Source organism: Aythya ferina (assembly GCF_964211825.1).
Source record: "Aythya ferina genome assembly, chromosome: 2".
Classification (NCBI taxonomy): domain Eukaryota; kingdom Metazoa; phylum Chordata; class Aves; order Anseriformes; family Anatidae; genus Aythya; species Aythya ferina.
The window spans coordinates 28,090,731-28,234,909 of record NC_140297.1 but is presented as its reverse complement, the minus strand read 5'-3'; positions in this window follow the sequence as shown (position 1 = coordinate 28,234,909).

Here is a 144,179-nt window from a genome sequence, read left to right as displayed (position 1 = left end):
GCATAGCCCAAACACTTAAACTCTGATGGGCATGGTGCCATGACTATGTCCCTGGGGAGCCTGTTCCAGTGTGTGATCATCCCCTCAGTGAAGAACATTTTCCTGATATCCAGCCTGAACCTTCCCTGTCACAGCTTGACTCCATTCCCTCGGGTCCCATCTCTGGTCACTAAAGAGGATAGAGCAGTGCCTGATCCTCCACTCCCCCTCGTGAGGAAGCTGTAAACTGCAATGAGGTCTCCCCTCAGCCTCCTCTTCTCCAGACTGAACAGGCCAGGTGACCTCAGCCGCTCCTTGTACGTCTTCCCCTCTAGGCCCTTCACCATCTCTGTTGCCCTCCTCTGGACACTCTCCAACAGTTTCACGTCCTTTTTGTACTGTGGTGCCCAGAACTGCACACAGTGCTCAAGGTGAGTCTGGACCTGCACAGAGTAGAGTGGGACAATCACCTTCCTCGACCAACTAGACCTTGATGCACCCCAGGATATGGTTGACCCTCCTGGCTGCCACTAATATTTCCACTACTTCTAGTTTCAGATAGGGTCAAACAGATATATAACTTAGTGTTTATTTCAAAACTTCAGCTATGTCTCTGAACCAGAAAGCACAAAATAGGGCCGACTTCCCATGAAGTCTGGAAAGTGAATGCCAGACTTGAGCTGTTTAGGTCTGTGGTTAAACAGCACGAAAATTTCAGGAAAAAAAAAAAAAAAAAAAAAAAAAGTGAAGTTATTCATTATGGTGTTATTGGCTTTTAGAGAAGAGACTACAAATTAGTTACATTATGGTTTGTGTTTTCACAGGTGGTGTGTTTCTGCTGCTGTCGCTATAAACTATGGAACTGTGCATGTATCTATCTTGAGCAGACGTAAAAATAAAAAATGAGGCAGGAAATACTGGTGCTGTGTCTCTCCCAGACAAAGGGACTTTGACTTTGAAGACTGAGCTGTTTGCTTACAAAAATCTATGAAATATTGATAAAGAAATATATGTATGATTTGATTTCATATATAAAATTTGATTTCATATATAAACTCAGCAGCATAGATTTAGGGTAACAAGTATATGATGACTTTCACTTCGCTCTTAAATTTGCTGTGATGCCAGAGAAGCTTTGTTGTCTCTCAGCCTTTCCTGTTGTGTTCAAATTACTGAGGAGTTTCCAGGAATATCAAAGATAGGGAAAGGGATAGAGACTAACCTGTTGACTAATTTCATGGTGTAAGTTTGATTCGGTGTTGATATATTTGGCATGGACATTATTTAAGATATTCAGATGACTGTATTGAAAACCTGGTCCAGATCTAAAGGGATCTTTAGCTTCATATTTTCTGTTGTTTTAGGTATATTTAATGACTGATACTTTAGATGTTGCTTCAAGAGTTATGCAAAGGCAATGAAGTTTCTGCCCTACCTTTATTTCCAGTTGGCTTCTCAGTCACTTCAAAAGTTAGCAGAAGATTTAACTTCCTATAGCTTCTACTGTGAAGAATAATAGCCAATAAAATTACACCTAAAATCAATGTAAATTTGTTCAAAACACTTCACAAGGAAAAAGAACAATTTCTGTCTACACAGGATAGTATTCCCAGTTACGGATTTACACGCCAAAAAGAAATTTTGTATTCATTAGAAATTATTTCATTAACACTTCATTTCAAAGTTCATCAATAGTTAAAAAAATAGAATACAGCAGGGATTAATAGGAAAACATTAGAGTGCAAAACTGAAAACATAACTATAACATAAAGCATTCAAGTACCTTTTATACACTGGAAATGTCTTTCCCCAATTCAAACCACAAAAGGTGAAAGACAACCAAGATAATGAAGTGATTATGAGACTGATTTAATCTCTATCGAAGGAGAGGTTAAATTGACCTATCTTCTTCAGTTTAAACAACAGACAGCTGAGGAGAATAAGAAACAATTTATGATATAGGGACTAGAATGGAGAAGATGAACAAGGGGAACAATTCAATAAATAAAATACAGACTTGTTAGTTGGCTTAAAGTAAACCTGGTAGTAAGACCAGAGAACTCACTTTTATGGAATAAAATCTGGATAGATTAAAAGAAATATATGGTTTTTTTTTTTTGCATTTGTATTTTATATGTATTTTATATTTAATATATATAAATATATAATACATTATATTAATATATTAACATATATTTAATATATATTTCATATGTATTTTATATATAATATATAATTATAATATATAATTATATAATTATAATTATAATATATTATAAATTATAATTATATATTATATATTATATATTATAATATTATATATTATATATAAATTATAATTATATATTATATATTATATGTATTCATAAATGTTTTTTATGCATTATGAACTGACAAATGCAGTTATATGACAAAAAGCAAATAACTGTGAGAATGTCTATGTAATTGATTATTAGTCCTTTCTTAGTTACCTATGTCTATACACCATGCTCTGAGAAAAATATTGCAAGTATTTTCACATTTCATAGTGTATCTGTCATGAGAATGCTCTGTTCTTAATCTGGGCCACTGATCATGAAATTAATATTAAAATACCAATCAATAAACTAGTCTGTAGGGAACTAGGAAGAGTTTTGCAGTACAGCAAAATAAAATAAAATAAAATAAAATAATAATAATAATAAAACCCAACAAAATAGTAAAAGCAATAATTATAATAATCTTCTGGTTAGTATATTAATGTAAATGTTGCAGTAAGATAGCTGTGCTTTCATTAGGACATTAATTAGAAGTTTTTATAATGAAATAGCATTGAATTCATGAATCTCGGAATATGAATAAGTAAAAATATAAGTAAATATATTTTCCAAATACTAGAGATAGGATATAAGTTGATGTTTCATCTGTTGTCAGCGATCAGATTTAATACCAGACAGCAGCCTTGATCCTGGTCAATAGACACACGCTAAAGTGAAAACTCATTCCAAATCAACCATTAGAGATTTTTGCTATTATTCTCTCAGTGAGAAGTCACTCTTTGCATATCTTATTGTTTTGCTCAATGTCTTTCTTTCTCATATAAGGATCAGATATATCCACTCACTGTATGAGAGGATAAAAAGGCTGAAATGCATAAGTGATTTGTAAAATAGTTTCAAAAGTACTGTCACAACTCGATGTACAGAGTTTTTAAACTGAAAACAACAAGCAAATGAATTACTAATCTCAAATACTTTTTGGGTATAATCTGACAGCTTCTGTCTGCCCCTTGCCTTTGCTTCCAAAACATTTGCTGATATAGATGGCAGCAACCTCTCCAACCATGCTCTTTGGCTGTTCCTTCTGAAGCTGTCAGGCCCATCGCTTTTCAGTGCCTCTCCTCTGTTTTTCATATACCATGTGAGTGTCAGCTTGCTACAGGGAATCACAGGGAATATTCTGTGCAGCAGAATATGCCAGCTACATCAAGGATAAGAGAGAGAAGTGACACAGAGGGTCAGCAAAGAAACTCTGGAGGATCTTACAGTCCAGATTACATCATAGGGATCAAGGGATCAGACCAAATACTGTGAAGCCCAGCCAAGAGACACCCAGCTGGCTGCATGGTGGCTCTGAGAATGTTCTTTGGTCTACATTTGATTTGTGCAGGCAGAATTTACATGTTTTCTTTTATTCAAATAACTTTATTATGGAAAAGTATCCAAATCTGAACTGTCTCACATCTATGGCAAACAAAACTGAAGGCTACATGAATTTTGCAGGGAGAAAAGCAAGAAGGGACTCCTCTTACTCTCACTGTGTTGAAGACCATAGCTTCTTTTGGTGTGTTCTTATAGAAGGAAACAGGAGTTTTAGTGTAAAAGTATCCTTCCAACAGCTACCGAAAGGGGCATCACAGTAAAAGCAATTCCTTTTAAAAAAGTAATCCTACCAATATGTAAGTTATTCCAAATAAATTTGTTAGCTTCCATATAGGGCTGCATCCCCTAAGAAGATGTTTGTCCAGTGGGACAAGTGAGGAAAAAGCTATGCTGTGAAATATATTATAATTTTAATTCCCTACACATCTATCTGAAAAATCACCTTTTGAACCATTACTGCTATGAAAGCTGTAACATATATTCTATAAATTATTTATTCTTTTATTGTGTGCTACGCAAATGTAAATCAAAGAATCATAGAACAGCTTGGGTTGGAAGGGACCTTAAAGATCATCTAGTTCCAACCCCCCTGCCATGGGCAGGATTCTTTTTGTTCTTACGAATTAGGCAACTGATCTCTATGACAAATGTATTTATTTATTTTTAGCTCTGACTGTAGTTAAACAAACAAACAAAAAAATTATGTCAGTCCAGAAAATATTAACTTTCTCACAATGAATATTTAACGTCTTTGTTGTAATTAACTTCACTTGTTCTTATATGTTTTGTTTGTTTCTGCCAGCATTTCACATTTTAGGAAGCCTACATTTCCAGCACTGGAATGTTCCACATATTAGTTTATAGGTATATGAAATAACATTTTCTTTTTTGTCTTGTTGTGCAATTAGCTTTGAATTTCAGCAATATTTACATTTAAAGCATTCTAAAAATATTTAATCCAATATTAATGTAAATTTGCTGTTCAGTTCAGCACCTTGTAAAAATACTGTTCTTATGTATACAAATCCACCATATATATTAAATACTTCATTTTGCAGATTTTCTTAAATGATCCACAAGTTGAGGCTTATAATGAATGTCCTGGAAATGCAGAAGAGATGTAAAGGCACATACGGAAGTGAATAATTCAGAAAATGCATTCTTGCTTAAGCTGGCTTTTTAAATGTCATTTCAATCATCTTATATGTAATTTTAAAAGCCTACTCCTTCTTGAATTCTCTATTTACAAGGACCCTGTCAATCATGACCTGTACTACAAGGTGGGAGACTGCACCCATGTCAGGCTGTTCTAATTTCCTCTAAGCCAAATTCTTCATCCCCACAGAGAACACATGTTTTCATAAATGCCAATGTGCATATGTATTCAGTACAGCAAGGGCATTTCTCCCATTGATTTCCTTCTATGTCTGAGTGTGAGAGAGAGAGGCGGGGGTGGTGGGGCAGTTCTTCAGCTCTTCGTATGCTACCTAAGATTCCCAGTTCCAGAATTAAATTACAGAGAGAGATACATAATATATGTTCAGTCACTACAATGGCTCCCTTAGGGCTCTTGTTACTAATGGCATAGGCTCATTTGCGGAGATTTTCATGCGGCTTGCTTGAAAGGGCCTCAGCAATCCACCACTTTTGAACAAATTACAGGCCAACAATATTCTCGCCAAAGGGGTTAGTTGGCATGGAACAGGTTATTTAGCCCTATTTGGCTGGGAGAGAGTACATCATGTTAGGAGAAGAAAGTAGAAAGAGGGGAAAGGCGGTGATCTGTGAACAACCAGGAAAAAAGTAAGCAATAACATAAATGAGCTATTTCTACTTTTTAACTGACAAAATAAAGCTTTAGCAATTAACAGAAGGCTTTCTTCAGGAACAAACCTGTTCATGTTAAGTACATGTAGCTTTAAAACACTTCTGAAGCAAAGAAGCTTATAAAATATTATTTCCTTTGTAACAACAAGGAAGGTTCTCTTCAGTCAAGCTTTTCATTGTGTCCATGTGGCTTGTGAATTGTAAGTGGTGGTGTGTTCTTCCCACAGACAATGGATGAGATGAGAGAGTACATTTGTAGTTCATGATTGGTTCACCAAAAGGCAATAAAGCTCCTACAATATGCTGAATCATGAAAGAACATTTTAGCAACTACCCTAATTCCTCCTTCCTGGCAAGATTCATCCTCCTATGATCTTAGGCTCTCTACAGGGACCCTCAGTGAGGTTCTAGTGCAATCTCTCCTTTTTTTGTACTTTATCTTAGGAACATTTGGCGTCATGCAGTTTCCCTGTTTACATTCTGTGAAGTAAACAGTTTAAAGACTGAAAACTTTTTCCCACACCTATTTACTGTAAGCTATGATGGAATGTTTGTCAAATCCTTCAAAGTCCATGAAAGAAGGACAGAACCAGGCTTTGTTAATTTCACCAAAAAGGTCTGTTTACATTTTTTTTTTTTAAAGTAACAGACAGAAAGATCAAAAGCTTATTTATTCATCAGGTGCAACAGCCAAAGACACTTAAAATCCATTATTTATCTATCAAGAGTTCAGCAAGTCACAGAGGGGATCAAGGTGTGTGGTAACAATTAATTCCTGTGTTACTGGCATATGAGAAGCTTGGTTCAGAGTTTTTTTCTTTTTTTTTTTTCTTTTTCTTTTTTTTTTCCCCAACTACAGGATTGCTGTATTAACAGATGATGAATATACAAGGAGTGAGTAATTATGTAAGGGTTGAAATGTAGACCCCATCTATAAGAATATCATAGAATCATAGAAACATAGAACGGCTTGGGTTGGAAGGGATCTCAAAGATCATCTAAGTCACCCCCCCTTTCATAGGCAGGTACGCCACCCACTAGATCAGGTTTCTCAGGGCCTCATCTAACTTGGTTTTGAACACCTCCAGGGTTGGGGCATTCACAGCCTCTCTGGGGAACCTGTTCCAGTTCCAGCATTATGTTTAGACCATGAATACTGATGAGCATGACCTACACTTTTTGCCTCTGCTAGGTCCTTCTATCAGAAGACTGAGTGAGATTACCCTTTCCTATGGAATTGCTGTAAACTCAAGAAAATACTAGTTACTTTATCTGAAGACCAAGTCTGGTGTTCCTTATCAGTTCCTCATCCAACCTCAATCAGTTTCCAGCAATTGTGCCATTTCTGGGTGTGCAAATTAACTAGGTAATTGTTAGTTCATTGTGACAGTAATTTTCTGAAAATGCAGGTAGTCATTCCTTCTTGTGTTTATGTGTAGAATTTAAACGTGTTCAAAGTCTTTTACCTGTATACCTAGATTTTGGACCTTGACCCAGTAAAGCACTTAAGCATGTGCTTAACCAGGAGGGCAGTTCCATTAGCATACAGAGTGTCTGTACTGATATTTGTCCGCATAAGGCTGAACACAGACAAATGTAGGCCACCTCTAAAATCAAGCCCTTTATGTTAAAATACATTTTATTAAAGCAATTATCACTGAAATCTGACTTACAAAACCACTCAAGGGAGCTACAACAAAATTGACTGCCAACATATGATCTCTGTTAATGAAGCTAAAGCAGTACTATACTCAGCAATTTGGAGACAATTTTGGGCAGTGCATTAAGCAACAGTATGTTGCTTATAAAAGGTGTATTCTTTAAAAAATGATTGGAACAGCTTAAACTAAATGAATTTCATTAAATCTGTTATGCTTTTCAGTGCTATCTAAGGTTCCAAAAGCTTCTGGATTAAATTTTGGGATATAGAGTAAGAAGAATGGCAAAATCCACCAGCTACTCTAATATACTATATTTAGCTACTCTAATATACTATATTTACTATATAGGGTTGAAGTGTAGAAGAGCAAAGTCCAAGTAACAGCCTTGCCTAATCAGCAAAGTTCCATATAGGAACCATACAGGAGAACAAGGACCTTTGACATCCATATTCTTTATTTAACTCACTCAGTCTGTCTTATTGAGGTATTTCACCTCCTCTTCTCAAACTCAAAGCAGATGTTTAAACAAATTTCATTGTAATGTAGAGCAGCAAATACATCTAAGACTTCTACAGTTGCTGTAAAATTGAATCGTCATCCTCCAGGCAATACTAAACTCCTGCAAAATTTTCATTCAGTAATGCAGTAAACATAATTGTACCATATGAAGGGCAAATGCATATTTAGGTTATGCATATATGGTACTTTGCAGGCAGAGGCAAGTGACCTCTGCTTGCACTTTTTGCTGGCCAGAAGCCAGGTAGATATGGTTAGCATAGTGTTGAGCCAAAACCTGTGCTAATAAAGCCTGCTGACTGTAAAGGCTGTTACTTGGGCTTAGTTCCATATTAACAATGCTTGCATGGTTTCCAGTTGCATCTGTGTTAGTGTTTTAGTTCAGAGCATGAATTTACATCTTAAATTAGTGTCCTGACCATCTCTTACTCATTGTGTTTTCTATCACATCCATGATCAGTCACTGAGCACATGAACTGGGCTTCTTTTTGAATTAAATGTAACAGAAAGGTCTGATATGACATTGCACTGAATACATGGCAACTGCTAATGAACATTTAGTTTACAGGGTCAGACTAGAGGCAGTCTGAAGAAGAATGCATGAACATTGAGACATCAGTACCAACAGTTTTTCTCTAGAAGTCAGCTTCTGTTCAGTCTCTCTGTTAATAAAGATGAGTGTCTCAGGACTCACAGTTGAGTATACTTAGTCTGTTATAATTCACTGAAAGGGAAGAAAATTAATGAAAATCATCATTGCATTATAATTGAAAAATATGCATTAATGGTATAATATAATGGTATAAAATGAGGGCTCAGCCAGAGGAAGAAATCTTTAAAAGCAATATGCTGTTCAACTTCTCCTGTTTATTTACTGGGTTTTCTGCTACCTGTGTTATCTCTCAGATCATCCCCAACCATTTCAATCACTGAGAGAGATGTAATCCCATCTATTCCAGTGGAATAGACACTGAAAGCTACTTCCACTGACACAGTATTTATCTTTTGGACTCTCTTAGGTTCAGGTCTCTCTTAGGTTCAGGTCAGAGAACAAAGTGATGTTACTATTGTATTATATCAATCAGTTCTAGTAATGATACTCCTCATAATTAGAATTAATTATGATATAGAAACATGGCTTTATCTCTAAGACCTAAAAAAACAGCCATCAAAAAGACACTTTAGGCATCTATTAAAGATGTTAAAGGTCAGTCTTAACTACCTAAATATATTTAGAAATAGTCACTGCCACAACTTGCTTGCTAGGGAAAAAGGTATCTTGCAAAACATAGAATAATATAGTCAGTCTGGTTTGCTCTCTGGATTAAAGACGAGCTAACATGGATTAGGTTTCTGAGCCTTGGTCAGTTGACTTTTGAATATATTCAAGACTGAAGCTCTCTATTAAAAATCCAATTATATTTTTAATTTTGACAGGTAATATCCCTTTTTATTGAAAATTGTAAACTCTCTTGGAAAATAAAGATTGCATTATAAAAGGCCAAGCCTTATTTCTTCTTTGCCATTTATTATTCTTGTGGTTCTAATACATAGATAACATTATCTCAATGCAATAATTTCCAGAGATCCTAGAACTACTAAGTATTATACAGAAAAAAAAAAAAAAAAAAAAAAGTAATCACTCAAAAGAACAGTTTCTTAAGAAGTGTGAAAATTCAAAAATCACAAACTCCAGAAATGTCAAAATTAAGGCTTCTGTACAACTTTAATTCAGACTCATTGTCTTTAATATTTACTTAAATCCTCATACATTATTGATAGTTGCCTGTGAGCCTTGTTTAGCTGATGAACATTGTTGTACCATCCCAGTACTGGACCTTCATGAGCTTATTTATTGTTACTACATTCACAACCCATAATTCACCCACTGCTTCACAAACAATATAGATTTTTACCTTCAGAAATCTTAAAAAGTTAAGAAGACTGTTTACAGCTGAGAAAAAATGAGGCATGGAAGCATTTGGACTATGTTTTCGCTTGTTTGTTTTCCATTATTATTGTATTCCTCATTCTCTGTTCATTTACTGGATCCAAACCTTTCTGTATTATACCTAGGTAAATTGGACTTGTACCTGTACCTGGTACCTCACAACCAGCAATGATCTTTCCCCTCCTCATGACTGCCTGTAGAATGAGAGTACTTTGGGCAGACAGGAGAAAAACAAAGGTATGGAGGGAAAGAAAGCACTGTATCGTGTGTCTTTGGTTTTGGTGCTCAGTGCCATCATCAACTGATGCTGCAGTAGCTTCTACTAGCAAGAGTGAACACTTACAGATGCAGCAGTTTGCATACCATAAAATAGAACGAATCCCAATAGCCTGTACAGGATTACTTTTTTTTTTTCTGATGCTGGTTTTGTTTGATTTTTTTTCTCCCAATAGAGGTCTTGAGTATACTTAGGCATATTTAAATGAGGAAAAAATAAGCTGCTTTTTTTTTTTTTTTTTTTTTCTAAAAAAGCAAAATTTCAAACAACAAACATTAAAAAAAAAAAAATAAGAGTTATCAGTCTAGCATCTGTACAGCCACAAGAACCCATGAGAAATAAGAATTAAAAATAGATACTTTTTAAAAGACTATTTTGTTGCATTGGAAAACCATAAACATGATAAAATTTCCATTTTATCAAGTACAAATTGCATGATTTTTTCCCCCTCTAGAGAGTTGATGCAGTCATTTGTTAACAATTGTTTTAAAATGGTTTAAAGCACATCAAAATATGAAAGCTGCCATAGAAAGAAAACCAAATAATATGGCAAAAGTAGACAGCCCTTTTTTTGGAAATCCTTATTAAACAGGTATAACCTTTTTTTTACAAGCCATTTTAACGAACTCACTAAATTGCTTTCAGGCAAACATAAAGCATGATTTGAGTGAGAACAGACAAATTTATACTCAGCTTTCTACTCTTCTTTAAGTATCCTGAAGATTTACCAGATGTTCTTAAATCTCATTACTAATTGACAACTCATAAATTGCAATCTCTGTTTTATATAAAAGAGCTATTTGTTCTTTTCACTTAAATCAAAAAGCAGTTGTCCATTAGCTGTGGGTAGGAAATGTATTACTTATTCCACCATTGATTAAGAAAATAGATCTCATTACATATTTTGTGGAGTTCAAGAGATACTACGAAATATCAGCAAGCCTAGAGTAGATCTCTTGATCTCGTTTGAGTCAATTCCATTGAAACGATTTAAGCAACTGCTTTAAGAACATACATAACTGCCAACTTTCTTTAGAAATTTGAGTGTGTACTTATGTTATGCTGTTTATTTGTAAAGAATGAAACAGAAATATTCACATTCTTTCTACCAACAGCACCACGGATTCAGCAAGTTGTCACCCTCTGCTCAAAATTTGAGATTTTGGGAATAAGTAAGCTAAGATTGGGGATTCTGCCAATGGATTGATAAATTACAAACATAACTGTTTTATTAAAGGGAATAAATAACAATTCAAAGCCACAGAACTTTCATGGAAGTGTTGGAACTAGATGATCTTTAAGATCCCTTCCAACCCAAACCATGCTATGATTCTATGAGTGACATGTATGTGCTCCCCACATTACCAACCAAATAATGAGGCAGAACCTTGTATTTTCCTTCCTTTCCAATTAGTGGATTATGGACATCTAAATATCCTATGAAAGCTGTGATTCATTTACCTTTATCAGCTTCAGCTATTCGTGCAACACAGTCTCAGTCCTACACATGGCTTAGTGTTTTGACTTCTCACTAGCATGAACATTGTTTCTAGAAAGTCATCAAGGTTTTTCATCCAGGGCATCTTCTTATGGTGATCTTCCTACTTGAAGATCATACTTATGACATGGAAACATTTCATCAGAAACCTAGAAGAAGCTTGGGATGCTCAGAATTTCCTGACTCTTAGGAATACTTTATGCTGAAGAGAATTATGCCACAGCCCAAGAGCAATTGATAGAGCAACAGAAGCTGAAGCAGATGCAATGGAAGAGAAATGAACAGGTGTCTGGCACTAAGAGGAGCAGGAGTTGGTCTTCCCCTCTGTCTGGTGTCTAGAAGAGATAATGGCAATACAGAGCCCTGCCAAGAATGGATTGTTTACACAGTGTATGTACACCCACCTGCTCCACTTGGAAATGAGCTTGTGAACTCACCTGACTGAAAAGAACAGAAAAAGATTGATGAGTTTTTGTATTGTGCCTGTTGAACTGACAAAAAGCTTTATAGAAAATTAATAAAATCCACATGAGGGAATATCAATGGCCTTACAGTTTTAATGGGGTTTTTGAATTGCTGACTCTCTTTCTGGCATTCCTTAGTTTGGATGAAAATATACATATCTGATATAACTGTTACACATATTGCTTTTATTTTTGTGCTTTCCCTTTTCTATGAATAAAGTGTTTAAAAAAGCAATGCCAGAAACATATGTTTGATGTATTTGGTATCATAAGACAAGAAGTACAGAGATACATTACTACTACTCTGAGATATGTCTACACAAATTCATAAGCATCTAATTAAAGTAAACTACCTAGGGTAGAGAAGTTATAGTAAAAATTAAGTAGAAGGATAGTCAACACATTGGCTACCACATAGCTGAGTGATAAATGGTGGTGTTATTTCAAGAAAATTCAGATGGCTCAAAAATTTTACCTGCCCAGAAATGCGAGATAAAATTGATCCCTTTCTCATTGCTAATACTAATTCCTTTATTTTCTTAAACAAAAACAACAACAAAAATACATTTTTAAACAAGAAGCTGTTTTGAAAGGAAAAATAAAGCTTTGAATAACACTTAAAACAATCTTGCAAACTTAAATACTTAAAAACATATAAATACTTCAAATCTGAAAAAACAGCAATTTTCTGATGAGTTTTGGTTAAAAAAATCAAAATGTTAGAAAATATTTGCAAAATTTTCTGACATAATCATCCATTAAAATAAGTTGTTACATCTTTGATAAGTTTCTTTCTTCATTTAAATGTACAGTAGATACTTCTAGCTTCATCCCAAAATAGTTTTTTCTATTGAAATTACTGCCAGATTTATTTGTCAAATTTTGTGAAGCTATGAAATAGCATCATTATGTATTAGCTATTGTGTTTAAAATTGATTATAAAATACTTATAGTCGATGACTCAACAACTTCTCTGTGGTGAGAAAAGTATGTTCTCATAATTCATACCATATTTTGCCTCAGTTTCAATATTTGTGCATTTGAATGCTTATATCTTCTTCAAATAGACATATTTGAAGATAAAAACATTTTTTAATTTTGCCCATCTTTCACAGAGAAAATTATTTCACTGAAGCTTCATCCTGAAATTTGAAAAGGTAATAAAGACAACTTCTTTAGAAACAAAGCTTAATTGCATTGCTTAATACCAACACTATGCAATTGGAATGTATGATTTTGCTTATTATTCATATTCAAGTAGTTTAGCAGGCTTATTCCTCTAGGAAAAAATCAGCAATGTGTAGTTTATAGTATTATCAGTTACTACAGTAGGCTTCAGAATACATTAATTTATGATGAAAATTCCTCCTTGAATGGATGGAGTCAAGTGGAGTGTCAGTGTCTATTATCACCTGGCAGGGGACATATATTGTTAATTAATTGCATCATATATATAAATCCATACAGTATATATCTGGCAAAGCAATCAAAATATCAGGATAAGGTAAATGTTCTAAAACTGGAGTGACCTCCAGAGCTGTGGCTACTGACCTCATTATTTCACAGTGACGGTATCTACCTTTTGGCTCTACCCTGACCTCCATCAAAGAACTCAGTAACAGTTCATCCTCCACCATTAAGATGGTAGAAGGTATATAAATAAAACTAGTGGAAAGAGGTGGAGATCTCAATTTAAAATATTATATACTGGCACTGCAATTTCAAACTTCTGACTAATAGATAATATTGATGTAGGCATTATAATATAGGAATTGTGTATGAAGGAAATAAGAGGAGACTTCTACAACTCACACGCAGAGAAGATGAACAGCACTTCTGGAAAGTGGATAGGAAGGCCCTGCAGAGGGACCTGGACAGGTTGTATCAATGGGCAGAGGTCAATGGGATGAGGTTCAACATGGCTAAGTGCCAGGTCCTGCACTTTGACCACAACAACCTCATGCAACACTACAGGCTTGGGGCAGGATGACTCAAAAGCTGTGCAGAGGAAAAGGATTGGGAGGTTTTGGTCAATACTCCCTTGAACATGAAGGAACATGGCCAAGAAGGCCAACGGCATCAGGAATATTAGGAATATCAGGGATAGTGTAGCCAGCAGGACCACGGAATTGATCATTCCCCTGTACTCTGCTCTGGTGAGGCTGCACCTTGAGTACTATGTTCAGTTTTGTGTCCCTCACTACGAGGACACTGGGGCCCTGGAGCGTGTCCAGAGAAGGGCCAAGAAGCTGGTGAGGGGCCTGGAGCACTGAGGAGTGGCTGAGGGAACTGGGGTTGTTTAGTCTGGAGAGGAGGAGGCTGAGGGGAGACCTTATTGTTCTTCACAAGTACCTGAAAGGAAGTTGTGGGGAGCTGCAGGTCAGCCTCTTCTCACAGAAAACTAGTGGGAATGGCTTCAAGTTTCACCAGGGGAAGTTCAGCTTGGAAATTAGGAGACATTTCTTATCAGAAAGAGTTGTCAGGCATTGGAACGTGCAGCCCAGGGATCTGGTGGAGTCAGCATCTCTGGGGGTGTTTAAGGAGAGTTTGGACATGGTGCTTAGGGACATGGTCTAATGGGTGATATTAGTGGTAGGGTGATCGTTGGACCAGATGATGGTCTTTTTTCTTCTTCACAGTGAGGGTGACGGAGCACTGGAACAGACTGCCCAGAGAGATTGTGGAATTTCCTTCTCTGGAGATATTCGAGGCCTGCTCGATCTAGGGAACCTAGGAGGGGGGTTGGATCCAATGATCTCTTGGTCCCTTCTAACCCCTACAGTTCTGTGATTCTATGATTCTGTGATTTTCAAACCTTAATAATTCTGTGAACCTATAATTCTATGATTCTATGATTCACACTTCCTAAGGCTGTGGTGAGGATTCAGTAGTTGAAGATGTGCATGTACTTGGATCTTGCGTTCATGGCCTGTCCTGCCACAGATCCAGTCTTTTATATATATTATCTTCTTCATGTACCCAGCAGTCGTCAGAATCTCCCTGCTCTGTTGATTAGCATGTGAACTGCATCTCCCCTTGCTGTATTACTCAAATTTTCCTGTCATTAAGCTTAGTCTAAATTTAAATTCACTATCAGTGGCTATGGATTTATAATAGCTTAAATGAGGCTATAATTTGGTCTATTAACTTTGTACAGCTGACTACCAAGATATTTTTCTTTTCTGAGTCAAAAAATCACATGACTCTTCTGAATGAAATTTCAACATCCGCCAACTTTTTAAAATACGTACTGAAATATATTTAACACATTGAATGCTAGTGAATATTTTCCTAAAGTGTTTTTTTCTTTTTCAGAATAACAAGTCAGACTTCTTCCTCAAGAAAGAAAGTAGTAACAAATGATAATAGCTCTACTCTAACAGTTGTCCTTGCTGAGAAAAGACACAAACCAAGACAACATACCTTATTGCTGGCATTGTGGCATTATTTTTGGAATTGCTTAATAAACTACATTTAACAGGTATCATACATGGTGGCAAAACTTGATTATTAAAAAAAAATCCTTACAGAAAGGCAAGACACAAGTTTGCCAAAGGCAAGATTTTACTTTGAAATTCATATGGTAGTAGTAGTGCATTTTCCTTCATCATTTTACTAGCCTAGTGTACACGCATTGCACCAGTACATGATATTAGTAGATTGAACACATTGCCTTTATTATGGCTTAAGCTATAGTTAGGGTAATTTTTCTATTTGTTTTGTTTTTTTTTGTTTTAGAGGAAGGCAATGTTAAAAAAAGCAAATCCAGTTGGTAAAGCTTAGCAGATCATTTTGTTCCTTTCCTTCCTGTCCCCCCACCAACCTCCAAAGAGTCTGGAGATTCAATCTATTTTTATCCTTTAAAAAACAAAAACCAGCCACAGCAGAGGATGCATTTTAACATTTCACATCATTGCCAACACAGAGACCTGACAAACAAGATAAATGAACAACAAACTAAAAAGCAGTGGAGAAAGGTCAAATCCATTTGACTTATGGACCATTGTGGACAACAGTGGGTCACACAATCTTTTCCTTTGTTTCTGAAGCTACCAAGTGGAAACTACACAGGATAAATGTTTCTTTTATTGCAAAATAAGGAACAAAGCAGATGTTCCTCAGAACACTGAGAAACTAAGGGCTAGCTATACCATGGACTGACATCTATTACTGAAACCTGTTACCTTCCCAACAAGCTTGATTCATTTGCTTAAACTCATAGGTTCAGCAAGAGTGGAAGTTAGCACTTCTTTTATATTTCTTTGTTTTGTTTGTTCTGATTTGGTTTTGTTTGTTTGTTTCAAATGTTTTTTCATTTACGCCCAGATCCTTATTCCCTTAGCTAGGGAGGAGACCCACCAAATTTTATTTTTCATAGTGAATCTACACATCCCTTGTCAGAAATAAGACTGGATAAGGGTCCTAGGATTTTGTCTTCTATGTTCTTAGAAGTTGTAAGTGAGAATATTCATGTCCAAGACTGTTCACTTTTCATCTCCTATCTCATATATCTATCCTCTCTTTCTCATGCTTCATAGAATATAATAACAACACAATTTCATTTTGATATTGTTGTGAAATTTAGGAAAAATGCTCTCTCTTCCTCTCCTTCCCCTTCCTAAATGAGGATGTGTATTTTCCTGATTATGCAAAAAGTTAACAGTTGCTACATAATGAGTAACAGGAAGCTGTAGCCTAAATGATAATACCAATTTGCTGCATCAGCTAGTCAGGAATATGATCATGAAGTCTTGGTCTCAGAATAGGAAAGATCAGAGAAGGAAAGTGATGCTGTTAGACAAGTGGGATAAATTAGTATGGAAGATTAGGCGGTGATTAATATGTTTCAAGAGTTGTTTTTATACTGGTACAATTATAGATATATACTTATCTCCCCTTCCTGACTTGTCTCTATTTATGGACAGTAATAAGATGAAAAGGAATGGAGACAAAAACTGGGATTTTTCAGAATGCTGATTGTGCAATCAAGATTAGTACATTGAGAATTTTCAAACATCAGGAAAAAAAGGAGGAAAGGAGTCAGTGAGCAACACAGAAAAGTCAGATTCTTTGTCAGAAGTTAATTCCTCCACCATCTTTGTTACAGGCTAGTATAATTCCATCTATTCTTCCATATGAAGCAAGAAATACAATTACAATAGTAATAGAGTTTTCTCCTGACTAGCCATCATGTAAGTCTCTGGTGTTACTAATATAGGTTATCTTCATTGTCTGCATTTTCAATGTTAACGTATTAGAAGGACAACTTCCATTTAGGTTGGTGGAACTAAATTGTAATCATGCAGTCACATTAATATGACTTGCAAGGTCTCATGTTTTCTCCCCATATCTTCATGTTGCCATGTAGTGATCCCGTTCATGGAAATCATCTGTCTGTGAAATGATGGTTAGTTTGCATTTTGATTTGGTTTCAACTTCCTTGATATGGCTCATTACACAACTTACACTTATGACACAGGTGAGTAGGTGAGACTGAGATATTGAGAGAAGGTGGAAACCAGCTCAATACATAACAGTGCAAGTTTACATTTGACTCAAGTGACAGCGTGCTTAAACATGAGTGAGCACACCCTTGCAACAACTCAATAACTGTCCAAAACTCTCTAGTGATCTAGGAAATATACTGGCAAAATGTTAATGGGATAAACTGAGGACAGATAACTGTCATATCAGGATATTCTATGATTCTATGATTCTATGATATTAGTAAATTGGAAGCTAGACTTGTAAATTTTTTTTTTTTTCCCCTGTGGACGCGTTGAAGTGCATACTGCCCCCTGTACAGTTTATTTAATATTAGGAAGATCATAACAGAAATAAATAATTTTCACATATTGAACAATATCTGTAATCAACTAATTATATGTAAGCTACCTCTCCCTTTGCTTTCTCTTTAGCAGAGATAATGAACTGATAATTTGATTTTGGACATTGTTAAAAAGGTGATCCTATCAATTTCATTGAAATCCATACCTTGGACAAATGAATAAATGAAGTTGTGAACATTCTTCCAGAACTGCAGAATGGCTTAACACAGTATTACTCTTACCTGAATCATAGATTCATAATATAATTGAGGTGGAAGGGCTGACAGTCACTTAGTGCAATCCCCTGCTCAGAGCCAGGCTAATTAGATGAGTTTTCCCAGGGCTGTGTCCAGTCATGTTTTGAATATATCATCAATGATGGAGATTTCACAGCTTCTCTGTGCAACCTTTTCCAAACTTTTTCCTAACAGTTGCCTGGAATTTCCTCTGTTAGAGTTTGTGTCTATTGTTTCTTTTCATGTCACCATGAACTTTCAAGAAGAAATCTTGAAAGTCTCAATCTTCTCAATATTCTCATACCAGATACATGTAGAAATTAATCAGATCTCCCTTCATCTTCTCTTCTTAAGGATTAATAAAACCTGTTAACTACCTCAACTCCATGATCACCTTGGTGGCCCATTTCACTCCAATATGTAAGTATCTTCAATTGGGGAGACCCAAATTAAATAGTAATAGTAAATAGTAATTATTTCCAGATTATTATGTATATTTGTTGTTATTCTCCAAATGTTCTTTCTATACAAGTAATTCTGGCATCATTATGGGAATTGTCTGAAATACATTCAAACAGTTCAATCAATATATATATTTTCTTTTTTTTTTGGGGGGGGGGAGGGGAAGGTAGAGAAGAAAAAAGGCAGGAAATATTATACTATTGCATTACTAATTATAACACCCAAATTATAGCACACATGTACTTAGTGTTCCACACAGGTCTCATCATTCCTATTTCAAGAGGGTTATGATGAAACTTGAAAAAACATAGATGAGGACAACAGCTATCATAGAATCATAGAATATCCTGAGTTGGAAGGGACCCATAAGGATTATCAAGTCCAACTCCTGGCACCACACAGGTCTACCCAAAAGTTTAGACCATGTAACTAAGTGCACAGTCCAATCACTTTTTAAATTCAGACAGGCTTGGTGCAGTGACTATGTTCTTGGGGAGCCTGTTCCAATGTGCAACCACCCTCTCAGTGAAGAACCTCTTCCTGATGTCCAGCCTAAACCTCCCCTGCCTCAGTTTAACACCATTCCTGCGGGTCCTATCACTGGTGTTTACAGAGAATAGGTCACCTGCCTCTCCACTCCCCCTCGCGAGGAAGTTGTAGACTATGATGAGGTCACCCCTCACTCTCCTCTTCTCTAGGCTGAACAGGCCCAGTGACCTCAGCTGCCCCTCATACATCTTCCCCTCTAAGCCCTTCACCATCTTTGTTGCCCTCCTCTGGACACACTCCAACAGTTTAATGTCCTTCTTGCACTGTGGTGCCCAGAACTGTACACAGTACTTGAGGTGAGGCCGGACCAGTGCAGAGTAGAGTGGGACAATCACCTCCCTCGACTGACTAATGATGCTGTGCTTGATGCACCCCAGGATACAGTTGGCCCTTCTGGCTGCCAGGGCAAACTGCTGGCTCATATTCAACTTGCTGTCAACCACAACCCCCAGATCCCTCTCTAGAGGGCTGCTCTCCAGCATCTTGTTGCCCAGTCTGTACGTAAAGCCAGAATTGCCCCGTCCCAGGTGCAGGATCTGGCACTTGCTTTTGTTAAACTTCATGCAGTTCACCCAGCTCTCCAATCTGTCCAGATCTCTCTGCAAGGCCTTTCCACCCTCATCTGAATCCACAAATCACCAGTTGTATAGAAAAAAAATGTGCTCTAGCTCTGGAAATCCATGACATCTAGGAATTCTATAAATAGATTATCATTTTTTAATTATTTTTGTTATTGTATAAATTCTACATGTTTTATGTAGAACTACTTTGACCTGGCTGCACAGCAATTACATCAACTCATTGGTGTGGTGAGTCTTTTGAGAATTGCTTCCATCTTTATACTTTTTTTTTTTTTTTTTCCTGTTGCATGATAAGTGGCTGTACAAAGGAGTGAAATGCAACTTAGTTATCCACACTTGCTGTCACCAGATGCTGTAACTCACTCTTAAATTATTGCTTTGAGTTCTGTAGGCTTGCACCTTCCTTCTGGCAGTTTTGTTTAATTTTCCTTCTGCATTTTATAAATAGTCCGTGAATGGAGCCTAATATCTTTCATAGATGCTTGAGTCAAATTTATATAGATAGAGAAGTACTAAAATGAGTATCTCCTCTTCCACCCATTTTGACTTTTCTACAGCTGGTGAAAAGCTGGTTGGGTCTGGAATAAATCATTTTCATGTGTTTCAGAGCTTCACAAAATTTTGACATCTGTGGTGAAAGAAGCATCAAAATTAAGCAAACCAAAACAAACTTAAACCCCAGCTGCAAATTTTTCAGATAGTTCTTTTTCTGTAGAGTGTCAAATTTGCTACCTCAAAGTCCAATTAGAATTCATTTTCTCTCCAGTCCTGCAGCTGGGAGAAGTAGAGTGAATTTGCCAAACAGCTAATGAAGATTTTCACTGAAATAAATGTTGTTTAAACACACATTCCGATGACTTTATGTGCTATTGCAAAGATAGGTTTGGATCCCAGCTTTTTAGAGGTTTGTGTTCACTAATTCTAGCGGCCTCTTCTAGATGCCTGAAAAGATTGATTGTATCAGAAATGAGTGACATTTTTGAGTGGCTGCTCTGTTTTTCTGATGGTGTTTAAATGACAGAAAGTAGCTATGAGACCAGAAGAAAGTCAGAAATTTTGGAGCTAGTGGTATGCAAAATGTGTTCTGGAAAAAGGACAAGAGCACAGAAGGAACAATATCATCTGAAGAGGTTCCTTCAATTTTAGATGAACTGAATGGTACCAACCACTGAGGTACTGTAATTTTTCATTGAGTAACTGTAAGATAAATTACATAAAACACCCATATGTGCATATAGTAAGGAGAGAATTGTCAGTAGCTGTGAAACTCAGAGGGTCTATCCCACCTGAGATTCTTCTATTTCTTGCATAAGAGGAGAGGAAGATTTTCATTTGCCTTCACATTTGATAAATATGTGATTCATAGGTATAAATATACAAACAAGTAAGTGTGTAGTCAATAATTGTAGATATTTTCCTGATATATTTGCATTTGTATGGATATAGAAACTACAAAATTATCATATAAAATACAAAATATGTTTAGTAAGCAGATATAATACCGAATACAACAGAATCTTTTTTTATTATTATCATTATTTTTTTTTAAATGACATACAGCTGAAATAAGTGATGGGTAACCAGACACCAATTAAAATTGGTCATTTCTGAGGTGACATGAAACCTAAAATATGCCAGGAGATTTTGAGCTTAGAAAGTCTAATCAGGAATGAGTTTGTAATGACAGATTTGAGGAAACAGAGAAATGCTCCTTCAGAAGAACATTTCTGTGTTAATACTCTTGAGAAAATAATAGGCTATGTACACTAATACAGTTCCTACTTACATTTGGTTTGGAACCTTTAGATATTTGCCATTATTTATATTTTCTTTCTTCAGTTCTTTTGTTTATATTTGCACTCAATTTTATTTCAGAAGGTAATACCTTGTATTCTGTGTATTTTAACATACCATGAGGTATGTTAAAGTGAGGAATAGAGAAAGGAAATAAAGGAAATTCTGTGATTCTGTGATTCTGTGAAATGAGGAGTAAATGAGGAAATGAGGAATAAAGAAAGGAAAGGGAGAAGCATTATCTGAGCTTATTGATGGCAATATCTATCTTCTGTTGATATTTTAGAACTTTTTCTGTGTCCCTGTTCAAAGACTTATATTTGTCTGATCTTGGATTCCAAACTGCTCTAAGCTCACATTAGATGGGAAAGCCACCCAGAAATCTCATTTTCTGTAATCATAAGCCAAGTAGCTGAATGTCTGATGAATTTTAATCACAGAAATATGAGCTGACAGACTCTGTATGACTTCTGAACTGATGAATAAGAAAAAAATGTGCTTAATAGATATCAGTGTGTTTGTTTTTCTTTTTCAAGTTATCTTCCACAAAATTCACCTTTTGTTTTACAAAGTAAAACCATAAAGCATTATTATTATTACCATTATTATTATTGTTATTTAAATAACTGACTTTTTATAGAGGCACATTTTGAAATCTCAGGTCCTTCCTGAGTCACTCTGTGGCATCCTCCCATATTATTGCAGTAGTTTTGTTCTCATCATGAACTTTTGTATGAGCTTCAATACCTTAATTAATTGGCCATGGTAATAGCACAATCTTCCCTATTATTATTAACAGTCACCAATAAATAAATAATGAATAAATCATCTAAAAGGAAAAAATAATATCATAGCAATGAGTAACATACATGAATTACTATGTTCATTGAAAAAATAAAATCTAAATGTTCATAAAATCAGGCAAAAGCTCTTGAAATAAAAAATAAAGATAAAAAAATACCAAATGGTAAGTTTTGTCCCAGAAATATATTAATCTCACCTTGTTACTCTAGAATCTCTCTCTGTCTGCTGCAGGCAACGGTATAAAGTGGTTGATAGCTACAGCTTGAGATATAGACTGACACTTTCTTCTGCAGCAGTCATGAGTGAGTTATTCCAATCTGTGCTAGCACAGCTGGAAAATTTACCTTCACACGGCTGGAATTCCATTTCAGTCTGTCATGATACACAACACTGAGTCTGTTTCTTCATGAGCTACAGCATTCGTGCAGATATGTTCTCTGAGATTTCTACCATCCCAAATACAGTCACTAAAACCATCTATTAAAAGTAAGTTGAGATTGGAATGCTTTGATATAAAAAATAAAATAAAATAAAATAAATTATAAAGATCCAGTTCTTTCTGGGATAGCAAAGCTTACATAATAACTATGATTTTATTTCATTTTTCTTTTGAGTTTTTTGCAACTTCCTTTTTGGACATAATTTATATTGTTCCCAGGTTAGATGTATTTTAAGATTCCTTCTCAGTACTTAGTACTAGGGTGGGCTGTCCTAGCTTTTATTTATTTAGTTCAAGGGAGATAAAAATGACTAGAACATATTCATATCTGCTTTTCTAAACATCATTTACACTAATACTTTGTTTGTTGACTTTAAGGGTATAAGCAGAAATTAGTTAATGTGCATTATTCCTACAAAAAGCCAGCAATGAAGCAACAGTGAGGCCTGGAGAATGGGCCAAGCTCAAGGTCAGTACGCAAGTTAAGCTTCCATTCCTTACCTAAGCTTCTGAATATCAAACATAATTTCTTTTAGACACTGCCATTTCTGAAGTCCGTGGAGAATTGTTATAAAGAATATGAATTTAAGTTGTAGTTTTCTTCTATTTCTTTAATGTAAAAGTTTTAAATGATAGTTATAACTAAATCTGTCCTCAGTAGTGGCATTGGCACTCAAGCATCACAAAACAAATCTTTTTTTACCCCTCTATATTTGAAATGCTAAGCAGCAGAGGTGGTTGCTTAGACCCATCTTCAAATATACATCTTGCTTACTCTCTTTTCTAGATTTACCTGTGACTCGTGATATGCAACATATGTAGTATAATAAATTATATGTGTTCACAGCAGTGTTAAGTGAAAGCCACAACTTACTTCTTGTGTGCCTTGAGGTCAGCTCTTATATGGTCAATATTAATGTTTTGCTTTTTATTACTGGTGGAGGCAGGCAGCATAGACATGAATAGAAGAACAAAGCAAATTGTTTATAGTTAGTAAAACTAGCATGACACAAGCAATAATATGACTAAAGTATGACCTGTAATACCATCTCTTTTACCTCACCTATTCTCTAATAATGGTTCCTGTTGCCGTATATGGCAGATGGTATATTTGTCAGAGGTATTTCAGACATGACTTACATTTCTTATGTATTGATTGGCAGAATTTTTTTTATTTTTATTTTAAAGGGCTAGTCATATGTTATGTTTGTTCAGTATGAACTGGGCTGTGGTTGTTAAAATGTTATTTACAATCTCCTTCCATGTGCATCAAGGCATAAGCCACACCATGGAGAGCACAAAGAAATAAGCTTTCACCAGTGTAGGCAGGTTATGGTAGCTATTGTAGAACTGCTTGAGTTTATAAATAGGAAAATGTATTTTCCTGCTGTGGAAAATGCAAACACATTAAATAGCAGAACTGTCCTTTACATTCTGCAGAGGTGAGAAAGCTGAGGATGGTGACCAACTCTACAGTAGGAAATCTATTTTCACAGTTTCCTTCAAAGATATTAAAAAAGATTATTTTAAAAGTATTAAGTACACACAATGTTTAGAGAATTCAAAACAATTTCATACTGACTCACTGGGTTTTGCCATAATAAAAAGTGTCCTTTCAAAAAACAGTTTTATAATTAAAGTGGAATGTATTCATGTCCAGTGCTGTGGAATATTGACTTCTAAGGCTTCAGTATGAAGCAACAGAGTGATGTTTATAGTGGACATTTTTAGACAGTATTAAAGGAGACACTTCAAAATCATGAGGAGATACTGAAAATGGGACTTTGCCCAGGTAAAACATTTCAGGTGTTACATAACACATGAAAGATAGAATTGCAGTCTGTTCAATCATCCTAATTTCCTCTATGGGGAGAGAAAACATTTCTACAAAATAAACTACCAGCTGCCCTTCTAGTGATTTCTTTTTTGGATGATTTAATTTTCCCATTCTAAATCTATGGAGGTAGCTTTGCTTCTTCATTGTTTTTATATTTTCAATTCAGACATCATAGGTCTCAATCTTAGTCTAAATTATTAAACTGTAGATAACTACAGCTTGAAGATCAGTTTCCAATCCTAATTTCTTTGAAAGTCAATAGAGTATATGTGGCCGGCTCATCTAAGAATCGCAGAATTGTCTAGGTTGGAAGAGACCTCAAGATCATTGAGTCCAACCTCTGACCTAACACTAACAAGTCCTCCACTAAACCATATTGCTAAGTTCAACATCTAAACGTCTTTTAAAGACCTCCAGGGATGGTGACTCCACCACTTCCCTGGGCAGCCTGTTCCAATGCGTAACAACCCTCTCAGTAAAGTTCTTCCTAATATCCAACATAAAACACCCCTGGTGCAACTTAAGCCCATTCCCCCTCATCCTGTCACGAGGCACGTGGGAGAATAGACCAACCCTCATCTTGCTACAGCCTCCTTTAATGTACTTATAAAGAGCAATAAGGTCGCCCCTGAGCCTCCTCTTCTCCAGGATGAACAATCCCAGCTCCCTCAGCCGCTCCTTGTAAGACTTGTTCTCCAGACCCCTCACCAGCTTCGTCGCCCTTCTCTGGACTCGCTCAAGCACCTCGATGTCCTTGTAGTGAAGGGCCCAAAACTGAACACAGTACTCGAGGTGCGGCCTCACCAGAGCTGAGTACAGGGGGACAATCACTTCCCTAGACCTGCTGGCCACACTGCTTCTTATGCAAGCCAGGATGCTGTTGGCCTTCTTGGCCACCTGAGCACACTGATGGCTCATATTCAGGGAAGGGAAGGGAAGGGAAGGGAAGGGAAGGGAAGGGAAGGGAAGGGAAGGGAAGGGAAGGGAAGGGAAGGGAAGGGAAGGGAAGGGAAGGGAAGGGAAGGGAAGGGAAGGGAAGGGAAGGGAAGGGAAGGGAAGGGAAGGGAAGGGAAGGGAAGGGAAGGGAAGGGAAGGGAAGGGAAGGGAAGGGAAGGGAAGGGAAGGGAAGGGAAGGGAAGGGAAGGGAAGGGAAGGGAAGGGAAGGGAAGGGAAAAAGAAATGCACCAAGACTGACTTCATTCTTCAGTCTGAGTGATTTCTACGTAACAGTAGCTCTTTTTCTACATAGAACTTTAAAATATGCTGGTGAAAACACTCTGGAAGAGAAAGGTACTATATTATTATAGTACCTCTGAGTACTTGTGGTGGTTTTACTCAGGTGGGCAGCCGAGCTCCACCACAACCGCTCTCTCACTCCCCCTCTCCTCAAAGAGGAAGGGGGAGAAAATACAACACAGAGAACTCGAGGTTTGAGATGAGAAAGGTTTAATTAAAGGAAAAGGGAATGGGGAGGAAAAACAGAAACAAAAGAAACATTCAGTCCGCGCGGAAGCACAGAGAGAGAAAAAATTATTCTCTACTTCCCATCAGCGAGTGGTGTTCGGCCACGTCCTGGGAAGCAGGGCCTCAAACGTGTAGTGGTTGTTCAGGAGGAACAGCCTCCTCCCCCACGAGAGCCCCCCCTTTTATTGCTGAGTGTGACGTCAGGTGTTATGGAATATCCCTTTGGTTGGTTTAGGTCAGCTGCCCTGGCAATGTCCCCTCCCCATCACTTGCCCACCCCCAGCCTGCTGGCTCTTGGGGGCTTGGAAGGAGTCCTGATGCTGTGCCAGCACTACGCAGCAATAGACACAACATTGGATTGATATCAGTGCTGTTCCAGCTACGAGTGCACAGTACAGCACTGTGCGGGCTGCTGCAGGGAAAAGGTGACTCCAGCTCAGACAGACCCAACACAGTACTCTGAGAACAAGGCTATGTCATCCAAACATTTGACAGAAGACTCACAAAGTAGACAAAGATGTACACTATCTGAAGACAATCCTCGGCACCAAAATGTTTGTAAGCTGCTTACAGGAGTTTATTGTGTTTCTTCTAACTGAAATCCCCCTTTACACCTGATAAACTTTCAGAGGAAGATTTCAAAGTATATGAACACCCAAGCACCACTTACAATTCATCCCTCTGTATATTAAATTGGTCACTGACCTCAGGCCTCTGGATCACTAAGCAACAGAGGTGGGCATGATGAAATTTCTTCTGGATGGATTCTCTAAGTCTTCTCCTTGACCTATTTTCATTGTTGCTGAATGAATAATGCCTGGCCTGAGTTCAGTATATGTCTGTACGACAGTCAGTTCAGGAATAAAGAGGTTGCTTCCATCATGGAAAAATCAGAGTAGTACGTACAAATGTTTCCATGTTCTTCTTTACTTCCATTTAGTCTCCATTTAATCTCTTCACTTCCATTTAATCTCCATATATCTGTGCCATGGTGAGGACAAGGTTTCATCATTGTCTAGGTGTGTGTCATCTGTATTATGGGGTCCAGGTAGTATATGAAGTGTGCTCTGAATCTGAGCTATCTTTTCCTAAGGATATAAGTTTTGAGAAGTGGAGAGAGTGAGACAGACAGTATACATTTCATGTATGCATGCAATTCATACTATTAAAAAGTTATTAAGGTTTATATATATATAATATATATATAAATTATATTTATATTTAACTACTTTAACTATTAAAAGTTATTATTAAATGCATACATATTAAAAAGTTAAAATGTTCTTTTGAAGATCCAGACATCAGAAAATCAGAAAAAATATGGCTATAAAACTTACTTTTACAAAGTGATGTACTAAGACAGATATTTTTTCTCCTAAACTTGAAATAGAGAAATAAGGATGGTTCAATCTCTACTCTTTATTTTATTTTATTTTATTTTATTTTATTTTATTTTATTTTATTTTATTTTATTTTATTTTATTTTATTATTTTAAATATTAAAATAGGGAAATAATTCTGTGGCTTTTTTACTCTCTCCACCATGTGTGCTTCCAAAACAACAGCAAGAGAAATAGAAACATAAGCAACAGTTTGCTTGAACAGTACTTTTTAATCAATAGCTCTTGAAACAACTTGCCAAATTTCTTCTTTCAGAAATGCCAGTATTTCTCAGAAATGCATATTTAAGGCTTTAAATAAAAAATTAATAACTGTATTTGTTACAAGGTTTACACTAAAAATATTGCTTCTTGTTCCCTTAACATGTTGAAGTTTGGTTGGACATGCTACTGTTCAGAAGATGTGAAAAGAAGAGGTATTGTTGAGCTAGGGATATTAAGGATATCTTAACCCTTTCTCTAAGGGCAGGATGTTACCATTAAAAAAATAAAAAAAAAAAATCAACTCACACACCTGTAGCTTTTTTACATTACCTTGTTTCTTTGGATAGATTTTCTCTCACTTATCTTATGTTGTTAATGATGTGAGCTGTAGAAAGCAAAGGTACAAAGGAGTAGTGAAATGGTCCTTTCTGCCATGCTAGAAGAAATCTGAAGCCTGCTTGTTGGTAAAATGCTTTGCAGATCTCCATCAGAAAGTAACAATTGAATTTGAATGTATTATTTTCTAAACATATTTGTGTGCTATCTTAGTTTGGGAACACATACACCTTCCAAAATGCCATCCTTTCACCCTTAGATTGACCCCTATCAATCAGCTGAGTTGAAATTGAGGCATTGTTCTGCAAGTTGAAAAATACAGCTCATTAGATCACTTCTTTCAGAGTTCAAAAAAAAACCTTCAGAAAAGTTTTGTTTTTACCAGATTTTTATATAAACATCTTCTTCATTAAAGAACAGGGAATAATATTTTATAATCTTTTGTTACAAATATCAAGAGTTCTATGAGAATTCAGAGTAATCTATTGAGGTTATAACATCTCCAGGTAAAATTACTTTTCCATATCACATGTTTGATACTAATGATGAATGATGAGGTGATTTATTTCCAAAGACTCTGAATATGAAAACTTAACAGTTCATAGTAATTACAAATCAAAGTGATTTGCAATAATGGTTTGGCATTAGGATCTTGGCCTCACACATAGTAACACACAGCTGCAACATATATTTATTCAATTTATCATCTTTGTCATTTTGTGTTTTATATCCTGGAGAGACTTCAAAATGAAAAGATGATGTTAAACAAGAGGTGCTCCAGAGTACAATGTCATTTTGAAAACACCTAAACAGATGAACCAAAACTAGGAAGAATTTTCATTATAGCACAGTCATTATCATTTCCTTTTCTGAGTTCTACAATGAAAAGTCATGTAAGTAGCAGTAAATCCTACATGTTTGACTACACTAGCTAATTAGTGAATAATTATGCCATGGCATTTTGTCAAACTTGGTAGTGCTCCTATAATGTGCATTTCAGATTTTGTACATAGATCATTAAATTATTTCTTATCATTTGTTGCTTTTTGACAAGTGATTTGAATATTTGCTATAATAAATTAATAAATATAATACAGCTGATTTTATGAGATAGTAAGTTTCTCTATTTAATTAGTTTTGAAAAGAGTAGATGAATTACTATGAAACTCTTTGCAATGCTTATATTCTTTTGGTTTCTCAGAAAACTGGTGAATAGTTCAATCTGAGAGAATTTCCTGATATTTGCCAGCCACCCACAGTTTCTACAGACCATATAAGAAACTGCAAATTACTTCCAGATAAGAAGTATGCGAATCCTTCTTGCTGACTGGCTACTGATTCACGTTAAGCTTACTCCAGCATTTGTACCTTTCCCTGTAGGGTTGTTATTACAGTAATGTATTTAATCTGTAATTATTGGAAACTATATTCTAGTGCTCTTTTGCACAAACACAAGTTCAGAGACAAATGGACAACAGAAATGAATAAAAGAACTGTCATTTTGTGCATCAGAATAATATCTCTATCTATGGCCCTTGACATTCTCTTACCAGAGCTTTTCTGTCTCTCTCTCACCCTTCACATACTCCAGGTCTACGTTATTAATTACTCAGGGAAGATTATAAAGTTATAAACTTATCTTTGCTGAAAAGTGTTATATTAGGCAAATTCTACATTTAGAATGAAAACAAGGAAAACCTAGAATAATTTTACTAAAACTGAGCTCTAAGTGTGATTACCCTCACATTGTCTCTGTGTACTCTGAACATGGACAATGGTTTAGGAAATATGTTGATATTTATATCAGCAAACTTCTCATTCTGACTTCCAAGTCAGAATACACTTTTGTGAACTGAAAGCAATGTTATTTACCGCCACTGTCATTGAAAACTATGCATACCATAGTCTGTTTTACATACATCCTTAACTCTTTGCTCTCTTTCAGAGGAGAGTCTCTTAGTGAGAAGGCACTGCTTTCATTTGCAACCAGACCACTGTCTGCTCTTAGAAAATTGAATCAGGAAAGTTCAGTAGCTTTGTCAAGATTACAGGAAGAAGTCAGGACAGTATACCATGCCTATCATTTAACAAGTGTACAGTTAATGATGTATATATTTTCAGGGCTATTATTCTATATTTATTTTTAGAGAACATGTTTATTTTATAATTTTATTTTATTCTGTGTGTTTTAAACAATTATTCTATGTAGTATTACATTAATGGAAGTGTAAGACAAGTAACATTATTGAAAACGAATAAATCTGATGAGTGGAACTAGCAATATCCAATCACCTTCATTTCAAATTGTAGATTGACAATGCTGTTCTGTAAAAGACTCACTAAAAATGTAGAGGCAAGACACTTTTTGACTTCTCTCTTAGCTAACTTTGAACAGCTGTACTCCATTAGCTTTCCCTTTTCAATATTCTGCCAAAATATTTCATGTTTAATCAGAAGAAAATTTATTTTTAAATTGTAAAACACTGAAAAAAATTGTTTTAATAACTTTTCCTTTTTATTTAAATACCACTACAACATATCATAGGAAGTTTTAAATGAAATATTATTACATATTAAGTAGCAGTTACATTTTACAAGGTAATTTCTAATTTAACATTTTAAAAAAATAAATCACTATAGGCTGTTTCTTGAAATTACATTCCAAGAAATGGAAGTTTTATGTGCAGTTTTCCAATAAAATTTTATCAAAGGTGTAGCAGTAGCATTTGAATAAATTCTTATTATGTGTAGTTTGTATAGTGTTTGCGGGATAGCATTTTCTAATTATATAGTGCTTAATTAAAACTAAGTAGAGAGTGCTATGTATACTTATATATACACATACTTCAAATGTCTTAATATCTACCTTGTTTAGAGTACAAATGCGTTCATTTCTAGTCTAATTTTCTAACAAAATTTCTGCTACATAGTTATTAAAATTACAGCAAAACAATACAATTAATCATGTGATATAGGAGTGTTAGAATCCAGGAAAAATATTGTTTAATGCACACATTTCCACACTATCCACTGCATAATCCATTTAGTGTGGATTTACAAGAATTTAATTCATTTATCTAAAACAACAATGTAAGCAAGCATTACAGAGCATTTCTGCCTTCAAATCATGCTTCAGGCATTTTTATTTTGCAAATGTTGATTTGAGTCAACTGTAAGACTGCACATGCAAAGGAATTAAAAACTACAGCCTTGTTTCTACAGGTAACTTCAAGCATCTCATAAATCTGAAAATGCAGGAGTTATTCAGCTCTGCCTGAAGAATTTCAGAGAACAGGTAAATATATGCATTTATCACTCAGCAATCATAGGAAACATTTTGCCTCACTTAAAAAAAATAATAAAAATCTTACATAATTTTATAACTGTTTAATATAGCTGGTTGGATTAGCTCTACAGGCAGCTGGAGAATGAAGAATATGAAGAATCCATCGTAACACAAGAGTGGGGGGAGAGGGGGAGGAAGAGGGAGGGGGGGTAGTAAAAGATGGGAATATTTTCCCTTTTTCTGTTAAAAGGGAATGTCTATGGTGAAGCCTGACAAATTAGATACAATTAGAAACTGGGAAAATTCAAGAGAACTAGTTTATTGTCAAGACAGTCATCTGGAAGATAATCAGATGAAAATATGGCCTGAATGTGGCAGTTACTCTTGTGTTTTTTAGCTATAAGAGTTAAGCTAGCAAAATAATAATAATATATATTATATAGGATCAGTTATTAACGAATAAACAAATAACAAAAAACACCAACAACAAAACGCCTTTTATCATATGTTTTAACATCAAGAGGAATCTGGGGAAGTTATGCCATTTGACATCTCTTTGCTGAATCTGTACTTGTAGCAGGATTGCTTGTTGGTTTCTCTAGAGTAGACCAAGGCTACTCTTTCGAGGGTAGATCAAGGCAGTAGTTATTGGTGAAGTATTACAAAAGTGAGTAGACAAATTTCTAGCAGAAAAAAAAATCTACTGATGGCTATTAATGATGATGGGAGATTATTCTTAGGAAATATCAGTGTATTTACTTTCTGTTTCTATACTTTTCCCAAAGTATTCATTACAGGTATTAGGTGAACAGACTAGAAAAAATTCTTACAGCTATAGACTCCTAACTTTATATATATTCAAATAAGTTGACTGCACTCCAGATACACATTTAAGTTCCTATTTTAGTCATCGGAGATCTAGTCAAGCAGTCTAGTAATATCATTTTGCTGAGGTTGATCCACTTTTCAGTTGTTACAGCATTTATTCTTTTTTTGCCAATACTTACTGACAGATCATTTCCTGACCTCCCTGAAGCTATTATCTGTTTCTCTGTATCCTCAGTTTCTATTTGAAAGAAAGTAAATCTCTAAATGTTGTGTTTGTGAAATTTAGATGTGTATTGAATATGAACAACACAAATATATGTGAACGGAGAATGAAACAGCTACGAGTGACATGATAGCTGCTCCCTCCCCTACATAACCATAACCACAGCAACAGTTTCTTTCAGAAGATAATTCGGAGAACAAAGTTATCAGAAGTTACCTCCAGGGATCTCAAATTCCAAACAATCACTTTCTTAACTTCTGCACCTTAGTTAGGTGTTTTATGTAGATGATTTGAAAACCCCTCCTTTACAGTTCAGGTCATCAGCATTGCAGACTACTTATTTTCAGCAAAGAAACAGTGTTTTAATATTTAATGGTAGCTGGTTAATTTCTGTCTAAATCTGTAAAAGACAAAGGAAGGAATCTTTGCAGGACTCTAGGCATGATTATGGAGAATCAAGCTTAGAGAGCCAACTAAAGCCAAAAGGTAATGCAATAATATTTGAATGGACTTAAAGATGGTGATAGAGCCTGATACTCCATTTAATTTCTCATCTTGCTTTCTTCTTTTAAATGAAGTGCACTTACATTTTTTTCCCTGAGATATTTGCTGTTCAGTCGCTAATGAAAAGGTTGGTGTGATTATAGTGTGTGTGTATATATATATCGTGTATAATTTATAGCATATATGCTATAAACAATAATAACATTAATAATACCTGGGAGAAAGGTGAAGTAACAAGTAACAACCAAAACTGTGAGGTTCATTCACCATACCTGTATTACCAAGGAAATGGCTAGATACATGTGTCAGCAAACATATTTATCTCTACAGAGAAAGTTACTAGTTTTATAGTGACACAGCTTTTCTGTTAGAACAAAATAAAAGTTTATCTTCTGTAGAAGTGCCTTTTGTTTTTTGGAGACAGAATTTCCTAGAATAAATGCTGCTGCCCTTCTGTAAAGTCCATAACCACTAAATCTGTGTAACTGAGGATTCCGTGTCCCATCTCATCTCTTATCATTGGCCAGTTTTAATATCCTTTATCTTCCCAGCATATTTGTCAAGAGCTTAGAAATCATCTCTAAGGTGCAAAGCAGTACATTGCTGAGAATTTAAAATGGGTGAATTTCTACCTGCATAAATAACATTGGATTTTTTTTTCTTGTTTTCTTTAAGTAACATTTGGTTAACAAGTAAATAAATGAGTAACAGCACTAATCTACAAATCTACAATTAGTAGGAGATTCTCTGTATTGCTTTCGTGGATCACAGATTTTGGTGACCTTGATCCAATAAAAAGTAAGATCTCATTAAGAATGTACATATTGAGATTATTTCACAAGAATAACAGACATCATTGTTTTCCCATGGCCATTTAATGAATACTTATCAACTCCTAATGTCCTTCTGACTTTAAGATGACAATAAGTATGTCCTCTAACATACAATATCTCTTACAACCAATATATCTTTAGATGAACTCTTCAGGCTTGGAGAAAGAATGTTATATGGTCATTGACGTTAACAAGATACAAAAAAAGGTCTTGAAAAGTGTATTCAGATTTTGTTACTCTTATTTATTACTTCAGTTATGACCAAATTAATTTAAAATGTTGTTCAGAATGCTGCTATGGGTTTGTAATATTTATCCTATAGGAATAGGAGGGAAAGGAGGGAAAAAAAAGGCATTTTTTTATTGTAGGGAAAAAAAAAAAAACAAAACAAACAAACAAACAAACAAACAAAAAAAAACAACCAAACAAAAAAACATGACACAGGTTTTTCCTGGTCTGTGCTTCAGTGTGAATAGGTGAAGTATCTCATCTTGTTAGCTCTTTTGTTGAGAGCTTTGTCACTTTTAGATGACAAAAACCATTGAGTTCATTAAAGCATTTCAGTTTTCAAAGTAGGTTATCTGAGATGAGAAGGTTATCTGGTATCTCAAATTAAATAAAATCATTCATGAGACCTTACTGGTGACTGAATTCATTTGATAAAGTGTAGACAACTAAATCCTAGTTTGTAGATCATCTAGATGTGTTTTATCATGAATGGGGAGACAGATGTGGATCTATTCCTCTCATCCTAAGGAAAACTTCTAAAATATACAATATAATTACAGGCCAAACAGGTCAGATTTAAGCTTTGTGCCTAATTTTATCCTTTGACTATACAGAATCATAGTGACCCATACAAATGTAGAAGTTAAAACTATGAAAAGTTAAAGTAGGTAAGAACAGTTCCATCCTGTGTTTCTATTAAATGATCAACAAAGAACATTCCCGTGTTTCAGTCCTTTTATCTGACAACACAGTTGATAATATAAAACTATGGACAGTTCCTGCCTGTTAACGTAGGTTATTGTGCTACCCAAGGACTAGTGCCAATTTGATAACTGGGTCTGACATTGTATTTGAAAGATCTCACGAGTATAGGCTACAGGGATATAATTAGAATAGGTCTCTCTTTTCTGGGGTGCACCCATGCAGACTTTCTGAGTGAAATTTACAGATGCAGGAGATGGAGAAACACATCAGAAGGATCCAGGTACAGCATTAAAGTTTTTAATAAGCACTGACACATTTCTTAGAATCAAATAAGCTCTTAAAATACAGAAGGAAAAAACGGGAAAAGTTTTAGACATAACCAAGTTATGTCAAAAAATTAGTTTTATTGTCTTAAGAGGGAAAGAATACACACAGCTAAAAAGAGTGCAATCCATGTGACTTTTAAAATTTGTTAATAAGCTATCACAATTCTTATTATTTCATTTTGAGTTTATGTCTCTGATTTGTCTTTTTTTTTTTTTTTTTCTCATCTCAAGTCTCATCTGTAAGTGTAAAACACAACGATGGGGCATCTAGTCTCAACAAAATGAATATTCCACCTCCCACATAAAATATTTATTGAGAAAACATACGATAAATACATACCAAACAAGTAATAAATAAATGCATACCAAAATGATAAATGCATACCAAACTCATACAGTTAAGCAATACCTGTATAACTCAATCCTCAGTCATTTCTCACAGAAAAGCTTGAGACAATATCTTAATCTTAGTATATATTCTAGGAAAGGTAACAAAGACAGGCAAAGATGGAAAGCTCACTGCAGCAATTCTTACAGACAAAAATGATAAGGAAATCTGTGCTGAGCTGAGGACTTAAACATTGGGTGTGACTATCTCCTCTATAGTCTACTGGAAAGTCTTGCCACCTGCTGTGGTGGTTTCACTCGTCTGGGCAGCTGAGCTCTACTGTTACTGCTCTCTTCCCCATTTCAAAGGGAAAGTGGGAGAAAATATGATGGAAAGGGCTCAAGGTTAAGGGGAGGGAGAACACTCCTCAGTTATCATCACAAGTAAAAAGAAAAAAAAAAAACAACAAACACAAACAAACAAAAAACCACTAAACAACCTCAACACAGGGAAATTAATATAATTTATTGCCTATTATTAACATGCTAGAGCAGTGAGAAACAAACAAACAAACAAAAAAAAAAACAAACTAAAACCACCTTCCCCCCCTATCCTTGTGGGACCCTCTTGGGTTCCTTCCAGCTTGATCCAATTCTATGGTTATCCAACTCAGATGTTATATGATCCACCCTCTTCTACCTCCTTCCCCAGAGTGGTGGAGGAAAATGGGATATGTAGGCTGTGGTCAGTTGCTAACACTTCATCCCTGCCATTCCTTCATGGTCACTCTCTGGCCCTGCTCCACTCAGGGTCCCTCCCACAGGATGCCATCATTCCCGAACTGACCATGTGGGGGCTGCCCACAGGCAGCAGCTCTTCAAGAACTGCTCCCACATGGCTCCGTACCATGAAGTCCATTTGTCAGGAACAAACTGCTCCAGCATGAGTCCCCCATGGGCGGCAGCTTCCCCCAGACCTCCTGCTCCTGCATGGGCTCCTCTCCACAGGCTGCAGCTCCTGCCTGGGGCCTGCTCCTGTGGGGATTCTCCATGGGCCGCAGCCTCCTCCAGGCCACATCCACTTACTCCAATGGGGGCTCCTCCACTGGCTGCAGCGTGAAGATCTGCTCCATGGGGGACCCATGGGGACAGCTTGCTCCATTGGGGGCCTCTCCCAGGTGAACTGCTGCTGTGTTCCTGGAGCACCTCCTGCCCTCCTCCTGGGGGGCTATGTGGCTGGTTCTCATTCCACTCGTTCAGCTGCTGTTGTGCAGCAGTTCTTTCAATTTCCTAAATCTTCTCTCATAGAGACACAACCAACATTGCTTATTGGCTCAGCTCTTTCCAGTGACAGGTCCCTTTGGATGCAGATGAAACTGACCCTTATCTAACACATGGCAGTTTCTGGACTCCTCATGGAGACCACTGCTGTGGTTTCCCCTACCAAAACCTTGCCACATAAACCCAATACACTTACTAAGAGTAACTGCAGTGGCCATACCCCGTACAGAATAGTTTGTAATGGCAGGGTATCCAGAGTTACAATTTTAGTGCTAATTGTCTTAACATTGGTCTAGAAGATGAACAGCTATATATATGTATACATATATATATATATATATAAATATATATATATTTTTTTCTGAGTCTCTGCAAAGGACTTGTATTGCTAGAGGGGATTTTTTGTGCTTCTTAATGGATGAACAATATAATTACACCTGGGAATAAACCATTCAGTAAAACAATTACCTTCATTTCAACATAGAAGTCAACCTAAGGTCATCATAGTCTACTAGAATGATGATGTTGGGATGAATTTATTTAAACATTTATTTTATTGACAATCACTCTCTAAAACAGGTAACAGGGTAACCTCACTGTTTTGCACAAAATATAGAGGTGTTATCAAGGCTACAGGGACAATGAAACTGAAGTCTTCATCTGGTAGAAGACCTGCACTCTGAAGAAGCACACTGTCCAAACTTTATTACTTGAAATAATGTGTATAATACAGATATTTTTGTATCAATTAAACCACAAAACCCGGTAAGTCAATAGTCTGACCTTGCTACTCCAAAAAGATTTCAAAATTATTAATAATAAAAGGACATTATCATTTTTTTGCTACATGAATACAGGTGAGATACTATTGGGATACTTTTGTTGAAAAAAATACAATTACATTAAGCTCATAGTTTAGTTAATACAATTTAAAAATGTAGACAACTTGTTAAGAGCATAAAACAGTACAAGAAATCATACTGAAGAGATTATGCAAATAAGTAATAGTTGCAAGGTCAAATATATTTAATTGCAAACTACTTTGTTTTCTAATTTCATCCTGAAAGGACATGGGTGGGAGGAAGGGCCATAATAAGCCCAATATTTATGTGTCTGTGCACACACACACACCCAGACATGAGCATACACTCTTATCTGCTGCCTGGTTGATAGAGCCTTCACCTCTGAGATAAGAAATATGGGCTTGAATTCTCTTCCTCTGAGAAGAGAATTTTTCTCTATAGTTGGCTAATATGGATAACCAGGTAGTGGTGGCTCTGATTAAAACGACAGTAAGTCTAAATTTGAGATGTTCATGCCACGTAAGAGTCAGTGCCTTTAAGTAGCATAGGTATCTCTCTGTCTTATTTTTAAATCTCAGAAAGAGGTATGCTTTAGTTAGGACTCTGGCCGCTTACATCTGAGAATGAACACAATGTAAAATGGTAATGCCTAGGAAACCTAGGCAGCCACTGTACTGGGGGTTTTAGATTCCATTTTCTGATTTAGGCAGTTCAATCTTCCTCAGTCTTGCCTTTGACACCTGATTTTTCCTTTTAATCTCACCCATCTTTTTTTTTTTTTTAACTGGTCTCTGTTTCTTCTTGGAGTGGAGAGACATAAAATTCTGAGTAAAAACTGATTGCATGATACTGTCTTTGACTGGGTGTGAAGACAAACAACTTGCAGAGCACAGACAAGATCATTTATTTTTTTTTTTTTTTTTTTTTCCTAACAAAGTACATTTCCCACTGCTGTTCCTCTTTTTTTTTTTTTTTTTTTTTTTTCACAATATCACTTTCATAGTGGTTAATATGGTACTTAATACACCGTGGGCAAATTGTTCCCAAAATGAAACAACATGATCTCCACTCAACCAAGAAAAGAAAATATGATTGATGTACTTTAACTGAATTACATAAATGAAGGTCAAAGTGTAGCTTTCATGCTTTCATGTCATATTGGTATGAAAGTAAATCTTAATGTAGATGCTGGGAAATCTGACAATTTTCCATTAATCGTTCCAGCTCTTGGAATCTCAGCTCCTAAGGATAAATGCATACACAGAGTCTTCCCAAACTGCGAGTTATTACTAATCATTCCTGGATATTTTTAAATGCCTTCATATTACAGAAGAAACAATAGCATTAAGGTACACTTTCAGATCAGACAGCTCTAGGAACCTATACTGTTTTTCCTGCCTGTTTTTAGGCATTCTTTAATACTATCCAAATTTTTATGTCTTATCAAGTTGTTTCATCTACTATTTGAATTAAGAGCTCTATAATAATAATAATAATAATAATAATAATAGGCTACAGGGAGGCTGTGAGGAAAACAGGAAGGACAGTACTCTCAGGAATAACTGACATCATGGAGACTTTGAGAGTACCAGTAATGGTTAGTTAAGCCACAAACAGTGCAAGTAATGTCCATATTCTCAAATATTTTTTTTTCACTTTTCTGACTGTGCTGCAATTGTAAGTAAATTGCATGTTTCAGTGCTGCATCAGAATGACCCCAAAGCATCTCTAATTTACAACAACTGATAAAATTTCTAAGGAAATGCAATGGCAGATAAAGAATACTAACCATGCCCTGTTTCCTCTACTGTGGTGGCAGCAGGGAGAAAAAGTACTGGAATATATGAGTTATAGGTGTTTCAAGTCACAAAAACATATACCTCTGCCCTAATAAGCATACTTCTTTACTATCAAGCAGTTTTACTCAGATGAATCCAAGTGGTTCATTTAGAAATACGTGATGCAGTGATACTTTGGAGTCTCCTTTGGAGTAAAATTGACTTCGTCAGATATATATATCACACAGAATCACACAGAATCACACAGAATTGCCTAGGTTGGAAGAGACCTGAAGATCATCGAGTCCAGCCTCTGACCTAACACTAACAAGTCCTCCACTAAACCATATCGCTAAGCTCAAGATCAAAACATCTTTTAAAGACCTCCAGGGATGGTGACTCCACCACTTCCCTGGGCAGCCTGTTCCAATGCGTAACAACCCTCTCAGTAAAGATGGTTTAAAGACGGTTAAAGATCAAAAGCACCCCTGGCGCAACTTTAGCCCGTTCCCCCTCATCCTGTCACCAGGCACGTGGGAGAACAGACCAACCCTCATCTCGCTACAGCCTCCTTTAATGTACTTATAAAGAGCGATAAGGTCGCCCCTGAGCCTCCTCTTCTCCAGGATGAACAATCCCAGCTCCCTCAGCCGCTCCTTGTAAGACTTGTTCTCCAGACCCCTCACCAGCTTCGTCGCCCTTCTCTGGACTCGCTTAAGCACCTCGATGTCCTTGTAGTGAGGGGCCCAAAACTGAACACACTACTCGAGGTGCGGCCTCACCAGAGCTGAGTACAGGGGGACAATCACTTCCCTAGACCTGCTGGCCACACTGCTTCTTATACAAGCCAGGATGCTGTTGGCCTTCTTGGCCACCTGAGCACACTGCTGGCTCATATTCAGCCAACTCTCCACCAATATTCCCAGGTCCTTCTCCACCTGGCAGCTTTCCAACCATTCATCTCCCAGCCTGTAGCTCTGCTTGGGGTTATTGTGCCCCAGATGCAGGACCCAGCACTTGGCCTTGTTGAACTTCATGCAGTTGACCTCAGCCCATCGGTCCATCCTATCTAGATCCTCCTGCAGAGCCATCTTACCCTCGAGCAGATCGACACACACGCATAGCTTGGTGTCATCTGCGAATTTACTGCAGGTGCACTCGATCCCCTCATCCAGATCATCGATAAAGTTATTAAAGAGGACTGACCCCAGTACCGAGCCCTGGGGAACGCCACTAGTGACCGGCCTCCAACCGGATTCACCACATTCCCTACATTCACCACAACTCTTTGGGCCCGGCTATCCAGCCAGTTTTTAACCCAATGAAGCATACACCAGTCCAAGCCACGAGCAGACAGTTTCTTGAGGGAAACAGTGTCAAAAGCCTACTGAAGTCAAGGTAGATCACATCCACAGGCTTTCCCTCATCCACCAAGTGCGTCACTTTGTCATAGAAGGAGATCAGGTTCGTCAAGCAGGACCTGCCTTTCATAACATATATATATATATTATATATTCATATATATATATATATTTAGTAGAAGCAATTCTAGTAAGATAAAAATCTCTATTTGGGTTAGTAGATATATAGAGAGATATAGATATTTCATATCCTACAAAAGAAATCATGCATGTATGTTGGTTATACTGAAATTACAACCTTCCTTCAGTCCAAAATTAGTACTTATTGATTATTATTATTTTTTTATTAGTTTCTATTCTTAGACGGAATTAAATCAAATTTCAGACTCTTGAAATGCTTCATGAAATGATACTTCCATCAGCTGCTCAGCTCAGATGATTATACTGATTTTAGACACTGGCTTATCATGCCTTAGGAGTTCTGCTTACAGTGGTAGAAAAGTGCAGGTAGTTGTTGACAGATGATAATTTCCCATAGAAAAATAATGTGGAGAAAGAAGCAATTCTGAATAGGAAGGCCAACACTTTTCTTCTTTCTCTCTTCCAAGATATTTTTGTTGTTCAGACAACATAAAGTTCAGACAACATAAAGTGTAGCTCCTAAAATGTACTGGTGCTGGTGCAGCTCTTTTGTCCTTTCATTGTGTCTTTAACCATTGTGTGTCAACTTTTGCATACCTTCACATATACAATGAGAAGGAACATTAAATTTGAGATCTATGATACCGTGTCAAGTGAATCATTTGATTTTCCCTTCCTATTTAATACTTTAGGTAAGATTAACCTATCACTATATGACAAATGACAGAATTAATCTTTTTGTTTCTATCGTAATGTGCTTCTGCCTTACTACATTACTTCATAAAGTACATATTCTTATGTAGTTATAAAATCCCATGTGAATAATTCCTTGAAGTTTCCTTGAAATCTAGATGGAAAATACCCAAGAGTTATACACATTTTTTAAAAATGAATAATGGCATTAGTGAAATTAAATAACCCTAAACTTTTGCTTCCTGAGCTATGAGCTGATTTTGATTTTCCTATCATCTTAAGGTAAACTATTTTTAAAAACAAGAATGTGCTCACATAATTTAATTATAACATAAAATTCACAATCTCTAGTGTCATATATTACTTTATAGCTGCTTTACAGGTACCTATTTTATTTATATGTATTTGAAATAACATCCGTATGCATGTTACATTAGTACATTGTGATTTTTTCCCCAGTTGATATTTATACTCCAGATCTGAGAGGCTTGTTTCCTTTTTTCATTCATCAATATTTGAATAGGAAATGAAGTTGAACCTATCATTTGTGATGATAAAAAGCCTAAAGATAAGCATTGAAAATATTTTCAGTCTCTGTATGTGTTGCTCTGATAACACCAGAAGACATTATTTTAGGTATTAGAAGATATTTCATACCGCTTTACAGTGTTTACTTGTATTTTGACATTCAAAAAGATTCTTTAAGCACTAGACTTTTCTGAATAACTGATGTTTTTTCCTCTTCACTGTTTGCATTTAAAAATGATGCACACAATAGTATTTTTCAGGTTTGTTGCAAATTAAGATGCTTTTGCAACCCTTCAATAATTACTAAACTTGTAGCTCCACATAAAATGGAACAGTAGAGATTGGATTGCAGCTATATCTTCCATAGGTGGCTTTTCTACTTTAATATGACACTTCATTATAGTTAGATCCTCATGTTAAAGTCATTAGATATTTATGTGAAGTAGTGTATCATTATCCTGTTGCTGAACAGAGATTATTGTGAACAGTTTTGGTTGTTATTAAGTGAAGACAATTTTTTCACTGTTTTAATTTTGTATGCACTAAAGTCTATATGTCTGTTCAGCTTCTTTCTGTCTTCCTACTCTTTGATCTTTTATTTTTCCTCACACTTCATTTTGTTAAACTGGCTGATAAGAAGTGGAGCAGGCTTTTCAACACAAATGCTCATGAACACAATTAAAAAAACTTATTGTCTTGGGAGGCAGGCAAAGGTTGACATTCCCAAGTTCCTTTTAAGTAAACTGTCTGTAATTCCAGACACGTGTCCTCTCACTCTCTCACCTTGTGCTACTTTGAATTTGTGGGTAGAAATCTGATTTGTAGAAACCAGAGTTTGGACAGTACAGGACTAGTGGGACCTGGAATAGAGTGGTCTGCAAACAATGCCAAGTCTATAAGATTAAGCTCAATTTAAGAGTTTATTAAAGGTTGCTGTACTTGCAGCAACCAAGCTATGTTGAATTGCAAGTTTTATGCCTGCAAACTGCCAGTTCCACTAAAACAAACTCCAAATTCATAGAGCATTAAAAGTTTTTAGTTAGTTAGTTAGTTTGATTTAATACATAATAATATTTCAACTTTGCTTTCATCTTTGCCTTGCTTGTTTTCTTGATCTGAGGCTGCTCTATAAAGACTGAAATGGCAGGCTCTGATGAGTCACTTCTGTACTAAGTTTTCACACATCCTATATGGCACAAATATAGCTTCTCCTCTGTAAATAAAACTGCTCCCCTAACCTGAATTTTAATCTTGTTGCAAACTGAGCAGTGGATTTAAGTGCCATGAAAAAGAGTGTTTGGGAACAGCGTCGTGATGTTTGGCTTCAGGCTGTCCTGAGCAGAACAACACGGCTACTATGCTTAGTAGTAAACAATTGACACAGCCATCAGCTTCACAACAGGCTTAACTTCCAACTTAGTCATTTTGTCTGCCAGTGGTCACAACTTCTCTGAAATACACTAGAGAACATAAATATTTTTTTCAGCTAAGTAATATGTATAACTGAGTCACTAGAGTAACACCACTGTTATTCATAAAGAAGGGAATTTAGTCCTTGTTAATTAGATGTGAACCTTTAAGAAACTGAATTTCAGTTTCAGAAACCGGTATTCCATTCCTGCATACTTTTAAAAAGAAAATTGAAGAGACTATTTTTACAGCAAAATAGATTCACTGTTGATATCAGCATATGAAAATAAGTGTATGTCTCCTGGTTAAAACAAACAAACAAAAACAAAACCCTGCAATTTTAATTTGGAAGAGTGATCAAAGTACAAATTTTTACTTATTCGCATTACAATCCTTTAGAATCATTGAACAATTTGTGTTTGGCAGGACCTTAAAGATCATCTAGTTGCAACCATTTCCAACACTCTCCACTAGATTAAACATTTTACACAGTAATTCTCTGGAAATATATACACTTTTTTTTTTTTTTTTTTTGAAAACTGAAACCCTTGTTTTTCCACTGCTGTTATAGGAGATTGAGATGTGCTAGCTTTCTTAGTACAATCATTGTTTAATTTTTCTTAATTTTTGTCTCCAAAATTTGTAGTTTGAAGCAATTTTTTTTAATGTAAAATATAAATAATTTATAAACCCTGGGTATTCTTATTTTTCTTATTTCTTATTTTTATGAGAAAGCCCTAATCTTTCTAATGTCTCATATTATTTTTGCTGCTTCAACCCCTTTCCTTCAATTCCCTAACTACAAGGAACTTTTCTCCCACCACCCTGTTGCGTATGTGAGGACAAAATGAGGTTGGTGGTTTCTCTCCTGAAATGCGATGTTAGCTGACAGAAAATCTCCTTCAATCTCCACTTCTTTGTTTCACCACTTATGTTGATAGTATAGACAATTTTGCCATCTCTGCCTGTTTTCCTTCTCTTCTCCTGTTTGCACAGCTAAGATTCTTTAGTGGGCTTAATGGCCTTTTAATCATTGTGTGATCAGGTTGGTTAGGCAAAACATTCCTAAGAGTGAATGGGTAGCCACTAGTGGAGTGCAACAACTCTTTCCTAAGTTTGTAGTGTGCCAAGCATGACTGAATCAACTGTATCTGATTCACTGTGACCCAGACACTAACACCTCACAAACTGTAATTCCCTTAATTCTTTGCTGCTTTGTTCCTGCTTAAGTGATCAGTGGCTTCCCCAGTTATCTTCACATTTGTGACAGTGTTGCAACAGTGCTGCCTTCTGGAAGTATAATACTCTCTTAGAGACTCTTGAGACATCTTTGTCCAGGTTGAGGTCCTCCAAACTAACTTTTCAGGAGTTCCTCCAAACTGTGATTCTTGCAGTCTGTTCAACTGAGGTCTTCATGAATTATCAGAATAAACAGAATTGTTACTTTAACATTATTCAACATTTACTTTTGTCTATCTTAGCTACTTATCCAGTCAGTCACTGTGATATGTGTGACATTCTGACCATCAGATTCCTAATGGTTATGGAGACAGCAATGAGATGCATGATGAATGTATCATATGTCCTACAGTCAGTTTTCATCTCTCTGACTCAGTTTTCTAGTTTTTGAGACAACTGGTGTTGAAAGAATATTGACACCTGAGAGTAACAACAAACACTCCTAAATATCAGCTTCTACAAAGCCTAGGTCAGAGTTGTTTGTATTAAAAATAATGGATAAATTGCCAAGAGCTGTAGTAGGAGAAACCCAAAGGAGTTAAATATCCTCATGAATGCCACTGAGCAAACAGATATAAAACTGGGAAACAACAAATTCTGTTGTAATAATTAATGCCTACTGGCCGCATTTTCTTGTATAAAATGTAGGATTCAAGGATTCCATGGCACATAAAGTAACGATCTTCCTTTCATGGCTTTGTTCATTGAATTCTTATAATATACTATCTATTGTTCCCTGCATATACCTACTACTTCAAGAAACACAACTAGCAAAGATAAAAGATGTTAACAAAAGCTTTGTCAAAAACTTTGGCTGTGTTTTGTGTACAATGTTACATCAATAGTCTTCAGGACCCTTACTGGAGTTTTGTGTCTGTTCCCATTCCTCAAGCTACAGAGAAAAAAAAAAAATCAGCAGAACTGTAAGCATTACAACACACACACACAGACATTTTTCTAAATGTTATTTAGGAAAAGGGAACAATTCAGAGGCCAACTATATTTTTGTGTGACAAATAATGATATAAATAGTGTTTCCATAGTATCACTAGGTCATAGATTGAGAATCACAGATATCTTATTTGTATTTTATCAATACTGGGACACTTAACTGCTGTCATTTTTTTTTTTTCACTATTTTATTTTAATGCAGCAGTGTTGAGTTTTGTTTAGATTTATTTAAGCCATAAATGAGAATCATTGGCTATCTCATTTTCAGGACTCAGAAATTTTTAAAAGAAGTAAAAGATGCAAAAAAGGATAAAAGGATTGTGTTTCAAATTATGTTTCTGATTATTAAATGCTAATTAAAATGATTAAAAGATTTTATTTAAAGATATCTATGTGAATAATATTGCATTAAATAGTAGATTATTTTTGTTGTTGTTGTAAAAACATAAATGAGTGTATTTTTTTTTTAATTTTTATATTTTGTTTTGAAAAGACAGCTCAAAGCTTAAGGAGTTTCATCCAGAAAACATTTTTAAATGTAGTTATTTGTCTGAAAATATTCTTTAGGTAAAGCAAAAAAATATCTTCTAGTTTCAAATTCATATTAATTGAACTTTGAGTAAAATATAACTATGCTAATGGTGAAAAAATTAAACACTAGATAATAAAAGAAGCAAGATTTATATATCGTATTATGGTGTTTGACCTTTCTAATTTTATGTAAACATTCTGGAATACTGCTTAAATACTATATTTTAAAGAATTTAAGCAAATTGTGTGGAAGGCATATGATGTTTTCTCCCTCCTACTGTACGCATAAATTTGATCTCCCGAAGCATGTTCTGTTACTCAACTTCTGAGTCAGCTATTCATCACACTGAAAATTTCTGTATTATTTAAAAGAACAATTTAGGTCATTACAATTTGGTCTCAGTTTAAGTACATCTTTGGTCTGAAAAAGATGAATTAGTGCCTTCAAATATCATTTAAAGCAAACTGGACATACAGTGTCATACATCCACTGGAAGTATCAGTTGTGACAGACGATTTGTGGGACAGATTCTTAGCTCATGTAGATTGATGAAAATACATTAATATCAACAGAATGACATTGATTTATGTTACCTTTAAAATACAAATCATAGAGCTTTGGGATTTTTTCCATTGTCTAACTGTATTGCAAATGTATTGAGATGTCTGTCTGTCACACAGTAAATTAAGTAAAAACAAACATGTTTACATGTATCTTTTCTGTGACAATTACAATGCTTTCACTTCCCAGAATTGCCCTGTAAATTACAAGAATGTTTCTCCTGAGCATAGTAAACAATATATTTTACTAAGGGAGACCTTATGTTCTAGCTATACACTTGGTATCATTTAAACATCAAATGCCAATCTGTGAGTAGCTGCTGAAATGAAAAATTAAGCATATGAACAAGATGAACAGAAAAGTCCCTTTGACTCATATTGGCACGATTTATACAATACCAGAAGTCCCCTGGCTTCTCTAACACAGCTCATGGTAGTACCATGAGTTTAAAGAATGATCATCACTTTCCCACAGTGCAACAAAACCCTTTGCGCTGCTTTCTGTCCCCTGAACAATGCAGCTTTTGTTTGCCAAAGTAGCAGATCCCAATACTTCTGAGCTTTTTAACCTTTCTTCATGCTGATGATTACATTTGCAATTCATGCCATGTGAATTGTGGATCCTATTTATAAATCCCTGTGGGGAGAACAAAAAAATGGGGAGGGAATGTTAAAAAATTAATTAATTAATTAATTAATTAATCACTTTAATTTCATGAAAAAAAAAAAGAAAAAAAAAAAAGAAAAAAAACCTGTCCAGTTTGTTACACACATGAAGTCTTTCAAAACATGCTGAGCAGATAGAGCAGCAACATATGTCATATGCCTGCTCCTGCATATACCTGTTGTGAGAGCAGAGCTGTTATGTATTGCAGACAGGGCGACACAGTTCCTGGACACAAGTTGCATCTGGAACAGGACACCCAGAATTGGGATTTGCATATCAGGGGTGACATTTTTTTTCAAATGCTTAATGAATTAGAAATATGAAAAGGAACCATCTGATCTTCATTGACCAAGATTCATTTCTTTGTGACATCAAAATATATTGTACCCATTCTTTACAAAAGTCAGTGTTGGAGACAAAACAGAAAGGAAAGAAAAAAAAAATATATATATACATATATATTATATATATATATATAATATATTTATATATATATATGAGTATATATAATATATAAATATATATAATTATATATATGAATATGTAATATATTCATATATGTAATTATATATAATAATTATATATAATATATATAATAATATATATACAAATAATTTATATAATTTATATATATAATTATATATAATTATATATAATGTATATAATTAATATGTTAATATATTATTTAATTAATTATATATAATTATATATATATATAATTATATATATAATATATTTATATATATAAATATAATATATATATTTTAGAAAAAAAAATAATTGTTGAATGGTTTGAACAGTTCTTCCCCTTCTCCTTGATTTCTTTAGTCATAGAATCATAGAATCATGGAATCATAGAATCACAGAATCATTAAGGCTGGAAGAGACTTTCAACATCACCTTGCTACTAATGTCATCCACTAAACCATAGTCCTTATAGTCTCACAAGGATGAGGACAAACAAATTATTTGTATCACATAAGCATTGCATGCAGGTATTTTGGCGAGACATAACGTCTTGTTGGCAAAAGAAAATCTTGCAGAAGTACTGGGAAGGCCATATGCCTGTAGCCATGTTCTATTCCACAGTCATCAGTTATTATTTTTATTTTTTTTTCCCTGTGAGACATACAAATCTCTCTCAAGTAGTGAAACCAATCATACCCATGAGAAACAACAGAAAAACAAGACAAAGCAGGATGATGGTGATTTTCAAACTATTAGCTGAGTTTGTCCATTTTCAAAACCAGAATATCAGAATCTATGCAAAAATAGAGTATGCTAGATATGATAACAAAGAGACTACAAAACTGCTATGTTTATTGACTTCTTTCTGTACATGACTTCAAGTGATCTGTGAGCCAAATAAGGAGATCTGTGTTTCCTGAATTGTAACTAAGACTTCTGCAGAAATTCTAGAGGTAATTCAAGCTGAGAGACTCCTAGTAGGGACAAATAGCTGTTGAGCTGGATCAGTCCCAAAGTCCTGCCCCCAAGAAACAGTGTAGTGCCATTGTATAATGTACACAAAACCTATGCATGCTTGTATCTGATCCAGGAATATTAAATATGATGCAAGAATTGTAGCAGTAGGTCTATCCTTCTACAGGAGCAAAATAGACAGGCATATATGTTAATCTAATTTTATCTTTCTTCATCTGACAAAGACTGAAACAGAAACACAAAATATCCTCTCCTCTTGGAAGTACTCCCAGCTGACAATAAGTGTAAAGGAGGGAGGCTGGCTTAAACCAAATCCACTGAGACTCAAGGATTTATCTTGCTTTTCACAGACCACAGAATGCAATATTAAAGGTTATGTTTCATTCTGCTATGGTGGCATTTCTTAGGAGAACATGAGTAAAGGTGGCCTGTTGAGATTTGACATGACAACCATTGTCATCTTGTTGAGGTACAACTTATAGAACAGATGTCCATCCATAGCAGAGTACAAAATGCAGAGCTTTTTAAGAAGTGCATTTCTCAAGGGAGTCTTTTTTTTTTTTTTTTTTTTTTTTTTTTCCCAGAGATAAAAAGCTTTCCTGTTCTATGTCTGCAGCTACTGCTACACAATGGTCCCCTTCCCACCCTGGTGTGATTATTCTTTAGGAAGTCAGGCACAAATAATTTTATGATTCCTTTCAAGTTAACAAACAACAAACAAATATTAAACCATTTGCTTTTTAATAATGACCGTGGATTTGAAAAAAGGTAACAATTGGCTTCAGGATGGACAGAAAGATTCTTGCAAGATCACTAATGCACTTCATCACAGACTCAATGCCTTCCTGATTTTTAAAGCAGCAATATATTTTCATTAAATAAATGTTAAAATAAGTACAGATATTTAACTTACACTGAGGACCAGAATATGTTCCTTACAGGTACTTCCAAACTTCTTACTTGTTCTGTTGAGCCTGTTATATAATATGGTTTGATGGTAGCGGGGGGCCACAGGGGTGGCATCTCTAAGAAGAATCAAGCAGCTGCCCCATATTAGATAAAGCCCAGTTTCAGCCGTTTCCAAAAGAGATGCACCGCTGGACAAAGCCAAGCCAATAAGCGAGGTCATTTGTGATAGCAGATTTATGAAAGAAAAATCTGTGATAGAAAATTTATGAAAGAAAAAAATACTTGCCGTGCAACAATAGCTGGGAGAGAGAGGAATTAGAACCAGCCCTGCAGCCCCCATGGTTAATGGAAAAGGAGGGCAGGAGGTGCTCCAAGCATGGAGATCTGTGCAGAGGCCTGTGGAAAGGCCTCTGGTGGAGCAGGCTGTGACCCTTGATATAGTATAAACTCACTTTAGGATAGAATAAAGCTTGTGGATTGATATTGTATAAACTTACTTTTGGATAGAATGGAACTTGTGATTAAAAGTTAGCAAGGACAAAGTAAACAACATCTTGTTATCCATAGACCTTCTGTTACGTTTAAGCATTTTGTTATTTGAAAACACCCCATTATCCGTTAACACTCAGTCAGGCTGAGACTTGAGATAACTTGAGTCAACTGTCTGTTATGTCCTGTTAACTGAGACATCCTGTTATCCGCCGACCCCCAGTTAAACCGAAAGACAACTCAGCATTTTTACAGCCTGGAAAACAACTGGTTAAGAAAGTGCATTACGAGGAAGACCTACGGCCTTCCTCCCAAAGACCACTGCCCACATCCTGGAGACCCTGGCCCACAATTCTTGGAAGGCTTTGCTCAAGCGCAAGGACGGATAAGCTAATTAGCATACGAAGCGAGGGTAGGCGGGGGTTAGGTAATGAATATGTATAGGTGCTAATTGAATATTAATTGTTCCACTGTATAAATACGAGATAGTTTGTCACTTCAAACATGCACGATAGGCGGAAGGATCCCCCGTGCATCCAGCGCTGCAATAAAGAATATACCACTTAAGGAAATTCGGCTTTGATCTTTAAATCAATTTGGCACCCCAGATGGGACAACCTCTCTGCCGGTCCGCAGGACCCGCTGGGGACAGGACTTCCTAGGGTACCCCCGGGATTTCCCGGAGGGACTCCTCGACTCACTGGATCACTGCGGAGGCAGACAAGGACCCCATCATTGTAAGTGAGTATATTCTTTATTCTGGTTTGGTTTTCTGGTAGACCGGTCATCTGGAACTGTCCATTAAGTCGGAAGGTGATCTTCTGCAGGACAGTATTTGGTATATACTTTGTGGTTAGTACCACAAGTATATCTGGGGACCTTGAGGTCCATCTGGATCTGGAACTGTCTGTAAGTTGGAAGGTGATCTTCTGCAAGGCAGTATTTGGTATATACTTTGTGGTAAGAACCATAAGTATATTTGTGGACCTTAAGGAAAGAGCTCGCTTTAAGGTCCATCTGGAATCGTGTTGCCTATTTTGGTTTTCTGACTCATGGGTTGTGTTATTTAACTCTGGTTATTGTTACTGCGATTTTGGCTATTTTCTTGGTGATAATAATAAGTTTCGTGACGTTGTTATAAGAAAGATATCGTTACAGTGTTACATATTTCGGTTTTCTGACCTATCGCATGTGGAATTTGACTCTGATTATTGTTATTGTGACTTTGGCAATATCTCCTGGTAATAATAGTAGTTTTGTGACATCGCTATTGAAAGATACCTGCGTACCCACATTTTTGTAAGTGATACATATATTCTGAAATTGTGAATTAGAAAATGGGGGGGCAAGAAAGCAGTGAAATTCCTAAGAAAAGTACGTTGGGCTGTATTTTAAGTCATTGGAAGGATATAGGAGGGGTCCCGGGTGGAGGTGAAAATAAGAAAACCCTGATAAAATATTGTTATCAATGGTGGCTGCTTTATAAGTTGTAATATGGAAAAAAGTGGCCTTTTAATGGAGCCTTAAACCATAATACGTTGCTACAGTCAATGTTGTTTTTGAGAAGGAAAATAGAATGGAATGTTGTCAGCATCTTGGAGGGAAAAGGTACGGAATTAAGTTGGTCCCTGACTGAGCCTTTGGTGCTGGCATTAGAAAAGTATAGGCTGGAGAAAGATAAAGGAAGTGTTAAAAGGGTTGTTGAAGGTGGTAAAGGTTGTGTGGCATGTAGTATTTGACAGAGCTGTTTGAAGTTGAATGAGCAGGGAAAGAGGATGTAGGAATGTTAACAGTTCTGCCTCAGCCCAGGGCTGAGATCTTAAAATCTTGGGTGTTAGCCCTCTGGGGCAAAGGGATCATGATGGGTCCCAGAGAGTTGTCACAGAAACAGAAAAGCAGTTAACTCTTAAAACAACCTGAGTTCATGTGTGAGCTCAGATTGCTGATGGGATCGCTCAGGGAACTGTGGACAATTGCATTTCCCTGACCGACCCCCACTAAAACCCTAATCATCCTGAAAATTATGAACAGTTAAGTAAATACTAAAATCTGGACAAATTGGGAATTGAGAATATGCTTCCAATAAGGTCTAAAAGAAACCCCTGTGGAATTTTTGAACCAACTCTGAAATATAATGGGGAAAGAGAAAAAAAAAAAAAAAAAAAAAACAAAAACAGTTTGGACCTGGCTTCGGACGACAAATTGACTAGCCTGTTTCTAGGGTAATCATCGGCCCCTGATTTCAACAGGTCTAAGGGGGACCTGGGGTATCTACCCTAGCAGATCCTCCACTGATTATAATGAAGTTAGGAGAGGAACAGAAGTGAAATTTTTTTATTGATATGGGGCAACGTATTCAGTTCTAAATCAAGCATTAATGCCTTTACGGAATGATTATGTTAGGGCAAAAGGGTGCAACCAAAAAGGCTTATTTTCGTGAACCTTTGAAGTACAATTTGGGGAAATGCTATATATGGAGTGGTAATTCATGTCGAGAAAATGGTTGATATTAGCAAAGAAGGGTGATTCAGGAGACTCCATGCAGTCTCCGGTTTCTTGTTCTCCAGCTGGTTCTCTTGTTCTCCAGTCCATAAGGTATGGATGTTTCTGGGTGTTTGCTGTTGTTGTTACATTCAAAGTTGTTCGACCAATAAAAAAGCTGTTTTGAAAAGAACTGCTGTGGAGAGAAGGGTATAAGAGGGGAGCCTGCCCTCAAAGGAAAAAAAAAAAAAAAAAAAAAGCAACACTATGAAGTTACATCAGTAAAGAAGCAGGAAAAAGAAGTGAAGAGGAACAGGCTGGGAGAATAGAGACTGTTAAGTTATGGAACTTAAAGGATTGTTTGTTACCTATCCTGATTGTATGTATGTATAGTCATACTCGGGTTATTATGTAAAGCAATATATAATGTATAATATGTGATGTATAATATATAATTATATATATATGTGATTGTATATTGTATATTATATGATATATATATTATATAATAATAATCTGCAATAATAATATATAATATAGAAGCAATATATAATATATATATAATATATAATATATTGTAATATATAATATATAATATCTGTATACTCTGTATACATGTATTTAGAACGTTTGATATTTGTGTGTGCGTGTTGGTGGAGCATAGACTCCCTGCACACCCAGCACTGTTTACTTGCCTTTTATATACCTTTTAGAAATATTTGTTTTATAAATATTACAAAATTCAGACGTCATTTATAACAGGAAACAAATGGGGATACATAGGTTTTTATATCCACCTGGATCTCCAAAATCTCTATTAGGTTGAGATTTGTTAGAACAATTAGAAGCAGAAATTATCTTTGAAAAAGGGAAAATGGAATTAAGGATAGGAGAAGAACAACTAATAAATGTGTTAAGCCTGGCACTAATATAAACAGACCTTAAAAGTGAAATACCCTTAGAGATCATAAATAAAGTATATCCAGGAGTTTGGGCCACTGAAGTTCCTGGAAGAGCTAAAAATGTGACCCCAATAATTGTTAAATTAAAGCCAGGAGAGAAACCCGTTAAGGTTAATCAATATCCTTTGAGGATAGAAGATAGGAAAGGAATTAAAGAGATAATTGATAGATTTATACAGTATGGATTATTGATTGAATGCGAATCAGAGTATAGTACACCCATATTGCCAATTAAAAAGGCAGATGGAAAAAGATATAGGCTAGTTCAGGATCTGAGGGCCATAAATAAGATCACTGAGGATATACATCCAGTAGTGGCAAACCCTTATACTTTGCTGACTAAATTAAGGAATAGTCAAGTCTGGTTTACCGTACTGGATTTAAAAGATGCCTTCTTCTTCCTACCTTTAGCCACTGAAAGCCAAAATCTATTTGCCTTTGAATGGGAAAACCCTGACTCAGGCAGAAAGACACAGCTAACAATGGACAGTGCTACCTCAAGGATTCAAGAATAGCCCCACTATTTTTGGAAACCAATTAGCAAAGGAACTTGAAACTTGGATACCTCCGGACACTGAAGGGGCTTTGTTACAATACGTAGATGATCTCTTAATAGCTACCGAGACTAAAGAGAGTTGTATTCAATGGACTATAAGTCTCCTTAATTTTCTGGGTTTAAATGGATATCGAGTCTCTCAACAGAAAGTCCAGCTGGTTCAATAACATGTGACCTACTTGGGATTTGGAATTTCGGGAGGTCAGCGAGAACTAGGAACTGAACGTAAGGAAGTCATTTGCCGGACTCCAGAACCCCAAACGGTAAAGGAGCTACGAACCTTTCTAGGAATGACAGGTTGGTGTCGCCTTTGGATTTATAATTATGGACTAATGGTAAAGCCTCTATATGAATTGATAAAGAGTAATCAGTCAAAGTTACTCTGGACTGGAGAAGCACGAAATGCCTTTAAACAACTTAAACGAGAATTGATGCAAGCTCCGGCTTTGGGATTACCGGATCTCTCGAAACCCTTTTGGTTGTTTTCTCATGAGAGACAAGGGATAGCTTTGGGAGTACTAGCACAAAGATTGGGTCCCTATAAACGAGCAGTAGCTTACTTCTCTAAACAATTAGATGAAGTAAGTAAAGGATGGCCCGGATGCCTTCGAGCTGTTGCAGCTGTTGTTATCAATATACAAGAAGCTCGGAAGTTTACAATGGGACAGAAAATGACAGTGTTAGTCTCCCATATGGTCTCAACAGTTTTTGGAACAAAAAGGAAATCATTGGCTTTCACCACAAAGATTTTTAAAATATCAAGCAATATTAGTAGAACAAGATGATGTGGAAATTGTGGTCACTAACATCATAAATCCAGCTTCTTTCCTTAGCGGAACTCTGGATGAACCTATAACTCATGATTGTATAGAAACAATGGAGACTGTGTATTCTAGTCGACCCGATCTTAAGGAAGAACCTTTAGAAGATGCAGATGAATCTTGGTATACTGATGGGAGCAGCTTTGTAAAACAAGGACAACGTAAGGCAGGATATGCTGTTACAACTGCTCAACAGGTAATCGAACCTAAACCATTACCCCCTGGGACATCCGCCCAGAAAGCAGAGATAATTGCTCTTACACGAGCACTGGAACTAGCAGCAGGAAGGAAAATAAATATTTGGACAGACTCTAAATATGCATTCGGCGTGGTACATGCTCATGGAGCAATTTGGAAAGAAAGTGGATTGCTGACCGCTCAGGGAAAACAGAAAAAAAAAACATGCTGAAGAAATTTTAAAATTGTTAGAGGCTGTAAAACAATCAGAAAAGGTAGCTATCATGCATTGTCAAGGACACCAAAAGGGAACGCTGACTTTGAAATTGGAAATCGATTGGCAGATCAGGAGGCTAAACAGGCAGCTGAAATAACTGAGGTGAAGACATCGTCTTTAATACCAGACGGCAAAATCCAAACTATATACATGAACATTTGAAAGGTAAAATGAAACCAGATAGATGAGTATATATAAAAGATAACTGTGTAATAATACCCTCTAATTTGACATGGCCCATAGTTCTTACGGAACACAATAAAACACATTGGGGAAAACAAGTAACTCAACAATGTAGCATCTGTTTATTTAATAACCCCAATACCAGGAATAGAATAAAATTTGGAATAATCAGTAAAGGAAATTTATCTGGGACAACAGTGGTAAATTGATTTTTTCGAAAATCCCTAGAAAAGGGGGGTATTGTTATTTTCTGGTTCTGACTGACACGTTTTCAGGATGGCCCGAAACTTTTCCTTGTCGAACAAACAAAGCAAGAGAAGTGATTAAAGTCTTGTTAAATGAAATAATATCATGCTTTGGGATTTCAGTAGCAATGTCTTCTGAGAAAGGTTCACATTTTTGTGTGCAAGTGGTACAACAGATAAGTAAGATTCTAAAGACAGATTGGCAATTGCATACTCCTTATAGACCACAGGCAAGTGGACAGGTAGAAAAATGAACCATTTGATTAAACAACAAATAGCTGAAATCGGACAAGAAGCTAATTTTTTATGGCTTCAATCCTTTCCTTTAGCATTACTCAGAATTAGAGTTAAACCTAGAGTAAAAGAGAATTTGAGCCCCTTTGAAATTTTGTATGGAAGGCCATATCAATTTCTATTTAGTGGAAATGATCTAATGCAGCTGGGATCAGAATATTTATATACTTATATAACTGAACTTCAAAAACAATTAAATAAAGTACATAAATTTGTGTTAGGGACCAGGGTTAGAAGGCTGGATCAACCAATCCACCCCTTTAAGCCTGGGGAATATATATATAAAGACTTTTTCAGGACAACCCCTCGAGGAAAAATGGAATGGACTATATCAAGTGTTGCTGACAACTTACACTGCTATCAAGATTAAAGAACAAGCCACTTGGATCCACTATTCCCGAGTGAAGAAGGCTCCAGGAGCTCCTTGGAAAGTAACACTAGGTGACGATGAACTGAAACTGAAGCTTAGTCAAACAAAATGAGGACATTATGGTCGGGAGTATTTGGTAATATGGTTGGCAGAAAATTTGTTCATAGAATTGTTTTGTTTTTATGGCTTATAGTTGTAATTGTGATTCAAGAAGGTGCCTCTGTGATAATAGAGAATGGAGGGTGGCCTTGAACTAAAGCCGTAACAACAGAGGATAAGAACTTTAATGGAAAGTTAGCAGTTATGGTCATCTGGCGAACAAATGGTAACTATTTATGTAAACCATCAGAATGGCAAAAATTAGGAGCACAAGATAATGTATCCTTAGCTCTTAGTTGTATGCAAGCACAGTTATGGTTACAGGCAATGGCTGCCTTGATCATTAGGGAAGGAAGTGAAAGCATTTTTCCAGCTGAAGTCCGAAAGGCAGTCTGGGACAATACCAATGATTTTGAAAAGAAGTTCCAGTCTTGGTGGACCCTGGTGAATTTTACTTATGATCCCGTTGTTAACATGGCTACTGCCTTCGTGCTTACTATACGTAATGCTACAGTTCATGTTATTCACCCGATCCTTGCACTAGGATTAAACCATGAGAAGACAGTGCTTTATCCTTCAGAGCATAGAACATGGGCATGAATGGAGAATGGGAAATGGCAGTCTGTAAATCTAGAATCATGTGTTACACAGGAACAACAAGGATTTATTTGTGAAAGTAATACAATTGATGCTCAGGATGTATGTTTTGACACCAAGCAAGGTATCTGTCACTTTGAAATTCATCCAAATACTAGTCAAAAGACTGCGCTTGTATATGTTAGTCAAGGGTGTGCGTGTTTAAGAACTGCTTGTGATTTTGTAGAAGTAGATAAGGAGAATATAACTCTCCATAGCAAAAATCATTCTAATTTTTGTATTTGTAACTTTGTTAGAATCGTTGGGTGTGATTTTCTATATTTGGCACCAGTGGTATCCCACCAGCTGATCAAGTCTAACAACACAATGTATCGTAAGTTACTACCTACACTTATTGGGATGAACCTCACACTAGTGAAGCAACTAGTTAAACACCAAGACCTGATTAAAATTTTAAAAAAGGCATTCAGGAAAATGGAGAGAAGACTCTAATTACTGTCCATCATGATACAAAGGAAATAAGCAGAGTTTTGCAAAGAGTAAAATGAGACACAAGTCACAACTGGTGGGATACACTTTTTGGATGGTCGCCAACTGTAACTGGAATTTTGAACACATTGAGTCACCCAAATATTGTTTTATTGATATTAGTTGGTATAAGTTTAATATTGTCTTTTATATTACTTGCTTGGAATTGGAAATTGTTACAACGAATGTTAACCTCCTTGTGCATGGTAAGGTATTGAGGGGTACATATCATAAAGACTGGGAAAAAAATTTTCGTATTAAGTAAAAGAATTTACTAGATTTTCCAAGAAAAGGGGGGAATGATATAGTATAAACTCACTTTAGGATAGAATAAAGCTTGTGGATTGATATTGTATAAACTTACTTTAGGATAGAATAAAACTTGTGAAATGATATTGTATAAACTTACTTTAGGATAGAATGGAACTTGTGATTAAAAGTTAGCAAGGACAAAGTAAACAACATCTTGTTATCCATAGACCTTCTGTTACGTTTAAGCATTTTGTTATTTGAAAACACCCCATTATCCGTTAACACTCAGTCAGGCTGAGACTTGAGATAACTTGAGTCAACTGTCTGTTATGTCCTGTTAACTGAGACATCCTGTTATCCGCCGACCCCCAGTTAAACCGAAAGACAACTCAGCATTTTTACAGCCTGGAAAACAACTGGTTAAGAAAGTGCATTACGAGGAAGACCTACGGCCTTCCTCCCAAAGACCACTGCCCACATCCTGGAGACCCTGGCCCACAATTCTTGGAAGGCTTTGCTCAAGCGCAAGGACGGATAAGCTAATTAGCATACGAAGCGAGGGTAGGCGGGGGTTAGGTAATGAATATGTATAGGTGCTAATTGAATATTAATTGTTCCACTGTATAAATACGAGATAGTTTGTCACTTCAAACATGCACGATAGGCGGAAGGATCCCCCGTGCATCCAGCGCTGCAATAAAGAATATACCACTTAAGGAAATTCGGCTTTGATCTTTAAATCACCCTGTAGCCCATAGGTCCCACATGGAGCAGATCTCCATGCTGCAGCCCATGGAGAAGCCCCCGGTGGAGCAGGTGGATGTGGTCTGGAGGAGGCTGCGGCCCATGGAGAGCACCTGCAGGAGCAGGCTCCGGGCCAGAGCTGCAGCCTGTGGAGAGGAGCCCACGCAGGAGCAGGGGCTCTGGGGGGAGCTGCCGCCCGTGGGGGACTCGTGCTGGAGCAGTTTGCTCCTGATGAATGGACCCTGTGGTATGGAGCCATGTGGCAGCAGTTCTTGAAGAGCTGCTGCCTGTGGGCAGCCCCCGCAGGATCAGTTCAGGAAGGACAGCATCCCGTGGGAGGGACCCTGCGTGGAGCAGGGCCAGAGAGGGGTCCTTCACAGGGCCAGACTGTGAAGGAGCGGCAGGGATGAAGCATTAGGGACTGCCACAGCCCCCATTCCCTGTTCCCCTGCACAGTTCAGGGGGAGGACACTGAAGAGGGTGGATAGAGGGAAGGTGTTTTTTGTTTCCCTTTACTTTCTCACTGCTCTAGCTTGTTAGTAATAGACAACAATTATATTAATCTCCTTACTGAGTCTGTTTTGCCCATGATGATAAATGCTATTCCCCCATCGTTGTCTCAGCCCTTGAGCCCTCTTCATCATATTTTCTCCCCTTTTTAATTTGAGGTGGAGGAGTGAGAGCAATTTTGGTGGAGCTCAGCTGCCAGCTGAGTAAAACCACCACAACTCCATACAGTTGGCATCTACTACATCCTTTCAGGTTAATTGATCATCATAGGATTAAATAGAAAAGAGTGTGAGTCAATAATGCCAAACATATGCATTATCAAAAGATCTTAAAGAAATAAATGAAAGGTTTCAAATTCCAACTGACAAATTCTGAATGGAATGTAATTTTTATTTATTTATTTATTTATTATTTTTATGTCTTCTAAAATATCCTCCACTGTAATACTTAAGCTTGCTAGCTAGAAATGACTGCGGTTTCAGGTGATTAAGAAAGTTGAAGCTTGTGTTTTTTGAACTGGAAAGGTATGGATGGTTCTTATTTTTACATGTAATAATGCTTCTATCTCCTAATAAACTCTTTCAAATAGAAGAAATTAGGACAAAACAATCAGATCAACTGGCATAGGTATTACCATTTGTATAAGACACTGGACAGTAAACCATAATGTGAACAATAGATAATGAAATTTCAAATTGCCTGTTTAGAATACTTTAAAACCAGGCACTGGTTTTAAAACCATTACGTTGGACATCTAAATATCTCAATATAGTTCTTAAGGTTATCATTAGCTGTTTGTTGCTGCATCATTCATGCACATTAAAAAGAAAAGAAAAAAAAAGGCTTGCTTGCTAAATATTACATATCACAACTTCAGAAATATTGCTCTTGGTACCATGATTTTTACCAGAGTGCACAGAGCATCAGAGCATGACACATGTACTGTCTAGAAATTACTAGAATCTACTAATAGTAACATTGCTTCCTAGAACATGATACATACTAAAATGTATATACTCACCTGTGTCATGATCTCAAGTTATATAGCAAGGCCTACATAATTACTATTTCCATAAAGCTCTGCAAAGCTGAAAAGCTAATAAAAGAGAATTTGAGAGTACCATTTATCTAATTTTACAAATGGAGAAATTGGAAAATAGAGGAGAAGAATAAGTATCCACTCCATCTTTGCAGTCAAAAAGGATGTCATTGTCCCAAATGGAAGTAAAATAACATCAGATCTGGGAATGACTAGCACAACCAGGCAGCAACTTATATTGAAACCATCTCTATACTCTACCAGCTCCTCCTTTTGGCTCATATTTCCCTTTCTTAGGTTTTCATTACTGGTATTTTCTCACTTTTTTTTTCCCCCCTTAAAAGATTCTTACTTCTTACTAGCTTACAGGCGATGTAAGCATCATGAGCACTGGCACTTGCTAAACAAACTTTTTTTCATGAACAACAGAGTAAACATCCTCATAAAATCTGCATGAGCTGTCAGTACGTGACTTTGTGGTTACCTTGGGGCTGCAGCAATTAAAATATGGTATTTAGTTAAAAAGAAAAATGTCAGGCTCTTTCAGTTTTCAGATCCATGAGTTGGTTTTGTGTTTTAACTACTCCATTTTGCTATGGGACCATCTGGGATCTGAATATTATTAATTTGAATATTATATATATATATATATATATTTATATATATGACTCAATTTATTTGAGTCATATTTGAGTTATAATATATGACTCAATTTATTGAGCAGGCTTTATAAAGTCTCCAGCAAGTTGATGAGGATGTTTTTTGAGAACCTGAGTGAACTAGTCAGAGTGAAATGGTCAGCGTGATTGGAAAAATATCTTATTCAAAGCTGGGATCTTTTTAAAGGTTTGGATTTTCCTCTGTATTTGTTTACTAATAAAAATTAAATATACCAAAAAGGTATTCTGAGGGGTGAAAGACAGCCCATGATAACCTCTCTATCCTAGCTTACTTGGATTTTTACTTTTTAAAGCTTTTTTTTCTAAGCTTTCTAAATCCTCTGCAATTTATCTGTGCATGTTTACACACATTCAGGTGAAATCACAGTGAGACTCTCAGGGACTGCTACATAGGTGCAAAATGAGTCAGATAAATCAAGAACCTGATTTCTCTCCCATGATTGTTAGACCACATTGGACTACCAGCTATCCAAAGGAATTTTATTCCTTCTTAGGAAAATACTTTATTAAAGTGATTATTTTCCATTAAAAAGGTTTCATATGCCTAAGAAATCATAATGTAGTAGCTTTACTACTAACATAACAATTTAATGAAAAAAGGAAAAAACAAACAAACAAACAAACAGTAGAAATAGTGAAATATCTTCTTGAACACATTCCAATGTGTTTTTCCAATGTTTTTGTTTAAGAAAAAAAAAATATATATATATATATTTTACAAATTATATTCTCTCTCTCTTTTTATTTATTTATTTATTTTCCCCCCTCTTTATGGAAATAAGTAGCTCTTGTTCAACTGCTGTCTGCATATGGGATCAGTTATCTTGGGTAATAACATATAACATCCCTTATGCAGTATAATTTTGACTTCCTGTGAGGATGCAGACTGTAACTAGCCTTGGCATTGAATTTTCTCAGTTTACTTTTACACAATATATAGATGAGCCCTTAGTAGCCTGAAGATACATGGAAGAGGAAAGATTTGAATCTGTTGTTTGGGATGACGTGGAAAGTCATGATGGGGGTGAGCTTTACTACCCAACTCTGCTTTTTTTTTTTTTTTAATTTTTATTTATGAAAGATATAAAATAGCTAACAATTTCTCTGATTCCTACAACTAAGAGAATCAGGAGCTTTATTCAAAAAAAAAAAAAAAAGCAAGAGAGGAGCTGAAGTCCAAGACAGTGCTGGACTACATTCTTTGTGAGTATCAATTGTGAGGCTTCAATGTTTTGAAACTCTTTTGGGATTGCTATAGGTCTACAAGAAACCAGAACATTTGTTACAAACATGTATCTTATTTGGGAAGGTAGAAAGTGTCAGACTAGCAAAAGAATAAAAGATCTCATTACAATAAATAAATAAACAAATTATAGGTATTCACTTTGCACAGTGTTAATATCTAAGTAATTTGGAATAACTTAACTCTGTCTCAACCCTCTTTGGTGTACACTGTAGTATATATAATATTGTACAGTGCAATAGAGTAAGACTATGAAAAAATTCAAAATCATATGTATAACATTAAGTTCAGTAAATGTTTTCTCTTCACAGTTTTTTTATAAACAGAGCCTGTGATAAAAAAAAAAAAAAAAAAAAAAAAAAAAAGTGCATTTTCAAACATTTTCAGAAAACTTTTGAAGCAATTTATGTTGATTTTTCTTTCATTCATTTTTATTTGCCTTTCACAGTATCAGAAGTAAGTGATTACTCCTTCTCACTTCCATTAATTATCTAGCTGATGGGCTATGGCCAGTTCCACAGCTCACTGAGCAGAATAATATTAATATCGTGTAACTTTGTCACTTTACCCAAATGCTATATATGTTCTAGTATATAAATAAACAGCAGCACAGAACAGAAACCAGCTTCTAGTTCTTTTTGCTGGTGGGATTTTTGGGAGGGAGGAAGATTATGGATATTTTATGTGTGCTGAAGACAGAAGAATCAAAAACAAGTGATGAAGTGGTAAGCCGTGTGTGTGAAATCAGTCTTGCAATCACACAGATAATATCAAATTGCTAGAACAGAAACAATAATCAGTTTCTAGCCACCCTTTGCAAGACAAAACTGAAAATGTGGAACACGTCTAATAAAGAGTGAATAAGATAATCAGGTGATTGGGACATAGGGTGTATGGGTAGAGATTAAGGAAGTTCCATTTGTTTAGATGGAAGAAGAAAAGGCTGAAGGGAAGTGATCTAATTGCAGGCTTAATGGAAGGTCACAGAAAACAAAAACAAAACAAACAAAAAAAAAAAGGAACCAGACTCTTCACAAGTACTCAGTGAAAGTCTTGGAGGTAGTGAGCACAAGTTTTAGTAAGGTAAATTCTGATTGCACAGAAGGGAAAAAAAAAAAGTATAATGAGAGCTTCCTGGACTGGCTGCAGAGCCTTCATCTTTGGAAATGTTCAGAACTTGACTCGATACGGTCCTGAGCAAACTGATAAGACTCTGAAGCTAGCCTTGCTTTGAGCAGGAGGAAGTCACCTAGAGTCTAGATGATCTCCAGTGGTCTCTGCTAGCATGCATCATTTTATGATTCTATAAAATGATATATGTAGATTTTTTGATCCTTTTTTTTTCTTTCTCCCCCCCCCCCCCACCCCCGTTCTTTTCTTCCCCTTTAAAAATAATCACAGTCTATGGAAAAACAAACAAACAAACAAACAAAAAAACAATTTAAGTTTGAGAAAGAAGAATAAAAACTAGGTACAGGTTTGGTAGGGATGTCGTTGTGTGAGGTTATTACTTGCATTTGAGGTTGGTGAGGCTTTAAACTTTCAGAACTGATGAAAAAAGGGCACTAAGTGATCATCACCCTGTGTCTGAGTAGCTGAACCCACATGGACCATTAATTTTTCCTGACTGAAGTTTAATGAAACAATTGTTTGCCACTATCAGGACCATTGACTTTGAATGGCTTTATTCAGAATCTGGGGGTTTCTGGACCTGGAGCACAGAAATTCCCCCACGGAAACGTGGAAGCGGGATGAGGCTCCACTATTTGTTTAGAAAGCTCAAAAGACCATGATTTCTAGATGTCAGTGGAGACATCTAGAAAAGTTGGCCTAAGTTACCAAGCTTAAAGACCTGAGACCAGTGCTTATATGGGTGATGGGTACTCTGAGAGTGTAATCCCCTGTTTCCCCTGTCTGTAACTGCTTTCAGGAATAAAGTGTAAATCCGTGTTTCTGTGTTTCACAGTCAATTTATCCAGAATAGTTTTGTCTGAAGGGAACGTGTTAATCCAGTGGAACCTTCAAAGTATTATAGGTTTGCTGCTCTAAAATCACTGCTCTAAAAGTCTACTGCTCTAAAGGGTGTAGATACATGTAAGTATACTTACACTCACATAGTGTATATATATATATATACTGTGCTGTACTGAAAAAAACAGGTGGAATTTCAGCACATTATCAGCCACAGATGTCACAGAAGTACACTGCCCCAGCCTTTGGCAGATTAATTTCAGGATAAGTTTGTTTAGAAAGGCTAGATTGAGACACACTTCCCAGACAACAAACAGAACTCTCACATACTGCAATTTATTAGTAGGACACATACACTGCAAAGTGAATGGCAAGGCAATGAAACTACTTTGCCAGTAAGAAAGTAATACACTAATCAACTAAAGTTTTGTTGTACTCTTTTTATATTTGTGACTAGACAAATCAACCTGATAAAGTTTTCTTTAATTCACTAGCTATTTTGCATATGTCTTTTCTGGACTGTGAAGTTTGTCCAGTACAATTCATCATATGTCTTTATATTTAATTCTCAAACTAGGAGTCTTCAGATCACAACCAGATGTGTACATACACATGTAAACCCCATGGAGAAGACTTTGAGCCAGAGTTTACTGCTGCATCTACCAAGAAGACAGGGAAATTCTTATTCACTTTGAAAAGATGTCAAGATTTCATTTTAAAAATGAAGTTTCTGTGAACCAAGGACATCAGTGAATATAAGAATTAGTGAAGACTTAAAACCTGTGGATCAAGAAACTACTGAAAAGCACAATCTCAGTCACATGAAGAGAATTCAGAAACTGCTTTAAAATATGATCTCCATTATTTAAAGACTTTTTATACTGAAATAGTTCCAGACTGCACAGTAGCCTACAAAGATCTCTTCTGTAATTATTCAGTTTGTTTACAGGATCTTCATCAATCAGCTACAATTTCAAACATACGGTGAAGGTCAGTTTAACCTGTGACACCAATCTGATTAATATTTAGCTCTTGTATGGTTTCTCATACAAAATGAGATAATGCTCAAGTTAATTAAACAGAGGATTATGACAGGGACTAAGTTCTTTTCTAAACTGTTTTAACTGAATGATGTGACCCCTCATGTAGTAATCTGGACAGGGGTGTGGTTATTGTTTACCAGGAATGCTACCCTAGTCTGCCTTTGTTTTCTATTAAAACAGGGGAGACTGGTGTGTAACAACATGCCCACATGATCACAGCACAATCTGGAATTCTTTTGTAACTTAGCACAGAGGTTAATATGGAATGTGTTCCTTATATAAGCCTCTATAAACTTGGGTTTATCAAAGAAATCCCTATCTCCCATTTTCTTTTCAAGGTGTGCGGAATTCCTTCTTTCTCTGAGCTGTGGCTTGTGAGAAAGTGTCTTGTTTCTGTGAAGATTTGGCACACACACACACACACACAAAAAAAAAAAAAAAAAAAAAAAAAAAAAAAAAGTATTTAGAAGGTTTTTGAATTGGACATTGAACCAGGCTACTTTTTTTTTTTTTTTTTTTTTTTTTTTTTTTTGAGATGAGCTGTCCATGTTTTCAGAGAGAATGGACAGGACGAGCTCTGGTAGATGTGGGGAAGCTCTTCCCAACCTTCTAATGTAATGCTCAATAAGAAATGTGTCTTCCTTATTCTGAGGGGTGTAATACCACTTAGCCAAAGACATTGATATTGATGTTTGTTGAATGTTTTGATGTTTTGATTTGTTTTGTTTGTTGATGTTTTGATTAATCCCATTTCAGCACAACAATGGCACTTTGGGGACTATACTGAGATGCCTACCCTTAGAATCAAGACACACAGAAACAGTATAATAAAGTGCAGCTATCTCAAAATATTATCAAAGGAGTACTTTTAACTAGACAGATTTTATAGGGATAAATTTGTTCATTGATGCCTGTGTCCTTTATTTTTTAGGGTAGATACCATTCCTTCCATATATCTTGTTGTCTAATACCCCAACAGAGAAAACACAGAGTACTTAGCAATGCAATGTTATAATTAACTGACAATTATTAAAACAACTGACTTGTCTCCAATATGAATGTTCCTAGGGAAGAAATTGCAATCAAGTAACACCATATGGATATCAGAGAAATTTGGATCAAACAGAAAAAGGAGAGTGACTAACAAAAAATGATGAATGTAAGATTTTGTTATGCTGGAAAGTGGACAAAAATTTGTTCCTGGGTCTACAGATGTTGAAGTTGGTGAATCTTGAGTTAGAAAAATGTAATCAATAACACAGGAAGAGTAACAGGACACGTTTCTCTAAAACAAGTGCCAAACAGTTCTACTTTTCTACTTTCACATCTCAGAGGAGTTCTAAGTTTTGCTGTATAAAGGGTTAGTACTGTTTTTAAAATTTATTACAAAACACTAGACATTGAAAATCTAGCAGTGGCAATCAGCAGGAAGAAAAAAAAAAGGTAAACAAAAAAAAAGGAAAAAGGAAAAAAAAAGGTGTCTTATGGCTTAATATTAATAAACCAAAATGCATTTTGGTTATGTTATAGGAGTTGATGCAACCGTGGAGCAGCTGCCAATCAAGTCATGGTTTATGTTTCTTAGTTTCTTGCTGTTAAAAACAATCAGGGTTTCCATGGAAACTACAATTTTATCACATGGTCCTTTTGTAGTCTTTCAGCTACAGAACATGCTGTGAAGGAAACATTTCAGAGTGTTTTGTACTTCTCTATTTCTTAATATTTTGAATGAAAATATTGTTAACTCACAGTCACACTGTGCCTAGTAAGCAATTGCTTTTGGAATGTCCAATAAGGACTATATTAATGAAAATAAGATTTTATTCACTTCTGAAATCTTCCACAGTAGAAAATAAAATGAAAAACAAAACAGAACAAAACAAAACAAACATACACACACACACACACAAAAAAAAAACAACCTCACTGTTTACAGTTATGCTACAAATATTCTTATTTTAGTTCACATGTAAAATTATTGCATTTTATATATACTTCTTCTTTGTCTCCCATTTCATTCAATCCAACCATATGCATAATAGTTTATTTTTTATGTATTTTTGAAAGATCTTGTATGATTATATTTTTAAAAAGAGTGCTAAATATTTAATTCAAATTTATTATTACCTTACATTTATATTCAGCAATATAAAAGCAAAAATAATGTTGCTCTGTGGATTCATGTTTGTGAAATTCTTTGCTGTTCTTGATAATAAGAATGTATATTTACAAATACATCAAGAGTAGTTACAGCTTGATTCTTTCAGGTATATAAATCGTTGGTATATACCATTATCCCCATTAATGTCAGGGTCTTACTGTTATTTGGCAGAATGAGTAATCCAGCCACAAGCTAAAGTGCTACTCCAGCTGGTATGAACACTCTTGAGAAAAAGACACCTAGCACAACAATTTAGTAATGTGTCCCACAAAGGCAACAGCAGTCTATGAGACTCAGTTTACACACAGACAGAAGAAATAAAGTTCATAAGCACAGGTTTATAAATCTGGATGCAGTATTTCCATTGAAATAGATTACTCACCTTGAAGTATGATGATGGAAGCAAACAAATATAACAATTTTTTAAACTTTGGAATCCATGATTTTACTAATTTATTGGAGGAACAAAAAGATATTTCTGTGAGCTGTTCTCTCAGGTTCTTCCAACTACAAAAGAAACAAAAATAGTACAATTATGCAGGTTCACTGAAAATATAGGGATAAGTCTTGAAAGAGAAGAAAACCTGAAGAATCATTACCACAATAGCTATATCAGTGGCAAATTCTGTTCAGATCTTGAATTTCCTTGCTTTTTAAATTTGCAGGCATTCTATCACTTTTTCCCCCCATTACAATCTTACTCTCTAGTGTACTGCATATAATAATTTGTCTCATAGGACATCATATTCTTCTCATAAATGCATCATTTATTTTTCAGTGTGAATGGCATTTACTTCAATTACAATTCTACTTTTATTATTAGCAATAGTTATTTATTGGACGTTGGTATTAAATAGAGAGCAGTAAAATGGATAGTATTAGTGATTCTATGTGAGCTGATGTTTTAAGTACTTGCCTTTATTTGTATACATTGCAGTTGTGGTGACTGAATACTGATAAATAACAATAAACTATAAAATCAAACTAAATCCTGTAGTGTCAATTATCCTTTTAAGTAGAGAGGAAATACTGAAATGGACTAAATATTCAGCCTAGCTTGTTTCAAATATGTTAGCCACCTTAATGTGCCCAGGAATTCAGGCTGGATCACATACTTGTTTCCTCTTAGATGTGCTGTATAATGATAGATCAGGCAGATTCTGAGCAACACTCCATTTCTAAATTGGTCAAAGTTAATTACAAGGCAGCCAGGGCTTATATGAGTTAGGGAAACCCAATTTTTGCACAGGTATGCTTAAGCTGGTTCACTGCATTGTTCTCTATGACACTGTCAGCTCATGTACCTGACTTTGAATGGTGTGTGCTGTCAGACCTAGAGAAGACAGAAGGCCATGCAGGCCTGTTGGTCCACATGCTCTTCATGGTTTGCTCAGGGCTGGTGCTGATTTTCCCCATTCTCGTTTGCTTAGGAGGCCTGGAGCCTTGCAAACAGGCAGCTGTAACAGAGACATAGGGAAATACTTTTCATAGTATTCAAACTGCTGATTCTTTTTATCCTTTAGGCTGGTCATTTTCTGACAGTTTCTCATTTTCTATGTAATCTGGCCCTGTGGACAGATGGGTACCCTTCCTGAGGGTTTCTCATTGGTTTGCAGTTTGTGCTGAATAATAACTGACAGAGCTCCCCAAAACTGCACTGGCTTAGCCACAACTGCTTCCAATGCAATCAGGGAAGAAATGTAGCTGAACTGTTTTCTTTTACAAAATACTCTTTCTCTCATGCCTCATCTCCACACTTGCTTAATATACTCCTCCTCCATCGTTATGCTGCGTGGCTTTTACTAATACTGCACGGATGTTGTTTAAACGGGTTCAGCAAGTTGTTGTTTTCACAGGACTACCTCTGTTCCCTTGGCTGACACCTTTTGTATAAGAGCAGCAGACTGCACCACTGCTGCTGCTCCTTGAATCTGGGAAACAATTTCACAGTGAGGATTTGCTTCTTTTTCTTTACAGGCTGCTTGACAGTGATGCATGAGGAGGCTCCTGTGAGCAAGTGCTGGCCTCCTCTCTCTCCTGACACAGCCATTGCTTCTAGCTGTGTCACAGCTTACAGAAGATCACACTGGAGTTGAGGATTTTGCTCTAGTCACCACAGTTTCTCTCTGACATTGCTGTAAGTGGGATCATTCGACAGTTTGGTCTGTGGTAGTATTAAGACTTTAAGATTTTGTGGTAGTATTAAGACTTTCTTTCAGTCCAATAACTGTGCTTCTGATTGTTTACATATATAAGGTCTAAATACAGAAACATAGAAGAGAGGGTGAAATGCAAGTATCTTACCCTGATATCCAGAGAACAGACTGTCCTTCAGATGTTGTGCCTATCTTATGATGAGTAACATCTTGGTTTAACCTGTAGCTAAGTAGGAAATAGGATTTTCGTCTGAAGAAAACGGTAATGGTGGTCTTTGTTAAAGTGTGGGCAAAGATATCTGAAGTTACAGTTATTCTCCATTTAAAGGTAACACAGAGCCAGGAGTGGATTGCCAATAGAAAGATAGACAGTAAAAACAGGGAGAAGAAAATAAGGTTACCAAACTTGGGACTGGGAAAATTGCCATCGTCTGCTGCATCTCTTCTCTGTGACACTGGGCAAATCCCTGATAAATCAGCTACAATAGTGACAAGTTGATATTTCACCAGATGGGAATAACTTGGAGGAGAAGTGGAGAAATATAGGATACAATGTATCTATGACTCAGAACTGACAGAAAATTTTATATAAAGATTCTTTGCAATATAGAAGCTGGTTTCAGCTCTTGAAGTAAAAGTTTGTATTGTAGAGAGTTTGCTGTTTTTTTTTTTTTTTTTTTTTTTTTTTTTTTAAGAAAGCTGTAGAAACTTCTTTTATATATATATGTGTTTGTTTGTTTGTTTGTTTGTTTGTTTTTTCAATAAAAATTGTAAAATTAAATATTTTCATAGAAAAACTCAATTTTTACATCAGGACCTCATGATTTTCCTATCTTTTCTCCTTCTTTTTATCTCTGTTCCTACCTTTGATCTCCAGACTCAAGGCATCTTGACTACCCCTGGACAAGAAAGAAGTTTTCCTGTCTTTCACGTTAGTAAGAAAAAGAATGGATCATGATTATGAGGGTGACACTTTTATAGAGAAAGAGATGAGAGAGCAGTTACCACCTCCAGCACAAAAAAAGTCATTCTATATTTGAGTACATCCAGAATCAAGAAAAAATATATGGCAAAACATAACATAGACCAGTCAGTATTTTCATTGACAGAGAAATAGCATCTTATTTTTCTCCAAGTATCTGCTGCATCAACAAATAAAACTGTAGTAGTTCTATGGCTTTGTCTAAGAGTAAATCCCCCCAAATTACCTTATGTTGTGAGGGTTAATATTATTATTACTTTACAAACCAAAAATTAGTAAGCAAAAAGCAAATGTTAGAGTAAAGCCAAATCTTTGCCAGCTCTTGAGCAGTGATACTTAGTCTATTGCGCTGAGTAACCTCTCTTAGTTTTAACTCTTCCTCTCTCAAGGTGAGCCACACCTTAGTGTCTACAGAATGCTGTTTATTCATTTATTTATGTATCCATGTGCCAGAGAGTGTGGACCTGAAGAACACAGTTGTGGACAACACAGAATGGATCAGAAGCTTTTAACAGCTTAACAATCCACTGACAAGACATTTTGCAAAATTCTTGTAACAGTGGCTATGGAACAGTGCAAGGACTCATATAGAAACATAACCTGTTGGAAAGGATATTTCTACATGTGAAATATTTTCTTTCACACAGTTTTCTGGAAACGGAAATCTTATTGAGAATAAAATATCACAAAATCTCTTCTCCTTTCTCCCTCTCCACAAAACAAGCAAGCAAACAGACCCATCTGCTTCCTTTTGTTGATAGTGAAGAACCCTTAAGGCAGCTGGGAGTGGAATATTTGCCTTCATCATTGCATACAATAACATTCACATATTTACAGTGTGGTAAAAATTAAATACAAGAATGCAAAAGAAGTCCTAGCCAGCTTGAATTTCATCTACATAAGTGGGTGTAGAAGTGGTGCTTGAAAGATCAGTACTCTAGGGACGATGAGACTGGAAAGTTATCCACAAGTATAAGTGAATCGGTTTACTGTACCAATCAAGCATGCTGGCAATGAGGACCACCTGCCAGAATAATCTCTCTCTGAGACTCATTTAAGGAACTAAATCACCTGCTTGAAGTTTTATTTAAGTGAAATGGCCCAGAAAAGCAAACAGAGTGCGGCTTGTCAGCAGGTCCTCAAGGGAAGGGCCATTTGTTGCTTGTCCATCTCGCCAGTGGATGAGCATTGTGTTTTCCACTTAGCCTGAACAATTGAATTTTGTGTTGAGTAGGTAATCCTCCCCTCCTACACACACATACAGAGTGGCTCATTAGGCATGCCAAAAGACTTATGGTTTTGATCAAAATTATATTTCGCAAGAAAAAACGGGCCAAATCAGCTGTTGTGATAGATGTACGTGCACCTAAAGGTCTTTCTAGTCCATAGAGGCAAGTGAGGCAAAATTATTCTGATATTCTGGTAGTTTAATTTTGTGCTACTTTGAATGAATTTTACACGGAATAGCTTTTCAATATTACTGTATGTATTACAGTAACATTTACATATTACCATTAATATATTGAGTTTCACTCAGTCAGATACAGGTACACAATATGGAATCATTCCTGCTCTTGAAAAGAGCAGAAATAAGGTATCACACACACACAGACACACATACAGACACAGACACACACACACACACACACAAAAAATAAAAAAGAAAAGATTAGTTCAATTTGCTAGGACATCGTCATTTTTAGTCACAGGCTAATACCTCACCTGATTGCTGAATTTGTTCTGTGACTGCTGTAGGATAATTGCTGATGTTAGGCATTAATCTAAGACCATGTAAAAAAACTATCAGTCACTCAGAAATTATTAAAATTGCAGCTAATTTCTTTTTATGCCAATGTGTGTATGCAATGACATCATAAGACATTTGGGTGCAGAATTCCTGCACTGTGATGTGCCTTAAATTTCCCCAGGTTCTCTCACTGAAAATTCTTTGTATCACTTGGCACGGGTATTAAAAGCTTACTGAAGAAAAGCTTCAGTGTATTATGTCTCATACAGCCCTATGTACAACAACTCACTTCATTCTGAAAGTCTGATTCTGTCATCCACAGTAAATTTTCATTATACTCCATGTATTGCTACATTGCTTCTAATGTGGTTTTGCATGCTTCAGTATGAAAGAGTGAAAGCAATGGAATTAATCTCAGTATCTTTTGGCTGCATTAATTCTGGGAATGATTTTTTTTTTTTTTTAATTCTCTTTTCCCTCCAACACTGTCTGTGTGGGTCAAAGAAGAGTAAGAGAAAACATTTTTTATTTTTCAGAATTTATTTACCAATACAGTGATATTTGAGGATAAGCATAATTTGGATGGCTTTAAAGTAAGCTACAACATTCCCTATCATTCTTTGTTTTGGAACCAATAGAAAAAGACACACTTAATTTTGCTTAATTTTTTTCCCACCTCTTTTTTGTGTGATTTTTTTTCCGAACTCCCTGTTTGGGGGCACCAGGAAAGGAAGGACCTAAAAGTCAAGCTAGGTCTTTTGCTTAAAATGTGTTCTCTTCTATGTCACAGAGATATGTAGAATAAAAGGTGCTTATTTTTTAATGAGATATTTAAAATGTTATCACTTTTTTCTTTGTTTTCTTTCTACATATTTTTTCTTCACAATGAAATAAAATAAATAAATAAAGACACCATTAAAATTACATTTACTGATAGAAATGAGAATAATATTGTGATGTAAAGTGCTATTTACAAAGATCTCAGGGTGGTCACAGCAGAATTGCAACGTAACCACTCATTAAAACTAATGCTGTATACCATCTAAAGAAAATAAAAAAAAAAAAAAAAAAAGAAAAAGGGGAAGAAAAAAAAGAAGAAGGAAAAGGCAAAAAGAGGTAAGACAATTAGATCCAACAAGGTTTTCACTATTGTAATGTTGGATAGTTTATATAAAAAATAATGGTACAATGTCAAACACTTTTAAACTCTCTGAATGCACAGAAGGCTATTCTGATATTTTGAAGTTCCAATTTTTAAAGTGTAACTTCCATCATTTGTTGCTAACTTTAAGTTCATAGTTCATGACAGATAGACCTTCCCTAAGAGAAAGAAAACTGCATGAAGGATACATAAGTATGTGAATGGACATGTATACATTACACAGAATTAAAAATAAAATAGTTCCTCTGGTGTTGACTAAAATTCACAGCAGTGTGCACCCTCTTCAGTGTCTGGGAAATTTACTGCAGGAGTAATTCAGTGAGCTGTGATAGTTTGTGAACAGTGTTCTTGAGAAAATGAGAAACAATATTACTCATTTTCCAGAGAAGTCCAGAATCTTCTCAAAATAAAGTATTGGCATCATTAATGTGGGAAGTGTGAAATGATAACCAATCCAGGGGGAGTGAGGGAAGGGACGCACTGGGTAGTGTAGGGCATAAGTAGTGAATGTTAACATCAAACTCCATTGAATAGAAATTATACCAAAGAACAAAACACAATACACGATTTCCTGAGATAGCAGCTACCCAAAACTTCTGGACAAGTCAGAAGGAACTGACAGTGTTCAGAGCCTAGAAAAAATCCATCCTTTTCTTTGACTGCTAATGCCTCAGTAATACAAATTTACTGTATAGATCATTGTGGGTAATAATAATCACACTTATTCTATATTTATACATTGTACACAGGTTACAAAGTCAGAGGAAACTCTAAATAAGTTTTAACTTTAAATACGCCTTTCAATGTCCTTTGTTTTTATTTACCAGGAGTAGTTTTAAAATTACAAGGCTTCTGCTTCAGGCATCTGCAGGAAAAGTGACCATTAGGAAAACAGAAAATTTCCCATTTATATTTCCTACACACAAAATAATACAGCTGATGGCACAAAAGATATGCACTATAAAATTCTTGGGGCCCCTAGATGGCAGTCAATGGAGGGATTAGAAATGACTTGTCCCTTCAGCTTCAGAAAATGTATAGCAAGGGTACTTCTGTGAATCTCTTTTGGGACACTACACTAGCAATTCCTTAATTTGATCTATTGAGAGTAGCTTATTTATTTCACTTTGCTTTGCATTTTTTGTGACTACCTACCTTTAAAATTTGCACAGGCACCTAACTATTAATATTTTTATAAGTCTGCATGATAATATACATACTTGCTCTATACCAGAACATACATTTGTGAAAAAAATAATTGCAGTAGAGGAAATTAAGGGATGCAATGGGGATACATATTGTGCAGGACTGATCATTTTTGCCATGTTCTGCAAAATACAGCTCACAAGAAAGATGTGCACTGAAGCACAGACAGGGAATATGTATGAATTTACTGTCTGTGCTCCTCTGAGAAGGACGGGGCTTCTGGACCTTCAGAAACACCCAAGATACAGGGACTCATAGAACAGCACTAATGGTTAGCACAGAGAGAAGGGCCTTTCATGCCATCACACCCCCCAGACCCAGATAAGTGTTAGTCCTTTTATTCTAAATCTGCTCTGGCATTAGATTTCCAACTTTCTGAATAACTTTAGAAATTATTTCAAGTCCTCTGCACTCTTACATGTCTGAGATGTGAATGGTGTGCACAACCAAAAAGCATGTTTATAGCCCTGAGATAGATTTTTAGGGCCACTATAGAAAGAAATACAGAGTTCAGTGATCTTTACTCACTGCTATTCATATGCATAAAGAAATTTCTTTGTCCCATAAAACTTAATCTTTAGCTAAAGTACTGATTCTGAATCATTTAAATTGGACTGTGATATAAAGAATTTTAAAGTATAGGAGCTAGTATCTCTTCCTCAAGACTTTTATATTAAATGAGCTGTTGTGATCAAGTTCCAACCTCTGCTATGCATAAAATGTAATTTGATATTTAAACTGAGTAATAGCAATTTAATTTTCAGAGTCTCTGGGAAAGCAAAGATTCCAATGAGTGTGATTTGTTCTGTAAGTTATCAGAAAAGCAGGATTTGAGTATCTTTGCTTGGGATCTGAAAAGAATCCTTTTCATTTGTTAGTTTGTATGAAAATTAGACTCTTTTGTTTAACTTCTGGCCTGTCAGGCTAAGTGCCTTACATTAAGCTTGAATATCCTTGAGCCAGATTCCAAGGTCCTTATCAAAGATCCAGCTCAAAATATTTTAATCATTGTGTGCTTCTAAATTGCAGTAGTTGAAATTTGTCAGAGATAAGATCAAGTGAAAATGGGAAGAATTTAAGAAGCTGGGCTTGGTCTTGCTCCCATGTTGAAATAATTGATTCAACTGGGAACAGGATTGAATAACTGTTAAAAGTTAACAGTAAAACAATGCAGCAATAGTTAAAGGCAGAAATGATGGGTTCTCTTTATCAAGTAAAATAAATTAAAAGCATTTAGTTCTCATATTTAATCAACTATATTTGGGTTATTTGCTGTAAGGAAAATACAAAAGTTCAGCAAATTCGATATTTTCCTAGTTAGATTTTCCTTTGAGTACATCTCTTGTGCACTGCTTTTAATATCTTATGCACGAGTACAGCCCAATATTAAGGTTAATTCAAATGGATTTCACTGTGGTCCATACTCCTGGAAAAGACGAAGGCATGCTGACCTTCACGTGCACACTCTTAAATGCCATTTTTTCATATGATTTTCTGGAGAAACATCTAGCTTTTGATATAGTCTTTCAAAAGATCTTTTTCCCAATCAGGTGAAAAAAAAAATAAAGATACTATGATTATTTATTTTTCCCCATATAGAGCTGTATGATAGAACTTTCTATGACAAGGTCTACAGAGAAAATGGTGCAGCTAGTAGTTTTCCACTTCTGGCTTGGAGAGGTTCATTTCAATTTTCCTATTCGCCTTTGTATTTTCACTGCTGGTTTAGGCAGCGATCTGTGGTTCAGGAACTAAAAGACCTTCTTTCATCCTATTGTCCTCTATTCATTTTACTGGGACTTAAATACTTTAAAAGGTCTTGGCTTCAGTTTCTCTGGAGAGATTCTTCAAGTGTTAGCCATCTTGTCAAGCATATAATCTGAATCAACTAATTTAGATTTAGGCTTCTTCTAGTCTACTGAGAGAAGGAAGAAAGAACTTCCAAAAGCTCTTTAGCCTAAAATAAGTATTTAGAATAATAAAAATATGCTGGGATGAATGTCTCTCTATCTTGATTTGCTACAGAGGAATCCTAAATGATTAGCTTAGACTCAGTAGTTAACTATTCAACAATTAGCTACGTGTGATGAATGGAACCACCTCTATCCCAATACCTAACTACAGAATAAGAAAAGTACCTAAAAATCTCACTAAGCATTCATCACAATAAATGTTTTCATTAGTGAGAGAAGACATCATGAAGCAAATTAATTTTTTGAGACATATCAGCAGGAGGAAAAGGATTTGTTTAAAGGGTCAGAGCCTAATCCCCCAGTCACTTTATTGAATACTTCATTCTTCTTTCATGACAGGCATAATCATGTTGGAATAACATAAGGGTATTGACATTTAGTGACCTGTTTGGCTGTCTTATCTGGCTTAATAAAAAGAGATAAAAAAGCTTGGTTTTATTTTTTTATTTTTATTAAAAAAAATATCTGAAAGACTGTTTACCCCATGTTAAAATGCATAATGATCTGCTATGTTATGCTGAAAGCTGCATATTAATAAACTGCCATTAGTTGCTACTGTACCAAAAAGAGTTATAAAAGATTCTAATGGAAGAATTACTATCTATTCACTTATTTTCTCAAATCTCAAGGTCCATATGAAAAATAAAATCTATCTCCTATATCTAAAAGTTATTTTGCAGACCCAGGTTAATAAAGTCTCCACTCTAAAATATATCAGAATAACTGTGGGAAAAAGATACATTTACTATTTGTCTTTCTGACAGTGTTGTAAATGGTAATACAACTTTTAAGCACTGAGCAGAGTATTACTACTGTTAATGAAAGCAAGGTGCACACTCTGTACACTCTTAAAACAGCCTGCTGAAGACTTATAAAATAACTTATTCTTAATTACCAGGGAAGTTTTACCTTTTTTGTTGTTGGTGGTGGTGGTTGTTTGTTTTTGTTTTTGTTTTTGTTTTAATTTTTCTAGGGGGTAAGGTAAGAACAGATTCTTTAACTTGTTTTACTATACATTGCAGTTTATCACATTTATTGGACTTTTTTTTTTCTAAAGAAGCATAACAAAACAAAAAACTATTCCACATATACATAACTTTTTCAGCAATTATAATGAGAAAAAAAAAAAAAAAGCCTTAAAATTGTAAACATTTGAATGTTAAAAGCTTGTTTAATTATAGTTAATAAAACAAAAGTTGGAGTTGAATAAAGAGATGTTGCTCCAACAAAATATTATGTGGTTTTGACTAATAACAAAACTTGTTTATAAACTAAACAGGAGGAAATTAAATGTAAATTCTCTTTCATATGCCAGTTAAAATGGTTTCCCTTTTAAAAAATGCATTACAAATACAACTAGGAGACCTGGACATCTCTTACAGTAATCATATTATGTTATGTTCATGAAATTATACATGCCCTTCCTAAAATCAATCTAAAAAGCAACCTTCATTTCCTTCTCATTTTGCAGTAAGGTTTGATCCTAATTTTGAGCTGCCTACAACAGCTTTAATGGTTATATACAATTTCCTTACAAAATTAAACATAATCCTTTCAAAAATATACAGTCCACCTTTACTATTGCTCTTTTCAACATATGTATTCATATAGCAATACCTTCTAGCTGTTATTTTCCTACCTATATGATATTGCTTTATTTACTTCTATATTCACATTTACCTATGTTTTCTTTCTCTGATAAACCCTTAAGTAGTTAGTACACTATGCATCCACAATTCCTTTCTCTCCCTTCCACAGTTTAATGTTCTTGTCTCAATTTCCTAAATGCCAGTCCAGAAACCTCAACTTCACAAATGCTTAGCAGAACTCCTTCCATAAATGAGAGGATCAGACACTCCAGCTTCCTCATTATATCACTTCTGCATCCTCAAAACACCCTTCCCACCATGACCACCACTAGTGTAACCTTTGTAAAGGGCTGTCACAGGGAATCTATATTCTGCCTCAAAAAATGTATTAACAATATGGTCTGTGTCTTCTGTATGTTGAAATTAAGTCTGAGATGAAATTCCTTTTGAGAAAACACCTTCAACATAGGACAGAGAGAATAGCAATTCCGTTTTAATGATACTGCATCAATTTAAATTGCACCAGAAGTTGAGTATGGAAACCCATAAGGGGTCACTGTAAGAATCCTTGTACGCTTGCATGAATAAAAAGAACAATTGTCAGAGTGTGAGAATTAAAGTGTTTAATGCTCTCAAGTGACATTTGTGTTTCTTCAAATGTGCTCTATCCCATGTCGGAAGTAAGCTAGATTTCCTGAGCTGAAGAGGTTCCTTGAATTCTCCCCGGTCCACCTGAATTTGGTATTTTGTGTAAGTTAGTACAAGGCTTCCTTTCATGTCAAAGACACTGAATCAAGATCAGAGAGAGAATATTGTTTAGCAGTCGAGAAATAAAGACCTGAAATAGATTTGTCTGTCCAGAGCAACAGAGTAGAAAGACATGCAGATGAAAAAGCTAGGAAACCATGACTGGAGAAGCAGATTGTTCTGGCTAGAAAATCGCTGATACAAAACCAAAGGTCAATCAGTGGAGGAGAGAGCTTTGACTGAATATCTGCTTGGCAATTTTGAGTTGATATTTTGATAGATCACAATATGCTGAAGATGGCTCAGAACTATGCTGCTATCCTCCTGCCTTCTAGAGCAGACAGTTATTTGAATTAATTAATACCAATCTACTTTTAATAGAGTGTTTCTGAGACACATCTCAGTAACAAATGTTACACAACAGAAAATAAAACACAGCCCTGTCTGATATATGTGGAGCCTCAGCTGTACATATTTGACCCCTATTTTACACAGTTGCGGCTCATTGATTCTCTCTTTTAAACTCCTGGACCGAGCACTCAGCAATCATTGGACCACCCATATATCTTCTGAGCTGATTTAGTCTATGAACTGTAACCCTGCAACAGGGCTGTAATGTTTCTGGCACCTACAATGCTGGTTGCTTGTCATTATGACATATAACCTAGAAGATGTACTTAAGAACAAATAACCTCAGAAGTGTTAACATGCCATCAGTCTTTTCAGCTAAAACAAAGATGGGGCTTGAAACTATCCAAAAAATGAATAAATGACCAAATTCACACACTATCCCAGAAGTCACCAAAATTCAGGTTTGGATCCAAAAGTGACAGAGAAAGAAAGAAATCTAGAAAAGACCTAAATAGCACAAAGATCTATTCATTTTACTTTACATTACAATACTTCAATTTACATTTACATTACTTCATGAAAGGCTGTACAGTCGGGTGAGCCATTTTTCTTGTTTGAACTTGAAAGATTATACTTTTTTACATAAAAAGTTTACAATTGCTGCATGAATCTGATGATGGACAAGCTTAAATTATAAATATTTTCCTTTTCAAAGTTTATTAGAAGTGCCAATATGAACATAGACCAATTGAAATAGAGCATCTTAATTTAATGTAATAGAGCTTTCTAAAAGGTCAGGCAGAACATTTTACATTGAAAAATAAAATATAGATAGCACTAGCACTGGAGTTACTGTTTATCCCACTTCAGTCCTGTTCTTAATGAAATTGTATTGAATTTTTTATAATGCATCAAAGAGTCAACATGAAATAGTTCACAGAGTATTAAATATATCAACAATATAAAGCCGGGTCAGATAATGGCAGAATTAAACAAAGACGAAAGGTAACAAATCTGCCTTCAATTAATGTACTGAATTAATGAATGATCTCTATTACTCTACTCATGTTCATTAAACAAGTATAATGGGCTTCTGAATTGTCCATGTGAACCTAGAGAGTCTATTCAATCAAAATTACCTATGCTTACTGTCAATCCCTTGCTGATTATTCATTGTCAGAGGCATTTGTAATGAGCCCTTTGGCACTGTCAGTTGCTTAGGGCTTGAGCATCCAGTGTTACCAAGGCAGTGCCTACGAACACAGATTCCTTAAATAGAATAAATCCTCATTTTATATAGCTCTTTGTGTGTATATTCACAGTCAAATAACATACTGGTCCTTATTAGTTGCCTGTAGGGCTAACCAGATCTGCCAGCTGTGTACCAGCTCACTTTTTAGAATAAAGGTGTTCTTTGACTGTGGACTCCCATAGGGAGTAACAGTTCTGGGCTGAAAGACTGAGTGTTTCTTTCAGTGCTAAGGTACACTCTTTCTGAAGAAAATGGTGAAAATGGAAACAGGATGTAGACAAATCTGTGCATATATACATTTGTAACATCAAAAAACAGGTATGTCAGCAGGTGCCAATAACTGCTAGAACTACAAACACCTCCTTGCAAAGGAAGGGATTGTGGCCCTTGGTAGTAATTCATTTTCTCCTGGTTTGCAGTCACTACCTGTGTGCTGTGTCTTGGAGTGAGTGCAATCCTTTAAATTTCCCCACTGCCCACATTGATTTGTGTAGCCTAGAGATTAAATTTCTGTGCTTGTCATGTTGGCTTTCCCAAGCTAGACAGTGAACATCTGTAGTACTTCATGTGCATTTTTAGTGAACTTTAAAAACAAGACAGTACAACCTAGTCTTTTGTTTGTAGTCAGGCCAATAACTACTGCTTATTTAAAATATATTGTCTTAAAGGAATCATCACTGCCTTGCTCATATGTACTCAACCAGTTTCTCACAAGCTGTTGAAGCAGAATCATTTGCCTATTTTGCTTTCATTTGCTTGAGTTACAGAACACAATTCAGCCCTTAACCTTCTTATGTTTTCCTTGCAGTTTTCAAGCTGAAAACAGTAAGTCTTTTTCAGTAACCTCTGCAAGATGGCCCTGTGGCTTTCTGTTAGGATGTATATATATATATATATATATATATGTGCTATTTTATGACAGGAGTATTAGAATGAGGTAAAAGCACTAAACTCATGTTAAATGTTTCTGTAGGAACGATGGTTGCATGTATTAGGATTAATAGACTACTTATACTAGAAACTAAAATCCTCCTTTTATTCACATTCAGTATAGTGTGCAGGTAACCAAAATCCAATCTTCTTAATCCTCAGTGAAGCAGCTTTTTCCCTGACTTCAGCGACAGTTCAATTTCTGTTATGCTAACCATATGTTTCTGATTGATTATCAGTTGTATTTAATTATTCAGAGTTACAGATGGCAGTTTTGTGAAGCAAATTGCTGATCTCTGGAGGCCCTGTGTGCTGATGTCACTGACTCTTTAGTTGTAACTCATGAGTCTCTGAGGCTGAGAAAAAATGCCAATTTAACAACTTCTATAAGCTATATTGGCCTATCCACCCAGAGGAGAATGCAAAAATTCTGATACTAAGGTATTTTGAACCTATAGAGTTGGAAGAGAGGATATTGAGATGGAAGCTCTTAGCCTGTGTTATAGAGAATTTCCTCAGTGAACTGTTGTGAGGAGTTACCAAGAGTCTTCCCTGAGAGGAAGGACAGGTTCCTGGCCCTTCCCATTGATACTTCAGTCTGAAGAATTTTCAGAAAATGCTCCAAAAAGCTTCCCTGAGGAGTTACAGTCACCAGAGTATGAAGCTTTCAGTGATGGTGCCATCAGATTTCTCTGCAGCCTCCACTGTGGTTGGTAACTGAGGGGACCTCCCAGGGAGGGCAGTACCAGCTGACCTGGGCCGCTCATACATCGTCGTATGAAAGCATGTATTTCTTTGTGGCCAGTAATCTTCAGATTGATTCCTGATGCTCAGAAGCAGCAAGGTAAGTACTATTTCCAAGAGTGGACTGTCCCTACTGAATTCTGCTTTTGTAGAAGAGCATCAGGTTAATCACAGCTTTCAGTACACAAGGTCTTTTGTTTCTTTGGTTTTTACCTCCAGCCTTCTGTAGTTTGTATTTATGAATAATTATAAAAATGGATGTTTCTGCCACTCATGGAACAGAAAGTAGCTTCCTAGTAGCTGGTATGGTGCTGTGTTTTGGATTTAGGATGAGAGTAATGCTGATAACACACCAGTGTTCTTAGTTGTTGCAGATCATTGCTTACAGAAAGCACTGTACAGCTTTCTGTACAGCTGTACTTTACAGCTTCTCATGCTGCCCTGCTAGTGAGGAGGAAGGGGGTGCACAAGGAGCTGGGAAGGGACACAGCCAGGACAGGTGACCCAAATAACCCAAGGGATGTCCAATATCATGTGACATAGTGCTGAACAATAAATACAGGTTGGCAGGCCAGGGCTGGGGGAACCGCTATTTGGGCATGGGTAGGATGGACATCTTTCAGTGGGTAGTGAGCAATTGCATTGTAAATCACTTGTTTTGTGTATATACATGTATATTATATACGTATCACTATTAAGTATTTATTATTATTAATTGTTATTATTGTTATGATCATCCCTTCATATTCTGTCCTAAACTGTCTTTATCTAACCCACAAGCTTTACCTTTTTCCAGTTCTCCCTGCTATATCACACTAGGGGGGAGTGAATTGTTGTTGGGTGCTTAGTGGCCTGCTGGGTTAAAGCACGACACTCCACAGGTATTTGTACTATACTACTTATAATATTGTACTTAGTATAGAATTAAGTCCTTGCTTACATGACCATAGGATCTTTCAGGCTCTCCAGTCAATCCTTATAACTCCAGTATTCAGTACAGAGCAATACTTGGTAAGCAAAGCAGCATGGGTCAGATGCTTTGTTTCCAGAATGGAAAGTACACAAACAGCACATAGACAGCAAGTTGAATATGAGCCAGCAGTGTGCCTTGTCAGCCAAAAGGGCCAACCATATCCTGGATTGCATCAGGCACAGCTTTGCTAGCCAGTCAAGGGAAGGGATTGTCCCACTCTGGTCTCCGCTTGTCCAGCCTCACCTCAAGTGCTGTGTGCAGTTTTGGGCATCACAGTGTAAGAAGGATATAAAACTATTAGACAGAGTCTAAAGTAGGGCAACAAAGGTGGTGAAAGGTCTGGAACACAAGATGTATGATAAGTGGCTGAGGTCCCTTGGTTTGTACAGCCCAGAGCAGAGCAGGCTGAGGGGAGGCCTCATGGTGGCCTGCAGCTCCCTCACGAGGGGAGAGGAAGGGCAGGTGCCGAGCTCTGCTCTATGGGGACAGTGACAGGTCCCAAGGGACGGGCAATTCAGGCATGGAGCTGGGACAGGGGAGAGTCAGGCTCGGTGTTAGGATGTTGCATGTTCTTCACTGGGAGAGTGGTTAGGCACTGGAACAGGCTCCCCAAGGCACCAAGCCTGCCATTCAAGAAGCATTTGGGCCATGCTCTCAGACACGTGGTTTGACATGGTGGTCCTGTGTGGGGCCAGGAACTGAACTCAATGATAGGAACTGGAAGGTAGGCCCCTTCCAATTCAGGATATTCTGTGATTCTATGAACAGCAGAAAACCAGACAACAAAATATGTCTCCCCTTTTCCAAATGGTAGTACTATTGAAAAATCAATCAATCAATCAATCAATCAATCAGTGTTTTATCCCCTTGATCTTTTATTTGGTGATGATTACCACAGGGACAGTGGGAGAGAATCTATTTTATTTTTTTCTTGCTACTTTCCTGAAGGAGGTCTTTTGTTTTCAATTCACCTGATAGTGCAGTCCCAGCAGAAAGCACCTAACAAATCATAGTGTGTCTGCACCTTGTTATGTATCAAAGTCCCTTAATATGCCAACAAAGTTCTCCAAGGTCAGAAAAGCAGTTTATCAACCTCTTAAATCTCTTATAGCAGACAATAAATTTATTCTACTGTTGGAATCTATGAATATTTCAGATGCTCTGTGAGATAAACGCTATTGCTTAGGATGCTCTGCATGTCATTGTCAACTAGTATCAAGCACTGTCATTGCTCCATGAACTCCATACTTTTAAATTGCTCTGAGCTCAGGAAAATGTGATGCTGTATAGCTTGCATTTTTCTATGCCCTTTAGCTCTTTGAAGTTTGTTTTCCTGGAAGCAGATGATTATTAATACAACTCTCCACTAAAAAACAGATTGAAACAATTAATGTTCTGATTAATGTTTTGTTCCCCTCTGTTTTAATTTCTAAGCAAGCTAAAAACTATCTTTATAAACAGATAATTTTTATCTTTTATATAACTCTTTATAGAAATTTTATAGAACTTCTTACGAACAAAGCAAACAAAATTTCTTCATTGACTATTTTTATAGCAATCAGTAAAATCCAAGATGCTTCCTATTTCTCTTTAGCTTAAGCAAACATATATGATTTAATATATACTTAAGCCTAGCTAATCTTAGAATACTTTTATGGAACACTTTAAAATACATAATGAAATATTTAATTCACTTATGATAAAACCATTCTGAGCTTTGTCACATTTATCACGATATAGCCTTACTGAGCCAAATTAGCATTTGCTTGTATGATCTATGAGACAGGAAATTATAATAATTATTATAATTATAATATTATATTATTATATAACATTATATTATATAATATAATTTTATTTAATCATATAATTTATTTAATTATTTATATAAATATTATATGTAATAAATATTATATATTATATATAATAATTTATATAATTTTTAATTACTATTATTATTAATTACGATAATTGTGTAGAATAATATTATCAATTGATATATATTAATTATATATAATTATCAATTATAATATTGATATTATTATTATTATTATTATCAATAATAATAATAATAATAAAGTAGGCTTTTTAAACTGTCAGCTTTGTAGAGGGACTTAAAAGCCAAATGCAATGGACTCCTTCTTGTATTTTCCCCTTGATTGTAACTTCCATACAGAAGCAAAAGTAATATTTAGTAGTAAGTAGTTAACTTTGTAACCTCTACTGAAATTTTAGATTCTTATGGATTGTTTCAGTGTCTACATCTATGATTAGCCAAGAGATTTTAAACATCATTTTGAACTTTTAACTGATAGAAATGTGCAACTTTTAAACATTGGAAAGTTTAATTTATATACCTGAGTACATATTTACAGAGAATAACAACTACTGAAATTACTAGTATGACCTACAATATTTCTAAAGATCCTTAACCTCATTTCACCTAAAAGGACTCAGCAGTTTTCCCTGACACTGTCTCCTGTCTCTGAAACTTAAAGCTCATAAATTTGGTAGAATTTCATATTAGAAAATATGCGTATGTTCAGTTTTATGTGATATGAAGTAAATAAAGTTACAATGGTGAAGGGCTTCTAAAATATTGAACATACATTTAAAATAAAACAAATAGCTATGCATAAGGAGTCCTACAAACAGAAATAAGATTATATTTCCTAAAGCAATTATAATAATGACAGCTTTTCAATAAAAGTAAGCAGTTAAAAATAAAATAAAATAAAATTTGAGAATAGCAGTAACGATTTGGCCTCAAAGAGGAAAGTTAAATGGAGAGTTCTTGTATCTCTTCCTAAATGTCCTCACCAATGACACAATGCTTTGTGCAGCCATCCTCCATAGATCATTGCCATTTTAGTGGAACTTTCTTTTGCTGCAGTGACAAAGCTATAAAAGGCAGAGGAATTGTTTTAAGATGGTAGGTTTTCTAGTCATTCTGATGCTGATAAAGTCTTCTTTAAAGCAGTTTGTTTATTTGTTTCTTCACTCACTTAACATCATCAGACTCATAAAAGAATAACTGGTCCCTATGGTACAGCTAAATTGAATCAAATCTTTTAAGAGATTGTTTCTCTAGATAGAACATATGGATGTGATTAAGACAAACATTTTGTCAAGCCTGTAGCGTTCATTTCAGTTGCTGCTTATAAACTATAACAAGAAATATACATATATATTTGTACACACATATTCTCCGTGGTTTACAGTATGATACTAATATTAAGTATTAGAAAACTACCGAAAGGAAATTATCTAGAAGATTATATTTCCTTCTTTGCTTTCTGGAGTTCTTATTAATGTATAATAGGTTATCTTATTTTAGCTTAAATCCATTTTCTACACAAAAGTCCTTTTAAAAACTCACCCTGTTAAACCCACCCTGTTTTTCCTTTGAGTTGACTGAAAATAATTTCATTATTCTATCCAAAATGTTTCAAATTGAACAAATCTAGAGTAAAGCATTTTAATTCTTTGTTTTTCTTGTTTGTTTGTTTGTTTTTAAATATGCACAGAGCAAATGTTTTAATGGATATTTTTGTGTGTCTATATTTGAACGATTTTGATCTCCAAAAAAAAAAATTACATATATATATATATATATCTCTGTGCAAGCTGTATAAACTCACCTCTAATTTATAGGTTTAACAACCCAGCCACTGCACTCTGGATGTCAAGACATTTACAATTAACACAAAAGTGAGGCTTCTTCCTTTCACCAAAGACTCCTTAAGACAGGAGTTTTAGGCCTTCAGTGAAGACTAAAGGGAGACCAGAGGTAGGTGAGAAGCCCATGGAGCAGTAGCTCCCAGTCTGTGCACATGGATATATCCTAAGTGAGGTAGTATGTTCTTGCAGAACTTGATAAAACCCTTTGCTGATTTATACTCCAAAAGAAAATTTCCCCCCTCTCTCTTTCTGGTTCCTGCCTCTGCCCCTCCCCCCCCCCGCCCCATTCTCACCACCCCCCCCCCCCCCCCCCCCGCTCACCCCCCTTCTTCATAAAACCCAAATAAAACCCAAATAAAAATGGCTTTTTTGTTATTATGCTAAGAAAATATTTACACATACTCGGGATCTAACAGCTCTGGAGGATTCTTAGGCAACCTTCCTACAGTGAATTTCATCAGTATATTTCTGGATGTTTTTTGTTGGTGTTGTTTGTTGTTGTTTTTGCTGTTTTGTTTTGTTTTCCTTCCTTAGGCTGATGTAGTCCCTGAGCTGTAGTAAATTAGTAAATGCATGGATAATACCTTGTTACATGTACTTCAGTCATGTAAATGGGATAGATTTTACACTTGTAATTTGGCTCCATTTTATTCAGGCCAGTCTGGAAGAACATAGTTAAATATGCTGTATGCTGTTAAACAAATATAAGGAATATTTATTAACTGCTGCAAGAAGTGATAATAAAATGAGTAAAAACATGTCTACACATAAAGATATTTATATAATCTGACCTCTTGCAGAATTAAGTGACACTATTCATTCCCCCCCCCCCCACACACACACACTGTATAAGTCAGTGTTATTTTATAATCTAATATCACGTTTTAAAAACAACAGTGACTATAGATTTCCTGCAGCATGGAGGGTTTCCCAGTAAACCATTGCCTGCCTCAACTGTGTAATGTAAACAGTATCTACTTTTTTTTTTTTTTTGTCTTTAGTATGGGTATAAAGTAATGCTTCCTTTATGAGTCTTATCTTCCAGCTGTAAATTTAATTGTTACTGCAGAGTATACCACTGACATTAGTTTTAATGATGTGAGACTCCAATAACTCCTAAAGAGTTTAAGATTAATGCAAAATAACTTAACTTTGTGAGTCATGACTTATTTTTATTAGTAACTGCAGTTTGATTTAGATTCAGAATGGGAGATAGTATTATTTGCCCATAGAAATGAGAGACTGCTTATTTTATTATATCATTTATAAGTAATATGTGTTTGATTATAATTTCTGTATGCGATAAATATTTGGGGGCAGGTAGGTCAAAATTCTTGCAGGCTGCATAATTTCTCTATGGGGCCCATTCAAACTCTGCCAAAGGACTTTATGGAGCCTCCTTCTCTAGAGATATTCAAAACCCACCTGGATGCCATCCTTCACAATGTGCTCTAGGTGATCCTGCTTAGCAGGGGGGGGTTGGACTAGATGATCTTCACAGGTCCCTTCCAACCCCACCCATTTGGTGATTCTGTGATTCTGTGACTCATTCAGCAGCTTCAGATCCAGACCTGCACTTTGAAAAGGACAAGAAAGTCTCAAGTATCAGAGACAGAAATGCTAAATATATATATATATATATATATATTTTGTTTTGTTGGTCTGACAACAGAGAATGGAGTGTGCTGTTACATCAGATAAGGACATTGCCAAGTCAAAGCCTGGTAATTTCTTTGTACACATCTAACCAGACCATTGGAAAAGTCCCTTCCTACTTCATCTTTTCAGGTAATAAGAAAGAGGCTGTCAGAAATTGAAGTAAGGAGAAAAGAGAATAAATAGTTTTCATATTGGAATTGTCTGACAATAAAGTGCCTTAGATACTGACAAAAGTATGTAATGTTATGTGAATAAACTGTTTTACTGCATGGCAGCAGAAATATTAGCCATCTTTAAAAGACATGTTCATCGTGATGCCAGGGATTTCAGACAAGTGAGATATGACCTCAGTACCAGGACAACCTTTACAGTCTTAAAAACATAATTATAACAATTGTGAAGTGTTAAAACAACAACAAAACCACACAAGACTATCCTTTATTTTAAAAAGAAAAAATAAAATAAAATAAAATAAAATAAAATAAAATAAAATAAAATAAAATAAAATAAAATAAATAAAATAAAATAAAATAAAATAAAATAAAATAAAATAAAATAAAATAAAATAAAATAAAATATCTGATCTACTAGACTCCTTTGATGATGTCAAAACAGTGGTCCATATCACTGAGGATTTATCAGCCATTCTCACTGTCAGAGTTCAGAGAAGACTGATCAAAATAATAAGAAAACACATATAAAATAATAGAGTTAATAATCCAGGTTTGTAGTAATATTAAAAACATGTATATAAGCAAAGACACATTAGAAACACCCCAGAACATGTATCCTTGTTCCTGTTTCTTTGTTTTCAGGAAATGATCAAGAAAGAATTTTTAATAAGATTATAACATAAAAACAATCAAAACAAAACAACAACAACAAAAAACACATCAAAAAAGCAACAAACAAACAAAGAACCTAAATATGTTAAAATGGATATTATGTCCAATCCCTTTTTCATTATTTAATAAGTTTTGATTTTGCAGTTGCAAATCTTCCAGCACTTTTGGTTGCTGTTGTCTTGACTTTTGGATTATGCCAAGTGAATCTCACCCAGACAGAAAGCAAAGCAGAGCATTAACCCTCTGATGTGAAATAGAAAAACTAACAGCTTCAGAACATCAGGATAGGGATTATAAATAGACAATATTATCCACAAAAAGGTTGTTCTCTCAGAAGTGAATTCATTAGAAGTTCTAAGTAAGGCCACAGTTGAATGAAACAGAACAGAACAAAACACAAAGAAATGAATAGAACAGAACAGAACAGAACAGAACAGAACAAAATGAATAGAACAGAATGGAATGGAATGGAGAAGAATAGAATAGAATAGAATAGAATAGAATAGAATAGAATAGAATAGAATAGAATAGAATAGAATAGAATAGAATAGAATAGAATAGAATAGAATAGAATAGAATAGAATAGAATAGAATAGAATAGAATAGAATAGAATAGAATAGAATAGAATAATTCGGTTGGAAGGGACCTTCAAAGACCACCCAGTCCTACTGCCTGTCCATTCTAGGGCTAACCAAATGTTAAAGCTTGTAATTGAGGGCATTATCCAAATGCCTCTTGAACACTGCTTTAAATCCCTTGCAGTCTCAGAGAAAGAAATCTCTATAGTATACATAAAAGGTTTTAAAGAAAAGTATGCTTTTCTTTTTACAGGCTATGTGCGTGAGTGGAACAGCTCACAGAATAAAACAGTGACTGAAAATTTAGAACAGTACCATTTTTTATGATATGCCCAAAGAAGTGCTTGTATTCCCATTTCACAGCTGGGAACCTAAAGCATGGAGAAACCACTTGTCTGAAGTTACTAATTTTTCAGAAATGAAGGCCATGTAAAAGCTCTCATGGGTTTCACTTTTTGCTGCTGAAAAGCAGTCACCCCCAACTTTTGTTCTTTTTCCTCTTTTCTATTTCTTGCAGCTGCTGTCAGGTCTCCTTTACCTTCTGTTATTTGCTTTCAAAGGCAAAACATTCCACTGCTGGCTGCCACCTTGTCTGAAAGACCTGTCCTTTTAACAGAGGTTTTCCTCATAATTTGGGAATTGGACTGGGAGATGAACAATTATAGTTTTGGAAGTTATCTGTGGTTAACCATTGCCAAGAAGATAGAGTTTTGTCTTTAGCTTGGTTTAATATGTCTTTCAGCTCCAAGAGGGAACAATAAAAATGAAACAGTGACCTGTGTATCATACAGATAATTGCCATTTTGCTGTTAGTTTACAAAAATATTTTTCTTGATATCTGTTTTGCTTCTTTTCTGTTAGTTTGTTATCTGTGTTTAAATGTTTGTGTGAATAAATCTTGTTTGCTTATGTTACCCACTCACAGCATTGCTTGCAAATAAAAGATATTAAGGGGAATAAAAATCTCAGTTTGCTGATTTGGAAACATACTTCACTAAAAACAGAGAAATTGAGACCTAGTTTTGAAATTGACTTTTTCCTGACGCTTTCTAAGATAACTTGAATTCTGGATAGTTTAAAAGATTGTAGATTGCATGTAATTTAGAAGAGCTCAAGGGGAAAGTTGTTCCTAGTCATCTTTGACAATGTGGCTTTTGTTAAAAGCCAAACAGAGGTTGGTAGGTTGTTTTTTTTTTTTTTAATTATTATTTTATTATTTTTATTTTTTTAAATCATCTTTATGAACTGCAAAATTTAACCATTTTTTCTTTTCTTTTTCTTTCTTTTTTTTTTTTCTTTCTTTGAATGTATAATAAGGATGCAGTATGTAACTGATTTATAATAAATTTAATGCCTTACACCTCTATATCTGTATCTCTATATGTTTATCTGTAGCTGAATGTAAAGTTCACAGAATGCAAACAAACAAACAACTCGAGTGCTTGCAGTAGGTAATAATTGAAACTAACTAAACTAAGCAAAATCTGTTAGTGTAAGCTTCATACGGGTGATGAAACACCCATATGAAGCTTACACCCGAATGGAACACCTGAATACAGAATTACTTTGGCCGGCCTCTGGGCAATCAGACAAAGATATTTTTAACTTTTTAAAATGTAACATAAAGAGTCTACAACTTAAAAATTCACAGAAAGCAAAGCAATTTTTATTCTTGTTTATTAATATTAATTTGTTGTTCACCTCAAAGAAGAGTTCCAAAAAGAAGCAAGAGACAATAGGTCAGCTTTAAAACCTGTAACATTCATCAGACAGTGTAGAATATTATACTATATTTACATATACAATTTATTTTCAGAATTTCATAACTTACATCAGAGTTCTTTAGCAGACTCTGAACCAGAACTTAGTCTTATTCCACAAGAAAGGTAAAAATGCCTCCTGCTAAAATAATCAGCCCTCCCATCCTATAGCACTTCCACACAGTCCTTCTGGGCTGCCGGTCCAGCACGGAGACCTCTAGGTGGTGGTGGTGGAGCATGTGTGGCCTGCACCGCAGCTCACATCAGGGCTTCCTGTTGCCTCTGGGTGCCAGAGCATTTGTATGCACATTAATTAGTTCCATTAAGTCCTTGGTATGTTTGCAGGGACTTGTTTACAGGGAGAGGAGATGGCTCCTGCCGAGTGGGAGCCTTCTGCTGGCTCTCCCCAGCCCAATGGAGTGCATCAGAGTGCCCTGTCTTACACCAGGCGGGAGCACCTCCATTTGGGGGATCTGCAATGACAGGAGGAACTACCTGTCAGCTCATGGAGCTGTGACGTCTCTGGAGCAGGCGTCCTGGCACAGAAATAAAATCCTCTACATAGAAAATTTACAGGTCTGGGTAATATAATGTATAAACAAAGAACTCAAAGTTTGCTGCGCTGTTCTTCTATGGCACAATTTGTCAGTTTTCCATGGTGGCAAATGATTATTTAACATAGTACAGATAAAGACAGTAAGTGTAACCAATGGAAAATGCTGGCTCTTTCATCAAACAAATAAATGTTTGCTGTTATGAATGAATCTTATGGTCACAAAAGAATAATGATCTTTCTGTTCACTAACTCACTGAAATTCCCTTACTCTTTATTTCAATGTCTACATTAGGTTATCCAAGACTCTGAAAATTGTTGCTTTTCTTGAAATAGTGAAAGTATATAGTTCTCCTGGTACTTATGAGAGAGACGGCACCTGGTTTAGGACACAATTGTGTAAATTCTCTTTCAAGGGGTAACCTCTAAAACACACAAAAATACAGCACAAAACTCAGTAATGTGAATCTCTGCAAGAGAACAAAAGGAGAAGTAGAAGCTGTTCTTTGTTAAATCAGAAGTTATTAGTGAGATGCTGGTATTGCAAGCATTAGTGCTGTTTCCTCTACCATTTTTATTCATACAAATGAATTGGATAATGCTTTTGAAAGCAAGATTTCCATGTGATTCTAAATTAGGAAGAACAGTAAATAATGAGGAACAATGCAGACAGTAACAGGACTAATAGATGACAAATGTAGTTCAATGCAGCTTAATGCAGAATAATGAATCTGGTAGTGAAGAGAAAAAAAAAATAAAAGAGAGAAAAATTTAACCGCCTGCAAGCTCAAACACCCACAAAAGAACTAAATGAAAATTTAAAAAAAAAAAAAAAAAAAAAAAAAAAGGAAAGGTAAAAGGTAAGAAAAGAAAAAATTGTGGGTAAGAAGACTGGTTAAAGGTTGGGTTAACTACAGGGAAGATGTGGAAACAAGATGATAAGATGATAGTTATCACTCTTAAACAGAACATAAGAGTTTTTGCAAATCTGTTCTTTAATTCTCTGTTCATTTTGGCCCCTGAACAACCTGCCGCAGACTAACTACATGCATGGATAGTTGAGGTGATGCATTAGTGACTGTTGTATAAGTTTACACTTTATTTTTCAGCCAAAGACAATGCTATTTTCAAACTGTTTCCATCCATCTTTTGCTGTTTGGCTCCAGATAGCCTGGTAGCCATGGTTTCCAAAGGTTCCCTGTCAATACTGCATTACTAGAAGTAATTTTAGTAAGCATATGCAGTGTTTATATACCCCACTGCATATCTACTGTCCAGATGGTAAATCACAAAGGAGCAACATTTTTGGTTTTCTACTGTATGAGTTTATTCATATGCATTTTAATAATAATTTATAGGAAGAGATTTTAAAAATTTTCTAGTTAATGCTATCACGTCAATTAAACCAGTATTATCCAGTACTGGAAAAATCACTGTTAATGCTGGTTATTTAATCTTGCCAGTTTTGAGATGTAAGCAATTGAAAACATGTAATCTGGAAGCTTCCTGGTGTATTGATATGGCATGATTTTGCTCTGAATCATAAAGCAATTTGGAAAGCACCACTAGGTTGTAAAATATGATTTTTATTATAGGCAACTATGATGTAGCTTCCCTGTATTATGATATTGTTATGGTGTGCACATTCAAAGCTCTAACACAAAGCTCTAACATTGCTTTAGTATGTGTTAAGCATCTGAGTATTGCTTTTGATGCAGATATGATCATGTAGCTTCTTAAAGGATAAGTCTTCCTCACCTGGTTCTGATTCTTTGCTTATACTTTCTGTATACTTTTAGATAGTTACCTATTTTACCAGGTGTTTTGTTTCCTCAAACATTCTTTTTCATTGTTGTTACTTCCTGATAGGAGATTATGAATATGTTTCTTTCTCTTCTTTCCTTATTTAGTTAATTTTGCCTTAGGAATTTTACTTTACATTAATACTATTAATGTAAATAATTAATTTACTTTACATTAATAATATTAATTGCATTAAATTAGTTTTTTTTTTTTTTAAGTAACTTTACTCACTTTTCTGAGAGATTAAATATTTGATTTTCTGAAAATACAAGATATTTATCAATGATACATATGTATGTAGTTTTTCTCCTTAAAAGTATGCATTTGTTTATTATAAAACAAACAAACCAAAACCAACTATAATCATGTTCCATTCCCTTCTTCTCTTATATTTTTGTTTGTTTGTTTGTTTGTTTTTGTGAATTTAAAATCAGCCAGCTCTAGTACCATTTTTCATGTACCTGCAAGGTTCTTCTGTTGAGTTCTTTGACTGACTGTAGGTTTGTTTTAAACATTGGATGCTGAAGATCAAGTGTTCAAGGCCAACAAATGCTATTTTGATCAGATTGGAAGGGAAATTGCCTTGATTTTGTTCCAAGCAGGCAATTAAGAAATGATGAATTGGAATCCCTGTAATGCTGGAAAACATTATTCTCAGTTGTGTTGTCTTTCACTTTACCTTGAAGTGTAAAACACCAGATGATAATAATAAATACTACTACTAATTGTAAAGCAATGCAAATGAACACAAACATACATGTATATGAGTGATGTGTTTTAGAAGCTGGCATTTGTTCAGAAATTTCTACTAATCTTATGGAGTTCATAATTTTCCCACCTTTTCTATGTAGTATTTGAGCAATCTGTCCTTGGTAACATAAAACTAATTCTAAAAGGCCTTAACATTTGTCACTTCTAGAATTTGAATATGCAATTGAATTATTGAATTATTGAATATGAATTCTAGAATATGCAATGTTCAAACAGAAATACAGGACCTCCTCTGCACTTGAAGCAAGCAATGATACCAAGGTTATGGGAGGTACCAAGTCAGCCATCTAGCACAGGAGAAACCCATGTTACTTGATCATGTTACCATCTTGGGTGTGTAAGCTGCATCTTGAAATTAAAATCTAAATCCTAATACATATTACAGAAGACCTATAAAATATGTGGAATAAAATATGTGGAATAAAAATTTTAAGGAATGGCAAAAAGAAAGAAAGACTATCTTTGTGACCACACAGAGATCAGGTTTGGGAAAAATGTTTTCAGTTCTTGACTCATATTATATTTACAAGCTGCTTCATTTTGCTCTTCTTATGTGGAATAACATGGGAATCCTTTCAAGCTCCAGTAAATAAATGTTTGCACTGCTAACATTGCTATGGCCAGGATATTCTTTGTCTTTGTCAAGTAGTTGGAACAAATTGATTGTTCATGGAAACTGTATTTTTGTGATAATCTCTTCTTCTAGGTTAGTTTAGATTAAAACATACATACAGAACAGAATGAAGTTGTTCACATAGGCAGAGATCATATAGTCAGAGTACATGGGGAGCAGTGCCAGGAGGCTGCTACCTTTCATGTGTAGTAAATTTCCTTTAAGAGAATCTACCTGTTAAACTAATTTCTAAGCCAGATCTGATGTTAAGTATATCCATCTCTTGGTAGGTATGAAAGTTTTCACAAGCATTGCAATTTTGCAATTTGTAACCAATGGATGTCTCTTTCTGATTAAAAAAAAAAAAAAAAAAAAAAAAAAAAAAAAAAAAAAAGATACTTCAAGAGATGTACTCAGTGATATTCATGCAGATAATATGACCTAAGTGAATAGTGTTGAACATGGTCTAGTACAGGGACTTCTGGGGATGTAATTTAATTATTCTGATTACCTACTTAAGTGACCTTGTTCAATAGCTGAGTAATGAAAATTACTTGTCCACAAAATTATCTGAAATTGAACATTAGCATTGACATTTTTCTGCTTAAGACTTTGAAAAAGAAACAAGTGTTACATGTAGGAGGGCTGGGATTTCCTTGAAACCAGGTCTATTTTTTAATTTTCCCATGTTTCACTGTAGACTAATACTTTGGAATGTGGTAACTACCAAGTTCAGTAACAATGGAAATAAATATTAAAAATGAAGGTGTTTGTGATTTTATTTATTTATTTATTTTTAATGCTTTTAGACTTCAACTAATATTTGTTATTATCTCCCACAGAGTTTTTTAAAAGTTTTACTACTTCATTTAGCACTGATTTGTGAATAGATTAGAATTCAGTCTTTTTAAGATTTCTGTTCCAATTACTTGACATCTTGAAGACACAGAAAACACTCAATCAGACACTACTGCTATATTTTTTGAGAAATATAATTCCATTCATTTTGTCAGAAGTTCATCTTCATTAACTGTTTCTGAAAGAAGAATGGGCAGTGTTTCAATTAATTTCACTCGAAACAGCATAAAGAAAAGCAGCTGCAGTGTAGCACTTATAAACAAAAGCTATCTGTTTGTTAATCACAATTACAAAGAACAAAAGATTAAGCTTAAAGGTCATTCCGAGTATGGGTACTAATGACTTGTTTTATTTTCTCAGTTGAAGATTGGAGTGAATTTGTTATATCACAAGAAAAACTCTTGAGATGAGCCCAAGCAGCACTTTAAGCCTTTGTTTCTTGCATGAAAATAACTTAAAATTGCTTATTTGATCTACACCTGAAATCTGTGTTTTCTCACCTGCTAATGGAGAGACAGAAGTAACATTAGCAGTAACATTAGCAGGGAAATCCTTCCTTTCTGCAAGGAGATGCTTTAAGATCAAAAGATATTGGCAGAGAGCCTGCCTTTTTCTGCAATGATAGCTGGAACACAATGACCAGCTTAAGCTTTCCTCCTAATTTTTAAACAGCTAGAGTTACATGAGACAAAAATCTTATGTCTATAATTTGTCTGATGGTACTGGAAAAAAATAAGATAATATTGAAGAAGTTTGAATGTTAGAGTAGTTAAAGTCCAAGACAGAATTATTTGTTCAATCCATTGAACTGTTCTGTAGCAATATATAGCAGCATTTAAGAGCAAAAATAATGCGGAACTGTCAAAGGCCACTCTGCTAATGTCCACCTATGTGATAAGGTGATAAACTTTAAGAGCTGCTATTATGTCCAGAAGTAGAAAGGAAGTATAACCTACTTGTTAGCCAATATGGCTTTAAAAAACAAAACAAAACAAAACAAGTAAGAACAAACAAATAACAACAACAAACACTTCTAAATGGAATCAAAGTATTTGAAATCAAATATGCAAATGAGACTGAGGTATTATACTGTGAAATTTAACACTCATTTGAACTCTCTAATATGAACTTCCCAGTCCATATTAGGCTTACCTTGCAAATGTAGTGATGCGTCCTCTATGTCATCTATGGAGATATACTGGGATTTTGATGGAAAAAGTGTTTACATTTCAAGCTAGATAATATTCCATTGAACTTGTACATTTAGAGTGTTTTTGCTTTTTAGCTTTTGCTACCCTCAGTATGAGCTTCCTAGGTTACAAAAAGAAGTTTCACCAAGATTTCAGACTGTTCTAGGCAGTAGGTAAGTACTTCTGCAATAATTAAGGCAATTAATTAGCTTGATTTATTATTTTTCATAATTAGGCTAATATGTATCAGCATATTCATCATGTATATCAATATGTATTCAGCATATTCATCAAAGACTCACTTAAAGGACTACAGATGAAAACCTGTATCCTGGAAACTCAGAAATTTAAAAGAGTTTATATAATATTTATATAAGATTTATACTTTTTATATACAAGTTTATATAAGATTTATACATTTTATTATGATTTATTGCTGCATCACCTAAATAATATTTATGGTATCTAAAATCAACCAACCAAAAAAAAAAAACAACCAACAAACACAACAAAAACCAAAACAAACAAACAAACAAACAAACAAAAAAACTAGACTTATGTTAGTTTTTTATTGTTCTAGAAGTGAAAATAATTCACTTTATGTTCACTTCCTATAAGAAAAGTTATTTGTGAAGGATATGATCCACGGTTCAAATTCTGCTTTCCTAAAAGCTTGGTGAAGGCTTAAAACACAGACTAAAATTCAGTTGTAATGTTTGAAGCCCTATTTTTACACTGATTGCCAGGAACTAGAATTTGTAGGACAGCTGAGCTAGAGTAACTATCTCAGAATTAGCAAACATATGGCAATGTACTGGGAGAGTAGCAGAATTTTCACTGCCTGTTTCTTGTCAAAATAAGATATGGAAGCTAAATTCTAATTTAATCTATTGTGGCATTCTTGTGACTTTTCCCTAGGGCATGCACCATAAGACCAAAGCCATTTCAGCAAGTTTGTAATTGGACAATTACCTTTTTCCAGCCTGTAAATGCTGACTTGGAGACTTGTCTTCCCATTAATCTTTTGTCTACCAAATGGCACATGCATAGTTATTTCATAATTGTCACTATACACACAGAAAAAAAAAAAATCTGCCTACCATTTCCTATTGTTAAAAATGTATAAAAACCATAATTTGTTTCAGTCTTGCAGTGACCCAGTGGGTTGATGCACTTAAAGCCTTTTCCTTCTGGAGACCTGAGTCCAAATCATTCATTTGAGGTGACAAGGAAAACGTGTCAGTCTCAACATATTTCTTACTGGCTGTTTGTACACAATGACAATCATCCACATAATTCAGCATGATTGATAGTCTCTGTTCAGAAAAAGCATTTTTACGTCTGAAGCAACAGGATACAATTCAAATTCCAGTTGAAGCACTCTCAGGGAGAAAGGTGGAAGAAAAAGAAGAATAGAAAGACATTTCCTAATGCATACATACTTTACTTCCATTAAATTTTATTAGAAGGCCTTAGCTTTGCAGTCCTTTTTCTGGTAAAATCCCCATAGAGATCAGGAGGATTTTAACCTGTAGATGATTTGTTTGGCTGTCACTGTAGTTTTAGTGACTTGTGGACAAAGTGATGAAAGCATTACAACCATATTTCTTCAGTCATTAAAAACTCTGTGTTTATTACTAAGTGTCTGTGATGAACAATTTCCATAAAGCCATAAAGTATGTATTTGGTGAGAAGAGGAAAAAAATAATATATATATATATATATATATGCTATACATAAGTTCTGATGAAAGAAATAATGTTCTTCTATTTGTTTCAAATAACACCTTGATTTTCTGGCTCAAACATGTAAAGGGGACTTCAACTAAACCACTCATTTTGTGGCCAAAATCAATAGTATTTAGAATTTAACTACATGATTTGTGCCTGCAATCAGGTATTTGGACATCTAAATACTTCAATTACTTGCACCTGTAATTAATTGCCAGTGCAAAATTAAAGGTTGTATTTAAAAATATGGCCAACAATGTAAAACAGAAGGATGTCAAAAAAAAAGATGTTCTATGTTAAAGTGCCAAAGTAATCTAAAATGATTATTGTTCTACTAAGCAAACAACATCTGCCAATCTCATATTAGAAGCAGATATAATGCATTAAGTGGAAATGATAACAGTAACTGAAGAACATTGCAAAAATTAGATTACCAAAATAATCTTTGGTAAATGAACAGAAAACAAAATATTCTTTGCATACTTTGGAGACTACTGCTTATTGAAGACAAACAGCAGTGATAGTTATGTTGTGCTAGGCATTATGCAAGTACAAAACAAAAATACTGGGACAGTTTAAATTTAGACATATAGAAAAGCAATCTTTGTGACTTTATAAATATATTATGCAACTATCTCTACTTAGTGTTAAAAAAAAAAAAAAAAAAAAAAAGCTACATTTCCCACTGTCCTGCAATTTTATAATGCCTTTCTCATTCTACTAAATTTTATCATCAGGTATACAGATTATACTTGCTTGATATTTATGTTTTGACATTTGATAGGAAAAGAAAAAAGCCAACATTTTCATCAAAACTGAAGATTTTAACAACTATGAAAAAGCATCTTAATTTTCTATTTCAATTTTTAGTCAATACCAGGTTTGGATTTCCTTTCATCACAATTGCTTTTCCCTGTCATCACCTAAAAATTCATAGTAAAAAATAGTTTTGCTCTGCATTGCTCATAGTATTGCTCTGACAATTTGTTTTTAGCATATTGCTTTGCTTTGTTTGTTTGTTTTTGTTGTTTAGAGAAAAAGTTTAGAGAAAAATACATATATTTGACTGTACAAGTCCTATACGTACAAGGCCTATAAAAAACATATCAGATATAGATATTTACAGACAAGAACCAATAACACAGCAGTTAAACTGTGTGTAATGGGAGTGGTATTTCATTATGGTGTATGTAGTGAAAGAAGTAACAGAAAAAAAATACTTTCTATATAATGGATTTTTCTATGACAAGTTAAGTTTGTTATGAAGTATTTCATTATGAAAAAATATGTGGTGTTTGTGTCTTTTATAATCTAAGTCCTTCTTGTCATAGGGTAAATATGGTAAAAATTGGACAGCTAGACTAACTGAAGATGACAACAGGGGAAAGGACAAAGAAGCAGTCTGTTGTAATTTAATTTTAAAAGGTACCATCATTTATTTTCAGTTGGCATTCAATTTTCAGTACACTCATTTTAAAATGCATTACTGTTTAGTTTTGAGTGTTATGGTAATTTGGCAATTGACTTAGCTTTTCTCAGAGTTACAGATATGAGGCATATTAATGAACATGAGTTTCGGATGACAAATGGTGCTTGAACTTCCCATGTCTTTTAATTCATCTTTTATTATAACATGGATGTTTTCTGAATTATAGATGGCATTTGCCACACAAAATGGTCATCTGATTTCAACATACAATATGATGCTTCGGTGAAGTTTGAACTTTAGAGTGATTTAAAATTCATTGGTAATAGTGCTATAAAGGTTCCCTGGCTCAGAATGCAGTAATCTGCAGGGTAGTGTCTCCTTTTCAGCCATTCTGAACCTTCAGTCAATTGCATTTACAGGTTTTTATTTTATTTATTTATTTATTTTGAATGAATGAGTGAAATGAATGAATGCTGTACTAACATGCTTCCAGCCATGCTTCATCTTGCTTACATTGTCAGAACCAGGTACTGGTGCATAAGAATTTTACTAAGTGAAGGAAAATGAGTGGCCTAAACTGCACTGTATTTTTTAGTGCACAGTAGAAGTATGTTTATGCATACTCATTAGAAGACTAGCACATAAAGATTAAAACGAATTCTGAGGAAGATAAATTAATTTTCTTATATGTGTGCAAACTCAAGATCATGCTTATAATAATCATTCTGGATCAGTTAACATAAAATGATTGAAAACAAAACACTAACACGTATTTCTTTCATATTCAATTTTTCTTCCTATTCAGCTCAGAAAAGTTTACAATAAAAAATATTTCCAAGATTCTCAGCACTTTCAAAATGCAGAAATAAACCAGATGGTAGAGGTACTTAATTGACTCCCCTCCCCCCCTTTATTATTATTATTATTATTATTATTATTATTATTATTATTTAATGGCAAAATTCATCAATTACATGAACTGTTGTTCTTCATCAGTTGTCATTAAATATAGCTGCTCCATTTTTCCACTCTTTCCACACAACTTTTTATTTGTGATTCCACATGATGCTCCTTGACTGTGCTGTGTTTAAATCTTCACATGAATCCTGTGCTTGCTCATTAATAACAATAAAAATATTAATTACCTTCACTAGAGCCCTAGCCCATCTAGGAAAATGGAACTTCAAATGTGTGTGTCAGGGAACAATGTGTTTATCCTGCTCTTGCTGAAGACCAGTCTGAAGACAAGTCTATAGCATGAAGCCAAATTCCATCCAGGGCTGCCTATAGATTCCAAGAGATCCATCCAAGCCAAAAGCTACCTGCAACACAGGGTCTGTAGGGCCAGAGACAGGGCTGGAGAAAACCAACCATGAGAGAACTCAAGCAGACACTCACCTTGCTCCTCCTTCCATTCTAACTCTATTCATCTGGTAGACTGTTAGACTCTGATATATCACTTATTACAGGAAATTTACCACAGATATTTTTAATACTTGAATATGTGTTATGTCTATATTAATATTTTAAGATATCTTTATTTTCACATCTTTCTTTGAAATTGTTCAATACATATTATCATTTGGGAACATTCTCCCTGAAGCCATAAATTCAAGATGGCTCATTAACTCAAAACATTCACTGACAATTGGATGGAAAATTTTAGAATCTTCCACTGATATTCTATGAATAATTCTTCTGTTCTACAAAGAATTGATATTTCTCAACAATTATTTTACCCACTGACATCTATGTATCTTTTGAAAATTATTATGCTTCTTATATTTGTTAAGAAAATCTTCTAGGATATTGATAATTTTTGAGACTTCTTGATGGACAGGAATTAATGGCACCTTGTCATTAATAAATAAATAGATAAATAAAATACTAAGTATAGTCATTTTGATTCCCAAGAAAAGTTTGGATTCTGGCTACATATTTCACCTTTTCACTTGATTCAGATGTGGCATCATTTGAATAATGTGTGTAGTGTTTCTATGACTTATATAACATAATATAATGTGCATATAATATAATGTGCATATAATATAATCCTCCTGATACAGGTACAATTAAGTTTGAAAACAGATTGGAACTGGTTTAGCTGGTACTGAATCTTTGAATACTTTGAATACTTGCCCCAAAGTCCACTGAAAGCCATCACTCATGTCACCTTTCTTAAATGCTGGACAGTGCTTCTTGACATTCAAGACCAGTAGTTGATGGCAGATGCAAGATAGAGTAACCTTAAGGGAAGAAAATATTTCTAACCACCAATGTTTAAGCAAAAGTTCTCATTAAGTGAAGTTGATAGTTTCATATACACATCAATCAGGAATAGGAAACTGCATGTTTTCTGTTCAAATAAATTATTTAGAATTATCGATTTGCAGTGAAAAAAAAATCAGGTGGATATGAAATTTGTTTAGGACTGCAGTTTATGAGGAAATTTAATTCACCTTAATCACTCATTAATGCTCTGTTGACTTTGATTATTTTGAAGGAATTATTTATGTGAATTTCCAATATTTGCAAGCATAGAAGCACTCCACAGTATAATGTACTACACTACATAGCTGAGAAAAAGTAATTACATTGAATGGATTTAGTAGATGCCATTAATTTTACCAAAGCCAACATATAGAAAGTCTTATAGCAAGGCAGGTTGTAAAATCTTACTCTATGTTAAAGCATCAAAGTATTAGAGATTTCTGTGGTAATGAGGAGCAGTACAGGTGGTGAGGTGCCAAGAACACTTGTACTCAGATGAGTTTTCTGCTGTGGAAGTTCATCAAGATCCTAAAGTTAAACACAATGCAGAATGCATGAACACCATGTAAGTCCACAGAAGGGCTTGGTCTGCTAGATGTCATCATTTATCACTGCTCTGAACACAGAGTACAACAGCTGTAGATGCTTCAGCTCATAAACAAGTGTTGTGATACCAACTTTATTTGTGCACATCTGAGACCTTGTGATTCCTTCCTAGGGTTGGGACAACAAACTTGACTCTCTCACACATGTATCTGTCTCTTCATAGGAGAATGTCTCAGCCATCAAGAGATTATACTGTGGATGAACAGTCTTTCCTCCAGCTTTCTAAGCTGAGCTGAGCAGAATCAAGATTCACTATGCCAAAAGACAAGTTAACAAAGTTAAAATGTTTTAGGCTTGCAGTGGGCACATCAGCCACCAAACAAATATTGCACTCAAAACCTTGCTATGAGCAAAAAGGGGACAACATATATATGCAAATCTAAGAATTTGTTGTTAGTTCAATTTATAGTTTAACAATCTGATCAGCCTAGAACAATCCTTTTCCTTATTAGTCCATCTCCAAGAACAATAATGCTTCTAGTCTAAATTATGTAATTATTTTACATTATTTTACAGAAAAACCTCATCCACAGTTAAAATTTTTATACTTCTTAATACCATTTTCTCTGGTGTTGCACTCACACTTCAAAAGATCCTGTGGTCCCTAAGATTGACAATCAAGCTTCACAGTTCCTGAACAAGAAGTGTGTGCATATGTCTGTGCATGATGTGTGTACATATCCATGTGTGAAGGGGACAGTTATGGCAGGTCATGTGTCCAGAGTTCTTTGCTAGTAGGAGTGTGATGTTCATGGTGACGGTTTCTGCCTCCTTGGTCTTCATCCGTTATGCAACTTGCTCACTTGCTTTTTCTTCATTGGTTCCCAGAAAGGATTTTACTATTTTAACTATGTTATCTTAGTTACATAGTTAGCTAAATATGTATTAGCTGTCAGCTGAAGTTGCACAGTCCAGCTTTTGACCTGGAACTTCCAAAAAGGGAGTACCAGTTTATGTATGATCTGAGTTAGTTTCAAGCTTGAAAATCCCTGAAATTTTATTCAGTGCATTAGTCAATTTTGTGTTCAAAATCTCTTTTAATATTACAGCTATATGAAATCCAAACAAAATCTATTCTTCCTACCTTGTACATCCTTTCCCTCCAAAATAGACATTCAAGAAACTGTCGATCACACAGTGTATGGGCTTAATTGCAATCTACTGGTAGAATTTATCTAAGGATAAGCTGAGCATTGCTGTGAAAAGGTATGAAACATGCACATAAACACTTCTAATTCTCATCCATTTTTCACATACACTAAGATTTTGTTGCCAACATGTAAAAATTAAACAAACAAAAACCTACCACCAACAATTAAAAACAGCAAGAGAAATCAGAGATAATAAAAACTGAAGACATTTAGATTCAGGTTGTCAGATATGTATGTATTTCAAAATTTGTCATATAGCATGATTCTTAAAAATAAAATAAAATAAAATAAAATAATTCTTAAATTTAATGTACAAGGTAATTTGGAAGCCTTGGCTTATAGGAAGTAGAACTTGAAAATCTTGTTGCAGCACTCACTTGGACAGTAGAACTAAAATTTTGCTGCTGCTCTTGAAAACACCATTATCAGAATTCAAGTACTTCAGAAACCTTTAGATAACTATATGACTCATGTTCAGAAATTTAGTAGACCTCATTTTTTCCTTAGAATGGTATAGCAAGAATGCATTATGTGAAGATATCCTGCACTGCTTTTCACTTACCAGACTCTTGAATTACCATTGGTACTCTTCAAGATGAGAGGGCTTTTTGTAACAGACATTTATCACAAACACTTACATGGAATGGTTATATGGAAAAGTCCCCAAAACAATAGCACTACTGAGTGAAACCAAATGTCTGTTTGATCCAGTATCACCCTCCCCCTCCCCCTGGTGGTCAAAGTAGTTGTACACAGAAGAATATGAAACAAATACAGGGATATTCATTCTTCCTGTCATACAATAATTTAACTTGGTGCTCCTTTTGACTTATATTGTGAATAATTACTCCCTGTGTCACTCACAATTAGAGGTTGTTATGATACTCTCTCCAAGCTGCCTCTTTTTTGGTTTCAACATTCTCAGTTTATCCCATAGATAAAATAATTTCTGCCTTCATTGAACTGTACCACATAATTTCTGTCATGGGGCAAACAGAATTTTACCATGTTAAAATCCATGGATTCTTAAATTCTAAATATTTGCCTTTTATTCCTTCCTACCAACTCCTAGGATTCAGATTGTTGTTGATGTTGCTTTTAAACCACTACTGAGATTTTATGTTTCCATAAAACGATACACTTTAACTCCTGACACTAGTTTGTGAACTAGTGTCAGGATACCTGACAATACGTTTTTCTGAATAAGCTTCTGAATAATGACCCACAATATTTTCAGATATTTGTCCACTTAATTCTTGCATACTCATTTATCCATTTTTTGTTTTGATAATTAATTAGTTTTGTTGCACTGTGGGTTTGTGAACACATAAGCAGATGTGATCACATCTTAAGGGACCTAGATCTGATTTTCATTGACCAAAAATCCTTTTTTAACAAAAGTGATACCCACTCTAAAACTACTGACAGAATGACTATAATGTGTTTTAATTTGGACAATATTCCCATTCAGATTGAAAATCCTGCAAGAACAATCTAAAGGGTTTTAAAATACCCAGGGTAGATGTAGCTGGAATATGGAGAGAGATGAGAGATACATAAAAATGTATCTCAGATGCCAGGTGACCCACACCAAGGTTTGCATGACTAGATCACAAACTCATGTTCACTGTGAACATTTTAATACTTGCTGCATATTGCACTGCTATCTGTATTTATTTTCCCTCTAGATTTAAAAGTAGTTTTAATTTAGAATCAAATTGAAATGAGTTGTAATTAAGGATTAAATTGGTGTAACATCATGACGATGAGAAACTACATCATAAAATTCTACCCAATGACTAACTGCTTATCACAAATCCCCTGTGTATTAAGGAAAAAGAAAAAAGGGAAAGAAAGAAAGAAAGAAAAAAAAAAAAAAAAAAGAATTAAATACTTTTTAAATGCTTCAAGTAAGCAAAATGATTCTAGAGCATTATGCCCCTCATGATGCAAAAGACTGGTGAAATAAAATATTTCCATGGATTTCATATCTGTGTATGTAGACCACAGAAAAACCTCTACAGTAGTGCAGCTCCAATGAAAGAAGGAAATAAAATCTTAATCCTTCAACCTGGTATGTTGTCCCATTCTCTATAAATATTTTCTGAGAAAAGAAGGGACATATCACAGCTCATTGCTTCTGGATATTGTAATACCTTACTAATAACCTCACACTTGTAAAAATATCTTTATTTCTGAAAAGTGCATTATCACAGCCCACTGTTACTAAGGATCATGTAAATGTGTTTTTCATGAGTTTTCTATAGTAACTACAGACACCTTTCTACAATACCTGTATGTTTCAAGATCTTTTTCTTTCACCTTTTCATTTCCCTTCTCCATTTATAGCTGTCCCTAAACATATCTCTTGAGCTACAACCAGAACCCAAAGCATGTTAATGATGTTATCAAAAAGCAGTGTGTTCAGTGTTCATACTTGATAGAAAAGGGATCTCATGAAAGAATGCAAAATATCACTGATATCAAAGTAAATACTTTTTTGATACAATAGCTGCATAACATAGAAAGAAGGATCTGGAAACAAAGGACATAGTTTTGCCTTTCATAATATTTAAGAACAGACGCTACATTTTAATTAATAAAATTATTTATTTATTTTAAGACATATGCCATTACTGTGAAAAGCATATTTAGTTGTACTCTGAATGAAATTCAACCCCACAATTTTACAGAAGTACAGATTGGCTTTTGATTTGTCCCAAGCCAATTATAGTCTACCTCCTGTGTAAAATCAGCTGCAGCTAGTTCCTTCATTTGTACTACAGAGCCACCACTTTAGATGATTAAAAATCTTTTATACTGGAGTGCTTACTATGTACTATGTTTCATTAAGCAATGTGATAAGATGAGTAAGAGGCTGTCTTTGCTGGGGACAGAAGAAGACCTGGAGGTGATGTTCTGAATTTCTGAGAAACCTTTAGATTCTTTAGGGAGAGTAGGAAGGGGAAAATTCCATTTCCTTTCATAGAATGGCTCAGGTTGGAAGGGACCATGAAGACCATCTAGTTCCAACCCCCTGCCATATGCAGGGATGCCACTCACTACATCATCTCAGGGCCTCATCTAACCCAGTTTTGAACAATTCCAGGGATGGGGTATCCACAGCCTGTCTGGGCAACCTGTTCTACTGCCTCACCACCTTCTAAAGAATTTCCTCCTAACCTAATCTAAATCTCCCCTCTTTTAATTTAAAACCATCCTGTCATTATCTGATTGATCAAAGAGTCACTCTCCATCTATTTTTATGAGCCCTCTTTAAATACTGAAAAGCCACATTAAGGTCATCCCTTAAGGCCTTCTCTTCTTTAGACTGAACAGCCTAAGAGAGCTGGCTCTCTTAACCTTTCTTTGCAGGAGAGGTTTCAGCCCCTTAATCATCTTCATGGCCCTCCTCTAGACCCACTCCAACAGATCAACATCCTTGCTGTTCAGGCATCCCCAGACCTACTCCATGTACTCCTCACAAGGGCAGAGCAAAGGGGGGCAATCACCTCTCGATCTGCTGGCCACTCTTCTTTTAATGCAGCCAGGATACAGTTAGCCTTCTGGGCTGCAAATGTGCACTGCTGGCTCATGTCAAGCTTTTGTTGAACCCCCAGGGCTGCTCTCGATGAGTTCTTCTCCCAGTCTATGCTCATGTCTGGTGTTGCCCTGGCCCAGGTGTAGAGCCTTGCACTTAGACTTGTTAAACCACATTAGGTTCACATGGGCCCACTTCTGTAGCTTTTCCAGGTCCCTTTGGATGGCATCCCTTCCTTCTATTGTACCAACTCAGCTTGGTGTCATCTGCAAATTTGCTGAGGGTGCACTCAATCCCACTGTCTGTGTCAAATATATAACAGTACAGGTCCCAGGACAGATCCCCACAGTACACCACTTGTCACTGACCTCCACGGGGACATAGAGCCATTGATCACCAACAAGCTCCAGCTGTTTTCCAAACATCCACATTTTATTCATATTGCATCTACAATTCAATTCTGACCCTTTTATCTTGGGTCCTACCACATATTTTATGAAACAGTTTTTAGAAGAGGTTTCATTGCTATCTTCCTCAGTTCCAAAGGATCCTGTAACCATTAGCTCATAGACAAACATTAAAGACACTGCAAGCATTACGCAATCAAATTTTTACCTTCAGTGTTACCTGCCAGCACACTCACCTTTTTGAAAGGTTGTGGTGCTGTGAATCTAAAAAAAGCAGATACACTAGCTACAATGTTCTCCTATGGAAGAACATTTATTGGAAATATGGAAGAACAAAAGCTAATTTCTGTGTAGGGGTATATAAAGAAACCCAGTGATATCCCTCTTACACATATCTTTGCTTAAATAAATTTAAATGCCTCCTAGTTCCTTTCCCTCCTCACTAGAAACCAGCACGCTGGTGGTGAACAGGGTAGTACTGTATATTTGGCTGCTAACAGCAGTGAGTTAAATCTGTTTCAGAGTGTGGAACTTCTGTATTGTTTTCTCATGTGAACTAATTAAAACCTTCTGTCAATAATCACACCTTTTTAGTTACCAAATCTGTGCCCAGTGTAAACAGAAAAAATAAAAAATAAAAAAGAAATCTTATTTTGAGGAATTTGAGAAGCTGAAGGAGATTTTTGTATCCTCTCATCTTTAGAATGGACTTTCTATTCATCTGTCTGCCTGCTGAGATGTAATTGTAATGTTAGCTGTTACCTACCCTTGAATGAACCAAAACCATATGAAAAACATGCCATTTGAAAAGGTGAAAAAGCTTCCTGATGATATAACGTCAGAAAACGAGGTAATTATGAACACTGGGACAGTTGCCCCCTTCACAAACCTTACACGTGCTTTATGGGATTCTAAATTCTGTCTATCATTGATGTAGTGACTCAATCATCTGCTCTGATGGGATATAAATAAGATAATTTGGGTTGAAGTAAAAGGTTAATATGCAATACAAAAATACCAGAATCTCAACTTATAGAAAAGAACTGTGAGATAGAACACAAATTTCTGTTAAAATACATATTATTTGAGGACAGAAAATATGATTTATCAAGAACAGAAAGGGTTAAATCTTAGAGTAAGGAATGAAAATCTTGCTCATGGAAAAATATTATGGACAAAAGATGCCTAGAAAAAGTACCTAAAAGGAAAATGAAAAACAAACAAACAAAAATAAGCAAATAAACAAAAAAAAATATTTAAAAGATAATTAAATTCAGTGCTTCAAATTCAACATTTTGGTGCCTTCTTTTTTACCTTACAATCCTCACAGAAGAATACAAAGCATAGATCTGAGCATGAAGGATCAAAGTGCAATGTGGAATGAGTTTTGTCCTTTAGAGTTATCCAAAAGAGCAGATTGAAGCAGTATGGTAAGAAGTGCAACAATGTAACTGAATTCACACTGATTTCTAAAGGCCTGGTACCAGGAACATGGTTAAAAAAATAAATAAAATCACAAAATCTAAAACGCAAATCTTTTCCAAAAGATGTGTATACCTACAGAAATTTGCTGTAAGAGCTGAGGAGGGCAATTGCTTAAAATTTGTCTTCTGAAGATCTTTTTTTTTAACTTTTGTGTTAATATAATGATTAGACATTTTGCCCAAGATGTGGAAATTACTGATGCTTGATGTTTGCTTGATATTTTGGAGAATGATTCAAATAGTGTGAGAGGGAGAACAAGGAAGCACGATCATACCTGTGTTGCCTGTTAATCAGAGTCAGGACTCTAACTTATGTGCCAATTATTGCATTATTGCAATAGAATATTTGACTAGGTTTTGTCAAAAATATTTTTCCTTTCGTACCAAATATTTCTGACATTTTTGTATTTTTATCTTGTCCTGTCTGAAAGGCAAAACTGGGAAGTATGAGTTTAAATTCTGCCTTTGAAAAATTTAGATAAACTACTCTAGCCTTGAACAAACACACATGTGAATTAAGCACCAAGCTTATGGTTATTCTGGAAGGATTAATCAGTCTGTGGGAGCTCTTCCAATTGCATAATATTAGTTACATCAAAAAGAGACCTACACCGTAGTCCAAGATTAGTGGCAAACATTTTGATAATGCAACATGGGAAAAGCAGAGGTATGAAAAAGGTTTTCTTGTGCCCTCATATCATCCACTATTTTGCCATAACCTGTCATTCAAATAAAAGGTGTTTATATTTATTTACCTGAAGTCATCTAGCTCCAACAGGAGGGACTGAGAGAATTTTATATGGGAATACTTGATAGCCTGATGCTGAAGTCATTTATGTGGAATTCAACAGTTTGGGGTTTAAAATTAGTGATTTAAGATAAAGTAACTTTAAAGTAATAAAGAACATCTTAAAGAAAATACTTTTTTTATTTTTTTTTTTTTTTTGCCTTTTCTGATTTTCACTGAAAAAATCAATATTGTGACTAAAAGAGATGTGGATAAATTAAAATATTGAACCAACAGGTAGTTCATTCAAACTTTCTGTTTTGGTATCACAGAATGGTCTGTATTAGAAGGGACCTTAAAGTTCCAACCTCCCTGCCGTGGGCAGGGATACCTTTTGAGGTTGCTCAAAGCCCCATCCAACCTGGCCTTGAACACTTCTAGAGATTGTGTTCCATTCCACAACTTCTCTGGGCAACCTGTTCGACTGTCTTAGCACCTTCATAATAGAGAATTTCTTTCTTCTATCTGATCTAAATCTACCCAATCTACCCTCTCTTAGTTTAAAACCATTACCCCTTGTCCTATCACTACACTCCCTGAGAGAGTCCCTCCTGATCTTTCCTGTAACCCCTCTTCAGGTACTTCAGTGACTCTTTACAATGTTGCTGGAGTTTACTCTTCTTCAGACTGAAAATCGCAGCTGTCTTCATAGGAGAAGTGCTCCAGCCCTTCGATTGTCCTCGTGGTCTGCCTCTAGACTTGTGCTAATAAACCCGTGTCCTTCTTGTTCTGAAAGCCACAAAGCTGAACACAGCACTACAGGTGAGGCCTCGTGAGATCAGAGTAGAGGTGGAGAATTGCCTCCCTTGACCTGCTGGCCATGCTTCTTTTGGTTGGCTTTCTGGGCTGCAGGTACGCATTGCAAACACATGTTGAGCTTCTTGTCAACCAACACCCCCAAATTCTACTCAGAGCTGTGAGTATAAAGGCCACCTGGCCTTTATTTGTGCTTAGGATTGCCCCAGCCCAGGTGCAGGACCTTGCACTTCACCTTGTTGAGCCAACCTCATGAAGTTCACACAGGCCCACCTCTCAAGTCTGTCCTCTGGATGGCATCCCTTCCCTTCAGAGTGTTGACCGTACACACAACTTGGTGTCATCAGCAAACTTGCTGGGGGTGCGCTCAATATCACTGTCCATGTCAACAACAAAGATGTTAACAAGCGCCGGTCCCAATACTGACACCTGAGGAACACCACTCATCACTGATCTTCACTTGGATATTGAGCAGTAGACCGTAACTCTGTAAGTGTGACTATCCGGGCAGTTTCTTACCCAACCAGTGGTCCATCTGTCAAATATATGTCTCTCCAATTTAGAGACAAAGATATCATGCAGACCGGTGTTAAATGCTTTGCACAAGTCCAGGTAGATGATGTCAGTTGCTCTTCCCATATTCACCAATGCTGTAACACCATAGTAGAAGACCACCAGGTTTGTCAGGCATGATCTTCCCTTAGTGAAACCATGTTCGCTGTCATCCATCACCATTTTCCATGTGCCTTAGCACAGTTTCCAGGTGGATCTGCTCCATGATCTTGCCAGGCACAGAAATTAAACTGACTGGCTTGTAGTTCCCCAGTTCTTTTTTTCCCTTTTTTAAAATGGGGTTATATTTTCCTTCTTACAGGCAGTGGGAACTTCACCAGATTGCTTTGACTTCTCAAATATGATGGGCAGCAACTTCACCTGCCAGTTGCCTCAGGATGCACAGATGTATTTCACCAGGTCCCATGGACTTGTGCACCCTTAGGTTCCTTAGATGGTCTTGAACCTGATCTTGTCCTACAGTGGTCACTTCATTCTCCCGGTCCCTGCCTTTGTTTCCTGGGGCTTGGGCTATGTGGCTGGAGCTCTTGCCTGTGAAGTCCGAGGCAAAAAATTCATAAAGTACCTCAGCCTTCCCCATATCATGGGTAACCAGGTCTCCCATTTCCTTCTGCAGAAGGCCCACCATTTCCCTAGTGCTCTTTTTATCACTGACATACATACAGAAGCCTTTCCTTTTGCCCTTGCATTTTCCGATGTCTTTAAAAGCAAAAATTTCCAGTCAGCTCTACACTTGAGTTACTGCCCCTAATAACAGAAATATGGTTTCTCATTTACTTTCCTGACACTTAACTTATTTCTTAGGTTGTTTCAGTTGTGTAGTTTCAGAATAATATTATCCGGTTCTTTTATAGCAAATATGCAGTTGTGCTTATCATATAAAAGGCAGAGCTATTCCATCAGATGCAAGTATGCACATCCTCAGTCCACTGTGATCAGAGCTGACAGAAACCAGCTGTGGTCCAGAGGTCTTATAGCCACATTGTAGTGGCACAGTGCCTAAGTTAACATACCTTGCCATGCAGATCAGCTTGGGAACAGGATTATAATTGATGGCTCATGGCTAATACCTGTCTAACACAAACCATCAACAGGGGACTTTGCATCATCAGTCTTAGAGAGCCATTTAGAGATACTGTAAGACTACAAGTTTCCATCTTAGCTCCCAAATTTTAAGTACATAGAAGAAAATATTCTGTTTTTAGGCTATTTTCTACAGTTTTCTCCCTTCAAAATGATATTTTGAAAACCATTATAAATCATAATCTCTTTGGCCTGTTTTAGTTCACCTGTAGTCTTTTAAAAGACACAAAACAACAATCTTCCAGTGTAACTTTTACAGCTATTACCTATGTTTAAACTTGTTCACATTAACAGAACTGAACTTGAAGCTTGAAACAGGAAATGGGCATTTCTTTGTCACAACATCCTAGGATTAAATTTGCTGTATGTGATCTTTACCCAAGAGCTATTTATTATTCCTATTCCTATTCCTATTCCTATTCCTATTACTACTATTATTACTATTAGCAAAATCCACTTACCTGTTCATGGGTATCTTGAGTAATTGTGCTGTGAAGTAGCATAAATTTCTTAAACAGGGCTGTAGCAATAAATACTATGAAATTTCTATTAAGTAACAATATTCTATTCAATTAAAAAAAAATAGTTGTGAAAATCACAATTCTTTGGAAAGGGGCATTGAGCATACATAATAACAAAACACAGCTTGGTTGTCACTGTTACTACATGTAACATGCAGTACATGTCCACTGTCTAACTGTGTGAAAAAATATGAACAGAATAGACCCCTTTCCAAGTTTTGGTAGTAGTGAAACATTCAAGAATTAAACACCTCCTCCCAGTGAGATGATCTGAGGCAATGAGCATCCTTGCAATCAAAGGGTGAGAAAAAAAAAAAAAAAAGCAAGTAAAAAACCTGTGCAACACATGGAGAGCAGGACTGCTGGCCTGACTATGTACAAGAAGGTTGCATCTGGTGCTTAGGGACATGGTTTAGTGGATGACTTTGGTAATAGGGCAATTGGACTGGATGATCCTGGGGATCTTTTCCAACATTAATGATTCTGTGATTCTTTCCAGTCATGTTCCACAGCTCAGGCTACATGTCCAAGTAGAGCTGGTGTACAAGGGAAGTGGTCATGGCACCAAGCCTGCCAGAGTTCAAGTCTTTAGACAACGTTCTCAGACATATTGTTTGACATGGTAGTCTTGTGTGGAATCTGGAGTTTAACTCAATGAACGTTGAGGGTCCCTTCCAGCTCAGCCTATTTTATGATTCCAAGATCTTTACAATATTGAAGTAAGGTTCCAAGTCCAGTAAAACTATGGTCTGTCTTTCACAGACAAAATCCCCTGAGTGGTTCAGAAACCACTGAAGTGTTACTGTGAGAGCGTAGGTTTTGGATACACTTTGAGAGTTTCTATGTGAGGACTCTGACATAGAGACACATGTTTTGTCTATATAAATGGTGGGGTTGGTGGGGTGATCTTGTAATTATGATTTTTTCTGTTGCCAGACACTTACCAAACAGAGAGCAAGAAATAGCAGTATGAAAAACAAACAAACAAACAAAAAACAAACAAAAACCACAACTAAGTAATTGGAGAGCTGTGTTAGAATCTAGACACTTCCCTCCTCCTCCTCACCCTTCCCCCTCACCCTTCCCCTCCCCCCCTCCACTCCCCCCTGCTCCCTAAGCTTCTCTGGGAAATTTCTCTTGAGGAACTTTGTTGGAGAAATTTCTCAATTTTCTGGGCAATTTCTCCTGGGGAATTTCTCTTCTATTTTTTTATGGAAAAAAAAAAAATCACTTCTGATTTCATGACAAACTTTACCACAGTTTCTGTAACAAAGTTGTTGACCTGATTGCTGTGGCACATAAGCTGAGTTAAAAGTTAAGTTAAAAGCATTTTTTTTTTCTTACACTGAATCTCATTTCTGGTTTGATTAGTAGTGACATGACATTTGCTTATAGTAAGATAATATTCCTTTTATTTTCATTCACACAAAAATGTTCTCTATTTTTTTCCTCGTATTAACACTCTAGATATTATTTAAGGTGTACAAGATCACAGAACATAATATTAAAAAGTAAGTTTGGCTAATAGTTGATAGGGAACTTAGCACCACTAAAAGTCTTAAAGATCAAGGTTGATAAAAGGAATTAAGAAGAGGTATATGTATTATTTAGAGGACCATAAGATTTGGGAGATGGCTGCTTTTTTAAAATTGTTTTTTCACTAGTTACTAAAAAATACATTGGAATTTTGTGCTGATGGACAGGAAGGCTGATGGCTGCTATGAACTTCCTTGTCCAACTTAGGATGCTCACCAGCATAAACAATTAGTACTACGGTTCAGATTTATTATTTGATCAAAGGAGTGTCCTTAAGGAAGGTAAGGAGTCTCCTTAAGGCAAGTCCACTGTAGACTCAAATTAAAAAGATAAATTGAAGTAAATTGGTATTTTAAGAAGTATCCAGTTTAAACCTACAAGTTATTTCAGTTGAAGGATTTACCCTTCATTGCAAACTCATCATGCTGCAGGAGGCATCATGCTGTGATAGCTTATGATACAAACATACAGGATCCTTGAAACATACTGGCCCTTATAGAAAGGTCTACAATTAGAATATAAATGTGATGGCAAAACATAAGTCTCACCCTTGCTGTTTTCAGTCAAGCCCCAGTGATTTGGTTTTGGATAGTGAATACATGTTGACCCTTTCTTACAACTAAGTTCTCTGACACCAGAGATTTGCCAGCAGTCTGGCTCATGTAATCTTTATCTACCCAAAAATTCTTTCTTGGATGAAATGTTTAGTAGCAATGATCCAAAGTAAATTATAGTTGTTACTAACATGCAGGCAAGATATATTCACTCAAACTTCATTAAAGTTTTCAGATCTAACCTGAAGAACAGTATTAGATGTGACTTAAGCAAAATGAATAGATCGCTGCTATGACATTATTTTAATATTTAACACCATCTCAAATGTCTCAAGAAGAAGAGACTCTTTACATGTGTTGAAAAGTTTCAGAATCAAGTCTCAGATATATTAGTCATCCTTCAATACCTTGAGACCAATTCAATTTATCAGAGCTGGATATCATTGCCATTTTCCTCAGAATCCTGGGTTTTAAATCAAGGCCGACACAGCATCTAACCTTGGAGTGAAAAAGAATTTATAGTATTGCTGGAAGGGACATGTCTCAAAGGGATTTAAGTTTTTTGAACAATCCATTCTGTTTTTTGTTTTTTTTTTTTTTTCCCCCAGAGGTGTAAAAAAGGACACTGCTACTGCGTTTAACAGAGTAACTAATAAAATCACATGTACAGCAAGAATGATCCATACAGCAGAAATAATATATGTATCTTTGACATTTATCTTAAATTAAGATTTGACACTAGGAGAATCCTGCATGGCCTTCCAATCTGTTTTATCTGACTTTGAGAGATTTGTTTTCTGTCAATTTCAGCTTGTTTTCTTATAGAGGGATGATTTGGGAAGAATACTTATTTTAATAGGAAACACATTAGAGCAGAAATTACACCATGCCCCATTGTACCATACCAGATGTATGGGGTACATATATGTGTGTGTATACTTTTCACAGACACACAAAGACACACACACATTTCAGGATTGTACAAGTTCCCCTTATAAGCATTGTTCAAGTTGCTTATATTTCTACCAAAATTTAAGCAACCAAGCAGAAATTTGCCATTCCAATGTTGCCTTAGGTTGAAATGTTATATTTTAGTTAAAATTGCCTAATAATTGCTTAATCTCAGTCTGACTACTGACAAAGTAACTAGTATACTGCCTTTTTATTATTATTATATGTATAAATTCTGGCACCTCTGTCTTTCACAAGCTGAAGCACTAAAAATCCTTGTAGTGGTATCTTAAAGTCCTGTGAAGATGTGCCTTTTTCTAACTTTGTGAATACCTTCCCGAATCTGGTTGGATTGCAAACCTTTAAAACAGCATAATTGGTAAATGCTCAGTGAAAATGTTCTATTATCTGGAATTCTTGAATTCTGTATGTGGTGAGCATGTCCCATCCTAAGGTTGCATGAGACTTCCAGCTCTGAGCCCTGCAGTTATTGTAAGATTCTGGTACCTGATTTAAAAGCACAGCAAACAAGATTGTGCCTTGAATGCTCTCAGTGCCTTTCCTCTCTCATACAAGGAGTGCAGATTGCCTAGAGACAGCTGCCAGGGGAAAGTATTGAACAGGGCAGCTGGAGCTTGGAAAAGACCTGTTCCAAGACCAACAGGGACTTCTTTCCAGGCAAGGGAGTAGGAGAACTGCTGGCCACTCAACAAAAATAAGGCTGCGTAAAAGATAAGAAAGGATGTTTCAAGTGGCTGATGACCAGAGGCTGTGAGAGAATTGCAAAATGGTTGGCTCAGGAGCTGCAGTGAGACCAGACAAGTCTGGATAAGGAGACTTTGATGAAAGTCATGAGAAAACACTTAAATGGGATGAGCTCAGGAAGAAAGAAGATGCATGACAAGCTGAAGTCTTTGCCAGAGGCCAAGATTTGGATGAGAGAGATGTATTAACTCAAGATATCTATAGTTACCTGATATCTACTGATATCACAGAATCACAGAATTTCTAGGTTGGAAGAGACCTCAAGATCATCGAGTCCAACCTCTGACCTAATGCTAGCAGTCCCCACTAAACCATATCCCTAAGCTCTACATCTAAATGTCTTTTGAAGACTTCCAGGGATGGTGACTCCACCACTTCCCTGGGCAGCCTGTTCCAATGCCTCACAACCCTTTCAGTAAAGAAGTTACAGATAGTTAGATAGTTACATATATCAAGATATCTGTAGCTATAGCGAGATACCTAAAGAAAAAATGGACCTATGTAGATTAGGTATATATATTGGCAATAGTCTGCAGAAAGAAAAATGTGGCTAAAACAAAATTTCTTTATTGTTCTCTCTCTATATATACATACAGAGTCATATAGAGGTATATTAATTATCACTGCTAGTATACAAGTTAAAAAAGAATACCTGTAGGCTTGTGTGTTCTGCATTTCTCTGTTTTCACAAGCAAAATGATAAATTCTTACATGTATTTACAGCATGGGCAGTTTCCTTAACTGCCTTAACTCTATGTGCAAAATGGTAATTCTGCTCTTTTAATCTTTGCTCAAAATACTCCAGACTGAAAGCACTGAAAGTAGTTACCTGAGCTAACATATAACAAGAGTAACAAACAAACAAAAAAACAACCACCAAACAAAAATAAACAAACAAACAACAACAAAAACAAGTTGACTTTAGGGAAGAAGGGGTTAGAATTTAGTTTGAAATATTGACATTTTTTATTCAATTCACTATTTGTTCCTTCAATGAAGTTATTCACAGTGTTCTATTCTGTGATATAAATATCTTGGATATTAAACCTTGCCATGACATTTGTGGAATACTAGCAACAAAGCAAAGGATTGTATAATAATATTAATATATATATATTAAAAAAAAATCAAAATTAAAAAAGGTTGGTTCTTGGGGTATTGTTTTTTCATGATCATGCTGGCATTTGGAATAGATGTACATTCTTAATTCACCACTTTCTTTTTAATATTTTGCAAAATTGAAATTTAATTCAGTAGAGTAGAAAAAAAACAACAACAAGCTTTAACTTAATCAAATTGCATTAATGGCATTAGTGATCTGAAACTAGCAATGTTAATATTTAAAAGTATATCTGCTTAAAGCTTCAGTAAATACCGTGCTGATAGCTATATTTCATAGACCATTTTTTTCAGAAGTTTACAGGGTATCCCAATGCAAAAAAGTAGATTTCTAAAAGAATGAAACATTTTGCAAGTAAAATGAAAAACAAAACAAACAAAAAACAACCAAACAAAACAAACAAAGAAACAGAATCACAAAATCACAGAATCACAGAATTGTTTAGGTTGGAAGAGACCTCAAGATCATCGAGTCCAACCTCTGACCTAACACTAACAAGTCCTCCACTAAACCATATCGCTAAGCTCAAGATCAAAACATCTTTTAAAGACCTCCATGGATGGTGACTCCACCACATCCCTGGGCAGCCCATTCCAATGCCTCACAACCCTCTCAGTAAAGAAGTTCTTCCGAATATCCAACCTAAAACACCCCTGGTGCAACTTTAGCCCATTCCCCCTCATCCTGTCACCAGGCACGTGGGAGAATATACCAACCCCCATCTCGCGACAGCCTCCTTTAATGTACTTATAAAGAGCGATAAGGTCGCCCCTGAGCTTCCTCTTCTCCAGGCTGAACAAACCCAGCTCCCTCATAGGACTTGTTCTCCAGACCCCTCACCAGCTTCGTCACCCTTCTCTGGACTTGCTCGAGCACCTCGATGTCCTTCTTGTAGCGAGGGGCCCAAAACTGAACACAGTACTCGAGGTGCGGCCTCACCAGAGCTGAGTACAGGGGGACAATCACTTCCCTAGACCTGCTGGCCACACTGCTTCTTATACAAGCCAGGATGCTGTTGGCCTTCTTGGCCACCTGAGCACACTGCTGGCTCATATTCAGCCAACTATCCACCAATACTCCCAGGTCCTTCACGACCTGGCAGCTTTCCAATCACTCATCTCCCAGCTTGTAGCTCTGCTTGGGGTTATTGTGCCTCAGGTGCAGGACCCGGCACTTGGCCTTATTGAACTTCATACAGTTGACCTCAGCCCATCAGTTCAGACTATCTAGATCCTCCTGCAGAGCCATCCTACCCTCGAGCAGATTGACACACACACCTAACTTGGTGTCATCTGTGAACTTACTGCGGGTGCACTCGATCCCCTCATCCAGATCATCGATAAAGATATTAAAGAGGACTGGCCTCAGTACCGAGCCCTGGGGAACGCCACTAGTGACTGGCTTCCAGCTAGGTTTGACTCCATTCACCACGACTATTTGGGCCAGTCCAAACAAACAAACACAGCAATTAAAACAAACAAACAAAAATATAAGAGAAGCAATAGAGATTCTTGTGAATATACTCAGTTAATAAAAAAGAAACAAATATTTTCCTACTGTCAAAAGAGACAGTTGGAAAAAATTGTATTAGCTCATAAGAAAAGGAACGTTCTAAATCCATTTTGTATCACACAAAAACAATGTAAAGAAAAACTGTCCAGATCCTCCAAGGTTCATAAAATGAAAGGCAGAGTCATTCTGAAGGCTGCAGAACTCACTTATCCTGTCTTCATGCTTACACCAGAATGGAAAAATAGGCCATAATATTTCCCAGCTTCTCAGGCAGTGCAGCGGTGATCATGCTTTTGAAATCTAGATTTAAAACAATCCTGATGTCCTTAATTTCCCTGGTGTCAAATAGACACTAAGTTGAGTTCCTACATTTCAAAATGTATTCATTTCATAATTTATTTCTCTATATATTTGCAGTTGATTTTTTTTTTTTTTAAATTGATAAATACTATTGAAAAGATAGAAACAGCTAAAATGCCCTACCAAATTGAACAGAACAGTGTTGAAGTCTCAGAGATTGAACACACTGAGCAGAGGGAGGCACCAAGGGCAGTCAGTGTTCTCAATTTCTAAATGTGTTAAGAGCAGCATGAGATAACACTTAGAGCAAAATAAGAGTGCTCCACAACATTGGGGGTGCTGATTGGCTGGTGATTTGTAAGGGTGAATTGCATGGTAATATAAATGCATTTTGATTGTAAGACAACTTCAAAATTGCTAAGATTTTAAACACTACTGATGATTCTAAATTATTAAATGAGCTGGAAGCAAATTACCTATGAAGCCAAAATAAGCCTTGATGATTTATATTAGTAGTAACAAAAACATGTTGATATTAGTAAGATTGAGAAATGATTAAGTACTTTGCTTTTGGGAGTAAAATTTTGCAGAATGTGCAGAGTTGATTTAGAAGTAGTATTCATGGTTATGGGAAGATATATATATTTATATATTTATATAGATATAAAATTCCTCTCCTCTATGAAAGGAAGATTAGGAGCCCTCATATCCTGAAGTTTCAAACTGTGAGTAATTTCTCTGTTAGAATACATATATAATGCAATGTAAAATAACATAATCCAATGTAATATAATGTAATATAATGCGATATAATATGACATGATATGATTTATATGATATAATATATAATCAGCATAACATAAACCATAATATAATAACATAGGTAGTTGGAGACGGTAAAATATATATTTCTTCTGGAAAAATACCATTATTCTAAAAGATTTCTGAGCAGGGAGAGGAGGTATATACAATTTTCATTACTTTGCTACTACCTAAATATCTGAAGTGCTACTTAGTACTTCTCATATTCCTCTAACAAAGATTGTAGTAGGTGTCCATCACAGATAAGTTAAAGAAAAATACAAATTAAATTATCTGAGGTAAAAAAATCGAATTGGAAAAAATGAGCTGGAATGTAGCAGCTTTGTTTCTGAAGTTGCCAAGCTTATTAAGAAATATTGATATCCATAAAGTTTCCGAGAAAAAATACAGGGTTTCACAATATGAAAGATGCCACTCAAATTTTATTTCAAGCCCTCCAGCAAAATTTTCTGTGGTATAAACTGGCTCCTGAACAAATATTTTTGGTATTAAAAGGACCTTAACAAAGCAGTTTACTCACATTTAAGTCTCTTTGAAGTTTCACTAATTGAACAAGACTTAAGCATTACAATTAAATACGTGGTAAAGAATTTTTCTGTCTTTTTGTTTGCTTGTTTTTTTTTTGTTTGTTTGTTTGTTTGCAATGGTTTATACCTACATTATTCAGGGCTCGGTCAAAGATTTTGGCTCCAGCAACATCACTTGTTTGTCCTGTGGCCTTTTCCTCAGAAAAAGTCTTTTGTCTTTTTGAGAAAACGTGCTCTCAGCCTTTGGCTCATATCCAAGACAGAACACAGTAGCTTGTGTCTGCAAAAATATGAAATCTGGTTTGGATGGAGGCAGTATGGATAGATGTCTCAACTGGAAAAGGGTGAAACTGAGGTGCTCTTACCCAAAATAGTGATTTGTAAAAACCGCTCTGATAACCTTATGCAGATAATCCTTATTTAGTTATGAGGCTACCTAAGAATGTTGATTCTCTGTATCCAGAACTGCTTTGTCTGAACAGTCTTGCAGTCTTCACTCTCATCCCTTCACTCTAGCCAAAAGTCAGAAACCAGTTGTTCATCAATGCCCCTGTGAGCTCTGAACATTTTAGCTCTCTTGGAATTTGACAAGTACTCATCCAGATAACCAATATGATATAATATGCAACAGAAGTTGGTCTAGTTTTAAAAGTAGGCCTTCTTTCTGTAGTAGCCTCAGGCTTATATGGCACTTCACTTTTTCCTTCTTTCCTAGAGAGTGTATGAAAATTTTATACTTCTTGTATGTGGAAAGCTTTCTGCTGAAGGAAATGTGAAAGGGAGAATGAAAGATTATGTCAGGAAAACAAATAGGAAGTACCATATCCAGATCTTGATCCAGATCCTGAGCAAAGATGAGGGAAATATTTGCCTTTATTTCATCCCAGGAATCTTGAGCAGACTCTCCCTATTCACTGAAGGGAAAAACAGGGCTGAACTGTATTTTAAGTTGCAGGGTCAGGTACTGAAATGTAGGTAATGTAGTGTTTAACCTTAAGATTTTTATGTTGTTTCTTGATTTAACCCTGAAATAATGCCTCTCATTAATCTGCCATAACACAAGAGAATATTTGAAAAATGTAAGGTTTTATAAATCTTCACTAGTCAGTAGTGCTTGATTAGCCTACACATGAAAAAAAATTGTGAAATATACATCCTTTTCAATGCGTTTTCAGTGCCTTTTAATTGATAAGAACACAGTGGATAAGACATTGTTCACTCTAATATTACTTACCATAGCTTCTACTGAAAATATGTGGATACTTAACACTGTGAATTGTCTTTTGTGTATGTTGAAAACCTACATACTGAAACTTCATGTCAAAATTATACAACATAGATTTTTGTGTTGCTGAATATGACTTATTGATATCACAACTGAATTATTCAAGTCATTGGTAGTGGAATTATGCAGCCTCAACCCAACTGAAACCAATAGAAACTTCTAAAATAAAAGTGTCAGGTTTTCAAAAACTGAGTGGTTTAATGAAATGATAGACATGTATACATGTGGAAAAATCAGTATTATCTCAAATGAGAAATAACAAATTATTGATGAACATAATACCTGATTTTTGGCTTGGAACATAGCTTACATTTAATCAATAGCAACATTTAGTTTTCAAAACTTCCACAAGTCCGTGAATCCAAAAGAGCTTATGAAGCATGGAAAATGATACCCAGATTGAATGAAATCCATATTAATTATATATATTATTTAAGATTTCTTATATGCATTTTGCAATACTTAGGGTATTGCTTCTTTGCTTCTTTCTAAGACTGAGCATGCAGTTGTATTGTTGTATTGAAAATCAAAGTTGTATTGAAAATCAAGGATTTTAATGAATATGATAACTTTCTTGACAGCATTTAAACCAGATAGGCACTGTCCACTGAGATGAGAATTTAGCCTTTGGCTCAAAGCACTTTGTTTCTACCCCAGATCTTCCTATTTACTCATATCAAATTGAACAGTTTTATGTTCAAGCAAAGAAAGAAGTCTTATGCACCGTAAAATAGGGAACTCGCAGACATGGATGTTCTAAGTTCAAAACTACTTAAACTATAGAGAAGAATGGGTTCAGGATGTATCTCCAGGAACTAGACATTTGGTGAAGTTAAATTTTATATTAAAATTTAATGATTGAAACTCATCTGCTCTTTTTTTTTTTTTTTCTCTTTTTTTTTTTTTTTTTTTTCTGAATCATCTGCATATTTTATCTGTGCTTTGGCTACAGATAAACAGAATCTCATCTTCCCACAGCTTAGAACAGATTTTCCTTCTCTTGTTTAGATTAGCAATTTGCTACAATTTCTTTCTTTGTGCACCACTTATTTCACTTCATCCTCTTTTTCTTGCAATATTATTTTTTTTCCCATATCCTCCTCCTTCCATTTATATTCTCTGCAAACTTCTCATCCTTCCCCATTAACATAATGACAAAATTTAATGAACTGCTCTCATACAGTCCATTCTTATTTTTAATGTTTCAATGTATGTCCTTAAATTTACTTTATTATAATGACCTTAAATGGAGTGATCATTATCATGTTTTTATGTAAGTGAAAAAATAAATAAATAAAAAATTAGAATTCTGTTTCAGTGTTTTCTCCAAGTGAGAGCCTCCCCAAAAACCCTGTTGTGGTGGAGAAAGGTTCCTGGATTACAGGAACTCCATTATTTTCCATTAGGTTCCCATATTATGCAATTGTGCAAAAACGTGGGCAAAACTCCAAATGATATGGGATTCTCCAAGTGTCTCCAGTACTTGTAGTTTTTGGTGAGATCCAGAACTTACTTTCAACTATCTTACCAGCTTTTCATAAATTTCAATAGGCAGTATTTTCAACACAATCATTTCAATCCCACATTTACCAAAGAGGCTACATGTTCTAGGATGGAGGTAAAATAAACTGCTAGGCTGAGTAGAGTTGCCTGCAGCATGAACTAAACTTACTTGGCATGAACAATTACTCTCTTAGGAAAAGCCTATTGCAGAAGTAAAAGACATGTTGAGTGTTACTGTTCTTGCTGTCTCTACCCTATTTACAACACAATATTTATTGCTTCTATTGAAACATAGCAGAACAAAAAATAGACAAACACATAAAACCCCAGAAAAGCTATGACAACAAGATCAACTGGTATAACTTTCTTCTAGGTGAAGAACGAGGAATATGCTAGATATCAGTCATATTCCTCAGTGATTATTTCAAAGAGTCAGACAATCCATTATCTGGTGTCTCAAGACCATTGTGATCAAAAAAATAAAAATATGGAATAAAATAAAAATATTGATATGTCAGAAACACATGGCTTCCTATTCATCTTTATTTACATAAACATGAAGTTTGCTGACACTTACAACCATTATTAGGTTGTGGATGAAAAATTTAACTTAAATAATTCTAAAATCAACTGTGCTTAACTTGTAATACAGTTTCTGTGTAATTTTTTACCCAGACTTACATTAAATACTTTATGCTTCATCATTAATCTACTTTTTAACATATAGAAAATTATAATGTATCTAATTATATTGATTTTATCACAAAACTGTAGAAATGAAAGAGGGTTTTAATAATGCTTTGCATGTTATTTTCAGAACTGCAATAATGGAAATGAAAATAATTTGAAATCCAATATTATTCATAATTTGTTGTTTTGCTGTTGTTTTTAAGTCATTTAAAATATTAAAAATTTGCTTAGAAATTAAATTGCTCTGTAATTTTATTCTCATGGTGATACCACACTGAATGTAACCTGACTTCCTTATTTCTTAGTTATTCCTTAATTGTTCTAAACTGGAATGGTTTATATTTCTGTTAGCCATAGTGTTTTTCTCACAGAATCTCTTCATATTTATTTAGTAAATTCTCTCTCTCTCTTTTTTTTTTTTTTTTTTTTTTTTTTTGGTGCTATTGAGATATATCTCTAAATTACTCTTTCAATTAAAACTGTAAACACTAGTAGGAACTTTATTAATATTTAATTAGACTTATTGTTAGGTGATAATTGAATTAATTATATTATTGTATTAATGCCTGATCTTGCTACCTCTAACCTTACTGAAAATTACTGAATTTAATGGACCTTGAATGAGAACTTTACAAGAGATTCTAAACTACACCTTTTGGTGTCCAGTAGCAAAATTTTATTCTGCTTCACACCAACTGTGAAGATCTCATGCGATACCAAATTGACATAATGTCTCTCATGATGATTGATACAGATCTAGGCTGGATTCATGTGCAGTAATCCAACATTTTGCACTTCTAATCTAAGAAGAAAAATGTCCATGGTAGACTGTGGTAGGCAAGACAAATCACACTCAAGTAAGAAAAGGCAGAAATCTGTGCTACTGAGTTTTTCGCCAGATATTCATACCAGAATGTGGATGAGATGATAGTATTAGCTTCAAATAGAAAGTTGTATTGACTTTATTTTGTTTTTAAGACCCTGTTAGAGTGTATAGGTGAGGAGTATCCTTGATCTAAAAGAACACCAAGAAACAAGCTTCACCCTCAAGGTCAAGTGATACAGATTAGTTTAATTTATCCATACAAGTTCCCTCTAAAACAGACTGATGTTATTTGGACTACACATGGGGATGTTTGGTCTGAAGAAGAGAAGACTCTGAGCACACATCATTGCAGCTTTTCAGTACTTAAAATGGTCTTAAAAAAATAATCATAAAAAAAATATAGAGCAACTTCTTCCTCTGGCAGACAATGGTAGGACAAGGGGTAATGGTTTTAAACTAAAAGAGCGGAGATTTAGATTAGATGGAAGAAATTCTTCACTTGGAGGGTGGTGAGGCACTGGAAGAAATTGCCCAGAGAAGTTATGGATGCCCCATCCCTGGAAGTGTTTAAGGCCAGTCAGGCCTGGAGCAACCTGATCCAGTGGGTGTCATCTGTGCCCACAGGACGAGGTTTGGAACTAGATTATCCCATCCAATATAAGCAATTCTGTGTTTAACCTAGTCAGAGTCAGTCCTAGGTTAAAGATTCAACTAGATGACATTAGAGGTCTTTTCCAATCTGAATGATTCTATAATTTATGATTCTGTTATTCTACAATTCTACTTTTTCTTGGTTCTGTCTCCTTTTGCCTTGGGACAGAATACACCACTACTATTTTCTGTCAATATGATGTGCTTAAGGTAACATTATAGACACATTGTATGTTATCAGAATGGTGTCTTTGCTCCTGTGAGGTGGAAATATTTGTATAATAACCAGGGAAATGGCATTAAGCTGTAATTAGCTATGAAAAGACTGCTGGGATGGTGCTGGGAAAACAGTAGGCTTGATGGCAAAGGATAAAGTGTATATAGTCTCACTCCTTCTGCCGTTTGGTGGAGAAGGGAGAATCTGGAATTATTTGTCACCTAAACTGTCTTGGATTTGTCTTGGAAAAAGTCAGCTTTGGGGGTCTAAATCAGACCAGTATGAACTAATAATTAAGCTACGTTCCAAGGGCACAGCATTCCTTTCTAACCTCCCAAATTATGCTGGAGATCTTCCTGCTTTCACTCCTCCTTGTGGCTATAATTTTAATATTTCTAGTGCAGCAGGGAAAATCCTTGGAGTGACTGCATATGACTGCTTTAGGGCATTTCCTACTTTAGGGCATTTCCTGCTTTAGGGCATTTCCACATTAGGGCATTTCCATAACCTGTCTGTTTTCCAGCTGTGGGCAGATCATTGGAATTTCAGTTTTACTCTCCTTGCTGCTCTGGTTCCAGTGAAAGGAGCTGAAAGTTGTTATTATGCGCTACCAAAGCATTTTTACTTTCTGCGATTTCTGAGATGTTTAAGTTCATGTTTTGTTCTGTTTCAGATAATGTGTTTTGCAAATTTGTTTTTATGCTATTCTATTGTTGCATTTCTTGTTACTGTTACTTGTTACTGTTTCTTGTTACTAGTTTCAAAAAATAATAATAAAATGTACACCCATTTGTTTCTGAGATGACTGAAATCATGACATTTGCTACCTGTTATAAATCAGCTTCTGTGAGAATCCCAGAAGTATTGTCAGAAGTCTGCTGTCATGGTTTATTGGCTAATCAGCAAGGAATTGAAATCTTGATTGGCTTTATTTGTTAGTTGATTGAAACAGTGAGATAGGAAGTACTGGACAGATTAATTAATTTGTGCTGGAGAATCCAAACTTAATCTAAGACATACTGTCAGTTTGATTGATGGTTGAGAAGAGGTGCTTTGAAACAACAACCAAAACCATGCATTGTTCCTTTTGTGACACTTTAGCACAAAGTTCTTGCCTTCTTAGTGGTTTGAATTCTGTTTTTTAATACAAAAATCAAAGTCAGAATGCAACAACTATCTGTGTTTAAAAAGAAAGATTCATTTGAAGAGTATTTAGAATAAGCAAGTGAAATGATTACTAAAAAGCATTCCGATTCATATATGCATATATACAGGTTATAAAAGTAATACATACTTCTGATTATCTTTTGAAATTATAAGAATTTACAACAGACAGAAGACAAAGAAAAAAGAATAAGTTCCAATTAGTCATAGCTAATATTTGTAATAAAATCAGGAGCAGTGGAAGAATGAACAGTTTTCACCTTTGGTTGGTCAGGGTTACAGCTCAACCATGTGCAAAGCACACTATTAATTTAACCTAATTGTTACTATTATGCCATTATTTTAGATTTTAATCTACACATCTGTTGTTTTATATGACAAGTTCCAACTTGGAGCCTTTCAGACAGATTGACACATTAACTTCTTCATTACCCTAAGATATAAATATATCTTCTGTAGTTGAGAGAGAACAAACAAACAAACAAAAGCCACAAATGGTAAAAGAGATTTCTTGCATTATTGTTCTATAAATAATCAAAGCATTTTTTATTATATGACAAGAAATAAAATGAAAAGTTGCAAATTCATAAATTTGTGGAAGCAACTGTTATACTCTTTTCTCAGAGGCACTGATTATTTTTTATTTTTTAAAGTCTATTGTAAAGCACTACAAAATAATTTCTTTATCCAAAAGCTCTGAAGCAGTTATTAAACCAGCTGTTTTCAAAAGTACACAAATCTGCTAAGTTGCAGTTGGGTAACTGTTAAATGTTAAAGCAGTGAATGATCAGCATGTAGCAGATGGCCTGGGAATGGGTTAGAAAATGGCAATGTTAATACCACCAGACTGAGATGTTCATTTGTGCTGTGGTATGTGCAGTCTGGGTGAATAATGAAGGTTCTGTAATAATTGTGTAAATCCCAACATTATTAAATCGATTCAGCTGGGGTTTCTTAATATATGTGAAGCACTTGATGTACTTTGAGAAACACCTCCTCTTTTTGCTAAAGCTGTTCTCATTAACTCATACTGCTTTATTTGCTGTGACCTCAGTGTTCCTGTTTAGTAATGAATGGAATAAAAATTAGAAATCCACTTTAACTCTCAATATGAAAGCTGGGAAAATATTCCAGAAACTAGACACCTATTACACTTTTATTTTTTTTTCAGGTTTGCTGTTGTTTGAAATGTACACTTTCTTTTTTATTATTTTAAAATAAAAATTTCTCATGTGAGGAATGGGGAAAGGAAAATCACAACCCATTCAGTTGCTAAAAGTTGTTTTAAGCAAGTCAAATAAAAGAGTACACAAAATCAATAACCCCAACAGGTATCTTGCTCTAACAGCTTATCAAAGCTTGCTGCTTCCTGGGTAATGCCAAAAGGCAGAATATTTTATATAGTTAAGAGGGACATAGATCAGGAGCAATGTACTTATACATTTCAAAGAAGAGAAAAAAGTAACCAAAAAGAAAAAATACAACCTATGTGTGACAGCCTCAAAGGGATGATCACCTATGATACTGAGGTAAAACGTGAACTAAAAAAAAAAAAAAAAAAAAGTCAACACACTGTAAACATGCTCCAGGCAGATGTACAGCTTGCAGACTGCCCCTGGAGCACCATACTTTGAAATGTGCAGGTGTTAGAACATTTAAAAACTGTTAGCCACCTACAGGTGTGTGTACCTGTGAAGTGGAAATTCTCTTTACCCCTCAGCTTTTACCACACCTTAGGTGAAAGCTGATGGGCTATTGATACAGTATTACTTTTCACCACCATGGGCAATATGCTGTTTTATCTATGCATGATGAGACTTATACTGACATCTATGCCAAGACTGATAGCAGAAACATGGCCCTCTGGATCTATATGAAACACATCATACATGATTAAGAGCCAAAGCAGCCAGAAACTAATTTGGCCAATTCCTGTCACTGGCTATAAGGGTTACTGACAACATGGGAATTGACAATAAGGGGCACTAAGACCATAACAGTATTGTTTCCCTCTTGTAATAGCCCATACTAAAGTCTTCAGATAAATAAAGCCTTTAAGTGACATCTATTATGTTCTGTTTAAGAATGTTGGATAAAGAAAAGTGCAGATCTAGAAAAGATGTATGTTCTATTTATCTGATAATCAACTATGTGAACTAAAAGTATTTAGCAATACATAGAAGCTGCAATATACATGAAAGCAATAAATTCCAATGCTTTTTTACTACAAAAATTCAAAATGTTTACAAGAAAGAGTTGGACATATATAGCCTCATGCTTATTCTTAGTTGTGAACTTTTTCACAGAGTGAAAGTGTTCAGTGAAATCAAGGAGTCTTTCTACTGATTTTATACAAAACCACTTCACTTCACGGTAGTGGAAACGACTGAGGATGTGTAGAATTACTATTAAAAAAAAAAAAAAAAAAGTCAGATTTTGCTCTCAGTCACATCTCTATAAAACTGAAAGGTTGCAAATGTCCTTTAGAGTGTCATACGCTTGACTAAGGACAAAACTTGCCACTCAGCTTCCAGGATAAAGTGGGGTTACAGAGCTCTTTAGGATGTCTGCATTTAGCTTAGCTCTACAGTATAGTATAGTTTATGGAAAGCATAATCTGCTCCCAAAGCTGGTTTAACCAGCCACAGTTAACTAGATTTAAGGATGAGCCTTAATTTTACAGGGGTAAAAAAATGATTCTTTCAACAGTCCTCTTACCTAGTCCAGATGCTACTTTGGCAAACAAGACGGTGAGTTTGATAAAACAGCAGTCCTGCCGGAATGTCATTATTCTATGCCAATCTTCAAGTGTGTTTCCAGTTTCTTATGAAAAGCTAGGACCAGCACAAGTCTAAGTATCCTTCAGACTCTCTTATCAGAGAGTATGAGGGCTGGTCTTGCATAAAGCAGCAGCAGGAAGTGCAAGATTAATTTTAAGGTCCTCAGAGTTTGTGTCTATAATACTTGTAGAGAGTGTGAGCTATCTTCTCAGTCATGCTTATCACCGGAGAAACAGATTAAATGGCAATCCATAGCTGGTTTGAACACTGTGATTTTTTTTAAGAACCAACAAGATTAGAGCTTCTATCCTATTTGATTATTTCATATACTCTGTTTCCCCTCGGCATCACTCAGTCTAGCCATCCCTTCCCATTGAGGAGATTGCTGCTGGTCTGAAAGTCCAACTGGTTTCATGTGATCCAGCTATTTAGTTACAGCTGTGTCCTTAGACATCTTCTGGCAATTGTTACTGCATTTCAAAACATCTCCTGCTGGATGAAGCTTACCCAATGTCCATTGTCCATATGCAAAAGCACAATATGTCATCAGCTTCTGAGCTGGTTCTTCTAAATAATGTATAGTGTGTATCTCTACACTTTAGAAGAGTCTTGTGTGTGACTTTTGTTCAGTCAGGCTGCTAACAGTTTACAACCAGCCTGTACTGGCTATAGCTCACTGTAGCAGGTTTGTGCTTTGAGAGTTCAAAGGCTTAGCATGTACACACATACACACACACAATTATATGCAACTCATTGTCATTTACTATCTAAGGCATTCCTTTTCTACCAAAATGTCTGAACTTCTTGTAAAAGAAAATTTGCACCATAATGGAAGTCTGAGAGTGAATTAATGTGTAAATGTATACTGTGTACACGCATAACATATATGCAATTAGGAAACAAGGCTCCTGGTGCAAAACAGACAAGACAACCTTGTCTGAGTAGATGGCTCGGGGTCAACACTACAGTGACTCATTAAGTAGTTCAGTTCTAAACCAATTTATATTTTCAGTGTGTGCGTAAAACCTTGTTTATGAGAAGGAACATTAGAATTGGACCTGATAGGAAACATAGTTACATAGATGTGTAGCTTTTATGATCTTCTTTGGAAATTGAAGCACAAAAAGTGTCTGGTGTATTGATTAAACTTAAAAACAAACTAAAAAATAAATGAATGGAATATTAATGTCTGTAAAAGCAACCAGTATTTAGTTTCAGTTGCTGCATTTATTTTCCCTAGTTGCCCTGTTTCCAGATCATCAATTAATTTCTCTGTTTAGAAAACACTATTTATTTTGTCAGTATCCAATCCATAACAGTAGTTTGCCAAAAACTACTAGTAGTTATCGCAAAATATCTGAATTTCCACATAGTTTTTGATGAGAAATATGACTGCAGCATTTCTGAATAAAAATAAATAATTGCTGTCAGTTCCTGTTCACCTACTTGCTGACCAGCTTGACAACATCTTCTAACAGGTTTAAGCCCTATTTTTTCCTTTCCAGTATCCATCTAGGTTTAGTCACATCGTATTTTACCATGTTCCAGTATTTCAAATAAATTTTACAAAGAAATACGAAGTTTTAAATGAAACTTGTATTTTATTCAGATATTTTAAATAATAAGGTTTGGAAGAATAACACTTCAAGTTTTGAAGTGAATTAAATTTATATTTACCCATACATTTTAAAGTTTCAATAATAATTATTTGTTTCAAATACATTTTTTGAAGCCTGTCATAATGTTCACAGCTAGGTAACATAAATCATTCTGAGAATGAGGTAAAAAGTTAACTTCCAGAACCTTTTATGCCATGTGCATTAAAAAATTAATTCATTTTTTTTCTGTTACATTGACATTTAGTTTTTAAATCTCTTCAGATATTTGGATGGACCTAGTCTTTGTATTTTCTTCCTAGGAAAACTGGAAATATATATATATTTGCTGAAACAGCTTCATAATAAAAGTATTTATTTTTTTAAAAATAAGATAGTGGGGCATTGGAGAATGACATAGCCCTGGTGCTGACAAGGAAGGAAAAAAAGGATCTGAGACCAATCAACTCCTCTTCTGAAAATATTCGTAAAATAAAATCAAAGGAATTATTTGCACATGCATGGATTATAGAAAGGAGGTGAACAGCAGTCAAGAACAAATTGAGTCAAACAAACCTGTATGATAGAACATATGTATATATGTTATTATATATGTTATTATATATATTATATATATATATGTTATACATATATACATATGTACATATATACATATGTTATATATGTTATGTATAGGGGAGAATTGATACAAATTCTGTAACTTTAATTTATTAACTCATGTCTCACAAAGCATCCCAGAAGCAAGCTGGGGAAAAAGATTATTGAATCAGCAGCTCAATCCAGAAAATAGACAATGCACTGTTTACATAGAGAGATGTGTCAAGCAGCATTCTGATTATGATAGCCTTTTGTATTTTTGTTAGCAACCTTGATGATGGAATTAAAAATGGCATTTTTACATTTGCAAATGACACCAAGTTGAATGCAGCTATGCTGGCGACAGGGTTAGAACTAAAAGAGTCTGGACAAACTTGAGAGACAATCTGAAAAGAATAGAATTAATTTCTGTGAAGGTAAATGCAGGATAATCAACTGTACTTCAGAAAAGGATCTGTGCTGTTGTGAATCACAAACTGACCACAAGACAATAATACACCATTGCAAATAAAGTAAACTGTGTACTGGAATGATTTAATACAAGGATAGTTTACCAAATAACAGGAAATCTTTCCCTTTACTCATCACAGCTGAACAGTACAGAGTTCTCTTCTGAGGTCTGTGTTTCTCTGATATCAGCTAGTCAAAATGCTTATGAGAGAGCAAAGAAAATGATCAAGCTCTACAAAACATCTACTGAAAAAAAAAAATGAACCTACTAAAACTAGATAAAAAAGGCTAAGAGGGGACACAATAACATATTCAGTTACATATCAGAATGGAAAAGAATCAGCTCAAAGACCCACCTATCATGTTTCTAGCAATGTCCAGAAACAGGCTCAAGAAAATAAAGTAAAAGAATAAAAGATGATACATCCAAAATCTTCTCGACCGTTAACTATTTTCAACTTATAGACTTCCTGAACTGAAGGTAGTTTTCATGTATTTAATAACTCTCAGTGGACAATGAGCCTAACAAGAGCTTGAAAGATTGATATAGTGACAAGGAAAAAAATAATAAAATTTGTTCCCCATGCATGGGTGGATAAGACCATGACTAATGGGCTTCAATTACAGTAACAACAATTTAGGGTAGATATTAAAATAAAATATTGTGGTAATGGATAATGAAGTGCAAGGGCAGCTTGCCTGAAGAGCATGTGAAGTGTTCAACATTACAGATCATTAAAAACAGAACAACACCTTTTGAGATTAATATGTAACAAGTCCTGTGTAGTGCTAAGTGAAAGAAGAATATTAACTGCTTACAATTGTCTCTGTTCATGTCTTTTTAAAATATCCATGCTTACTTTATATAATGTCCATGCTTACTTCCATGCCACTCTTTTTTGACATCTGTCAGTGATATTGACTTCTATTTATTTCCTAACAAACTAATTCTCTATACTAGGTAGCTTCCCAAACAAGTATGCAAAGAATCATTAATTTTCTTTCTTTCTTTCCTATGGCTTTATCATAGGAAATTCTGGTAAGAATAATTGCTCTGATTATTAATATTTTTAAATTTTCTCATTTTTCCAGATGATTTTTTTATTTTATTTTTATTTCTCACAAATTTTCTTCTTTCTGTTTTCCCTTATATCTGAAAAGGGAAATCTGTGCGTATGCCATTTTCTGTCTGAATGTTGAAGTAAGCATCAGAAAAAGACTTCTAATTAGTGTTTCTATATGCAAAATAAATAAATAAATAAATAAATAAATAATAATAATAATAATAATAAAATTGAAAGCAAGAGTAGATCTCTAATTGGCTAGCAAGTAATTCTGGGAGAAAAAACATTTCTGTAGCAGTACTGAGTCTATTCATTATTTAGTAATATGGTCTCATGCTATGCATTCACTCAGATTGAATCCTTTTGTTATATTCTTTTATCTAAAGTCATCTCTCATATAAATCTTTTGTCCAAATGATCTGAGACAAAAAGAAGTGGGTGAACAAATTATGACCTTTGATATACAATAAAAGTGGTGGGTAATATTTTAAGAAAACTTGTCCCTTTTCACTGCTCTGTTCTTGCAGCAAAAGGAATCACTGAGCATAGCTGAAAATGTAGATCTCTACGTTGTCAATTCATGTCAGATAAACAAGCAGTTTCTCTCTTACTAGCAATCCAGATAAAAATTAAAACTCTTCAATTCTTCTTTCAATTCATATATGAAAGTACATTAAATGAGTTCCAATAAAAAATCACACTCTATTATTTTTCATTACATAAGACAACATTTTTTCAACTGCCATAAACTGGTTAAAATATATGTATATAAAGATAAAAAAAACTGCAAGTAATTATGGTGGAGATCTTAATGAAAGAATTACCAAACTAATAGTGTGGCTCAAAAGGGATGTCCATGAAATAAACCATATCTACAACAAAACATATCTACAAACATATCAAAAACATATCTATAAACATAGTCTTGTTACCGAAATACTCAATAAGTTTTCAAAATTAGGAAAAAATATCTATTTTTGAGAAGTCTAGGCAATGATGCTAGTCGTGCAGGTTTTAGCTAGAAAAATACTAACTTAATAAAACTGCATTTAATTATAAGTATTTTCATTCTACATTAAAATTAATCAATACTTCCTTTGTGATTCCGCTCTTCTACATAACATGTCAGTCCAGATGGTTCTCAAAGACTGTAATTTCTAGGGATTTTGAACAACACATTTGTATTCTGTAATAGAAGGCATTTGATCCTTTATTTGATGTTGGTTCCTGGAAAGTCCCTACCTTTCAAAATTCATGAGAAGATTGGAGTGGTAATCTAAGCAGATGGTCATTTTCCTGTTCAGTTCATTTAAATGTAGCCTCCCCCCCCACCCCCCCTCCCCAAATAAATAAATAAATAAAATATATAAAAAGAGAGAGAGAGAAAAAAAGATTTTTAAATCAGATTCATGGCTTCCAGATCCTAATAAAGAAAATAGACTGAAATTTTATCTGTAGAACTTAAAATGTCTAGAATCTTAACTAATGAAAACAACAATTAACTAGGGGGGTAATTATATTACCTGATATGTTGACAGCAGTTTTTTTTTTCTTTCTTCACCTGTTAAAAGCACATTGTTTATGACTAAGTGGGTGAGCTAAGGGGTTGTTAGGAAGATAAGCGATATTTTCTTTTTAGTTAAGTGGTTTGGATATGGCACAAGTCAGTAATGAGTGACAGCCATTACTATTTGATGATTGTCCTGCGGTATATATGGAATTACTTTAATGACTAATTCTAGTTTAAAAAGATCAATTGTTCATGTAACAAAAATTATAAATTGATCAACTGATAGCATTTTAAAGATTAAAAGAACAAACAGCTTCTTACACTTAGGCATACCTTAGCCCACGAGTGAAGCATTTTGGTAGGATACTTCCATTTTCCTTGCTTATGTCATATGGAAGTGAAAACAAGAATTGTTTTATAAGGATATGTCCAAGTGTAAAGATTAAATCCTGGAATAGGGTTTGCTTTTCTGGCACCAATACACCACACAATGTATTCAAATATATACTACATATTATATAAATATATATAATACATATTATAGATATAATATTAAAAATAATAATTTAATTTATATATAATCAATTAATATAATAATGTAATATATAATATATATTTTATAATTTATACAATATATACTATATATTATATAAATATATAATTTATATAGTTAAATAAAATAAAATTATATTATGTATTCTATCTATCATTATAATTAATTAAATAAAAATGTGTTAAATATGCATATATAATACATGATAAATCTTGAAATTCTTAATACAAGTCAATATATTACATGACATTTGAAAACTCTGTTATATACAGGTATATATATACTGAGTGAATTTGAAGTTTTCATGAAGGAGAAAAACTGCAGGTAATGTTGTCAATATATTTAGATATCAGTGGAGGAGAATGAGGAAAAGTATTTATCATTCATGATGAAATTCTAAGAAATCTGGAGAAGATTTAAATATACTTAATTTGTATTACATTTATATCTTGCAAATGTGAAGAGTTTAAGCTGAGTTTCTGCAGATTCAGTCGTAAGGCTATGCTACATGTATATGCTACTCTATATATAGCTGTTAACAGCTTTTCAGTCACTAATGAAATTAAAGATTTAACACACTTAAATATATAAAGGAATATCTTCACCGTTCCTTTATATTCCACTGTCTGTATATCTGTATATTTTTTTCTTTAGAAATCCATTTCATTAAATTTTCTGGACTAACATTTTCTCTTTTTACATTTTTTAAAGTTTACGATTTATTTCAAAATTCCCCATGAAAAATTTGTGTGATTTACTCTCTCTTTTCATCTTTATTTCATTGCTTTCTCTATTTCTTTTTCTTCTCCAAATTTTGTCAACTAAGACTTATTTTTGTTTTTGCTGTCAGGAAAATGCAAGGGATTTTGCTTCTGTTAGGTGACATGTTTGGGTATTTTGGTTCATTTACTGTAATAGTATGCAGTAAATTTGAATGTCAACTAAGAGGTGGGGGGAAGGAAGATCGCCTTTTGGGTTAATAGTGATTACCATAAACATGTACATGGTACTGCTCTCTCTAAATCTAATTACTGAAATGAATAGCAGAAGTAAAATTCTCTGATACATTGGTCCAAATGCATCCAGGGAATTTATATGAAAGCACAGCAATTGTCAAATCATCATTTGCATCCTTTGTTCCAGAGTGCTCTGTGGGAAATATCTGAAACGTAAACATGAGTGGATTATGAGCTTTCATGGTATCATTGGGTTGCACCTTTCTTCCAGCAAAGAGAATGAATGATTGTATGTCTTTATAGAGATCCTCCAGTGAAAGACATTAGTGCTCATAGATTAGATGGAATTTAACATGCCAGAGTGAATATTTCCCTGGCTAAAACCAAATATTACTTTCAAGATAGATGTGCGTAAGATACAGTATTTCAGTTTTCTGAACAAGTGGTTAAGATAACAATTTAAATTGGACAGGGGAATCTATTTCAAATTAGCAAAGCAGATTTTGAGAACTGGGATGCTAACAGTTAAAATTCAGGGGAATTTAAACTGCAATTTCAGCTGCTTTTTCAAATTGCTGCTACAGTATCTGACTAGATGGTGATCAGATGTATTTGATTCCAAGAAGACTAATACACATCTAATTTAGATCATCAAAATAAATAAATAAATAAATAAATAAATAATAATAATAATAATAATAATAAAATGAGGAAATCAAATGCATATGTTTGTGTTGCTTAGGAGACAAAAAAGGGAAAAAAAAATTTCATCTGGGCTGTAAAGAGTCAAATACAAAATTACCATTAACAATAGTAAAAATACACATGGAAATGTGCTGATGTGAGTGAGAGTTTGGTGCTTTGGCTACTGTGCTCAGAATGATATGAATAGGAAATGCTTGTGAGTATTCAGTGCCCTCTGAAAATCAGAGCCCTCAAATAAAATATTGAGAACCTCTTTTTTTTTTTTTTAAAAAAAAATCTTAATCTTAATATTTATCCTTATTTATTTATTTATTTATTTATTTTTTAACATCTCATATATTTATTTTACACAACTGTTTAGTGACCTTTAAAGTAGGGATCAACAATCAAAATCACAGGGTTAGAGATTTGCAGTGATGCACTTCAAGGACTGTATGAGCCCAAGAACTGTGGCACCTTGAGGAAGATATCTAGGACAGAAAGAGAAGGCAAATCCCATCTGCTCTTGAAGAGCCTTTTGCAGGGCTCTTTGTCACAAGACACTGCTGTTAGACTGCGTGGAAACATCTTCAACTTCTGAAAAACAGTATCTCCTTGTTTCCATTAATATTCCAATACACACTTAACCTCTAATTTGAGCAAGAAAAATGCAGTTTGGCACAACTCTCACTGCCCTTGTTTCAGAGAAATTCTACCATAATATAAATTTTGCTGAAGACAGAGACCTGCATAAAGGGAGGGATATGCCTCTGTGTCCTCTTTCTAGTAAAGCAACCAAATATTCCTCATGTTTTGTAATGATGTAGCCAATCTTCAAGGAGCTGGGAGAAGAAGAAGGGAGAAGAAGGGAGAGAAGAGAAGAGAAGAGAAGAGAAGAGAAGAGAAGAGAAGAGAAGAGAAGAGAAGAGAAGAGAAGAGAAGAGAAGAGAAGAGAAGAGAAGAGAAGAGAAGAGAAGAGAAGAGAAGAGAAGAGAAGAGAAGAGAAGAGAAGAGAAGAGAAGAGAAGAGAAGAGAAGAGAAGAGAAGAGAAGAGAAGAGAAGAGAAGAGAAGAGAAGAGAAGAGAAGAGAAGAGAAGAGAAGAGAAGAGAAGAGGACTATGAATGAGCTTGGGCAATAGACACTTTTTAGAAATTATATTCTGTTTTGCTATAAATGATGAATGATAAAACAACACAATTGTAGTAGATATTTCTTGTTGCTTTAGTTTTTGTTTTCATGGAAAGGGAAGTTTACAAGCTGAGTTAAATATATATGTCCTTGTTTCTTGATAGAACACAAAATTCCTTTTACTTTTGTAGGTAAAATGTAAACAGATTTTGTTGATCACTTATTTTTTCAAAACAGACTCTTCTCAAATTTTCTGGTCTGAAATATCATTATGTAACATAGCACATCTAGCTACACGTGTCAGGTTGTATAATGTTGCCTTCTATAATACAACAGTGCATGGCTGATGTGACAAGAAATTGAACGGGACAACACAAAGTTTCAGAACAGGAATCTTACCATAAGAACATTCTCTTTGCTGAAAACTATTTAAGAAAACACAGTTCTAATCCCTTGTGCAATTTGCTCCATCGTCATTTCCAAATGCAAAATGGCTGTACTTAGCTACAGCTATCTGAAGGTGCCTAATAGACTGTGCTTTTCTTTGTAATAATTGTGTTCCAGCAAAAATTAGCTAGGTTTATAGCAACTGAATTAGCCAGGAAGTTTTCTATAACAAGTTGGTTTTAGGCCAAATACATTTCACACTAAGAGTTTGCTAACACTGAGACAGCCTGAGAAGCTAATCTCCCCACACTATCATCCTGTTTTAATAGTTGAGTTTATCTAGCTTCATAAAGATTATTTCTCATCCTTATGCTCAGAAAAGCATAATACCTATAAATAACTGGATCTATACACGTCAAAATTAGTAGAAGAGTATAGAGCACCACAGATACAGGGAGATTGAAATTTTAACAGTAACTCTTCACAATATACCTTATTTTTGTCATCATCTCCTATTTCATCCACAGAGCTCATGTGGGCACACAGTGATTGAGCCTGTTTTTAAAACAAAATTAAACAAAGAAGATTTTCCTTGTTTCCTGGACAGATGGCAGCTTATTACAGGTATTCTCAAATGGTCTCTCCATGCTTATGTGGACATATGTCAATGAAAAGTGGTTGGACTCTTGATTTCTTGCTATAAGAAGCTATATCCTAGTCTCTACTTTTTTGTTTGTTTGTTTGTTTGTTTGTTTTTGTTAGTTTGTTAGTTTTTTATAGTATATGAAGTTTTCTGTTATGATGATTAGCAGATTACTTAACATTAGAATAAATATTATGGGATCAATCCAATAATCATTCATCTTTGACAGATTTTTTTATAAAACTCTTCAGAAGCTTTTAGAATCACAATACAAAAAACATGGAACAAAGGGAAATAATTCAAACCTAAATCCACCCTCAGGAAAACAGAGGTATCTTATTCTGAAAACCAAACCAAACCAAACCAAACCTTTAAAAATTATTGGTAATGAAACACATGCTGGTGGAAGTTGAATTGCAAATGCTTGAGAAATACTTCTGTTCTCTACTGAGACAGTGATTGTAAAATTTGAGGAAATGCATTGCTCAGTTGCTCAGCCACAACTAGGTATTTTAAAGAGCAGCTCAAGTAAATCTCCTCAGCTCTCCTCTGAGAGAGCAGGGAAATGGAGCAGTAGAAAATAACACTTAGGATCCAGAAACTAATCTGACTAGCTTTCACTGATGAATTAATTTATCTGGAATTACCCATTAGAGTCTCAGTCCTACAAACGACTGAACATTCTTTTTCTTCCCCAGCAAAGCACTTAAGCATGTACTTAAAAATTCTTTGGGATTTGCTTGACAGGGCTAGACTACTCAGTACTTCATAGAATCAAGCACTAAGCTGTTGTCTGTGAACTTAGTTCCTTGTCATTTTCTCTTAAAACCCTTAAAATTACCTGGTCATTAAGTTTACACACAGTGAAGCAAAGGTGCAAATATATATTGGACAAAGTTATCCCTTTGGCTCTCACTGAAGGACAAGAATAAAATTATACATTTTCAGTTGTTTAACATCTGTCCTAATGAAATCATAGCAAAAACAAAACAAAAACAAAACAAAAACAAACAAACAAAAAAAAAAAACACAAAACAAAACAAAAACAAAACAAAACAAAAAAACACCTCAATATACTGTCACTTTTTACATGAATATTTTATATTTCTAATTTCAGAATGGAGATGTTGAATATTTGTGATTGGTCATATGAAATTATTCTGTTCCTAGACAAGATGCATATAATTACAAAGAACACAGTTTACAGGAAACATATAAACATGAATCTCTTGGAGTAAAACTCCTAGAATTAGGATTTCTTAATTAAGAGTGTTAAGTATATTCCTAAAAACTGCAAACTGTTCTTATTAGAACTGCAAAGTCTTTATAAGCAACAACTAGTAGAAAAACTAGGTTAAAATTATATCTGCAGATGGTCTATATCCAAAAAGACCTTACTTTTGCTGAGTAATAATATGCTACCTCCTGAAACCATGTAAATAGTCTTAAAACTAACAATGTAAAAAAAAATTAATTAATTAATTAATTAACCTGTGTACAAATTTTAAATTCAATTTATCATGCATTTATGTGAACTTTCACCTTTCATGAACACACTGTAAGTGAATTACCTCATTGTAAAAACTTTGATCAAAAGTGGCTTGTAAAATATTCATGGAAAATATGTAATACATGAAATATTTCATTTTACAATTTTCCTTGTAACAATCAACCATTTAACTCTCAGTCAATTTCCCTCCTAAAGCCCATAAAAACTGCAAGCTACAAAAGTCATACCTAATGCTAAGTTGATATGAGTCTCATCAGATGTGGAAATGCCTAGTGGGATCTGAAAGGTATCTTCACAATTGCTGCTGCCATGACTCAAGCTAATACCAATTTCACAAATGCTTAGACGTTAAAAGTATCTCTTGGGAGGTTGTCATTAGAATTTCTGTCTCAGCGTACAGTTCTAGATTTTGGTAATGTCACCTTGCTTACTTCTCATATTAATAAAAAAAAAATACTTGTGAAAAAAAAAAATAATGAAAATAAAATGAATTGGTTTGGAAACAAAATGTGAAAATCTACTTGCAAATGGTAGGGCAAGAATCAAACTAATAACACTTTGGATGTAAACTAATAAGCTAAACTAATAAGCTTTGGAAATAAAGTGGTTCACATCCTTTCCTCAGAAAGGATGGTCTAGAAGAATAAGGTCTAGAACTGAACACTCAAATAGGAATCATTTGTGGTTAAATTAATTTCTAAGCCTAAAAATAAGGTATTTTTGTACAAACCAAAATCCTAAGGGGTTTTTTGATACTCTTATCAAATTGGAATTGGAAGTTTTCCCTCCTATGAGTGTTCAAACACTTTTTCTTTGCCCAGTAAAATCAGAAAGCTGTTGTATACCATATTCAGCCTAAGAAAATGGTTCATTGACTGCAGGAGTTAGAGTTCCCACTTTGGTCTGTGCTGTAACATGAAGTTCTTTTCATCTTTCCTGCAGGAAATGGCTGAAAATATTAGTGTGACCTCTTTATCAGGCAGGTAAATAACCATTCTAAATAAGTGAGGAAGAACAAATACCTATACGGCACATATTAGGTCAGGATAAGCATTGCACTTAGGCCACATATGAGGAAAATCTCATTTTTATTTTTCGTATAATTTTAGAGGAGTGCTAATTGTTGGAAAGGAAATGGGTTTGGCAGTCAAAGTTTATTATTATTCAAATTATCTTATTGATAAGAAAACATTAATCTTTCTTAATTACAGCCAAATCTGTGCTTCATTCAATACAATGCAAGATACTATCCAATACTCTCTAGATGTGGAAAAACAAGGGAAATATTTATGGCTTCTGTTGTCTCCAGTGTTTAAATACTGGCATTTCTAATTATTCCTTCCTTCATTTTCATTTTACTTATAGCTCTCCTTCTAAGTAGAAGAGCACACTAGCAAATTTTATTTCCTTTGCAGTTAGTGGAAATGTTCTGAAGTTTATCCTCTGGTGATATTCACTGAGCAGAATGTACTATCCTGATGACTGTTTTCTCCTCAATTTGGCTTGGAATATGAAGCTTTACTATGGGCAGAGGAATATGATATATTCCCAAGTTCTTTTGCCTACCAGTCACTTGCTTAAAATTCTAAAATGCTTCAGCTGGAGTTCAGATTTTCATTGGGAATTTGATAAAAGTTTTTGTGACGGTTAGCATGACACACTATTTGTTTCTTGACACAATAGTAGCATATGATTATAGTATGATCTATTAAAAAAAAAAAAAAAAAAAGGTATCACAAAGAAAAGTAATATCAGTTTTCTTCAAAATCACAATGTTCTTCAAAATCATCATTTTGGCTTTCATATGCAGGGACAGGTAGAATCTATTGCTCTTCCCCAGAGCAACTGAGCTTACACACCTGGTAGAATATCATAGACAGCTTGGTGGAGTAGAAGAGAGATATAGGAAGTGGGCAATCCACAGCAAGAGCTGAGACTGAGAGTCTGTTACAAGACTAGGGAAGATTTACATATCCAAGCCTCGAGGTGATTTTGCCAGGGCTCAAATAGAATTGTGCAGTTTGGCCTAACATGGAAAATCTATGAAAATTGATGGACTAAAAAAGCAAATCACTGCCAAAGTATTTAATGGCAAATATGCAATAAGGTGATGCCTTCCTGGAAGAGATTAAGCAAAGAAGACAGAAAAAGAGTCTTTAGAAGAGAATTATGTCAATATATAGGTTATCTACATTTCTATCTGAAGTTTTTAAAGCACATTTTCCACACTGGTTGCCATTCCACAAATGGTGCCACATTTGGTAAATCAAAATTAAGCTCCGACCTAGACCATCTTTCTAAACATTCATTTTCTTAGAGTGGTAGCTTCTCTTCCTTCAATGACATGCATGCAGTATTTGATATTATCCCCATTTTCCTTATTTCACT